The 143,530-nt window shown below is 40.9% G+C and overlaps 5 protein-coding genes, 1 long non-coding RNA gene and 4 other non-coding genes across 15 annotated transcripts in view; 5 read left to right on the top strand and 5 right to left on the bottom strand.

Moving 5' to 3' along the window:
- LOC147335996 (uncharacterized) overlaps nt 1–7,053 on the top strand; it is an 11,689-nt gene extending 4,636 nt beyond the window's left edge. Inside the window, exon 3 of the long non-coding RNA XR_015128620.1 lies at nt 6,721–7,053. This is a non-coding gene — a long non-coding RNA (uncharacterized LOC147335996). The remainder of the gene's footprint in view (nt 1–6,720) is intronic.
- A 33,230-nt stretch (nt 7,054–40,283) lies between these two features.
- On the top strand, nt 40,284–96,042 carry m1ap (meiosis 1 associated protein). Of its 3 annotated transcripts, XM_086284661.1 has the most exons (13): nt 40,286–40,483; nt 40,594–40,644; nt 42,802–43,065; nt 43,243–43,440; nt 47,610–47,784; nt 82,893–83,048; nt 84,017–84,176; nt 86,915–87,056; nt 89,287–89,356; nt 89,453–89,595; nt 91,296–91,411; nt 91,646–91,700; nt 93,379–96,042. In XM_086284661.1, the coding sequence occupies exons 3-13, from the start codon at nt 42,808–42,810 to the stop codon at nt 93,610–93,612; spliced, it is 1,707 nt and encodes a 568-aa protein (XP_086140787.1). In that variant the 5' UTR covers nt 40,286–40,483; nt 40,594–40,644; nt 42,802–42,807; the 3' UTR covers nt 93,613–96,042. The 3 variants fall into 3 exon arrangements, with proteins under 3 accessions (XP_086140794.1, XP_086140787.1, XP_086140778.1); XM_086284668.1 differs by having other exon boundaries at nt 40,284–40,644; nt 89,287–89,350; XM_086284652.1 differs by having other exon boundaries at nt 40,287–40,644.
- On the bottom strand, nt 44,061–44,132 carry trnaa-ugc (transfer RNA alanine (anticodon UGC)). The gene has a single exon. It is a non-coding gene; the product is annotated as a tRNA-Ala (tRNA).
- Nucleotides 63,920–63,991, bottom strand: trnaa-ugc (transfer RNA alanine (anticodon UGC)). Its single transcript has one exon. It is a non-coding gene; the product is annotated as a tRNA-Ala (tRNA).
- On the top strand, nt 66,568–66,639 carry trnaa-ugc (transfer RNA alanine (anticodon UGC)). The gene has a single exon. It is a non-coding gene; the product is annotated as a tRNA-Ala (tRNA).
- On the bottom strand, nt 67,012–67,083 carry trnaa-ugc (transfer RNA alanine (anticodon UGC)). Its single transcript has one exon. It is a non-coding gene; the product is annotated as a tRNA-Ala (tRNA).
- A 7,747-nt stretch (nt 96,043–103,789) lies between the features above and the next one.
- Nucleotides 103,790–119,713, bottom strand: dok1b (docking protein 1b). The gene is made up of 5 exons (XM_086284640.1): nt 119,351–119,713; nt 108,201–108,521; nt 107,009–107,108; nt 106,732–106,904; nt 103,790–106,094 (listed from the first exon to the last, which is right to left on the bottom strand). Exons 1-5 carry the CDS (start codon nt 119,405–119,407, stop codon nt 104,736–104,738), a joined length of 2,010 nt encoding a protein of 669 aa, XP_086140766.1. The 5' UTR covers nt 119,408–119,713; the 3' UTR covers nt 103,790–104,735.
- A 1,744-nt stretch (nt 119,714–121,457) lies between these two features.
- nagk (N-acetylglucosamine kinase) lies at nt 121,458–124,224 on the top strand. 3 transcript variants are annotated; one of them, XM_086287578.1, is made up of 10 exons: nt 121,458–121,601; nt 122,000–122,084; nt 122,277–122,375; nt 122,461–122,602; nt 122,909–123,019; nt 123,092–123,204; nt 123,285–123,372; nt 123,469–123,566; nt 123,650–123,728; nt 123,836–124,224. In XM_086287578.1, exons 1-10 carry the CDS (start codon nt 121,573–121,575, stop codon nt 124,036–124,038), a joined length of 1,047 nt encoding a protein of 348 aa, XP_086143704.1. In that variant the 5' UTR covers nt 121,458–121,572; the 3' UTR covers nt 124,039–124,224. The 3 variants fall into 3 exon arrangements, with proteins under 3 accessions (XP_086143704.1, XP_086143705.1, XP_086143706.1); XM_086287579.1 differs by lacking the exon at nt 121,458–121,601 and adding an exon at nt 121,634–121,856; XM_086287580.1 differs by lacking the exon at nt 121,458–121,601 and having other exon boundaries at nt 122,000–122,106.
- Nucleotides 124,225–124,804: 580 nt separating this feature from the next.
- Nucleotides 124,805–128,243, top strand: LOC147335988 (uncharacterized). The gene is made up of 8 exons (XM_086286128.1): nt 124,805–125,054; nt 125,762–125,860; nt 126,051–126,239; nt 126,295–126,394; nt 126,606–126,737; nt 127,720–127,801; nt 127,897–128,072; nt 128,164–128,243. Exons 1-7 carry the CDS (start codon nt 125,031–125,033, stop codon nt 128,042–128,044), a joined length of 774 nt encoding a protein of 257 aa, XP_086142254.1. The 5' UTR covers nt 124,805–125,030; the 3' UTR covers nt 128,045–128,072; nt 128,164–128,243.
- Nucleotides 128,244–130,769: 2,526 nt separating this feature from the next.
- On the bottom strand, nt 130,770–143,103 carry paip2b (poly(A) binding protein interacting protein 2B). 2 transcript variants are annotated; one of them, XM_086284627.1, is made up of 4 exons: nt 142,869–143,103; nt 133,642–133,808; nt 132,874–133,056; nt 130,770–132,785 (listed from the first exon to the last, which is right to left on the bottom strand). In XM_086284627.1, the coding sequence occupies exons 2-4, from the start codon at nt 133,795–133,797 to the stop codon at nt 132,729–132,731; spliced, it is 396 nt and encodes a 131-aa protein (XP_086140753.1). In that variant the 5' UTR covers nt 133,798–133,808; nt 142,869–143,103; the 3' UTR covers nt 130,770–132,728. The 2 variants fall into 2 exon arrangements, with proteins under 2 accessions (XP_086140753.1, XP_086140746.1); XM_086284620.1 differs by lacking the exon at nt 142,869–143,103 and adding an exon at nt 139,342–139,529.
- Nucleotides 143,104–143,530: the final 427 nt, after the last annotated feature.

The raw sequence follows: 143,530 nt of genomic DNA, 5'->3' as shown, positions 1-143,530 counted from the left end.
TCAGGTTTTTTTTATATATATATCTTTGTTGAGAGACAAACAAAATCTTAAATTGCTCCTAGGCTCCTGTTCACAAACTTACAATCAATGCTTTCTGACATTTAGAGGGGGAGGGGTATATATGTGTGTGTGAGCATGTACAAGAGGATGCGCATGCATCTTATTGCATGAACGAGCAACCCAGCAGCAGATACAGTACACCTGTTCTAATCAGCCCCTGCTCACATCCATCAAAGTACAAATTTAAATTGTGAAAGTGACAAAGCCTCGCAGTCTTTGTAGTATATTTAAAAATTTCCAAAAGGGTAAAAAAATGACTTCCACCTGCTAATTTCGGGATTACAAGGTTTTGGAATTTAGAAAGTTATTTTTCAACCATTAAAAAAACCTCTTCATGACTTCAAAAACACCTGTACTATGTGTATGTATTAGTAAGTGTAGTTTGAAACAGAGAAACGCTGTGATTACACGTAATAAAAGCGCCGCATGTCCACTGCCAAAATCAATACAAATCTATCGCAACATACTGAGGACAAAGTGCTGACAGCATTTTTACAGTGAAGGCTATCATCTTAAACCATACAAAATTCAATTGCAAAAAAACAAAGAGATACTCTGTGTGGGTACGTGCAATGAAAGAGCATAACACTTGACTCTGAAACGTTTTACCATAAATGACCTATTGGAAAATTGAGCAGGCCTTTCCAAATAATCAATACATTGTAACAGTGTAGAGGCAACACTATCAACATGAACACTGAGTTGTTTTCTAATTAACACTTTCACAGAAGTGCACAAATTGACCAGCTTGTGACATTGTGTGGCATCCTGTGGATCAAGTGACTCTGACCGGGCATATCCTGGAAGGTCATTTAAAATGTTTGGACCAAACACGCCCTCCCGTTTCCTTCTTTTTGTCTCGCTTTGGTAGCACGCAAACAACGTGTTTCCACCACCAAAGACAAATTATAGAGCAGCATGATTGAATATCTGTCTAACTGCAGCACTGTAAAAGCCACTTCTGTCATCAGTCAAGATCATTAATGCTGTCACGGTGGGCTCTGAGAAGATGCTCTTTCAAGTGCCACAGTGACAGCTGGCAGTATGTTTCCATGGGCTTTATTGCAAATGTTCTCCAGTTTATAGCACGAAACAAAGGATATTTATTGTGCTTTTGGGGTGGTTTAAATTAATCAGTGATCGCTTTAACTTTGTGCCAAGTGATCGATTAATCATTAATGCCACAGATATTTTTATCTGTGACATCTAAATGAAACTGACATAACGGGGAATATCGAATGTTATGGCAAAAATCAAAAAGGGAAAAGAGCACACCTTCCACAGCTTGACTGACATTTACATTTTTTACTGTACAGACCTGCTTGAATGCTCTTACAAGGAGTCTTCCACTTGCCAAAGGGTAATCACACACTCTTAGAAGACTGTCCGGTAAAAGGTTAGGATGTGCTCTGGGGTTGAGTGCACTAATCAGAGGGACGTCAGAGTGCAGAGTCCATCTGAGGCAGTTTACATCAAGCCTTTTTCCCTTCTAGCCATGCACACCCTCCTCGAAGTGAACTTATTTACAACTGATTTGCAACAACAAATACATTTTGAATTGAAATGAAGATAAAATGAGTTACGTTTACAATTAACCTCACACGGAGATGCTTTTTATTCATTTCTGTGCTAGTTTCTTGAATCAGATTATATACCTCCAATATTTATGTGACAGTTTTTTGGTGTTTTTCCTTAGGACATCATGATTCTTGTTTAGGATTAAGTATCATCATAGAATACAGTGAAAGTCATCAGTGAAATGAAATACACTGCAACTATAAAGATGTTATCAAAACCATATTATTTTCTAGCTTTCTTGCCTTCTGTCTACAATCACGCAGGCCTAGTGATCAGTCAGTGACCCCGTGGCAACCCCAGGTTCCTTGGAAAAAGTGTGCTCTCCACAGCCAGATGGTGAGTGGTAGCTGAAGGTTGCAGGCAGTAACGAAGTGAAACTGGTACATGCATATGGTGCTGCACCAAAAACCTGCCCCTAGAAACTGCTTTGGTTGCTAGGTGCAGGTTGAAAGGTAAATTGCACAAAAGATGTTTCTCACGAAGTTGCAGTGCAGGTTGAAAAAGTGCGATACAAATTAGAAACAGAGAATGTTCACCTTGAAAAAAAACTTTTGAATGGTTTAGTCTTACTACAGCCTGGAGAGTAAATTTTAAAGAGCGTGAAGAATGTAAATTGATTGTAGACCACTCAGCTCAAACTAGGTCAGGGCAAATACAGCAATCTTCTAGGGACCAAAGCAACCACCAAGATGTTTTTGCTGCAGAGCCTTCTGGCAATAGCCAGCAACCACTCTCCAACCGACTGGGGAATGCAAATTTCTCCTAGCAACTGCAGGATCCCAGGGGGTCACTAGGCCTGCGTGACTGAGGCCTTTATAAGTCATCAAGCAAACCCTGGACTCTGATGTTAAAGCCCATTTTCAATCCCATGGTGCCCAGTCCAGTCTCACGGCAAGATGTGTGTATAAATGTATAAACAGTCGGCATATTTGGGGCGATCGTGGCTGAAGAGTTGGGTGTTCGTCTTGTAATTGGAAGGTTGCCGGTTCGAGCCCCGGCTCGGACGGTCTCTGTCGTTGTGACCTTGGGCAAGACACCTCACCTGCCGCCTACTGGTGATGGCCAGAGGGGCTGATGGCACAATATGGCAGCCTCGCTTCTGTCAGTCTGCCCCAGGGCAGCTGTGGCTACAACTGTAGCTTGCCTTCACTAGTGTATGAGAGTGAATGAATAGTGGAATTGTAAAGCGCTTTGAGGGGTCCCGAAAAGCGTTATATAAATGCAATCCATTATTATTTTAGCCAAAATGATTTTTTTCCAAACCCAAATAAGCAGTTATTTTGTTGCCTAAATCTAACAAAGTAGGTAGGTTTGACTTAAAACATGTCGTGCTTTATTATGCTTTCACATCATCACAGGCATTATAATTTACAAAATGAAACCATTTTCTATACAGTAAGATGTGGAGCTAATAATTGAGACCACGAACTCATCAACAAAGTGTCTACTGAGGTCATAGATCAAGTGAATAGAAGAGTAATTTTCTTCTTCTTTTTGTAACCCCAAAGCTTCCATCTTTTATGTGTATTCTAGCTGTGAAGACACACACAAAGAAAATGTCATGTTTATTTTGTTAACAGCCCTCAGAGTGTTTAGCAGAGATTTATTCAGTGTACACTGTACATGAAAAAAAGAAGTTTGTGTCTACGAACTTAAAACAATGGATTAAATCAAACTGCTGTAAGACTGCTGGCGGGTCAAAGTGCAGCTTGGTCAAAGGGAAATGCACAAGATGTCTTATATGAGCTTTGTTGTGCTTGCAAACAGGACAGTTAGCTCTGGGTGTAGAATATTACTATCCGGTCGTTAAGTCTGACGTCACTGGCCGTGTCTGGGCCTAAACTCCGCTGCAGGTCCATATATCAAACGATCACTATGGCATTACTGAGAGTTGAAAATCTGTCTAAAGTCTTTCATCTTTAATAAAATGATCAGCGTTCTGCTCTACCAGGTGTAACAATTGAGTTTAACATCCAGGCATCCATGAAAACGGAATTTATGACATTTAACGGAGTTAGAAGTTAGCAGGGAGTTAGCTCGCTAGCTTCTATCTAAATACAATATAGCATGTCCTGACTGCGGGGTTTTGGAAACAAATTAAAACGTACAGCTCTGTTATCACTTCCAACATAAATGAAGACAGAAAACTAAACAGCAGTGACGTTTGTAGGGTTACTGAAGTTTGGCTAGCTGGTATATATATATATATATGACCGCTAGCGACACAGCTATGTTAGCATAATATAAACAAGCTAACTTTTTTTCCACTCGATAAAAGTTGACGTGAGTGTTCTCGGTGGTCAGGAACAAATGTAATCGCATGGCAGGATGCTGTAAAAGGACCAAACTTCAGCCAGGAGAACAACTGAGATAATCCATCCACAATACGAGGTTAGTCATTCATATACTGCTGCATGGGCTGGGCTGTAGTTACATCCTAAGGTTTTAAAAACTGAGCTTAAATAAATGATTAGTGGTAATAAAAGCCGAGGGAGGTCAACAGTGACTGTTTTAGGAGCTTTTTGAGATTAAATAGAAGAAAATACAAAACATTAAACATGTTAACAACACAAAAGCCATATTAAACGCAGACTACTTTAGGCCCGGAAGTAGGATTCGTCACATCATCACTTAACGACCGGATAGCACCACCGGATGCTAAAGGATATCCCTCCTGATAGTATTTAATGACAGCCTTGATTTTGCTGCATAGCCCATTCACCTGAACTACCACCAGCAATGATGAACTTGAAATGAATTAGAAAGAAAAAGAAATGTTGGACTGGAAAGTCTTAAAAACTTTGTTTGAACATTGATTCTATCAGGAGAAGAAAAATTCATTCACTGAATGAAGGAGACAAATTCTCCAGGCAGACTGGAACGAATAAAATGTAATTGGAATAGGCTCGGGAAATGAAAAGACTATTAAAATGTAAACAAGGTAACCGCACACATCTTCTTCCTGTCTCAAAGACATAACAACTGACTTTGGGGTATTAGATCATTTGACACAAATAAACATATTGCAGCAAATGTCATCTGTCTAGACGGTCGCAGGATTACACCAAAACACAGCGACACGCCAGAACCAGCCAACTGAAGAACACCAATGCCTTAAAGCCTCGTCGTCTCACAACAGTGGGATTGGAACAGGATAATACCCGTGTTCAAAAACAGCCTTCCAACCCTTCTATCCCTTTGTATAATCCTCTTCATCTATTCACCCCCAAAACACTTCCCAAATAATCAGCTTAAGTCACAAGACTGGGGCTCTTAATTAAAGTTCACTATTAAAAATGTGTGTGCTCCTTTAAAGAAAATAAAATCTATGAGAGTTAGGAATGAAAGGTGGATCAGCGCTATTGTTTATTATTCAGCGCGTGCACCTGATCTTCTTTAAGGAAGATTTCAATGCGCTTGCAGAATTTACAATACTCTCCTAATTTCATTATTCAAGCACTGGCTGTGTAATCCATCTGAGCCTATTACTTTTTGTTTAGACATTGAATCATCCCCCTCAAGTCCCAGTTGTATCTGTCGTGGCTCAGATCGGATCAATGGGGCTGATTTAATTCTCAGTCAGGGCACTCAATATTTGTAACTGATGCTAATTTAGATGTTAATGATACCATCCAAATAACACATTCGAAGCCAAGGTCATGTAAGGATGAGGGGTGGGAGGAAACAGGATGCTCAAAGAACAACAATAAAATCAAAGGTACAGAAGATTACACGGTGTAGGCTGAATCATGGAGCTGACATCCAAATTGACAAAAGACACTGCTTTGTGTCTCACCCTGCAACATGTTAGTGGCTTAAATAAATAGCGTTGTTGGCTTTTTATTTACAAAAAGGACTGAGGAATATCTGTGCTTTTGTTTTTTTTACCATTTAGACCCAAACAGAAATCGGACTTTAAAAAGACCTGTGTGAATATCACATTTTAACGAGATGTACTGCTGCAGAAGGTTCAGTCATAAATTGAGCTCCGAGGAAGCAGAATTACAGCTTTGGTGTGGATAGAGGACTCATATCTTGAAAAGACAAAAACATTCAACAATTTACTTTCCAGCCTTATGGTTCCCATCACACCTTCACGCTCTTAGGAGAGACTAAACAGGATACAGCAGCTGAACAGCTGCTCTGAAAGACCTTCAGTCTGAAACTAGCAGTAGTCTGGACTTTATGAGTATTAATGTTGAATCTTTTGGTTTCTTGTAACAGGCAGTGTGATTTATGCTACTTATCTGGAAAAATATAATTTCAGCTTTGTCCAACATTAAAGCAAAACTAATATAGTTTTATTTTCTGGCTGTGCCATTAAGGTCAGAGTAGAGGTGCGATCAGGCCAAGGTTTAATGAGCAAGTGTTTCCCATAGAATTAGACTGTGTTTGTAGTGGTAGCGGAGCCCACACATGCATGTGTGAATATGCTTGTACATGCAAAAGGAGGCGGGCCCAAGCTTTCTGAAACAAATGACTAATTAATAATATATTTTGTATAAACTTTCTGACAATAAATAATGGAGTGATAATCGCCTGCCTCTCCAGTCAGTCCCTCTCCCACCAACACCACCACCTGCAGGTATATCAACAGCACATAAATCACCTGCTGCAGCTTCGCTCATAGCAAATTTCCACTGCAGAGCACCATCATGCAGTCCATGATGGTGGGTTTGGAGTCTGAATGACTCTGCTGAACTCCAGATGGATCAACGTGTAGGTGAGGAAACACAACTTAGCTAGTTAGCAGTGACCAAACTTTCAAACTCCTTTCTACCCAAATATAAAAACTAAAAATGAAAAATGTTAAAATAGATCTCATAATATACTTCGAGTTAGTAAACCTGGTTTCATGGCCCAGGTGAGTGGCGGTGTTTTTCCATAAAACTGCCTCATTCCTAACACGATCTGTACCTGTGGGCAATATGGGCTATAGGCCAGTATATGAGACCAGCGCTCTCAATGGGTCCCCACAAGATCTGCTGTTAACCTAGCATTAGTGTGAGGCCACCAGGTTGTTCTTGTGTGTCACAGCTTACTGCTTATGCTTACCTGGTGTTTTCTCCGTGTGATTTCTAGGCATCCTCTGGTTCCTCATCTCACTCTAGGTAATAATCACTCCTCTCTGGATGTTGGTCTTCTCTGGAATCACAGTCACAGCCCAAGCTCAGTTTAATTGTCTGTTTACCTGCCTGCCTCCCTGCCTCTGGAAACTCACCTAGACCACTTTGACTGCTTTCCCCTCCACACCGGCTTCCACCTGCAAAGACTGTAAGACACTCAAAGTAACTCACCTGTCTCTACCTGACGAATCGTGGGCACCTCTGACATTTCTCTCTTTGTGTTCTTGTATCTCTGACCTCCACTTCCTAAGCCACGACCCTCTCCCTGAGACTCCCTTTTGCTCCTGCACAGCCCAGTCTGACATTTCAGTTCATAGTTCATGTTTTGATCTTGTTATTCATGTTTGCAACACTTCAGTTCACAGTTGCTTTTCGTTAATAAAGTTTTTAACCTCGCCTTCGTGCTGTGTCTGCTTGGGTCCATTTACCTGGTTCTGGCTGCCCTGCCATAACACCTGGGAGGTCTGGGAAACCATACACTCAAAGCTCACATAGATATTGATATAGTTCTCTAGATAATTGGACAGCAGTAATTGGTTGTTGATGATCGTGCAAAAGTGTAACAATCCAGCAAAGGACAAGAGATGGCAGAGAGAAAAACAACTCATAATCAAGAACGAAAGAAAACAAACAAGGAAATATAAGTCAGTGAATTTCAAAATTCAACAGGAAGAAATAAAATGATTAGTACAAAAATACCGAAAAGATTAAAAAGTGATCATACTATTATGATACTATTTAATACTATTTAAAAACAGAGGAAAGAGAAGCCCTGTACAATATGGAGCATGAGCATCCATCCAATAGTCACAGCTAACCTAACCATTTATGCACTGGAAAATATTTACGGTAAACAATTATGTTCTTGATTTTAAATAACTACACTACTTTAAGAAATAAAAAGGTGATATCAAATCCAGGTGAATACCAGTAAGGGTATCAAACACAAAGAGTGAGCTTCACGCTTTAGTGAACCTTCTTTGCGCCACAGACCGGTTTATGCTGACAATATTTTCACAGACCGGTCTTTAAGGTGTCACAAATAAATACAACAAAATAAAACCAGTACTGGTACTGGAAAAAAAAAAAGATTTATTCCTAACACACGGGAAACTGAGTTAACGCTAAAAACAATTAAATAATAATGATAAAAAGCGATAAAAACCCTGAAAACCATAAATTTCACACCCCAGCCTCAACTCTCGCGGCCCGGTACCAAACAACTCACGGATCGGTACCGGTCTGTGGCCCGAGGGTTGGGGACCGCTGCTTTAGACATGTCAAAATCAACTGTTTGACTACAAAGTTATTTAAAAACTCACATTAGTACAACAGCTGACACTCTTGAATGACAGATGCTTCTTAGTGGAAGCCATGTGGTCACTTCACTGTGAGAATATTAGCTTACACACACACACCATATTGCTTCTAAAATCAGCTAATTTGATTTATTGGACATTTGATTTCGGATAAGTCTGTCCCGAGGTCACTCTCTGACCTCAAAACTGACATTTAATCCCCAGAGGGAGCCCCTGGTGTCCCGATAAACACTCCAATACACACAAGCTAGTCACAGGACACACTCCCCACAGCGTGGGAACAAGCGCTCCTGACAGCAGACAGGAGAGTGCTAAGGAGGATATGTGAGGCTGAATGTTTTTATGTGTGTGTGTCCTTCTGTGGCTTGCTCAGTCACCTGCATGCGTTTGATCCCTCATTATTTCTGCTTGCATGTGTGTGTGTCTATGTTTCAAAGGGAAGCTCAGAAGACAAGCACTAACAATGATATCACTTCAGCCTCTATAAATCTCTTTCTACCTCCCACAGGGCGAGCAGTGGTGGGAGCACAGAGAAGAAAGCAGGAGTGTCAGAAATGAAAGACAAGTGTGTTTGCGCCTGTTGGGCGATGAGTATGTGAGGGTACAGAAAAGGGGGGGATGAAGAAAAAAAGAAGTGGTTTGTTGGCATGATGCAAGCTGTCTCAAAGGAAAAGTGGATCAGAGAAGTGTCCCTGTGATCTGTGCTCACTCTAAGGATCTCTGGATTTTCTTGTATTTATTACGTGTTTCACGAGGTCATGTTGTGTTTACTAGAGATGGACGTTGATAAGAATTTAGCGAGTCTAACTCCATTATCGATATCACTTATCGAGTCGATTCCTTCTTAATTCTCTTATGGAATATCATTGGGTTTTCATTGGCTGGGAGAGTCATCACCATCCAACCCAGTATCACGCATAAGCGTGGAATAGACACGCCAGTCCACCGTGTCCATTTCACGCTTTGGAGAGGCTAAGCGTGAAATGCAGTAAATTCAGTACAAGCAGGGGGCGGTAATATATTTAAAGCCAAGAAGTCGCTTTTGACCAGGGAAGGTATGAAGTACATTCGAGGCTCCTTCTATGCCCGAAATGATTAAGCTAGGTGGATAATATGTATTTACATGCAAATGTCTTTTCTGTGATAATTTTCATGTTGGCTGAAATAAAATATCTCCCTTTGCTGGTACCACAGCTTACTGCAATTTCTACATGAATATCTGAGGCAAAGGATGATTTGCACACAGTGGACCGGTCTGTCTGTTTTATGCTTTGATATCAGGTTGCAACATCACTATTATCTTTCTCTTAGTATTTAGGTATGAAAACAAAGCCGACAACACGACAACACAAAGCAAACATGAAAACCAGAATAGAGAGACTTCAAAGTCTCTTTGTTCGGTCGCCACAGTGATTCTACTTTACAAACATTAACAGGTAGACACAGAGGCTACAGCCTGACTGCTCATCACTCCCGTTGTTGCCTGTTGAAGTTCAGGGTCTGGCTGCTCGGCTGGGGTCAGCATTAACACAGCAAGCATCACTCTGGATTCTTGGCTAGCTTAGCATTAGCATGCTACCCATGCAAGTGCTTGCAAAGAGGCAAAGTTATGTTAGCAGCATAACGCAGCTGTTTCTGTCCTGGATGCAGTTTGCACTTTACCATCGCGCTCTCTTCCTTTTGTGCAATAAAAATAAAAGTAACATCGATATCCACGCTGTAGAGTGTAGCACTACTTTCCTCCTCTGCCACACAAACTGAAAACAGCTGAAGTGCAAAGGGAAGTGAAGTGCAACTGATACTGATACAAGAAATTGAACCAATGAGAACAGGTTGTCTACAAGAACTGTCTCTCGATTCCATCTCTAGTGTTGATCTCTGAGGATCTGTGGTTTATAGATGTGTAATATTATCATTATTTGCGTTTTAGTGACCTTAGTTCAACAGACAGTACGTCACGCTTTTTTCCTCAAAATTACACAAAGCCTCTTTCACTAATTAATTAAAGTATTATAATAAAGAGGAGACCATGGAGGTTATTTTGATAGTGATTTTTTAATCATGTAAAAGTGAAGTTGCTGCATAATTTTGTTGTCAACTTTTTTTTTCTTTTTTTTTTTTTGGTATTACACTTCACTTTGCATTCATTTCACAGCTGGGTGCACAAAAGTGTTAATTATCCTTGGCTTGTTTTGATGAAAACTAGGTTGTAGTTCATTGCAGTGTTTCCCAGCCTTTTGGAGTCACGGCACATATTTCACATTAGAAAAATCACACGGCACACCACCAAACAAAAATGTCACAAAAAGCATGTTGATCAATATGGTGTGTGGGTTGGTTTGTTCCTAGTATACCTTGTTTGCTTTCGTCTGACCACTACTCATGCTAGGGCCTTCATCTGGGACCGAATTTTCTCCAGGACCCGGGTCAGATTGACTACTTTTTCTTTTCAAATATTTATGTATTGCTATTACGCGCTGTGTCGTCTCACAGCATGATTATTACGTAATTTCTTCTTTTTCTTATTCTATTTTACTAGCAGTTGGTAGCCGATTTAATTAGAGCAGGTAGTAGTACTGCCCTCTAGTGGAAGAGAATGTAAATGTTCTGCCTGTTACTCCAATCAGGTGGAACGAGATAATCTTCCACAGCACACTTGATCATTTCTCGTGGCACAGTGGTTGGGAAACACTGGTTTATTGTGTATTTTAGTACACAATAAGTGTTCTAAAGTCAGTTAGAAAGAAGCATCAAATGTGTAACAGCATCTTGGTTATGAGTTATCGATCTTGAAAGTTGTAACCATGTAAGATTACGTTTACTGAAGTTTGCAGCTATGTACAGGGGTGTGTCTACAAAAGCCTCAAGAAGTGGCACCAACATTCTCACTGTTGCCATTAGACTCAATTACTGTCGGTATTACAGTGCACAATATCATAAGACGAGAGGACGAGTAACTCAAGTACTTTACTGAATACAGTTTTATTCTAGTATTTTAGTTTTACGTTCTACCTGTATGCTGCTAACTTTTGAATATTAAAGTTCTAGTTACTATATCTACTAATATATGATCTTGTATTATTTTAGGCAAAGCTACCCAGAAGTGTAGAAGTAATTAAAATACCTCCAACATTAAAGCCACATTAAAGTCATGTACATATTAACAAACTGGTCATTACCAGTAATCCAATTTTTGAGTGAGGGCACTATACACTATACGCTATATTAAGATTTCTGGCCTTTTATTCTGATATTCTGGGTTATTTTGCATTTATGTCTCCTGATACATGATGCAGTTTATTTATTTGCTCGTACTAAATAACTAATACACAGCCAAAAAAAATTGCTACTCAGTGGATCATTTGATAGAAAAGACTCAGGTTTGACGAAAAGCAAAGCAGCAAAAGGGAGAGGAAAATATGACACTTTCCAAAAACAACGCTACAAATAATTGGCAATATCGCTCCATGTCTGTGAGGTATTTAACTGTAATAACAGTTTGCTAAAAGTTTGGGACATACATTTTTTTGAAAGATTTTCTGTTTTCATTTATTTTGGAGGACCTGCTGCTTTCATTGAAATGAATGAATTGAATGAATGCAAGGCCTCGTCATTTTTGTCCTCGACAAAGTGCCACACGGAGCTCCACAGGAAGTGGAAAAATGGCATTTTCAATGGAGAGACCACACTCGTCCTCGAATCTCTCATTTCTACATTGTTCTTCTTTCTTTTTGCCCCCTCTCTACTCTCCACCTTCTCTTTCTCCCTCTCTCTTTCTTGCACCGAGTCTTTCATGTTCAGATCAGAAGAGCCCGCCACTTATCACGGGAGTCTAGAGAGGCTCTTCTATAAAAGCTGGCGTCACATGCCTGATTTAACAGGGCACACACAAAGAGTCCTCTATCTCTCCTTCCTTCCCCTTCTGTAGGATATCCCTCTCTCTTCCTTTATCAAACACATTTTCTCCATACAGGAATAATGTCGCTCACACTTGGACTCTCACACACACATATTGGACTGCCTCGCCTCTTGTTCTGTCACAATGGGATTAGTGGTGTGATTCTTCCACTCCTTTTAAGTGGGCACACCACCAATCCACTTACGATAGACTCGGCTGAATACTGAAAAGACTGAAAAGGGGGGAACGAGGAGGGAAGAAGTGGACTCGAGAAGACATGGACAAGAACGAAGGAGTGAGCAAAAAAAAAGGAAAGTGGATATGAGTTAAGGAGGAAAGTTAGAGAAGATGAATTGTGCTTTGTGTTTTAAAGGGCGCACACACTTTTTAGGGGATAAAACCCAACTTTACTTCAGAAGAAAAGAATAAAGGGAGGGCATCGAGAAAGACGGGAAGGGGAGACTGAAAGAGAACTGGCAGCACACTTATTGGCAGAAGTGAATTAGTGACTGCATAACTCTTAACAAGCGCGCGCACACAGACACACAAATGAACCTGTTGCCAAGGTGACAGGAGGCAGCAGAGGCCTCCCCGCAGTGTTTCATACAGTGATGTCATCGGTTGCCGCCAGCACCGGGTGGGCTCTTAGCCAATAGGACAAAGGCACCAGAGGGCGCAGACTGTCCTTGTGTGTGTATATGTGTGTTTTTTTTCTTCTACTTCTTTTTACGAGATCGTTGTGTCCTTTCATCAGGTGCTCCCTCACCCGCCCTCTCATTTTCCGCACCTCTTTTTTTTTTTGACTTGTTCAACTCGGTCAGCGGGCGGCTGCAGAAGTTGAAGCTTTAGGTCTTTCAACCTCTGATGAAAGTGAAGCTGATTAGTCTGGCCGGGAGAATATTTCACAGCGGGAGGAGGCTGCAGTGATTGTTCCACTCGAGTTAGGGAAAGGCTCGAGATGCAAGTTTGTTTGTTTCTTTAGTTACCTGCTCATTAAAGCATTTTTTTCTTTTTTCAAATCAGGCTTCACTGTGAGGCTGGAACACTCAAGGAAAACAAGACTGTTGCACACATAAATTACAGCAAAAGTCTGACGCATTTATGGCTCCAGATAAGAAGTGATCCCACCAATTTTCAAAGAACTATTTGTCAGCCCTGAGCCTCATCGAACCAACAGTTGTTCATGTATTTTGTTCTGAAAGTCGACACTCGAAGGAGCTACTAAATGTATCGCATATCTATTTAATGGTTGTTCTTGCTGTTCTTTTCTTACTTATTGATCGCACTGTATTGCAGGCTTGATGTTCACTGCACAAAGGAAGCAGAATTCAAAAATGATTTCCCAGCACATGCAAGATGAAAGAGACCTTCTCCAATTCCGAGCCTTACTTTTCATTACCTGGCTGAACTGTATTTGAGATTGCACATATCTGGCTGGGTTAATCTGACATTTAACAGTTATTAACCTGCAAACTCCCTGGGACCAAGTCTGAGTAATCTCAGTTGCACATATTTAAGAGTTGGAAAGATAACTGGCAGGTAAATTCTTAGTAAGCCACTGAGTTTCATGTGTCCTGCTTTAAATCTGCATGCCCTACACAACCTGCCTCTTAGCCTAGTTGTTTGAATGTTGTGTGCTGTGTTTGAGGACTGTTGTTGACCTGACACTGTCTGGGGTTCAGGTGCGAAAGAAGTTGCAAAAGTACAAAGGAGTTCATTGTTCCTGTTGACTACTTTTTTTTTCCTGCTCTGGTGGCGTGATTGTCTTTCTTCCACTACATTCGAGTCTGCAAGAGCTGCTCACTTTCTGCTGTCAGAATCCTAAAAGCTCACTTGTCAGGAGATATTTCCCTTTTCTTAGCTGATCTTCCCCAAAGAAGTAAAGTAGTCAGATGCTCTTTCTTTTTCCACTGCAGCACAAGAATATCATTTTTTTGGTGATAACACTTTAATGGCTCTGGTGTTTCTTCGTTTTGATGCATCCAAATGAGACGGAAAGCTGATTATAATGCAAATGAACCTATTGCTAAAAGTATCTCTTTATTTGGTATTATCTTTGGAGATTTTCTTGAACAAGTACGTGCCCTACTCATCCATTATCCTGTTTCATTTCAATATGTTTTTGCTTTAACCTTGTTTTATTCTTTGTCTTTATACTGTCTGACCCTCTTTCCATGTGCTCTTGCTTTCTGTAATCTAATTTCATTTGTGATGACTCTCTCCTCTTTGTAATTATCTTGCGTCTCTACTGTGCTTTTTGTCACAAGGGAGAAGAACAGCTAGTGCTGTTTTGCCTTCCTGCCTCAAAGCTGCAGCCTACAAGGACTCGACAAAGTAGATAAAAACATTCTGCAGACACAAGTAGATAAGAAACCTTTGCTATAACGAGGCTGTCCATTAAGCAAGCTAGTGTGTGTGTGTGCGTGTGTGTATGTGTGTGTGTGTACCAGGTCAGTGAATGGAACTGTTGGGGCGAGACTGATTGCTAATTATTGCGTTGGATGTTGGCGGCATGTGGAGAGAGGAGAAGATAACAGGTGGAACAAACAGCAGAGAACTCTGTCGACGTCGTTTCCTGACACATGCACACAAGCCATGAAATTCAACATGTCCTCCGATGACATGATCTCATCAAAAGAAAAAACACGTGAGCTCTGCTCCGGAGTGTTTCTTATTTAAAGGAATAAAACTTACTTGCAACCAGAAGGTTGGAATTCAAGTTTCTTCTGCGACCCGGTTTATCTTTGTTTTTACTTGCTAGCTTGTTCGGTACAGACAAAAAAAGTTTGGTTATTACTGAGCAATTATGTTTGAACGGTATAAAAAAGTGTGACACAGTTATCTCTCATTTGTTTGTGCAAAATCATTTAAGGTCTGGAATTTGAAGTATTTTAGCCATTGCCATTTAGGCTTTTTTGTTTCTTGTTTGGTTTTTTTTCTTTTCAGTTATTAGCTTTAACTTAACACTGGAATGCTAAGTTAGCATTAATAATAATAATAATACTAATAATACATTTTATTTATAGGCGCCTTTCAGACCCTCAAGGTCACCTTACAGTAGCATGTAAACAATACCATAAAAAATGGCCTAAGACAGATCAAGTGTATGCAACAGATGGGCTTTGAGTAGTGATTTAAAAGTGGTGAGACAGTGTGTGGTCCGGAGAGCAAGTAGAAGTGAATTCTAAAGTCTTGGGGCAGAACAACTAAAGGCTCTGAGTCCCGTGGTAGTCAGGCGAGCAGGTGGAACTGACAGAAGGGAAGCTGAAGAAGAGCAGAGTGTACGAAGGGGTGAGTATGTATGGAGAAGATCAGATAGATATGGAGGAGCAAAGTTATGAAGCGCTTTGAAAGTGAGAAGCAGGATCTTGAAATTGACACGGAGGTGAATTGGGAGCCCATGGAGCTGTTTAAGAACAGGTGTTATATGTTCACTGGATCTAGTTCTGGAAATAATACGAGCAGCTGTATTTTGAACCAACTGCAGTTTATGGAGGGATTTATGAGGTAAACCATAGAGAAGAGAATTACAGTAATCCAGACGAGATGTGACAAGAGCATTGACAAGTATGGCGGTACTGTGTGGTGTGAGTGAGGGACGAAGACGGTTAATATTACGGAGATGAAAGTAGGAAGACCGAGTGATATTATTTATATGTGCTGTGAAGGAGAGAGTGCTATCGAGGATGACACCAAAACTCTTAACCTGAGGGGAGGGTGTGACAACAGAGTTATCAATGGATAACGAAAGACTGGTTGGAACTGTAGTCAGTTTTGATCTGGTGCCTATTAAAATTAATTCTGTTTTATTGCCATTAAGTTTAAGAAAGTTGTGAGTAAACCAGACCTTGATTTCACTTAAACAGTCAGAAATGGATGTGGGTGGGAGAGTAGCTGTGGGTTTGGAGGATAGGTAGAGCTGGGTGTCATCTGCGTAGCAGTGAAACTGGATGTTATGCTTCCTAAAAATATTACCTAGGGGTAGGAGATAGATGATAAAAAGTAAAGGACCCAGGACAGAGCCTTGGGGTACACCGGAATTAACTGGAGTAGATACTGATCTGTGAGGAGTAATTGAACAAACTGTGAGCGGCCAGAGAGATAAGAAGTAAACCAGGCGAGTACTGTACCATTGATGCCAATAGATGCTAATCTGTGAAGGGAGATGCAGTGGGAGATAGTATCGAAAGCTGCTGTAAGGTCAAGGAGAATGAGGATGGATATACTGTAAGTCCAGAATCAGCTGCAAGCAAAAGATCATTGGTGATTTTTACTAGGGCTGTTTCTGTACTGTGACATGAACGGAAGCCGGACTGAAACTGTTCGTACAAGTTATTTCCAATGAGATGATGATGAACCTGTGCAGCTACTATCTTTTCAGGAATTTTTGCTAGGAAAGGGAGATTTGAAATTGGCCTGAAATTATTTAGATTGGAGGGATCTGAACCATTCTTTTTCAGTATTGGGGTTATTATTGCAGTTTTAAGAGAAGGAACAGAACCAGATATAAGAGAGGAGTGTACGATATTAGCAATCAGTGGGGCAAGCGACGGGAATGAGAGTTTGACAAGATTTGTCGGCAGTGGATCAAGTTTACATGATGATGACTTTAAGTTAGTAATTATGGAAGATAGCTGAGTTATTGTGGGAAGTTCAAAACTTGATAGAGAGGATGACAGCTGAGAAGGACAAAAAAATGCAGATAGAACAATTGACCATTTCACAGGACGAGGGCAATTGTTGATGAACATTCTCATTCTTGGAGTAAAAAAAATCCATAAATTTGTTGCAAACTGTGGCAGAGTGTGTATGTATGGCAAAGGTATCTGGGGGTTTAACAATATTATGCAATGTAGAAAACAAAGTGCGAGTGTTTCCTTCAGCAGATTCAATAACAGAGGTGTAGTAAGCAGATTTAGCATGATGAATAGCTTCTTTATAGTGTTGTATATGACTGAGATACATGTCCTTGTGAATAGTAAGTCCTGTTTTCCTGGTGAGACGTTCTAGGCGGCGTCCAGTAGCTTTAAGTTGGCGAAGTTCAGATGAGTACTATGGCGCAGAGCGAGAGAAAGAAACAGTTCGAGTTTTTTGGGGAGCCAAGGTATCTAAGAGGTTGATAAGTTCATTGTTATAGTGAGATACCAGGTCGTCTATGGAAGCTGAGGTATCAATGGTAGGTAAGTTATTAATGCCATGGGAAAGAGCTGATAGATCAATGCTCCTAATATTTCTAAAAGTAATTGAGTGGTTTTATTTACTTTTGTATAGTGGGAGACTGAATAAAACTAATTTAAAGCTAATGCTAGCTATTTTGCTAGATTTTATATGTACAGTACACAAAGCTAATTACCACTTATTATCTGTTAATTTGTGCGAATAAATAATTAAAATGGTGCTATAATTTCATCAAAAGGAAAACTGGGCCACAGACTTCTTTAATGCTTACTCCAGTTAGCTGAGTCGATACCTAGCTATGTGCCAAAAGTGGCTGTTCCCTCAATTGTTCTCTCCCTTAGGTACAGACTGAAACTGTTATTTGTATCGGTTTGCAAAAAATTTTATAACTCATTTTAAGAGACAGAGTCTACTTTTCATTTCATTTCATTCTTTTCATTTTCAGTTGTTATTTGGTTTAGCACGTTTCATCACAGAAAAGTTTTTTAACTTTAAAACACAGTTGAGCCAGAATAAACACTTTCACAAATGACCTATGGGGTTGTTTTCACTGGGAAGACGGCATTGTCAAAACACACTTTCAAAGACTATTCTAATCCACTTGCACGCATTACAAACATTTGCAGTTTGTGGCTCTTGGATTTACAGGCCTTGACTGTTTTTACAGATTTACTCAGTGAAATCCAGATTGGATATGTTTTCGTTAATGGCTTTTTCAAGGGCTGTCACCTCCAGCAAACTGTATCAAAGCAAACTTTCTTAATCTGGTACGACATCAGCTTGAAAGACACAAACATGAACTTGCTTTTTAAAGACTCATTTGTACATGTGCAGTTGATACTTGTTGTTAGCTTTCTCTAACATAAAGTTTTTTTGTTGACCTCTCTGGCAACTCCCAATAATATTTCCCTCTTTGCTAAGCAGAGACTGGAGAGGCAGGTGCTTCTTCATTTTTCAGTGTTAAAATAGGGTGAGCTGAAGTTGATTAATTCACTTTGCTTGCTTCCCTGATACCTACTGTAGCCATAACAGTTACTTTAGAAAATCTCAAAACTGACAGCAGATCATGGTCAACCTGAACCTACAAGTTTATCTATTTAGAAATAAAAGTACTGTTTTCAAACCCTGTTTGGTCTTTGTTGATTTTATTTGCCTACTGAAGGAAATATACATTTGCAGATCTCTCATTTAATGTCATTGCAGGGTGTTTCACTACCATGATTTTGATGTGCGTACAATTAGGCCTACACTACATAACTATTATGTTAAACCTTTGTTGGGGCACAGGCTCCACATTACCCAGATCACACTTTTTTTTTCTTGAATCCTTAATTTTTTAAGCAGTAAAATATTACCCTCAACTCCTCTTTTGGCATCCAAGTCTGTGAGTTGATTGTAGCTCAACCGTCACATCTTGCAATCATATCTCGCTTCTGATTCCTGTTTTGCACAGAAACCCTGTCAATGGAAAACTACATGACTGCAGGTTTGTACAAGACACACTTCTAACCTTGTATTTTGGGTTGAATAGTGTTGCTTTGAAATTGAAAGGTTTCATAAAACTCAAATGCATGATTTTACTGATGATTTTCACACATAACAGATCACTACTGTGCCTGAGTAAATAGGGTTTAAATTTTAACAACCATTAGAACTAATTAGCTAACTACATGGCAACATCTCAGTGCATTTAGAGATGCAGACATGGTCGAGACGAGCCGCAGAAGTTCAAACTAAGCAGATCATAAAGGTGATTTAAGTTCTTTGAATGTGTCATGGTTGTTGGAGCTGGTATTACAGAAACTGGTGATCCACTGGGACTTTTCCTCACAACCATCTGTAAGGGTTTACAGAGGATGATCCAAAAAAGAGAAAATATCCACTGAGCAGCAGTTCTCTGGGTGAAAATACCTATAATGATGCCAGAGGTCAAAGGAGAATGGCCAGGCTGTTTTAAGCTGATAGGAGGGCAACAGTAACTCAAATAACCATTCAACAAAATCATGCAGAAGAGCATCTCTGAATGCACAACACGTTTAACCTTGAAGCAGATGGACTTCAGCATGAAGAGACCATAGGAGTGCCACTCCTGTCAGCTAAGAACAAGAAACTGAGGCTACAATTGATTATTTTATTTTTTTTCATTGAAACTGCAAGAAGGAAACTGGAAAAATAATACCTGGTCTGGTGAGTCTTGATTTCTACTGTGACATTCAGATGCTAGGGTCAGAAATTTGGCATAACAACATGAAAACATGGGTCCATCCTGCCGCGTTTGGTGGAAGGTGGTGGTCTTATAATGTGGAGGATATTGCCACACTTGATCCCCTTAGTACCAATTAAGCATTGTTTAAACACTACAGCCTACTGAGCATTCCTGCTGACCGTGTCCATCCCTATATGACACATGTGTCCAACTCCAGGCCTCGAGGGTCGGTGTCCTGCAGGTTTTAGATGTGTCCTTGATCCAACACAGCCGATTTAAATGGCTAAATGACCTCCTCAACATGTCCTGCAGTTCTCCAGAAGCCTGGTAATGAACTAATCATTTGATTCAGGTGTGTTGACCCAGGGTGATACAGTGGGGCAAAAAAGTATTTAGTCAGCCACCGATTGTGCAAGTTCCCCCACTTAAAATGATGACAGAGGTCAGTAATTTGCACCAGAGGTACACTTCAACTGTGAGAGACAGAATGTGAAAAAAAAATCCATGAATCCACATGGTAGGATTTGTAAAGAATTTATTCGTAAATTAGGGTGGAAAATAAGTATTTGGTCACCTCAAACAAGGAAAATCTCTGGCTCTCACAGACCTGTAACGTCTTCTGTAAGAAGCTTTTCTGTCCCCCACTCGTTACCTGTATGAATGGCACCTGTTTGAACTCATCATCTGTATAAAAGACACCTGTCCACAGCCTCAAACAGTTAGACTCCAAACTCCGCCATGGCCAAGACCAAAGAGCTTTCGAAGGACACCAGGAAAAGTATTGTAGACCTGCACCAGACTGGGAAGAGTGAATCTACAATAGGCAAGCAGCTTGGTGTGAAAAAATCAACTGTGGGAGCAATCATCAGAAAATGGAAGACATACAAGACCACTGATAATCTCCCTCGATCTGGGGCTCCACGCAAGATCTCATCCCGTGGGGTCAAAATGATCATGAGAACGGTGAGCAAAGATCCCAGAACCACACGGGGGGACCTGGTGAATGACCTGCAGAGAGCCGGGACCAAAGTAACAAAGGTCACCATCAGTAACACACTACAACGGCAGGGAATCAAATCCCGCAGTGCCAGACGTGTTCCGCTGCTGAAGCCAGTGCATGTCCAGGCCCGTCTGAAGTTTGCCAGAGAGCACATGGATGATACAGCAGAGGATTGGGAGAATGTCATGTGGTCAGATGAAACCAAAGTAGAACTTTTTGGTATAAACTCAACTCGTCGTGTTTGGAGGAAGAAGAATACTGAGTTGCATCCCAAGAACACCATACCTACTGTGAAGCATGGGGGTGGAAACATCATGCTATGGGGCTGTTTTTCTGCCAAGGGGACAGGACGACTGATCCGTGTTAAGGACAGAATGAATGGGGCCATGTATCATGAGATTTTGAGCCAAAACCTCCTTCCATCAGTGAGAACTTTGAAGATGAAACGAGGCTGGGTCTTCCAACATGACAATGATCCAAAACACACCGCCCGGGCAACAAAGGAGTGGCTCCGTAAGAAGCATTTGAAAGTCCTGGAGTGGCCTAGCCAGTCTCCAAACCTCAACCCCATAGAAAATCTGTGGCGGGAGTTGAAAGTCCGTGTTGCTCGGCGACAGCCCCAAAACATCACTGCTCTCGAGAAGATCTGCATGGAGGAATGGGCCAAAATACCAGCTACTGTGTGTGCAAACCTGGTAAAGACCTATAGTAAACGTTTGACCTCTGTTATTGCCAACAAAGGTTATGTTACAAAGTATTGAGTTGTATTTTTGTTATTGACCAAATACTTATTTTCCACCCTGATTTACGAATAAATTCTTTACAAATCCTACCATGTGGATTCATGGATTTTTTTTTCACATTCTGTCTCTCACAGTTGAAGTGTACCTCTGGTGCAAATTACTGACCTCTGTCATCATTTTAGGTGGGGGAACTTGCACAATCGGTGGCTGACTAAATACTTTTTTGCCCCACTGTATCTAAAACCTGCAGGACACCGGCCCTCGAGGCCCGGAGTTGCCCACCCCTCTTCTAATGGGTACATTGTGGGTACAGCCTTATCTGGTCCAGTATAACCAGTATCTTATATTACCAAACCTTGATATTCTGTTTTATTATTCACTGACATCCATTATTCTTGTTTTAGTCCATAATGTTTTATTCATATTTCTTAAAAGCGCAGTTCCACATCACACACTAAATAAAACAAGACGCATTAAATAAGTTAATGAAGCTTTATTCGTAGCTTGTAAATGACATGAAAACAAACATTTAACCTCCGGTTTTCTGTTACAAGAATCCAACACAATTATGGTATTTGTCTGGCAATCATCTACTTGGACGATGGATCTGCTTCAAAATTCAATAGAAGACATGAGTTCATCTTTTGTGCTCATTCCAGAAATCCGTGCATTTTGCCAATGCAGCAGATCACATAAGTGAGGAGAAACTGAAGTGGATTCTTATTTCCTGATGTTATCAGGTAATGAATGTTGAGATGTAAAACTGCAGCTGACAGACTTGCTTCAGCCATTAAACACTGGTAAGGGCGAGCACAGGCAGCATGCTCCCTGTCATGAGGTGGAAGATCATTTGATGAACAGGAAACTGGAAAGTTCGGCGTGTTCTTAAGACGCATGAGAACTTTTATATAATCCAGTTTTTTTAACACGCACAAAAAAGTCAGAATCTGAATCACACGTTTGTCATATGATAACTCCAAGTCTTTGCAACCCACAAACAAACAGAGATGGAGTAAAGCTTCTGGCACAACAGATGATGTTTCATGAAGTTAAAAGGGAACACAGGGTTCACTGAACGGTAATTAGAACAGCCTCCTCTTGACAGAAATCAAAGGCACCACGAAAGAAAACAACATCATATGACAGGGAACACAGCTGCAATAATATTTGAGCTGCATCAGCAGGACCACAGTTCACCGGAGATAGCATGATTCACAGGGACAGGCCTTCTTTTTTCAACACACAGGAAGAAGATAAATATTGATTAAGATACTTTGCAGTCGATGTCACTGTTAGTCTTTTTGCTTTTTGCATCAGCTTTATAGAAGAAACTCTTTAAGAGCTCTGAAGTTCCAAATGAATGTTGGTCCCCTCACTGACTGCATGGTGAAGACTCAAAGTTAGATTTTAATCATAACATATAGAAATTAGCATATAAATGGTAAATGGCCTGTATTTATATAGCGCTTTACTAGTCCCTAAGGACCCCAAAGCGCTTTACATATCCAGTCATCCACCCATTCACCCATTCACACACTGGTGATGGCAAGCTACATTGTAGCCACAGCCACCCTGGGGCGCACTGACAGAGGCGAGGCTGCCGGACACTGGCGCCACAGGGCCCTCTGACCACCACCAGTAGGCAACGGGTGAAGTGTCTTGCCCAAGGACACAACGACCGAGACTGTCCAAGCCGGGGCTCGAACCAGCAACCTTCCGATTACAAGGCGAACTCCCAACTCTTGAGCCACGATCGCCCTATATAAAGATTGCAAGTATGACATCACATTTGACCTCTGACTTCTCCTTCAAGGTCAATAGATTGATCTTAATGTAAAAGTGATAATAATGCAATCCAGAGCTATTTAAATTAACAACAGGTTTTCAAACTGACAAGATGTTGGGATGGAATTCACAGGCGATTAAATTTGTGATCAAAACCATTTTTAATTTGATCTTTATTATTAAAATTGAAACAAATTTTACCAAACAATGAAAAGAATGCCACACTCATGCGTCAACATAAACAGAAATAATGATAAAAGTAATAACATTCAAATTTATGTATATTAAATCGTAAATTAACATTTTAATAATTAAAGTTTATTAAAATGAGTTTCAAGCAGCCTTCACTACTTGCTGATTGAGATCACAGTCATTGTGTGTGTTGTAATTATCCGTGGTACTAATGATTCAATGGCTGTATGACTTTGTAATTAATTTGTGAGTAAAATGCACGACTGCGAAATAGAATGTGTCACAGTAATTGTTTTATCTCAGTTAAGTTGTGTTTATAATGAAATCGCAAGCAAAAGTAAATCAGAGTGTATTTCCCAGCTTTACAGATGTTACAGATGTTGGGAAGGAGCAATATCAGTGATGCCTGCAGCTGTAATTTTGTATGCACTGCGCTTTTTTAAAAAAAATCTTAATAGAAATTTTACAACAACTTCTCAGTTTGCTTGATATGCATTTTTGACTCTATTTTCTTTTATAACACATTCAAGAAACAAGAAGAAACACTGAACACAAAGTTGAAATGTAGGTTGATGGTGCTGATTGAAAAATTACAGGACTGTGTATCAGCCAACCCACACATACACACACACAGAGGCCCACACACATACACACTCACTCAAACTTGACACACTCATTTCCATGTTCCTGTAATTAAGACAAAGTGCCCTATTAGTTTTCCATTAATGGCTGGAACAACTATACGTCCAACCAACTGATTGGGTCTATTCATTTTTTGTTTCTATGGTAACAGACCTACTGAACCTCATTCAACATTTGATTAACAGAGAAGACTGCTCCATAATGACGTCCACTATGACCTGCCTCTTCCACTGCTAATCAGAGCAAAATGAGCACTCTAACGATTTAATAAACACAAAAAATTATACGAAATATTCAAGCCACCTTTCTGCCGCTCTCTGGCACTCTTTCAGTTCAGTGTGCATTTTTGACATGAGCTGTCACAAGTTGTTACATGCACAGAACTGTCCTAAATAGCCAACCTTGAGATATTTTTTAAATTTTTAGTGATGAAAACATGCAACAAATTAGCCTGTTCAACAGGTGCATGAATAAAATCTGTTATTAGTGAGACGTGTTTGCATTAGTCTCAAAAATATGACATCTGCAACGGCATATTACAGCTTATTGAACCATAGTGGAGCTGCTGCCTGTGACAACCATCCATCCACCAATTATGTTGTCAGACTTAGGGTCACAGTGTCTGGGACCTTTCCCAGCTGGCACTGGGCCAGATGTGGGTGGGGTACATCCTGGACAGATCACATTTATTGTCTTTACATAGTACTTTATATATATTCACAATGCACACCACATTTATGAGAACTGTTTAAAGAAAAGAAAAGTTGGGCTTTTTGTCAGTTTTCCAGCTATAAATCATTCAGTTGACCTCAAAGACCCTGGTGGGTGTAAGCCACATTTCAATGGCTTGTTAACATGACCCAACTTTAGACCCCCACCAAGTTTTTAGCAGAATTCATTTGAAACTCTTCCAGCTGTTGTGTTTACACACAGAATGACCTTATTTAGTCCAAAATTCATAATTTTATTCAATAAACATTGCATTGACAGTAGCAATAAATATTTAATAGACTAACAGGCATCATAGTCTATACCCTCCCTCTGATTTATTCTCCGTCTGTGTGTGTGTGTGTGGCAAATAATAATATAATACTATTTAATAATACTGTTTTAGAACTGTTCCCCTCTATAAATAAGATAATAAAAATCATCAGAAAACACAGCAAGAACAGAAACATTAAAGAATAAATAAATGAAACATAGAATATAATAAAAAATGACTTGAAGTGAAGGAAAGTGAATCTAGTACATCATGTGTGGAGGAATTCGAAAGCATAAATCAGCTGAATCAGTCTTATCACTGCACACTCACTCACCATATTTCAGTCAGAAGGGTTATTAAAACTGGGCAATTCACATCAGCACCAATCAGACTCAGGCATTCAGCTCTATCTATCTTGAAGCGCCTAGCCTAGTTTTTCTTTGTGGACTGAGCAGTTTTGAGCCCAGAGCAATTAAACAAACCCACTAGCTCTGTCAGCGAATGCAATGAATGCAGTGAATGAATAAGAAAAAAAAACAGCACTGAGGAGATTTTTTTTTTTACCTTCCGGCCTCCATTCACTGCATCGTTTGCTTCTTCTTCTTTACCCCTCTTGTCAAGAAATGACTGAAAGAGTGATTAACTGCTGAAATCCGTCCACTGGCCTCCCCTCGCGCACATTCAGGGACACACACACGCACACAAAACTTCAAATTCATCATTCAGGTTTTATGTGAGAGGGGGTTGAATGTGACGGGGTGCTATTTGGAGAGCCCAATTTCCATGACAACAGGTCTGAGGATTAGGGTGAAAAACTGTCATGCCAGAGCAATTGTCAGAGCACCTTGAATCAGAGGAGCACTTAAGAGTGAAGGGAAGGAGGAGAGGACGGGGGTGGAGATGGGAGAATTTGGGTCGGCTGGAAGGATCAAGGGAAGAACGAGGGAATGGGTAATGATCCTGGCAAATATCGCTTCACCCCCACATCTTCTCTCACTGTAAGTCACTATGGAAAACAGGTAAAGCCCTATAATGCCGATGTAAATGTATGCAGCGGTATGGTATAAACAAAGTGAAGAAAGATAAACAGCAGTCAGCGAAAACAGAAGAGGGAAGATGGGCAGGAAGAGGGGGAAAGGGTAGAGGAGAAAATTGTAAAATGTGAAGCAACTCTTTGTCGGTTAAGAACCCTAAAATAAAGAGCAAATGACATTAACCTCACACTGGTGTGCACTGTTCACTGGCCTCTGTGTCTTCGGTTTCAGTGCAATTTAATAATGCTGCTGGCTCATTTCCTGTGTCTTGATTGTTTTCGGTGTTAAAATGTTTTTTAGATATGACCAGAAATGTTTGGACGGTGACACAACTTTCATAATCTACCCTCCGTGTGACACCAAAAGAAGATTTCAAAAAGAAAAGAAAACAATCACACCGGTCCCTTTTCTCTTTTAAATTTAATTGGAAAATGATTTAAAAGCTGTTTCACGGCTACATGTTTTTTTATTCTTTCAACACGTGAGTGGTTAGGAAGGGCTGCCAGGAAAAAGACTCTTTTCCTTAAGAAGAACTGCACAGCTTCAGGTTTGCAAAGTTGCGTCTAAACAAGCTGCCTTTGCACAAACGAGACCTCAGTGGAGATTTTTTTGCCATAATGCACCACATTTGGCAAAAACCAAACAGCATATCAGCACCTCCTACCAGCTGTGAAGTACAGTGGTGGAGTGGTGATGATGTGGGCTTGTTTTGCAGCCTGATAACCTCAGAACAACAAACTCCTCTGAATACCAAGGTATTCCAGAGTGAGTGAGGACATATGTCTAACAGCTAAAGCTGAAATTGGGTCATCCAACAGGACAATGATCCCATGCACAGCAGCACCGATTGAACCACTGTTTTGAACTGTGCTTTGAACTGTGCATTAAAAGAATTCCTGCAAACCTCAATGAACTGAAGCAAGGCTATGAAGAAGAGTGGGCCAAAATTCTTTCACAACAATGTGCGAGGCCAATAAAGCCGTACAAAATACCAGTCTTTGCTGCTAAAAGTAGTTCTATAAGCAACTCAGTCATGAGGTGTTTTAATTTTTTCAAGACTGCATAGAGAAAGTCATCTTTTTCACATGTTCAATTCAATTCAATTTTATTTATATACCACCAAATCAAAGTCGCCTCAAGGCGCTTCATAGATACAGAGAAAAACCCAACACTCATATGACCCCCTATGAGCAAGCACTTTGGCGACAGTGGGAAGGAAAAACTCCCTTTTAACAGGAAGAAACCTCCGGCAGAACCAGGCTCAGGGAGGGGCGGGGCCACCTGCTGCGAGAGCTGCAGGGGTGAGAGAAGGAAAACAGGATAAAAGACATGCTGTGGAAGAGAGACAGAGGTTAATAACAGATATGATTCAATGCAGAGAGGTCTGTTAATACATAGTGAGTGAGAAAGGTGACTGGAAAGGAAAAACTCAATGCATCATGGGAATCCCCCGGCAGCCTACGTCTATTGCAGCATAACTAAGGGAGGATTCAGGGTCACCTGGTCCAGCCCTAACTATATGCTTTAGCAAAAAGGAAAGTTTTAAGCCTAATCTTGAAAGTAGAGATAGTGTCTGTCTCCTGAATCCAAACTGGAAGCTGGTTCCACAGAAGAGGGGCCTGAAAACTGAAGGCTCTCCCTCCCATTCTACTTTTAAATACTCTAGGAACAACAAGTAGGCCTGCAGAGCGAGAGCAAAGTGCTCTAATAGGGTGATATGGTACTACAAGGTCATTAAGATAAGATGGGGCCTGATTATTTAAGGTCTTGTATGTGAGGAGCAGGATTTTGAATTCAATTCTGGATTAAACAGGACGCCAATGAAGGGAAGCCAAAACAGGAGAAATATGCTCTCTCTTTCTAGTCCCTGTCAGAAAGAGAGAGCATATTGTGCAATGTTTGTGCAATATAAATACTATGAGCACTCTAGACAGAGTTACAGTGAATTGTTGTGCTAATCCAGCAGTCCTCAACCCCCGGGGCAACCCCACGAGTCATTTGGTACCGGGCTCAAGTACGAATTTATGTTTTTCAGGGTTTTTATCAGTTTTTATCATTATTTTTTTAATTGTTTTTATCGTAAACTTGGTTAGCCTGGGTCTTTTCCTGTGTGATATGAATGAATCTTCTTTTTTAGGTATCGGTACTGATTTTATTTTGTTGTATTTATCCGCAGCATCTTACAGGCCGGTCCGTGAAAATATTGTCGGTGGCGCGAAAAAGGTTGGGGACCGCTGACATGGCCGAATACTAACAAGTGGACAAATCGCAGTATCATGCAGTCTACCCACAACATGCAGCTTTTTTTGTGTGTTACAGAATAGGGTACACTACACTACACTGCTACACTGTAGACCTAATGCCGTGCATTAAATCATCAAGCTCGAGGGCTCAAAAACCAATCTATTAGAGGAATAGCAGGAGCATTCGGAGCGCATGAACAGTTTTGCTATGGCACTTTATTGCGCATGCTGACAATGACCCGAAACATCTTGGCAAAGCGACCCACAGCGACTGAGTCAGTCCCCTGAAGTCAATCCAGTATCGAGTCGCATTTCGTGAGCCACTGAAAAAACGTAAAAGCAGAAAGACCCACAAGCAAACAACAGAAGACAGCTCCGGTAACAGCCTAGGAAAGCATTACAAAGGAGTAAACCCTTTTTTTTAAAACAATTTTCATGGCTTCAGGCAGACAAAGTATAAAAAAAAATTAACATTTCATTTTGTTCATGGTAATTTTGTCTGCTCCCTTGAAAATAAGTGACTGTGCATGAAAACGGCAGTAATTGTTCAATGGTTATTGCAATATTTTGTGCTCAGAACCTTGAATTAATGTGAGGAGTCTGCGCTTTGATTGCATCCTGATTGCTCTTTGATTTTAGTTCTAATGTAAGAAGAAGAAAATAAGACTATTAACATGCATAGCCAGAATTATGAAAATTGTGAAATGATCCAACAATAAAAGAGGGATAAAATGAATAAAAATGGCAAAGATTGTTTTTCAGTTGGGGAAAAAAATCAAAAGCACTACATCCACACATTTATTCTCATCACACTACATTATAAGTGACATAAATCTGCGTATTAGTTTATGAATTTCATGTGATACAGTTGCTGGCTTCCCTCTTTAGCAGATGAATGTGAAGACAGTGTGATTTGGCTTTAATTATCTTTTTATTTTCCACTTTCATGACTAAAATATCCAGATTAATATGGTGTATTTACATGTGAGCATGAGTCTTCGTGCAACATGTACCGTTGCCACATGTGTGCTGAAAGGAATGATTCCAGGTGGGTGGGAGATGGAAGAAAAACACGTTTCTTGCCTCAAACACGAACACGACCATGAAGAATTCTCAGCTGCAAAAAGTAATTTTATGGATGCTTCGTGAACCTGGAGGAGACTGGAGGCAGGTTATAGAAACACCTTGACATTCAAAATTTGTTTCCTTTGCTTCGCCTAATCTTGCGACGACAGAAGGATCGCCTCCTACTTTCATAGCCGCTTTTCAAAGCTGAGCCAGAGAGCAGAATAGCTTTGTGTGAGCACGTTGCATGCGGTTTTCTCCAGGGCAAATTGTCAGTCACTCCTCATAAAGTGTATAACTAGTTTTATACGTGTGTTAATTTTATTTTTACATTTGCAAAAACACTTCTCTTACCTTTGACGTGGTTCTTTCATGACACCGAACCTGCAGATTAAGAAGATGTGAAGTGTGTCATTCACACCGGGGTCTTCTGAGATGATCAGTTTTGTTTGCCACCAGGCTGCAGCTGCTCTTCAATTAGCTGTATTTGAGCAGATTTTGAAGATAGCAAGCGGGTTATGTTCATCTTAAAACATCTGTGTTTTTCTTTTAAGTGTATCCAACCTGTAGACACTTTTTCATAGGAAATATTTCTATGTCAGTACATCCTGTAACTTCCACCTTAGACTTAACGTTAGACAGTGACTTAAAATGCACATCTATCACTGAAACAGTGACTAAGGGAAACTTCTTGCTCCCTTGAGTAGTGCGTTGACATTTTTGAATACAGTGCATCGGTTCATTGCTCCGGGAAAAGAAAACAGGAAACAATCATTCATTTGTGTAAAATAGGAGAATTTAAGACGAAGACTGTTGCATGTTTGCAATATGCATGCGTACAACATGAATCATCAAATTATGGCCATCAGAGGAACAAGATTCATGATCGTGTTAACAAAGAAACCCTCTCAGGGCACTATGGATGCATCCATCTAAACGGACAATGACCTGATGAAACACAGAGAGCAGCGACATCGCCGCCATGATGCACTCAGCTCCAGTATCAACCTTTAGCTCGCACACGAGAGAGAGCAGGCAAACACTGATGGGAAATTAAACAAGGCCTTGTGCCATCAGATTAACAAGTTGTGCTTTTAATTAAAAAGAAACCCACTTTACACTTAGTGGCTCATCTCACATTTGCTAATAAATCTCATAAGTGTCCTTTTTTATTTTTTTAATCTCCTTTCTAACTTAGTAATCACCAAGTCTTGCATTGATCAACAAATGCATTGATCAGCAGTGCAGTCAATAATGTAATGTGTGACCCTTAAAAAGTAAATGCAGAAAGCAAATCCATTAGTTTTAATGTATTTGCACGTCACACTAGCACAGCTGGGCCTGTCTATGCTGCTGCTGCTGCTGCTTCCCGTTCTGAGTGTGTAAAACAGAGTTAAGAGCAACAACAGAGTGGATTGTTCCAGAGTCACATGACCCATCAGGAGATTAAAAGGGAAGATGCGGTGCTGTTACTGTTACTGTACAGAGCTATACTGTACATACTGTCCCTCTGCAGAGATGAGATGGAAGTGTTTCCGGACATCTCAACATTACACGCGAGACACAAAGAAGATCAGCGTGCATTTGTTGCCTACATCAACAACAGAGAGGACGGTGTGCTCTGATTGTTGTCATTTCACCACATGCAACATATTTCTATTACAAATCGTGCATCTATAAACTTCTGTGGTGAATTTTTGCAGATCCCGTGACGTAACCTACGTATGCGGCTGATGTAGTTGGCGAAAGTTATTGGTGTATCCATGCATTACATGTTAATTACTGTGTGGTCATGTCCCCGTGTTTTATATATGGTCACAGCCAATAGAAAGAAAATAAAACGCTGGCACTTTTTTCCTTTGTTTTTCGTGGATACATATTTTTGTTTTTTGACTATTCCAATATTTCCCCTCCAAGGAATATCTTGGTCCTTATATTGGGAGGACGATTGTTATTCTGTCACAGATACGTAAGGAGGATTTGGTGACACTGAACAGGCCCAATGTGTAGTTACATTTCTAGGCAGGTGTACGTTGTAGGTTACGTCAGTTTCAGTGGGTTTTGCGGTTACAACATAGCTATGATGTAGATTTCCTACTGAAGTATAAACCCCTAGTTTGTCACTTCCAACACAAATCTTAGCATCTTTAGCTCAGTTGTCTATACTTATGCACCCATTTAATGTAATTGTACTCACTAACATGTTGAAAACCTCGTCCTTTACTCTTACTGGTCTCACTTACTGGTGAAGTACCAACCATTCTCTTTCTGACTTTCATTACTATTCTTTCCAGGCTCTCCTAAACCTGTTTCCTACTCACTCTACCGATCATTAAAACAAACATTATAATCCACAGAGATTCTTGGCTGACTTCAACCTGTCTATCACCCTGGCAAACAGAGAGGGCTTACAGGCAACCCCCCGTGTAATCCCCCCTCCACCTTGAACCCATCTGTCACTCCTACTGCACACCTCACCACTGTCTCACTGCCTTCGTCCATATCCTGCAGCGCTCTTATCTGCTTCTCTGTCAGCTGAATTCTTTTCTGTGATACTGCGCCTCGTCTCTCTGCACTCTGTCATGTGCTCTCTCTAAGCCCACAACAACAGACCAACTCCTTCTGGCCTTTTCTATCCTCCTGTAGAGTTCTCCCATTAGTGCTATTTTTTCACCTTGGACAGATTACCAGTCTTTTGCAGGGCTAACACACAGAGACACACAACCACTCACACTCACATTCGCTTCTATGGGCAATTTAGATGAATCAATTAACCTATCCCCACAAACTGCATGTCTTTGGACGGTGGGAGGAAGCCGGAGTACCCCGAGGGAACCCACGCAAACACGGGGAGAACATGCAAACTCCACACAGAAAGACCCCGGCCTGATGGTGGAATTGAACTCAGGATCTTCTTGCTGTGCGGCAACAGTGCTAACCACTGTGCAAATGTGCTGCAAAAGGAAAACTTTTCTACTTTAAATGTTTGAAACCCAGTGGGCAGGAGGTCAGAAGATCAGCAATATATCTTGAAGCTGTATCAAAAGTAAGCAATACAATTTTAAAGTCAGCTCCACAATAATCTGGGATCTATAGTGAAGTGACTTTAAAACCACTCAGATGTTTTCTCTCCTGCTGGACTTGCTTATGAGTTTCTACATCTGAGGCTTAGTGAGGCTTTGCTGCATAATGCACAAGAGCACTCCAGTGATGTAACAAAGATTAAATGAATGTATGAATTGCTATTTTTAAATTGTAGCAAGTACATTATTTTTTTACAACAGATTTTTGAACCACTTTTTTCTTCAGGGGAAATATGATTGGACAAAAAGTTAAAGGTCCAGACTGAGGTGTTTTTCAAAGATAGGGGACCCCAATGGGAGAAATGTGATAGGGAAATAGCCCTTGTTAGCTTAGAAGTCAAAACTTTGATATAATGGTTATGTTAGAAGTAATGTGGTAATAATACACTTAAAGCGAATAGAACTGAGAAAGATGACCTGATAAGAATAACGTCATCTAACTCACGTCATCAGCCCTGGAGATGTTTATGTTCAGTCAAAGATGAGTCATCCATGTTGAACTCACTCAGGAGTTTTCCTCCTGAGTGAGCATCACTCCTGTTCATGTGGTACATTAGGAACACTAACTTATTGATGAGGCTCCAGTCACAGGATCATCAGGAGCTCCCTGTATTCAGCAGACAGCCTGTTTCCCCGCCATCTTTTCACAGCGCTGACACAATGCCCTTTGAAATGAGCTCCTGCCATTGGAAACAGACGTCATGAATCTGTTCCAGTACAGCCCAGAGGACGACAAGCAAGTTGTTAAAATAAAAACAATAACGGGAAAGAAAAGGCTGTAAAAACAGCTTTTATCATTACCAGCCTCTGGTAGCAGATCAGCTAAAGCTCTCCATCCATCATCCCATTAGAGGTGGGGGAGTGTCCCCTGATTTTCAAGAACAAATTAGATTGCTGCTTGATATGTAATGGATAATTGCATTTAGCAGCGATTTTAATGGTATCAGTTACATGCTGAAGAAGCAGGTGGAGAGCTGCAGAATTCACTGCTCCAGCCTTTTTAGTATTTTACCAACCAAAGTACACATTAAGTCCATTATGCACAAGAAGGAGAGAAAGTGACAAACAAAGGTTTAAACACTGGTTTAATCAGCCAACATTAAACCTAATTTAAACATGGGAAAATAATATTGTTTGTCCACTTAGAGTCAAGCACACTATCTGTATCGGCAGCACTGATCCTTACCTTTTAAGTCACGTGTCTCCGATTTGCATAAAAATTTTTACAGTCCTGCATTGGGACTGGGATCGTACTCAAATCTCACAGGAGCAGTCGGTTTCAAGCACGAGTGGGCGGCTAAAAATAGACAAAGTGTACCACGAGCCGTTTTATTAAGTTGTGATTTTCAACAAGTTTGAATGTATTTCTTTGAAATGTGGCTCAGGGTTTTCTTCTGTTTTAAAGCTGCTATTATTCACAATATTATGACATTTCCATGTTTGTTTGCACACGTATTTGCACTTTTGATTGATTGTCAGCCTCAGTGTATTTGCGATTCAAAGCTGCGGCACACTACTACTCTTGCAAGGCTGAAACGACCTTGTAATTTCCCAAAATTAGAATATTCCTGAAACTCCAGAATTTTGTTCTAAGCTGATATTTTTGTTTTAGTGATGAACAAAACTTGATGAAAAAATTGCATTTGCTTCATTTTTTTATTTAAAATTTCATGGTAAAATATTTTCCATATTTTGTAGTATTGTGAAATTGAACTGTATACTATTCAGACATACTCACTGGTTGTCTTTTGCCATATGAGGGCTGAAATGTGGGCCTTTTTTTAACCATCCAATACTCATTTTTTCTATATATATGTGTCCCAAATTACAGATCACGATTCATGTTGATAATGAGAAAAATCTGTGAAAATTTCAGGCTTTATGTTTAAAAGTGCTCAAGTTACTCAAGTTCACACCTGAAACTTGGTCGATGGATGAGTTTTCTAAAGAATATATGTTGAAAGCTTGCTAAATTTCACAGCACTCAGTATATATGTTCAAACTTTGGATCATAAATTGCAGCAGAAAATATTCTAAAGATTTGCCGACTCGAGATGGAATGACTCTAGAGTCTTTTAATCGCAGCAGCTGTTTCTGAGGAGGTCTGGGATTTGTGCCCTTTGACCTCTGTATAGCCACCACTGTCATAACTCTTAAAGCCTTCAGGTTATGTAAAGCTCTGGAAAGAGTGCTGAAGGCAGCACTTGGTAGCACTTACAAAGACATTAGTAGTCCATGGTGACCTACTGGTAACATAAACTGTGCTCTGAGATTGCTCATGCTTTTGTCTTCTGTTGAAAACATCTGAGCTCGTTTGTTTCGGACTAAACTAGAGAACAACTGTCTCCCACATTTGATAATGGCCCTCTCCTCCTCAAAGAAAGCTGAATTTCCATTAGCCCTTTTTGAAAACATTCCCATCCAGGTAGTTATGCACCACTTTAGCTTATCCAGAGACCATATACAGTCACAGCTAACCACAGTTACAAAAACACACACACAGTAAGCAGCTCTGGCTTTGTGCTCCACACACGGCCAAGAAGGATACCAAATGAACTTGCTTTCCCACTGAGATTAGTGCAAATGCTCAAAGAATTAAAGCTTACCATCTCTAAGCTCCAAGCACGCACACACACACATATACCAGAACAGCAATTCCAATAATGCTTGTCAAGTAACAATAGGACTGGATTGGCTCCAAAACAGTACTCATGCAAATAAAAGAGCAGCTTGACTTGTCCTTAGTGGTACTTCTGAGAAAAAGCAGGAGATTGGTATATTAATGATTCCCTCAAAACGCCCAGTGATATATTTATTTCTTTCTGATATATGATATATTTTATGACCTGAAAGACTTACAGAGGGAATACCGTCATCCTGAGTTAAGGTTAATGTAAGAATGCTATTCTTTTGCAAGTCAGTCCCAGTTTCTTCTGAGGGCAAATGGCTGTAGGTGCTTTATGTAAATTCCTTCCACAATTATGCTTCCATACTCACACGTTTACACACATGTGCTCTACATGTCAGGTAGCATTTTGTTGCTCTTACTGTAAATGGCATCCCACGCGACCCTGCCGTGCATTTGAGCGCACGTCTTTATATTCTCGGGAAATATTCTGACGAAATCCTTCAGAATTATGATTACCTCCCTCTCATGTCTTTCGTGCCCTCGAGGAAGACAATCTAGTTTCAACAAAACAAAATCAAATCTGTGAAGTCCCACTGTGAGATTATATCGCCTGAGTCTACAAGAAAATACCTGCAGTAGTTCAGTGGAAGTCTGTCTTGTGCAATCAAGGATGCATGATCGATATGCTGTTCTAATAATATAAACAAGCAGATTTCACAGTTCCTGATTACTTGTTTTTCTTTAATGCAAAGCATAACATGCTGAAGCATGCTTTTGATTTGTACACTGAAATCTTTCAATGTAATAATTGCGGTGGCTGAGGGTTTTTGAAATATAGTTGTTTAAGAAAGAAGAAGAAGAAGAAGAAGAGTGCAAAAATGGCTTCCCTGGCTTAATCCAAAGGGAATATAATCCAATAAGTATATAATAGGTATAGAAGGTGGATTATACAACCTTATATGATTATTCTGTGCACATTTTTCTTCTTCAGTTTTCATCCTGATTCATTCTTTCACCCAATAAGGCTGTGCCCTTTTTGATGATATCATTGTTTTGGGCAACTATTTTTCTCCTCCTGACATGACATGCAGCTGTTAGTCATCCAAATCACACCTGTTGGCAGACGTTAATTATTGCACGACAGACCACTCTCTGCTCAAGATAAAACATGCCTGAAACATCTTGCCCAGGAGGTGCCTAGGAAGCAAGCCTAATCAAATGCCTGAAACACTTTAGTTGGCTCCTTTGGATGTGGAGGAGTCAACGGGTCTATTTCGAGTCCTACCTGGATGACTGAACATCTCACCCTATCTCTAAGGCTGAGCCCAGGAACCCTTCAGAGAAAGCTCAAGATGTATATTTCGATCATTACCCAGAGTTCATAGCCATCGATAAGGGTAGGGATGTAGATATACTCAACCTTCTCTTCATCATAATGGACCAGTACAACATCTGCATCACTGTAGATCAGGGGTGCCCAATCCCAAGCTGTGTCCCAAAACGTCAGCTGCATCCTTCGGAGGACCCGGCCTTCGTGGTCTACGTGGGCCGGGTCCTTCGAAGACCGAGAAGGCCGGAAGTGCGAGGCTGTGAAATGGGACAGTCAGATTTGCGTCACCGCTGTGTCGGTGGAGTTTAATAAACTCGTCCGTCTGCTCCTTGCTATCTAAAAATATAACAGGACACTGGCGTAAATTCTCGACCGTCTCACACTTCTGTTTAATCAGTTTTCTGTTTAACGTTTATTCAGCTGTGTGAAAATCCCGGAGGAACCTGATGAATTAATAAAGTTTTATTTAATCTAATAACGTTGATCACAGCCAAACCGATTTACTCCGGAACAAATAAAACACCGAAAAAGGGTAAAAAATTTAATTTTTAAGTTATCCGAGTGACTTATATATCATGTTTAACCTGAGTAGCGAAAGAGCAGGGGTCTGAAAACGATGAAGCCGGGAGTCCGCTGCTCTCGCCGGCTCGAGTGACCATTGAACCCCCCGGCTTGCTATCGAGCGGGTGGGGTACAGACGTCTCCGAAAACGTCGGCACACTTTTGCAAATATGCGATGTCTTGATAAACCAAGCAGATATTTGAAATTTACACAGCTACTTTCTCGCCTGAAAATATTTTAAAAGTTTATTTTGTGACCCAGAAAGAATAATAAGACTAATTTTAAAACTCAGTAGCGGCCGCCATTGTTGGCAGCTGAAATTTGGCTGGGCCGCGCTATGAATTCTGGGATATGGTGGGCCACGAAGGACACACCCGACCCATCCTTCAAATTCGGGGAAATGAAGGACGCATTTGTCGGCCGCATTTGAAGGAGTCAACGAATTGGAACAGCCTTCGTCGCCTAGCTGTGATGTAATCGGCCTTCAAGTGCGGCCTCTGAAGGATGCAGCCGACGTTTTGGGACACAGAGCCAGTCCTTGAGAGCAAGATGCATCCCTACTCCAACACACCTGAATCAAATGGTTTGATTACTTCTTCAGCGTGCCATCAAGTTTGGCAAAGGCCTGATAACAAGCCATTCATTTGATTCAGGTGTGTCGGAACAAGGATGCATCTAAAAGCTGCAGGATGGTAGCTCTCGAGGACTGGGATTGGGAACCTCTGCTGTAGATACTGCAGCAATCTGTCTGTCAATCTTCACCTTTTAGTTTTTGGTTACAAATTAAATGTGTTTATATCGTACATTTAATTTTTAGCTTATATACTTACTTCACTACGTAGATGAAGTGGTTCAGCTAGCTATAATTGAAGAAAGACTGTGGCTGAGCTTGCAGCTAGGGAGCCCCCGAGTGGATGTTACATAAAGAAATTACATTACAATACAAAAGGCAGAATCCCTTGGATTCTCTGTCAGACCCATCACATCTAAATTCACATCTGAAAACACTTCAGACTTCACTAGTGCATGATACCACAGGGCTACATCCATCTTTTATTTACAGTCTACAAGCCTTTATGCTCTGCTGACTTTAGCTTTATATTTAGTGCACAGACATCATACAAATATAAATATCCTCATCTGAGTCTAGGCAAACTGATACTTCCGTAAATATATGTATGCAGCCATATTTTGAAGAGTATAATATAAATGGGCTAAACATTGATAGGAGTGTGGAACTAAAACAGGTATAATTTAAGCTGTTTCCAAAAATAATGTGATTTGTCCCAGTGCCTTTTTTCAGATAATTAAAAACCTAAGTTATGAAAATAGCTTCTGTCAACAGCTTCCATCTGACCCCCTTCCGCCAAAACTGCTAGGATGTAGAGGATTTTCTAATTTCATGCTCTTGTTCCCATCTTAGGGAATTTAACTAAAACCTCTCAAGGAAGCAAACAATTTAGCAGAACCGACTTAACGTTCATTTAACCTCAGTTGCTCAGTGAATAAAACTAAGATGGAAGTGAAATTCAAAATTGGGCAAAAACGAGCGAAAAGAGCAACTAGTGTGCACGAAAAGTGCTAAAAACCACCGGGCAAACTTTGCCTGATCCCCAGGAGTAAATCAAAAAGACACAGCGGATTAGTATGTTGGTGCAAAGCTCCTATTGACCTAGAAGTGTGTGCGTTCATCACAACAAAATTGGGAAGCAAATTCATGTGTGCATTTTGTGCACATGTGTGTGTGTGTGTGTGTGTGTGTGTGTGTGCTCTTTGTGTAAGACTGATTAAGCTCCAATCATATCAGTGCACCTAATCCCTTTACACAGACCCTCATAGTTCAGACTGACTGCTCAACATCCATCCCAGTCAAGCTCCTCACAGTGAAGTCCCTGCAACAGGATGCACAACATATACATTTAGGATAAAAATAGAGCTTTGAGCAAGGGCAGGCAAGTGGGATGTTGACAGGAGGTATAAAGAGTGACTGGAAAAAAAACCCTGGAAGATGGTGCAGGTGCGTGGGATATGAAAAGTTTAGCCAAAAAAGAAAAAGGCAAGATGGAGAACTGCCAGTGCCTTCAAGAAGCCACCGCCCAATGGGTGACATTAAGCCCTAATCAGCTGCTGACACGCAAACACACACATAGATATACGCACAGAAAGACAGAGTGTGTTTTCACATCTAGACCGGCTACATATTTATCCCCAAATGGTTTTGCCAGGTGCAGTGGGTTGGCAGAAGTTAAGTTTATTTTATTTTTTTCCTTTTTTCCACCAAAAAACACACATACCTCTTATCTCCCTTAAACAGATGTGCATGTTCCAGTTTCTTCATGACAAACTCATATACCCTGGCAGTGACATGTTTCACTGGGAGCATTTGTGTGTGCCTGAGAGAGAGTGACGGGGAGCGAGAGAGAGACGGCGAGTATGACTGTGCACGATTGCAGCAGCTCTCATTTCACGACAGAGCTCTCACCAAAGCCTTTTATGCAGACCCCTTTACAAAGCCCCTTCATCCACGCATACACACACATTCATCAAAAACCTTGTATTCCATTTTCCAAGACTGCAGCTCCCTGCACATCTTGATTGCACCTTTACAGCTCGGACCGTCTGGCTCTCTCACATATAAACAGCCACAAAGTCCAAGAAAGCACTTGAATCAAGCAAACCAGCAATCAGGAACACATTTCCATGCCTTTTATTCTGTCCCTGCACTTTGCCTCTCATTGATCTTTTTCTGTATTCATCTACAAATGATGAATAGAAATAAACACAGAAGCGGGGCAGAACAAGATGCAAATGGGGTTTTTGAATTAACATTTCGAAAAAAGTTATGGGGATTTTTTTATTCTTTAATATAAACTTAGCTCAACAGGTAAGGAAATTTGTTGTGTATTTCATTTCTGTAACAATGCTTCTTTGATATAAATCTTTTACCATTGGAAAGCCTGTTTATGTCCTCTTAAGTGGTACTGCATTTGTAAGAAAAATACAATTGTGGGTTGAGCTGCATAGTTGCATATGTAAGATGCCTGTGAAAAACTTGCCAAATCTTCTCTGTCAATGCCAAACAGGTTATTCTGATACTGAGCTTCTGGTACCCCTGGAGCTAACAATCAAGTGCCTGACTGGTACCTGATTAACAGTACCTGCTACAAGCATGCCATATTTGACTGATCTGGATAGGGCTTGTGCTTGTGCACTTCAAGCATTTGTTCTGCAAAACCAAGTTGTAGCGTCGTTTGGAGTGAGCCATAGTACATCTCCAAATTGAAGGCCAGTTTCCATACAACAGAGGATGTCAGAGGCAGACCGCAAAGTGGTTGTTCTGAGAAGATAATACCACAATGTATTTAAGGAGTAATAACAATCAGTTGGGTAGATGAAACATTGAAATTGCTGCTTACTAAGATTAAAGAAATTTAACACAACAACTGAAAATAATAACGTCTCAGCAACTTAATAAAAATCTGTTTGTCTTGAATTTAAAAAAAACAACAACTCTCTACCATCTATTACAGATGTTTAATTCAAATAATATTAAAATGTAGATGAAATTCTCTAAAAATGAATTATCAGTTTTATATACCTGCAAAATTCCCCACATATGTCAGTTTTATTCAGCATTAATAAATTAGCAGAGTAAACTAGAAATTGTTTCAAAGTAAGTTTAGTTAACTCCCAGTGTAACATTATTGGTGCTGTGTCTCTATTATGTTATTTATGCCCTTTTGTATTGAAGCTGTTCTGGATTCAGGTTACAGGCCTACTGTTAGCTAGCTAACGTTAGCATGCTAACCGACTAACTCTCAGGTCTAGGTTAGCTATTTTGTTGATAAGAAGCAGAGCCTGTGCATGTTGTATCGCAAAAGTTTGTTGGTTTTCTCTTTTCTATATACTTTTATTAACCTGTCTACTTGACATAACAGACCGTCCAGCAGAAGCTATTTTGAGAGAAGTTGGAACTTAAACTCAGCAAGGTAATGTTAGCTAAACTTTGCAAGGTATAAATTGCTAATCCTAGCTAAAATTAATATAACAGCTTTCTAATCTAAGAATAATCTAATTTACATGTGTTTAGTTTTTAAATACTAATAAATTAATGTTTCTTGCCACCTATTATTTGTGTCAAAATCATTTAATTAAAGACATGACCACAGGCAGTATGGACTGCTTGGCTTATTAAAGCTGCACAAAAAGAGATGTGTTTGTGTCACTGTAGTGTGATGTTAAATTCACACCACTAAGTAATGCCTGAAATATTTTTTAGGTCAGTGAATAACCAACCCAAAACCCCTGTGGCAAAAGGATTCATTTTTTTAGCTACTGGGTTGAATCTGATTACATTTATTTGTCTTTGAACAGTAGTCTTAGAGGTGATGCAAGATCAAGGTGTGAAGGTGAAAGATATTTGATCTGGGTGGTGGGAAGCACAGAATTTGGCTTAGAAGAGGAGAACTGAGTCAGAGGTAGATGAAAAGGGCACACAATCAAACAATGCACATATTTACACAATGTGCCCTTTATATTGAAGACAACAATAGAGCAGGGCCTGGGGATACAGGATTAAAAGACCCGGGATGATAAAGAGTGCTCGGAGCTCAGCCTTTGAGGGATTATTTCTGTCAATGGTTTTGCCCTGATAAGTCCACTCCAAGCTCTCTAGTAATGGCTCTAAATCTGTTGTATTTGCTTCTGTTTTTAGCCTTGAGTCAGGCCTATGACTTGCCTTTACTATTTCAGGTTTTTAAGTGTGTTTTACATAGACATGATCTATCCTATGTCTCAGAGTAATTTCATTTTGTAACATATCAGTCAAATAGTGTGCTAATTTGCACATCCCAGTCAAAGCTTAATTACTATAACAATCAGTCCCATACCAAAGGATATTCTGTTTACAATGAATTGAAAAAATGATCAAATCTTCATATTTGACAAACAGCAATTAATTCAGCAATTTAATCAGTTATTTGCTTAAAATGAAATTCACGTCACAGTCCCTTATGTGTAAACTACACAACAAAATGCCATCAGCTGCACTCAACAAGCTGTGGAAATTAAACAACCAGCTGAGTAGCTGTGTGTCAGTAAAGGGAGACAACGATGCTGCAGATATATATTCCATAATGACGGGTTTCTGATGGAGTAACTGTTTATAGAAAGATTAGGGGGTTTCCCTCTTTAACCCTTTGGGCACATCCTGTGTGATGGATGACTGATTGCTTCCTTTTGACAGCCACACAGATGGCCCTTCTTACAAAATATATATGTTCAGACTGTTCAGTCATCTACCCCTCTGAAATCTACAGGAAATATTGCAAGGATATGTTTGGGGGTTTTCCCCGAATGCGGATGCAAAAGGAAAAAATGAGGTACTGATATTTTTCAAATGTGTTGTAGTCCCTTTTTTAAGTGGGTTTTATTTTCTCAAGCATGGAATTGTGCTTATGTGCATAGTCACCCTCACAAAGACCCATTTCCCAGCTGTCAATTACTACATTTCATATTATAATGGGGGGGCTTTTTTGCGTTTTGGATTGCTGGTTATGCAAAACAGATAATTTAAAGGTTCTAAAATATTAAACATGTTGCCGGTATCATATCTTTAAAACAGCAGTGATAAAATTGATCAGTATTTGGAGCATTCGACACATTAGCGTTGCTTACTTTAGTCTTCTTTATATGCTCCATTTTGTCCATTTTGGTTTTACATATTTTCATTTATGATTTATTCCAGCATAGTAACATGATTCTGATTAAGTGAACATTTGAGAGCAGCAGAGCTGGCTGTGTTATCATTTCAGATTATATTCTTATGTTTTCAGTGTTCAACTACTTCTTTTCCCACCATCCTCCTCAGATCTAAAGGAAAGCCCTGAGTTATGTAAGAATGGACTGATTTATAACCTAGTTTCTCGCTACATATTTTCATATGCAGCATAACTCATTTATTCTGCTTATTTTGTTCTGTTCTAGTTTCCCTACTGATGATTAGGACTGCAGATAATGTACTTATTTAATGAATCTTGTTAATTCCTAAGGGTGATTGTCATTACAGGGGAAGAGACCTTACATTTTTCTTTTGTTGTCTTTGTGTACTTTATGTGTTCCTTCAGCATTGTGTTTGTGGTTTGCAGGCTATCATGGAGAGCAGAAAGAGGGCAGCAGCTTCTTCCAACTCTCCAAGTTTGGTTTTCTGGTCCTCGTCGTTCCCACGGCAACCAGCCAGGGTCCTAATTGTGGAGGCGCTGCCGCCCCGATGGTCAGAGACCCGCACAGTTCTTTGCGATGCTCTCGACAACTTCTTGTCTCTGGCCTCTAGTCTGGATGGGCCCTGTAGGATACCTCTACTGAGCCTGTATGCTGTCAGCAGGCAGCGGGAATGTCTATTGCCACTTGTGGTAAGATGGATAAAAGTGTAATATTCCTGAAAGCAGTGCAAAACACATTATTTCTCTCCTATAATTGCTTTTTCTTTCATACATAAATATCAGCCCTTTTCCTGCTTTGCATTCTGTCATCCACATTATCTCCCATTTTTATCCATTTTTCATTCCCTGTCACTTTTGTTATTTTAGCAAGTTCGTGGTAACTTCGCCAGGCTGCATTCCTGTGTTGAAGAGCTGAGGTCTATTCCAAGTGAAGGTTGTATCAGAGGAGCAGCCGCGGGAGCTGATCTGCTGCGACAGGCAGTGCTGGACAGTCTGCAGCAGTTTAAACAGTACATCAGACACACCAGCGCTGGCAGTCAGGCCGGCAGCAACATCTCTGTGGAGGTGAGAAGCGACACTTCACAGCAAGAAATGAATTTCTATGTAAAACTGCACATTTGTACAAGTCACAGGGACTGGGTAGCGAGCTCCTCTCAGAGACCACTCTTACCATTGACTTAGGAATCAGCCCCACAGTACAAAGCAGAGAGCAACTATCCTGATCATCTTCCAAAGAAACACACATGTGTGAAAGCTCTGTCTTTATAGTGAAAGAAGACACAAACACCGTACACACTTCTGTAACTTTTAGTGAATAATTTAACTTTGGTTTTCATTTACAGTTGGCAAACAGCTTTTAGAAAGGGTGTCACACACAGCCTGTTTAACTTTGCTGATGGTTAGTGGAGTAATAAACACATATAAAGCCTCTAACTATCTGCACAAAGAGGTTAACAGGCTCTTTCAGTTACTATTTTAAAAAAATTGCTTAGTAGGTTTGTAAGTGCTGATCGATTATACTGAACACACACTGCTAGAGAGCCAGTTAGATCTGTGGTATAAGAGTACCCTGGTAACTGTTACAGTAAATACAAAGCATTAAACCATAATCGTGTTTCTTGTCCTCAAATTCCACTTTGTAGCACAGAAATCTGAGTCTAAATAGTTCTAAATGGCAACAGAAGTGGAGATGCTGGGGATTGAACCCAGGACCTCATACATGCAAAGCATGCGCTCTACCACTGAGCTACATCCCCTATGAGGCACAGGGAGCATGTTGATCATAAAAGCTTTATGAGATTCATCAGCGCTTTCTAAGTAGGAGAACACATAGAGAAATTTCCATCGAAACCGAAGCATTACCTGCGGCAGGTAAATTACTTCTTTCCATCCCCTGAACTGTCAATTAGATCTGTGAGGAGAATAATAGGCACAGTTTTTCATGTTTTTTCATTTACATATTTTTCTTTCTCTGCAGTTGTTGTCACTGGATTTCTTTTTTTTTAAACTTTATCTTCATTTTCATTATCAAGGATAATCTTTTCAGCTGCAGACCAGCTCACGCTAAATAGATCCCCTTTGGATATTCAAGATAGAGGTTCCACTCATACCTATTAAATGAGCTGTCCTCAGGTCCAATTCAGTGTATTAAGCAGCTGCAAAAAACAGACTGAACAAGGCAATCTCATTAGCATGTCTCTGTTAACAACCCTCTGCTAATGGCTCTTCATGTTTTATATGAAACAGTGCACTTAAAATAAGCCTGTCCACATATGAAATGGAGCAAAAGAGCTACTATTTATCTGCTTGTGAACCATCTCTGTAGAAAGAGGACATCGCAAAAAGCTTTAGTAGTTTCAGTGTTTCCCCATTTGAAGGGGAAATCGGATCAGCTACTTAACGCCAGTGTACGAAATAGTGAAGCCAGTTTCCTTAGTGAGCTTCGTGCAGTCAGTTTCAAAAAGTAAATCCTCTTGTATCCTGTTGTATTGACTCATTATTGAACAGTTAAGTGTAACATTACAAGTTTCACTAAAAGCTCATATCTGCTGCTGAAGTTCATAGATCCGTTCAATTCTATTAATGTTGTGTAATGTTTTTTGCTAATGGTATGCAAAAACATGCAGGCTCATAACGCACCGCAGAAAACATTTTTGGTGTCACCAAGTGATAGTTTATGGCATGTGTTCACTCTCACTTTAACAAATTAGATGCTTTCAGCTCACTGAAAACATCTAATTTGTTAAATGTACGGGTCAGGCCGGCAGTCAGCCAGTAAGAACTGTGGTAGCTGCTGAACATTGTGTCCTCTGGACACCAGGCTGTAGGTTGTTGACGAGATTTTGTAAATTCCAGCCAGCTTTTTATGAGGCACTGGACAGATGATTGCACTAAGACCCACTGCTTCCAAGGGTAGGAGATATGAATAACGCTGTTAGGAGACAGTGAAGGAAAAAACAGAAGCATGGCCCTTTGCATGTGTGTCTGTGTGTGCCTTGCTAGCCCACCAATACAATGCATGTTTTCATTCAGATACATGACGCTTAATGCATGCATGTGTTCTCCTTGAGCAGCAGTTTCCATCCACTTTTTCTAAACAGCCGGAAGCCGAGAGCAGCTCTCATCAATAACCGAAATACAATCATCATTTCCTGCTACTGTTAATGTGATTCAGTAGAATGCTAAATGTCAGCCTAGCATTATTTTATCTTTTTTCCCCCATTAGGCATGTAAATGACACAGAAAACTAATTTCATCTCTTCCCATGATCACATTTTTCTGCTTATTTTAAGTTGCTGTCTTTAGTCCAAATGTTCAGCCGAAATCTTCATTATTAAAAAGATAACGGATGAGTAAAAACATTTTAAAACGTATTACCAGTAGTTTTGTTCATTTACAGATAATGAGAGCTCAGTTAGAGAAAAAAAATAAATTAAAGGGATAGCTCGCTCCCAAATCGAGTTGACATGTTTTCCCTCTTGGGCTGTGATGCTGTTTATCTGTTTAGATTGTTTTGTTGTGTTTTCCAGTTTTATCTGCTGTAGAATACCGCCTTCCCTTGAATATAACAGGACCTGAAGGCATCTGCTTTGGTGCTCAAATACATTTGAAAATCTCAGCAGTAATGTCTCTCTCTAGAAATCTTGAGTAACCCAGTTACTCACAAAGACCCTCAAACCTTGTTCCATACAGAACCCAACATTACAGGTCATTCAGAGGGGAAGCCATTAATCTTCACATCATCTTCAAATGAAAAGCCATTAATAAACTCAGATGAGTGACTAGCTCAGGATTTCTGCAAAGAGACAGTTTTTAAAATATTTTTTGTCAAGGTGCAGTATTGTGCAAAAATGTTGAACTGCCCTCACTTCTTTGTGTTTTTGTAAAACAAATGCGAGGTAGTTTACTGAAACATGCAAATAGAGATACAGAAATGCAACTCTAACAACTTCAAAGTCAGTGTGTGATGTGACCATCTTTGTTCTATAACACAGTGTGAACTGTCTCAGACAAGTGTTATTGCAGTTTCTTGAAGTAGTCTTCAGGAATAAGGTTTTTAAAGGACATTCAAAAGTCTTCTTTTAATGTTGGCTGACTTTTGTTCTGTTCTTTCCGGCACTACCTCAATAATGTTGAGGTTCAGGCTCTGTGTATGCTAATCCATCACTGATAGTAGTCCATAGTAGTAGTTTTATGTTTTTCCATCAAGGTATGTTTTTACCTATAATGTAGGCACTATTCTATCATTATCCTTCTTCTGAAATATTGACGATAGTTTGAACCAAACATGTGGATTTATCAGCTGTTGCTTCTGATTTTCAAACCAGTTTGTGTGTAATTTAGCATATCTAAGTCTTTTCTAGTTGTTTCCCTTCCTTAAATTGGGATTGGCTTCTTGACAGCCACTCTTCCACTGAAATTAGTTCGTATGAGGCTTCAGTGAATTGTAGATCGAATAACACAAGGACCAGCTGTATCTCTTAGGTCGTTTATCAGGTTCAGCTCTTGAGTTAGTTGCCTTTATATGCTTGAATGAGTGTTAAGAGGCTTAACACATAACAAAAACTTAGAGATACAGTACATACAGTCATACACCTTTAGAGTGTCTTTAAATGTAGAGTTGAGTATGCATGTACCACTTTCCTTTTGGGCTGACATTGTTTTGTATCTAGTGGTTGTGACATCACATGTTCATTTTAGTAACTGTAATTTACTGCATGTCATGTCCCCAAACTCCCAACAGACACAGCACTGTCAGACATAAAGAATGCTTTGTTGTGGTGTTGCTGTGTCCTGTGACTCTGATATAATCCTTCATAAAACCAGCTGGAACACTTCAAATACAGAAAGGTTTTGGAAAAGAGTTGTGGCAAAGAACATCAATGTGGCTTGCTAATGAAAAGTGATAGTGTTTGTGCAGTGTGGTTGTGGAAGAGCAGCGAATGGGTTACATCATCGCAAGACATCACAGATTAATTGCAGCACACTTGAGTTGAAGTAGTGTGAATGGCATGGATGTCATTCTCATCAGTCGGCGCATAAAACAAGTAGTGGCCAGAATATTGTGCAGTGTGGTTTAAAGAAGCATTAAGAGGGCACCTCTCAGTTCTTTTTGAGCCTGATGACTTTTTTGCACTGTGTTGCATTGAGGTCAGCTTGCCCCTTGACATTGGAAACCTAATGAAATGTCTATGTCTGTGCTCCTGGGAGCAATATTTGTGCTGCTTCCCCAGGTTACTCTGGTGACCAGCCAGCCAGGCCGTAGCATTGTTCATCAGCTGGAGATGGGGCTCAAAGATGCTGACCTGGTTTCACTGAAGCGACTCCTGGTAGTGCAGATCTACAGTACAGGAGACTGGGGCCAAGACACTCTCTCACCTGAGGCCGCCGCACCCTCAGAGACTGAAGGTAGGAAATACAAATACACACACAAAACACAAGACTGGAACATGCACACACACTCAGACCCACACAAATTGAGACTGTAGGGTCATTAAAGAGGAGACAGGCTGTCAGCTGTTACTGCAGGCTAACCAGGAGTGCATGTAACTCAGTTTAAAACAACAAGCAAAAAGCATTAACAAACACTCAGTCCTCATGAAGTCTGTTATCTATTTCCAAAGCAGACTTGACTCCTCCGCACTTTCCACATATCTCCCCCCCCCCCCGTGCTTTCTTAATCATGCTCTGCGAAGCTGTGTAGCACTGACCCATTTATAACACCCTATTTTTACTATTTTTTTACTGTTTTCAGCATATCTGCGCGCCACACTCATCACATATGTCACGGTTTGTATAACTTGGCTACAATCCAAACATTTGCCAGTCCTCTCTTAGAGAGCCTGATTTCATAATCACATGTCATGTTTTTTAATTACACGAAGGTTCAAGTGATGTGGTTTGGTTTGAGTAAGTAGAGGGTGCAATGAGGGCTGCGTAGGAATAAAGGGGTGAAAAGGGAGAAGAACAGAAAGTGAGAAAGAAACATCCAAGTGGGAGCAAATAATGAGGACTGAGGCGTTTCATATAAAACTATTTGTGCATCGTCTGTTTATTCCTTGATCATAAATAGTTATTTGTATCTGTGGAGAAAATGACTTAGCAGACTTTAAGATTGGGTTGTTTTTTTCTCAGAAAAGTGTGTGTGTGTGTGTGTGTGTGTGTGTGTGTGTGTGTGTGTGTGTGTGTGTGTGTGTGTGTGTGTGTGTGTGTGTGTGTGTGTGTGTGTATGAGAGAGCGATGCTGGAAACATTATACTAATGATGTTTCAGAGGAGACAAACTGTATTATGCAAAATCCACTCTCATTGTTCTTGAACATAATTAAGTGTCCCCACTGTGTCTAGAGGCCCAGAAGTCATGAGAAAGTTTCTTTGCTTTCTCCATAGATCAGAATATGTGTCTCTGAATGAGCCATTCAGATTTTGAGCGGCTTTTAACGTTAAAAGGGGATAACCACAGCTCCTGACTGCCAAAGAGAGCTCTTAAATCATAAATAAACAGATGCAGTTCGCCATTGTTATTTTCTTGCTGGAGTAGTGTTCTGTTAACTTTGTTGAACATACAGCCTGCAGGTCTGAACTAACCCATCAAAGAGTAGAGTCTGGCCCTCTGGATGGATTTGCAGAGTGTGAAGATTGGAGAAGGAAGGTGTAATTTTGGACTTTCAACTGTAATTTGCACCAGAAAGCATGTTCCAAGGTGTTAAGAATGGATAGCATAGAAAACATCATGTTGCCAATCATCTGTCTGAATCATAATCAGTTTTATAGCCTTAAATTACCTATAATACCACAAGATAAAAAACTTGCACGGTATGTACCACCGACAGTTAGAGGAAGTGGCTGACATCCAGAAATCCTACCAGTGGCTGGACAAAGCTGGACTGAAAGACAGTACAGGCACTAATCATGGCAGCACAGGAACAAGCTCTGAGCACAAGATCCATAGAAGCTGGGGTCTACCACACCTGGCAAGACCCCAGGTGCAGGCTGTGTAAAGATGCCCCTGAGACAATCCAGCACATAACAACAGGGTGCAAGATGCTAGCAGGCAGGGCATACATGGATCGCCATAACCAAGTGTTCAGCATAGTATACAGAAACATCTCCCGAGGTCAAAATGGGAGACGCCCCCTAGGGTGGTTGAGAATAATTGAGCTAAGATCATGTGAGACTTCAAGATACAGACGGACAAAATGGGGATGGCTAACCAACCGGACATAGCGGTGTTAGGCAAACAGAAGAAGACAGCCATAGTGATAGATGTAGCCATACTGAATGACAGCAACATCATGAAGAAGGAACACAAGAAGCTCGTGAAGTACCAAGGGCTCGGAGAAGAGCTTGAGAAGATGTGGAGGGTGAAGGTAACAGTGGTCCCAGTGGGAAGCGGAGCACTAGGACTCCCAGAGATCTCTGTTCAGAAGAGCACAGTCCTAAGAACAGCTGAGATACTGCACAGGATCCTCAAGCTAGAGGATAGAGAGAAATTCAACCTTCATATTTTTAACATTTTCAGAGTTCCTCATGGTATACAGGGCTGAAACAAAATTCTGTACTTCCTATTTTATTCTTACTTTCAATTTCATACATTAAATTTGTACTTGATAATTGCTTCTAATTGCTGATAATGGACGCTCTGCGGTCCTAGTTTTATTGGATTTATCCTCGGCCTTCGATATGGTAGATCACAACATCTTATTAGCGAGGCTTGAGCATACTGTAGGCATTAAAGGTGTTGCCCTTGATTGGTTTAAATCATACCTCTCCAATAGGTTCTTCTCTGTCAACCTGGGCACTTGCTCTTCCTCCGCTGCACCTGTCTGCTGTGGTGTGCCTCAAGGATCTGTGTTAGGCCCTATTCTTTTCTCACTGTATATGCTCCCTCTAAGTGCAATCTTTGAGAAATACCGCACCGCTTTCCACTGCTATGCTGACGATATACAGATCTACTTTGAACTAAATGATGATCTTGCTTTGTCCTTCCATTGTTTCCAAGAGTGCATGCGCGAGGTCAAAGAATGGCTCCTAGCAAACTCTCTTATCCTAAATGATAAGAAAACTGAAATCGTGGTATTTGGCAGCAACGTTCCTCGTGGCCAACTTCGTGAAGCCTTTGGTTCCCTTACCAGCTCCCTTTCTGACACTGTTAGCAATCTGGGCGTGTTGCTTGACAGCTCGTTCAAACTCGATAAACAAGTGTCAGCTGTAGTCAGATCTAGTTTCTACCAACTCCGTCTCATCTCTAAGGCTAGGCAGTATGTTCTGCATAAGGACCTGGAAAAGCTCATCCACGCCTTTGTGACCTCAAGGCTGGATTACTGCAACTCACTTTATTTTGGTCTTCCTTCTGCCCTCCTTCATAGACTGCAGACAGTCCAAAATGCTGCGGCACGCATTCTGACCAGAACTGGGAAGTTTGCCTGTATCACTCCTGTTCTAGCTGACCTGCATTGGCTACTCATAAAATACCGCATCCAATTTAAAATACTGCTGCTTACGTTTAAAATGACCAACAACACAGCACCGAGCCACCTCAAGGAACTCCTTAAATCGTATGTTCCTGCCAGAGCATTAAGATCATCTACTCAGTTACTCTTGGTGCAGCCTAGATCTCGGCTGAAGTCTAGAGGTGACCGGGCGTTTGCCCTGGCTGCACCAGAGTTGTGGAATAACCTTCCGATTGTGATCCGGACGTCCGATTCTATCCAATCTTTTAAATCACGGTTAAAAACCTATTTGTTTAATCTCGCCTGTCCTGCTTGTTAATGCTCGCACCTGACTCTTAGACTTACTCTATTTTTTCTTATACATATTTTTTATGGCTTGTGCTTTTATTATGTTTTTATTTTGATATGCATTTTATATTACCCCTGTGTATTAGTGGCATTGACCTGTGAGTATATTTGATACTTTGCTAAGGCCTTATAATACTCGTGTTACTTCTCTGTCTCTTATGTTAAGCACTTTGGTATACCGCTGGTTTTTAAATGTACTCTATAAATAAAGATTGTTGTTGTTGTTGTTGATGATATTCAAAACTAGGATATATCCCATGATATTGATGGAAGTTGGATATAGAAAAAAATCTTGTTTACCAAAAACAAGATTTTGACTTATACATGTTATACTAGCATTTGAAATGTAACTTCTTGTAAACGTGTACAGTGTTATACATACCCTTTAACTCATTCGAGACAGTTGTATCAGTTATGCAATGCTGCCTGCAAAACTGCTCTTATACCTGATCCCCTGCTACAGCTTTTATATAATATCTAAGGAAAAACGTTGTTGCTTTGTTCCATTAGTCCTCGTGAGGCCTTTGCTCCCCATGGAGTCAATGTTAGCGTGAAGCGGCCTTTAAAAAAACAGAGGTACTTAGTCCTTGCACAGGCAGTCAGGTGAAAGAGAGGATAGTGTGTTACATGTGCGTTTTTTAGAACTAAAAGTATTTAGAATAAAATATTGAGGAACCACAAAATAAGTGTCCCTGAATCAGTGCCTCAAGTACACATTTTTTTGTGTTTTTGTGTTATTGTATTTGTAGATCAATATGCGGGGGCACTCATTCCGATCTCTCCCCTGTATCTAATCAAACAGCAATGCCATTCAACATAGAGATGTTTGGAAAGAGCCTTGGAGATGTGGTTTTGTAGTTACTGCAGTCTGATGATTGACTTTGATGAGGATGCCACTGGGAATACATCACTGTGTTCCTCCGCAGTGTTGTTGAAGTGTTTATAGCACAGAGTGTTTGAAACATGACAGTCACTCTAACTTGATGATACTACGGCTTCCATCATCAGAGATATATCAGTACCAGTGGTCCTCCTAGACCTTTGATGTCCCACAAAAAGCTGTTAGCATTCATTCTTTCCATAGTAGAGTGGGCAGGATTGTTGAAACCCTAATGTCTGCACAGAGTTATTGGTTCCACTAGTTCGTAGTGGTTCCACTCTTCTGTGCATTTTGATTGTTGTGCAATCACGCTTAAAGAGCTTGTTTGACTTATTTTATTTGTTTTAATTAAAGAACTTGAAAGGGGCTTGTAATTCCCAGCTCATTCAACAGTTCCATATCTTTATTCTTAGACTCGACTAGAGTAGCTTTCCATGATTCATTTAGAAATAATCTTTATATATCTTATACTGTGCCTTGGTGCATCCTCTTACTTCATCCTCTGTCTTAAATAAGTTGTTTCAACACCCTTCAGCTGCCTTTTAGACCAGAATTCTTTTGATTGGCTGCTCGTCATAAACAAGAAGATTAGAACAGCGGGTGGAGCTTATGTACCTGACGCGACCATATTAGGGATATGTGCTGTAAATGACATCATATTGATCCAGTAGGAGAAAACCACAGATTTTTGAGCCTGACCTCATTATTTGAGACTCCGGCCAAATTTAATATGAACATCTATTGTAACAGAACATACAGTACAATAATTTATTTAAATAAAGCAAGAGAGAGATTATAATACATCACATGCTCTATTTGTATGATAAACTTTGACATGAATGTGTTACATTTTAGTCTCTTACTAACAGGAAAACCTCAAATGTTTTGGATAAGAGTCAGCCAGTACAGAAAAGGGAATGGGGTCAGTGCTTCATCCAAGAGCTACACTGACCTCAGAGTTCATCTGGCTGAAAAACCAAAGCAGGGTTTAATCAAGACATAAGAAGTCTGGGTGTCTAGCCAGTATGAATTCAACTCACATTCACTGGATGCTCTAAGAGGTCCAAATTGTGTTTAGTCAGTCTGTTGAACACCCTAGTGGAAGCGTGACAGGTTGATTGCTGCTCTGACACCTTTGATGGGGTCTAACCCGCAGTAGTAAATGCAGAGCTGCTCAGATGTGACACACAGAGAGATACTGCTGCTGTACCTTTTCAGTTATTAGTCGATTTCTTTTGTCATTTCTCCATTTTCAGTTACAAAAAGCAGTGTGCGGCTAGACACCGGCCCCGCTTCACAAACATTTTTGGAAGCCGTGTTGATACTCTTGAATCTGGGCGCATCATTCAACACCAGACAATTTGGTTTAGCTCTGTTTGTGTGTGTGTGTGTGTGTGTGTGTGTGTGTGTGTGTGTGTGTGTGTGTGTGTGTGTGTGTGTGTGTGTGTGTGTGTGTGTGTGTCAGTTATTTATTCCACAGAGTGAGGCATAGTGCAGGAAATGGGTGGGATATCCATTTTTCTTTTGTACAAAGTAAAACAAAAACCATAACTATTTTTTTCCCTCTGTCTCTGTTTCGCTTGTCATTCTAACTTGTTGTCTTATATCATGTCTGAAAGGGCATGCGGCAGATTTATACTGTCATTTTCTGTCTGTGTGCATTTGTGCCTGAGAAGCAGTATTTGTTATTATTATATCTGACCTTACAGATGAAAAATCAGCTCTTAATGGAGTTGTTAAGATTTCTCACCTTGACACTCAATTTCAAACATAATTTTTAAGTGTTCCAGATTTTGTTTGAATCCCTCTTACGAGCACTTTTTAATTTGGTTTTACAGTCAAGGTTAGGAGAGGGCCGAGTTAACGGTCCTCACAAAAATGAAAGTATAGATATGTGAGTGTCTGTAAGCCAACGCCTTGACGAGCATCCGGTTTTTGTTGAAACTCCACCGATGTGTCCTTAAATGTTAGGTCTGTTCTGTAATTTTACAGCTGAGCATCAGGGAGACGATACAGAAATGGGTCACGGAGTGAGACAGAGACAGGGATGATTATGGCACCAGTGGTTTTGGTTTCCTCTTCAAAGCTAAACAGCAACATTGTTGACTGAAACAGAGTCAACAAGCTGTCCCACTCTGAATGCAGCTGCTCCTAAGGGATAGTCAGAGATAGTCAGGCATGAAAACTAATTATTTCTGTGCTGATTGATGAGCGAAAAATTATATGGCATTGTTTAGCTGTATTCAAACACATCTCATCCTTTGTCATTCGTCTCTGCAAAATAGTGCATCAATCTGATGCACTATTTTGTGATGTCAGATGTCAGTTTATTATAAATGTTATGCATTACATTAAAATCTAGTGAAGTGTGTGTTTTAGATTGAGACATTAAAAGGTGTTTATCATTGGCAGTATCAATCTGATTTTTATTAAATATGATTGTAATTGTAAACTTGACATTTAAGTTGACATTTTCTGCAAACCATATTTCCAGCTGCATTTTCAAAGTACACACACAGGATAATGAAAGCAAAATCAGATGGTTGTTTCCTTTGTGAAAGGCTGCTTTTTTTTTTTAATCATTTCATTCACTCATAAACAGTCTAAAAGGGCCTTTGTGTTATAATTCATTATAATACTGATGTCAGAATTTGATGAAAGTATCCTAATTTATGTCACTCATCAATTTAACCTCCATTCAACAATTTAAAACTACAACTGTGCTCACTGAAGCTGTACCTGAGCGAAATGGTGCATTGACAATATAGTGTAGCTTGACAGTATTGTCCATTCAATCCAATTTCCACAGGTGTAAATCGAGTACCTAGCCTTTACAAGCATCTGTGAAAGAATGGGTTGTTGTTCACTGAATTTGAGCTGCGATGCTGTCAGGTCGTGAAATTTCTTGTAGGAGAAGGAAACCCCCGACTGAGACAGCGTGTAATATACGTGCAGGAGTTGCAGTACCAGCAGGGGGAGATGATATATTTAAAGCCACGAAGGTCTGAAGTACATTCCAGGATCCTTAATCACCAGAAATGATTAAGCTAGATGACTAATATGTATTTACACATAAATGTGTTCTTAATGTCTGTTTAAAGCTTTCCTGTGGTTATTTTAATTTTGGCTTGAAATAAAATATTTTTTCCTTTACTGTTACTGCAGCTTACTGCAACTTCTGCACGCGTGTCCATTTCACGTTTTAGAAAGGCAAAGCGTGAAAAGAACACGGTGGACCGGTGTGTCTATTACATGTTTTGCTGTCATACTGGGTTGAAAGCACACTGCTGTTTGTGTCTTATCTCTGTTTTCTAGTTACTAGCATTAGCGCTACTCTGCTAGCCTGCGACACTGTCTCATTTATATGCATTACGCTTTTTTCCTCTACTGTCTGTCTTTGAAATATGAAAGATTGTCATTTTTTTTCCATTGAAGTTTCTATCTATAAAAGACCTGGACACATGCCTGGCTACATACTCTTCCTGCAATTGATTCTTATAGTTGGATTTTTGATCAAACGACAACTGTTGCTAAGCTGCATGCTAGGCGTGGACAGATTGATCCAAATGTCAGTAATATCGATGCCAACATTGGTATTGGTGTCGAATCAGTACTAAAGTGACCAGCTTGATGATTTAGTTTGTTTCAATGTTTCAATACATTGTTTGCGTTTCATGAAAAAGTAGCTCTGTCTGTGCAAACACAGCTCCTCTCATGCTGGCACTTTATGCTCCGCCCCCTCCTTCCGGCTCCGATGTGTTTTGCTGATGTGCGGTCGCTCAGCTGCACTGACAAAACACATGTGGGCTGCAGAGTGAGAAAGAGGAGCATTGTGTAGAGAGACTTTACAGCTGTTAATGAAAACAGTGCAAACAGCAATATATGTATGAAAGAAATTTCATACTTTGTCAACACTACTGATTTATTAAATACATTTTTATTTTCCCCAAAACAGGCCACAAAAGAAACAAAGGAAGAGGGAAATCCTTTAGACACACCTAGACCTCCACACAGAGGTCAGAGGTCACTGACAGAGTCCTGTCAGAGATACACAGAATATCCAGGTAGCTCATTTAGTGGCAAAAGTAATGTTTCAATCATGACTCTTCAACATTAGTTAAGGTTAGTTACCACAGTGTTATTGGTCATCATAACTGTTACTTTACCAGACTGACTACCTATAAAAAAAACTGCAGTCAGACATTAAAATAATATATTCAACCCATATGAAACATACTACATAAATTATTTTAATGAAATTGAATAAAAAAGAAAAATACTTCAAACTTGAAGTATGAATATGTCTGAATATAATACCCTTTTATGGTGACTGTCAAGTTATTTTTATTTATGTAGCACATTAGAAGTTGATCTAAAGTGCTTTTCATGCAAACACATTAATACAGCAAAACACACTCACAGTAGAAAACGAAATTCAGACATCTAGTTGTCATTAAAATATATCCACATGAAGTATATTGATGATGCAGACTTCATAAATCATGGCCCACTGCTCTCCCCTGCATACACTGCTTTTATAACTTACAAGTAGGAGTATCTGTGATAACCAAATTGTATTTTTTGCAGTATCATACACCACTGCAACTACACAGAGAGAGAAGCAGAATGGTGGTATCTTGTAGAATATGGGTTACAACTGACCATTCAAAGAGGTTTCAGTAGAGGGAAAGTCTGATGAGGAGGCTGAAGTCTGCCAAAATAATATAGTATGTGACATGTTTTTAAAAACATGTTTGCTAGTACAGTATTGTACAGGACTCCCTCTACCAAGACTCAAGCATGTATTTTGGTTGGGTGTCCAGATGCCAGTTAATCTAAATGCCTCTTTGGCAGCAGAGCAAATATCCTCCAGTTTGGCTGAGCTGAAATTGTCATTTTCACATTATGAATTATTAGAGGCACTAACAGACAGATGCTCTGCTCCTTTGCAGAGGAGAAATGGTATGTAAATCCATTTCAGTTTCAAGTGTAAGGTCTTCACACACCTACCACAACAAATCCCTGTGAATATTTTGTGTGTTTAAAGGATTTTTCGCACTCACCTTTCTTAATGTAGTAGTTCGAACTGACCATTTATTTTTATTGCACGAATTAGCAGCATTTAGTTTTGCGAACCAAGCCGGATTTTAATGATTTTTTAGATCCGAATCCAATCAGATCACTGCATTTAGCTCATAACTCAAATCGCTTACCAGGCGTGAATATATGGTGAGATGAAACTAGTAAAAAAAACCATACTATTTTATCTAAACTACTTTTTAGAGCATGCAAAGCTCATGTGAACACACAACAAGTAACAACCAATTACAAGAGAGAAGATTCAAATCAACCAATTAGATGTAAAGATTAAATGAATTGGCAGCTAAAGTTAACATATTGATTGCATTCTGTGTAACTGACAGCAAAATCTTGGTAAATTGCTTCAGCACCACCCGCAAGATACTGATTGTAAAGTTAGAGGAGCAAGTTGTATCTACAAAAACTGTCCTGAGAAAGTTGCTCTATAGACCTGTGGGGTGTTTCTGTTTGTGTTCCTAGCTTTAAAAACATGTCACAGATGCAAGGTAAAAGCTAAAAAGCCTTGATCAAATTATAATGGGTCTACATAAAGCTGTTAGATGGCACTCCTCTCACTCAAGTGCCTGCAGAGCAAAAGGCTCAGGATGTTGGCTTTGTGAACAACGTTGTTTAAGAGAAAACACATTTTTGTTTAGTAAAAAAATCATCATGTCATCCACGATAATACCAGAATAATTTTTTACGTACTATATAAATGTTACATCGTAATACCATTGCTATAGCAACACCATCTATGTTCCCGAATGTGTGCAGGAACGAGAAGAGCCTGCGCTTGTCTCCAATGACGTTTAGTACCTAAAAAGGAGGCTACTTAAAAACCTTCTAAAAGCACAATACTTTGGTAACAACAAACTTTGCACCACTTAAGGCAAAAACACATCGCTGAGTCATCCAGGCCACGAAGCATGTGACAGTACTGTGCAGCTCCTGACAAGTAATTCGTAAAGAAGGCTGGAAAATAGCCTTCATTTACTTATGCGTATAAATGCAAGCTGCAAGCACTGAAAAAAACTGTTTTCTGTATTGTTAGAAATGTCGTTTTCACTGTTATTAGTATTTTGATTAAATTGAATTTTGAAGCTATATCGCCCATCCCTAATGGGAGTCCATCTTAATACCAAGGATGCTGATTTGGTACGAGAGAAATTTTACAACAATTAGTGAGAATGTTTTCTTTGCAGCAATCCCACCAAAAATAATAAACACATTTCCATACAGCAACACATAATTGGATTTTTGCTTTGCAATAGTTCCACCAATAAGAGGGGAGGAGGCGATGGTATATATAGAAGTACATAGAAAGAGTGATAAAGGCCTGATTCCAGAAAAAAGAAGAAGAAGAAGGAAACAGGAAAAAAAGACCACATTTTGACTGACAGGTGTTGATAATGGTATCAGTATGTAGGCAGATAGCCTCTTGCTTTTTACCTGATTGAAGTCAATACATTGGGGTCACTGGAGGCTGACTGACTATAATCCAAATAGCCATTTGCAGTTTATACTACATCCTTTGTGTGAGAAGCAGGAGAGACCAGTCAAAGATTCCTCTGGAAAAAAGAAACTCCAACCAAGGTAGAGGTGGAACCCTCACCTTATGCTTACCTAATAATTATTTCATGTAATTATTTCACGTAACAGATATCACACAGGATAACTTGACCTGTAAATTGTATGTGTTTCTCTGTTATTTCCATAGCCTGGAAATGCTAAGGAAATACATCTATACATCATATATGCAAAGCTTTCTTTACCTCAAAACTCCTATTGTTAGCACGCCTATTTAAACTCCTATAGATAGATAGTAGATGTATATGTGACTGGTTCACACCATATGGGGCTCAATAATATAAAGAGATTGTCACCAAAAAAAGAGACTATGAGATAAAAAAAAATCCCTGTGTTCAGGAAATGAAGTTAATTTTTGAGTCTGTTTGCTTTTCTACACCAGTCTGGGATTTTTTTCGTTGTTGTTTTGTTTTGCCATTAAGCTGGTCGTAGATGAGCAAAGCAGGGTAATCCGTTACTAAACAGCTGCAATTAGTAGTTTTATAATGAAATACAAATGTCCCTAGTAGTTTAAAAATACTGATTATCTTAAGGGTTTGTGGCAGACAAAAGCAAAGACAATTGGGATGTGCTTGTTAAAAGTTAGGAGTAGATAATATGATGGACTGGATCCAAGATGAATTCAGCATGCCAAATCATGTTTCTGCCAGCCTTAACAGGGTAACACTTTCCTCCCTTCAGACTGGAGAAATATGAACTCTTCTGCAGCTCTCAGACTTCATCCATCTGCTGCTGTCTCTTAGTTCCTTAGAAAAAGAACGTGCAGGTGCATGTTCAGTCTGTTACATACAGCCCATTCAACAGTTTCTATTCACACTTTAATATTAGGTGTTGTTTTCAGCGCAGTGCAGCTTCTATACACGAGTCTTGATCGTGATTGGGATTCATGAGAAAAGTAAAATGCTTTAGTGTTTTTTGCAAAGTCACTGTTGGCACTGGAGGCCACCGCTGTGATAGAAACCCATAGTCACTCAAAAACACCATCTGGAGCAGCTAGACTGACAGATTATTACCATCTGTCTCTTATGAACACCTGGACCTTTGTGATCTGAGCTCGATCTTTCTCTCTCTCTTTCTGTTTCTGGGCCTGTTTAATCACAAACAGTATGATTGCATAGAGGATTTAATCTCCCGCATTTAGTTGGTTACCCAAAGACTATTATCACTAGTTGTAAAGTGCCTATGTGTTGTCATCTGTTCACACTGCTACTGCTTGCATAGCGTGCATGTTATCATGCAGTGCTTAGACAACAGGCATAAAAGCACCGGCTATAAACAGACATATTATAAGAGAGAGAAATGGCACTTTAAGATTCCTGCATGTAAATTTATTGGAGAATTCCACAAGAGAAAAATGTAAGTGTTGCTGTCAGATTTCAGTGGTAATTATATACATGCATTCTTTATTTGACCACTGAGATTAAGTCAATACATACATATTAGATCAAAATAACTGCTTTGCGATGCTGCAGGCTTGTTTCTATAAATACTGTAAGATATTGAAGGGAAGTTTGTGTGGCTTCTGTGTCGTAGACACAATGCAAGAGTTAAATTACAGGAACACTAATCGAGAGTGCCAAGATGAAGTATCATGAAACACTTTAAATTGCAAATAGTATGAGATCCTGCTCTGTCCTTAACAATATAGTTGTTTTTTGACTAGAAATTTTCAGTACAACTTCTCTACCTTACCTCTTCTATATGTTTGTGTATGTGTATAACAGAATATCTGGGATAGGCTGCCAGGTCACCAACAGTCGATCTAGACTGGAAAGATTCAATTTTCTTTTTTTTAGAAGTAAATCAATTTTCCATTTCTCAACTACCTTGAGACTCTGTTGGATTTAACTTAGTCCCCGAAAGACTTAATGAGACACTATAAGCCTCCAGCTTCAGATTTAAAGAATATATTTACTTCATAGCAGTAGTGAAGGTAATAGCCTATTACACCTGTGCGATCTAGGGAATCCAGCACTAAGAGGGTCTTCAAAGCTTTATAAATGACTCTAACTTAACTCAGCAAAATCATTGGCAACTACATCAGGGTGATTCTGTACACAGATTAATAAAAAGTAAAGTAAAAAATCTGATTTTTTTGTCAGTCAGCTTTACACCAAACCTGAATATAATATCAGCCAAATGTTCCCTCCGTCTCTCTTCTGCTGCATTCGGTGCCAGGTGCGGTTTTGAGTGGCCCTGTGCAAATAACCTAAATGCAAATGCAGTGGGACTAGAACAAATAACAGGCTTCAAAACTTGATGTGTTGTGCTGTATCTTACTAATATCTCAGTCTGTGTTTTTCTCGCTGTTTTTCTACTGGGTGCATAAAATCTTGATTGGAGCGGCTGTTGACATAACTTAGCATATCTTTGATTCTGGTACACTTTTAGTTATGTCTAAACTAAAGTCTGTATGCATCATTACATAAAATATATGTATATCTGAAACTAAAAACTAAGCTGAATAGCACAAATCAACTGACTGGAGCAGTCTTAGCTTTATAGGAAAAGGAGTTTGCTGCTGTTCTGCTGATTTTTGGCTTTACGAAACTGTAACAGTGTTACGGGTCTGTTATGTAATGGTGATTTGCTGTGAGACACAGTATGACTTCTTTACAGCATTTCAGAGCTGTGCTGAGTCTGTCTTCTGAAGCATAAAGACACTGTGAGTAAAAGAATTCAGCCCAGATAAAAAATTAAAAAATAAATTGCACCTCTCTGTGAATCGTGGAGTTAGCTGGCACATGAATGGCTTGACTCAAAAATAGACATTTCCAATTGTATAGTTTTCTTTGGAAAAAAAATACGCACCTGACAAACAGTTTGTACTTCTACTGAGTTTCTTCTCCTATCTGAAGTATCTCTATGCAATAGCTTGCAGCTATTGGCTTGTTAAACTAAATACACTTTAAAACTCCCTTAATGGAATGTGACACCTTTTCCCCACTGAAAATGTCATCATTTGGTATTTTATAGTCTCACATAATGATTCTGAACAGCTCATCTCCTGCTGTTCCTCAGGGAATCCCAGCAGAGCCTTTTTACTTTATAAGATTCTCACTGGAGAGAGCTTTTTGCTAACTGTGCTCAGCAAGACACTACATTCAGAAAGTGAACACGGACTTATTATTACATATACATGCATTTCTTAATTCTGCAATTATAGCCACATACATAAGCTTCTGTCAGCCTCTGATTGTGTGACAGCACCCTGATGAAGGGCTGCCATTACGCATGCACAGTGATTAATTATGCTTTTGTTTTTTAAGTGTTTTTAGTTCGGCGTTGGTGAGGTGATTAAAGCCTGTTTTTAAATGTGTGATTAAAGGAAATGGAGATGCTGGAGATTGTTCCCCATGCCTCATACAACAAGCACACACTGTCACTGCTGCCCCCTTGTGCCACATGCCTTTGCTGGGTAGTGTTTCCTTCCCTCGTCTGCAAAACAGACCAAAGAGAAGACAATAAATTCAAGCTTGATATGCTGGAGACTGATTCAACTAATTGTGTAATTAATTTAACTTAAGAGATGCTGAAAGCTTTAAATATTAGTGGACAGCAGGGTGAATTTCACTGTTTTCCTTGCTGATTATATATATATATATATTAGATTTGTAGTCAAGACCGCCTAAACCAAGACCGAGACAATACCAAGACCAGAGGGTATCGAGACCCAGACAAGACCAAGACAGACTGAGTCAAGACCAAGACAAAATCGAGACGAGACCAAGACCAAGACAAAAAAGTCTTTAAACTGCAGCCTGACACCCGTAAACTGCTTCGTTTACGGGTGTCAGGCATATTTATGTGTTTTTGCGATGCACTCGCGCAGCCCTCCTCACCGCTGCCTACTGTCTCACTCACTTACTGAGAGGACAGACGCTCGCTCCACTTGACTGTCGCGTCGCTCACCCTCTCTGTTTTTCACATAATGATATTGTCCTATATGCTCGCATGTGATTGGCCACAATATAGAGGGATTGGAGCATAGCTGAGCCACTGTGTGAGAGCTGAGCAGCGAAAGGAAATTAAGTGAGGAGCCGGCTCTCGCTGAATGGGAGTCGACTCTTCTGATTCACTACAAAGCACTCTCTAAGCACGGCTCTTGGAGCTGATGCTTTTGCGCATGACACATTATCAAACGTTACGTTGTGTGTCAGGATACTGTTGACTCCAAATCTATGTCGATCTGAGACAGCAAGACCGAAACAGTGAGACCAAGACAAGACCGAGGGATCCGAGATCAAGACAAGACCAAGACCGTGTAAAAGACCGGTCTCGAGACATCCAACTCTAATATGTATGTCTCTTTTTCCAACCTGTCTATTGAGTTAGTGACATTATCATTTGTGATATTTATTTTACTGAGTTGTTAATCCCATGAGTAGTTTCTCGCCTTTTTAATTGCAAATCAAAGATGCTCGACAAGTGTGCTCTTCCTAGAGCTTGACAGATGTGTCTCTATCAGCGCAGCAGGATGTTTAATGCAAGAACACGTATGTTGCGATCCTTTTTCCAGCAACATTTTGCTCTTTTGCAGGGCAGAGCCATTCAGCTATCGCTAAAAACATCTGAATTACAATGCAGTGCTGATTTTTAGACCTTAAAATGCCATTGCAGCATATACAACAGCAGAGACTGATTGGGTCATTGTTAATGCCTCTGTTGTATATTAGTGAATTATCTGGAAAGTGACGAGGGCACCATACACTTACCAGCCACTTCATAACTTAGAATTTACCAGTTCCAGGTTGTTCATCTTTTCTTTGTTTTAATTCTTCACAGATTCAACAAGGTGCTGGAAACATGCCTGAAAGATTTTGGCTCATATTGACATGATAGCATCACACAGTTGCTGCAGATTTGGCAGCTGCAATCATGATACAAATCTCTCGCTCCACCACATCCCAGATTTGCTCGATTGGATTGAGATCTGCTGACTATGGAGGCCGTTTGAGTACAGTGAATTCACTTTAGAAAGCAGTTTCAGACTGAGTTTTGTGAAGTGGTGGATCGAGCAGCAGTTTCTTAAAATACTCAGATGAGCCCCTCTGGCACTAACAACCATACCATATTCAAAATCAACATTTTCTTTCCCATTCTGATACTCAGTTTGAGCTTCAGCAGGTTTTCTTGAGCATGTCTACCTGCACTAAGCTGCTGCCAACCTCTTCTGTTCACATTAAAAAGCGATGAGGTTGGAGACGCTGGGGACCGAACCCAGGACCTCATACATGCAAAGAAGGCGCTCTACCACTGAGCTACATCCCCAACTCTGCTTAGACTCAATGTCTCTTTGTCCTGAGCTTCACTTTTTAGCTTACAGAAACGTTGCAAAAGCGTTTGACAAGCTATTTTCCAGTGGCCACGATACTCACTTGTGCAGTAACTGGCCTAAATTTTTTCAGGCACACTTGTCTGTGTTCACCACGCTAGTTACCACCAAGTTGGCAGCACTGAGAGGCACTGTGCTTTCAGCGAAGAAGGTGAAGTGTGGAGCTGAAAATTGTTTTGAAAGATACTAGATAAACACTGACACAAGCACTCCTCCTTCACCTCCACTCTACACTTTTTATTGGATGCCACAGTCGTAGTAAATTAGCACATACCAGGGAATAGCTGTGTTTTAACCATAAAAGCAGTATTTTATTTTTGTAGCCTGTTTTTTGAACTTTTTGAAGTTTTAACCTTCACATTTATTTCTGAGCTAAGAACTGTGGCTGATAAATGCTCTACATAAAGGTAATGCATTCACACAAATATTGTGTAGCTGTTTTGTTTATGTGACTGAACACAACTTTTGTGTTGCTTTTACACTAGTCATTTAAATCGGCATGCCAAACTGTGCTTGTGTATGTGTCAGATTTTAACATCTTTTCTCATTTACAATTTGCCTGATGATAGAGTTAAGTCCTATGAAAATCCATGTGACGCAGGCTTCTTGAGCTTCTCTGAAAATCCCTTTCAAATGGCTGACAAAATGCGTTTCCTTATCGTCATATTTTGACAAAATACTCATTCAAACAGTTCTAGTCTTTTGCACATCACTTCTGAGCTTTGTCAGAGCATTTATCTTATTCAAATATAGAATTTTCAAATGCTTCTCGAAGTGACAAAACAACCATTTCACCCACATTTAGTCCCAAAATCCAGCTTTCAAGTGACAGCCTTTATTCAACTAAAACACCATCCACAGTGTGTTTGTTATGGATTGTGGAGGTTGTGTATTATCCCGTCATTGATCTATCCTCCATTCCTCCATGCATTAGTCTCACATCAATAAGCCTCTTTATTGCTTCTCTGCTGTAGCTTGGAGGAAAACCTATTTTCTCACACAGACTCCCAGGCCTGCACCCAGGTTCAGCAAGGAGCACATAACCCTATCACTTTAAAAATATATAGTTATGGTGTCAGTGAGGGAAAAAATGTCAACATTGTATAAATTAACATTATTTTATGAGTTTTTACAGCCTTTATTCCTGATTATAACTGTTCAGAGGCTTCAGAATTTTAACCATTTACTTATTAGTTTTTATTATGCTGTTAATGTTTTTTGTTGTTTTTGTTATTTTCATTTTTTAATGAAAAAAAACCAAAAATGCATTATTTTATGTATATCAAGTATTACAGAGAAATCTATACATATATATAAAAAAAACATCAGCCTGGTAAAGAATGCCCAGCAGCAGCTGCACTTCCTCCGTGTCCTGAGGAAGAACAACTTGGACCAGACGCTGCTCCTCAGTGGAGAGCGTGCTCTCCTACTTCCTGGTTTGCAGGGGCCACAACTGAGAACAGGAAGGCTGTGCAGAGGGTAATTAACACCACCCAAAAAATCATGGGCTGCCCTCTGCCACACCTGAAGGTCATTGCCAGATCCTCCTGTCTCAGAAAAAACACACACAAGGGTTGTTTTTTTTTTATCTTTGCTTTGTGCGGTCAGCTTTGTATTCTTCTAGGAGAAAGATCTTAGATTTGTGTCCTCATTAGGGATTTGTGTTGGTGTATGGGCTTGTAGCCTCAGGTTTATATTGTTAAATGGTGATAATGAGACTGTGTTTCAGCTATTTTAATGAGTAACGTGAAAGTAATACATCGAGTAGTATAACAAATTACTTTTTCCCGGGAGTAATTAAGAAACATACTACATTACTTTGAAGTAATGTGTAATATGTGTAATATATGTAATAAGGCCGGGGTCTTTCTGTGTGGAGTTTGCATGTTCTCCCCGTGTTTGCGTGGGTTCTCTCCGGGTACTCCGGCTTCCTCCCACCGTCCAAAGACATGCAGCTTGTGGGGATAGGTTAATTGGATAATCCAAATTGTCACTAGGTGTGAATGTGCGGATGAATGTGAGTGCGAATGGTTGTCTGTCCCTGTGTGTTGGCCCTGCGACAGACTGGCGACCTGTCCAGGGTGTACCCCGCCTCTCGCCCTATGACAGCTGGGATAGGCTCCAGCGCCCCCCGCGACCCTGAAAAGGACAAGCGGAAGCGAATGGATGGATGGATATGTAATAATGACTTTTGAGTGAAGACTGATCACAACTAAGGGAGGAAATAAATTTGTAATTTATTTATTGCTGCTTAGCAAAGGTGGTGACTCACAACAGAGCCAATGAGAACCCAATGACAATCGATAAGGAATCGAATCAATGAGGATAATGGAATCAAAATCGCTAAATTCTTATCAATTCCTATCCCTAGATATAACAGTGGTGACAATAAGATTCAAAATTGATACTTTGTTATTATTTTTGTAGGGGGTTCACTTAAAAAAAATCAGTCAGGATGTGAGAAGACAAAATGTCTTTGACATAAAAGCTGCCATAACGAAAGCAAGGCGAAGGGGATGTAGCTCAGTGGTAGAGTGCATGCTTTGCATGTATGAGGCCCTGGGTTCAATCCCCAGCATCTCCAGTTTTTCAGTCCTTTAATCAGCTTTAGACTGTCAAAATATATACAATTTTCATATTCACCGGGGTTAAAGTAATACAACATGAATCGTCATCATAACTACCAAATATAAGTTGATTCTCTTATAGTATGACCTGAGGCTGAGGTCCAATAAATTACAATAATTTGTGAGACCCAAATGTTAAGGCAGTCACTACCTTTTAACAACAGTTCTTTTTAATAAAATGCAGAATTAAGAAATAGAGAAAACCAACTTCATTAGCATGTCATGCCAATCAGTATACTGTGTTGGTGACCTATATTACTACAAAGCAGGCCTAACATATAGTTTATCACAGCAATGTCAATCCAAAGCTACTTACAGCATTAAAAAGTTGGAGATGCTGGGGATTGAACCCAGGACCTCATACATGCAAAGCATACGCTCTACCACTGAGCTGCATCCCCTTGTAGCAGGTACCTGATCCCATAATATTATCCCGCTGTTTAGCCTTTGGTTGCTTGTGAGATGGTCATACAAGAGGTTAAACTGTCTTTTATTCTTTGGACTACAAATGACTAGTCTGGATGTCCAGTAACTGAAGATGAACAGGTGATACATATTTTGTATTTTTGACTGTTCTTCTAAAAGTCCTAGCTCAAAGTCTCCGCACTAATTCATCCAAAAGGTGTTCTAGATGGTTGAGGTAAGGACTCTGTGCAGGCCAGTCGAGTTTTTCCACACCAGATTCGTTCATCCATGTCTTTATGGGCCTTGCTTTATGCATTTGCTGTGCAGTTGAGTTGGAATAGGAACGAGCCATCCCCAAACTGTTCCCACTAATCTGGGAGCATGAAATTGTCCAAAACACCTTGGTATGCTTAAACATTAAAGAGTTCTTTTCACTGGAACAAAGGGGCTGAGCCCAGCTCCTAACAAGCAACCCAAAACCATAATCCCACAAAAGCAACCGCCAAACCCAGAATCGTCTATCCGATTGCCAGATGAAGAAGCGTGATTCATCACTTCAAAGAACACATCTCCACTGCTCTAGAGTCCAGTAGCTTTTATCACTGGATCAAACACTTTGCAATGAACGTGGTGATGTAAGGCTTGGATGCAGCTGCTTGGCCATGGAAACACATTCCATGAAGCTCTCTATGCACTGTTCTTGAGCTAATCTGAAGGCCATGTGAAATTTGGACATCTGTAGTAATTGACTCTGCAGAAAGTTGGCGACCTATGCGCACTATGCACCTCAGGTGGCCTACCATCTTGTGGCACTTTGTTAAAATACCATTAACTGACTATGGAATATTCATAACAAGGAAATTTTACAGCTGGACTAGTGGCATCCTACCATAGTACCACCCTGCAATTAACTGAGCTCCTGAGAAGGACCCATTCTTTGATAAACCATTGTAGAAGCAGTCTTCTGGAACAAACAACTGTATACCCACATAGTTTTCATGACTGTCTACTGTGCAGTGATGCAAGAGATAAATTCTTCTCAATAAATCATTTTCATGTCATTCTCAAAGAGACTATTAGTACGACCATTACCAACTCACCACTGAGGAGCAGAAACTCATTAAGAAAATGGTCACTAATATTTTTTTATCATTAGCCCTGGTATTATCATGTTAGGTGATAACTTTAACCCTAACCTTTTTTCTAACCCAAGGCAATCAGAATATGTCATTTTTGTTTTTGCTCCCCCATGTCTTGACAGTCACGGATCAGAGAAAAGAAAAATCATTCTGACTGACGCACATTAAAAATATATATTTTTGCCTTTCTCTAAAATGTAAGAAAACCATTTCACACCAGACTTTTCCATCTCCCTGTTAGTACAGGGAGTCTTGAGTTGTAGCGATAAAAAGCCTGTTACATGGCTGGGGATTTTCTTCACCTTGTCAAATCATCCCATAACTACATGTAATTTTACATCTATAGTGTTGACAGCTTACTGATCATAAGCAAAATAAATTAGACTTTGTTTCAATGTTTGAATTTCCTATAGTTCTTTCTTAAAAACACTAATATGACTATTACTAATGTATATGTTCGATTATAGTAATGAAAATTATTGCTAAATTAAAACAATTCATTTAAAAAGCATTAAGTGAAATAGATTGGTCTCTTTGTGCTTTTGTGTTTTGGGGTTGTTGGTTTTTTTTTCCCTAAGACCTCAGAGCTGAAGGTAGAAGCAGTCTAAAAGCAGTCTCATATCTTGGGCAAATAGCTCTTTCAAACTGACACCCTGTCAGCGATTCTGGGATCCATCTCTCAATAGAAAAGGATTATAGCCCATTATATCTCCCCTAATCCTCTCTCTCCTTTTCTTACCATCTCTCACTCCCCTGTCCTTTTCATATCTTTCTCACTGTTCACAAAACCACAGTGCTACAGCTCAGTCTTTTCCCCTCCAGATTTTTGTTTTCTTTTGCTGTCTGTCCAGTTTGTACAAGTGATAAGAAGCTTTTATGGGGGACAGATGACAGGTCTTGTTTTTAGGCCTAAAGGAACACAGAACTGTGTGCGTTTGTAATTCTGTTTATATGTCTCCGTTTTTGCAGGTTGTGTTGTTGCTTGTGTATTTTTAGATTTGCTTATGAATCATCATACACTTTTGTGTGTCCTATGTGCAAATATGTCTAAATGACTCATGAGTCTTTCTTTGAACCTTTCTCCAGTCTGTGTGTGTGTATGTGTGCACATATTTATATATATTACAAGCATGTGTGGTCCTTCCCAGTGTTAATTTTCACTTTTCTTTTAATCATACCCTTCTGCCTTGCTCTGTCAAAGCGTAACAGAAAGATGATAGGACTTTTTACCTCATTTCTTCTCTTCTTTCTCCAACTACCTATTTACTTTCTGCTCCTTACCACCTCCCTTTTCCTCTTTCCCGTTCTTTTTTGGAGAAGAAAGTTTTGTCTCTAACTGTTGCCCCTCCCTCATACTTCTTGCTTTCTGTGAAATGGGATACTTCTGTGAAGTATTCCATTTCTTCTTTCTTTTTATCTTTTTATCTCTCTTGTATTACCATAGATTTACGATGTATTAACCTAGATTTATTGTGCCTCTCTGCCTTAACCATCTGTGATTTTTCAAAAAGTGGGTCTGCTCAGATTAAAACTAAACTCCTTTCAGCAAAACGCTACTTTCAGTCTATAACTGTGGAAGATAAGCTGCAAGGGAATTCTGCACTTTGTGCATGACAGGATGAAATGATCAGCATATTAATGCTACAAAAAGAGAAGTATGGCAGCATGTATACAGTCAAGGAATCCTGTCCACAGTCTATACATTCTGCATCAGATTACAATTATATAATGTCCTTGTACTTGACCGTTTTCAGAGGAATGTTTTTTTAAATTTCTAAGCCACTTAACACTGAACTATAAATCATTCAAACATAAAAAAAGAGACCTAACTCCAGGGATCTACATAAGACAGACAACTTAGCAAAGAACCAATTTTAAATTTTATCTTTAGGCACTTTGTTACTAGTAGTCGGTTGCAAAAGCATATCATTTTTTCCCCATTTTGTTAGTTGCATCTATGAAAAATACTAAAGAAAACACAGTTTGACAGCAATAAGAGAATATTTTTTGCGCCAACGAGGTAATTCCCAAAGAGTTATTAGCTGAAAGTCACATATCTCAACAGGAAGGAATGCTGGTTTGAGCGGTCCCACTCGTGGGACTAATAAAGGTATATCTTGTCTTATCTTGAGTCAAGGGGAAAGACCATCTCTGAGTTGAGGAGGGGGCCTAAGGGTACATCTAAGGGTACATCTTTCACCATCTTACAATGCTGTGCTTACAGCTTTTCTCTAACTATCTGTGAATGGTACTCACGGCCATTGATCAAATGCTCACAATAAAAGGCACCAGATGAATCATCAACTTTCGTACTGAAGTGTAAGACTTCAGTCGAAACCTACATACACTGTGTTTGGTCATGCCAAAATAATTAATCCGATTGGATAGATATTTTGCAGGATATGGAAAGAATACTTGAAAGTGGACACTGTATCTCTGCTGTTGGGACATCCGAGTCGGGATAATATTACTGATGGCATCTTTAATAGACTTTACGATATCCCTGCATATGCTATAAGGAAAACATTTTTTCTATCTTGGATAAATGACAAACCCCCAGCAAAACAATCTGGTACATAATTCTTATGGAATACTTTCCTATTGAATATCTGACCTGCCTGCTCCATTCCTCAAGGAAACTCTTTAGAAGAATTTGGGTTCCATATCTTCGTTTCACGAACTGTGGTGGGTGTTCTGTATTGTGTAATCACATTAACTGTTACAGTGCCTGGAGTATGTGCTGTATGCCTTGTTATCGTTGTGGCTGCCACCTCGGATAAGAAATGCTCTTTTTGTTTAGAAGTGTTTTCCTTCTCCTTATTTGCCTCCTTCAGAACACTTAAGCCATTTCCACACCCCACACAGTTGCACTTGGATCAGCACACATCCCACAAATCCATTTCGAGTCGCAAGAATAATAACTGTGAAAATTTTTGTCCCTTGAGAGGAGGATTATAATCCACTGGCCCACAGTCAAGAATTATAAAAAGAGTAAGGCAAGACTTCATCCTCAGGGCTCACAATGAGTCATATTTCTTGTATTACATTACAATGATAATATGAAACTTCATCGATCCCCAGAGGCGACTACTCCCCTCAGTTGGCTTCCTCTGTACAAGAAGTTAATACTAATATAAAAGAAACCTGTGAGCTTTTCTATCGATGCCTTAGCAAAATCGATGCTTGGAGATGCTTTGCCAGAAATGATGCTTGGAGATGAGGCTATGTTAACTCTGGTCATTTGGAGTTGTGAAGAATGTTGTCCCTTCATCCTGATGCTATATGTTAGGTCACATGAAGGAGTTCTAGTTGGGCAGGTAGCCAGAATTATTTTTTTTTAATGAAAACATAATTTGGTATTCCGTCACTGACAGACGCTAGGGCACTGTTAGCATTTTGTCATTATGTATAAAGGTGGTTAGGAAGTTGACTAGGGATCTAAACGTCGTCATTCAGAAAGCTTCAGATGTTCTCTGCAGAGACAGCAAAGTTAGGAGCTCAATGTTAATGAAACCTTAGGCTACAGTCCCATACACTGGCTGGCACAAATCCGTATCCTAATGAAGGAAAACATACAGTCTTTCTTTTAGTGTTTAACTTTGAAAAAAAAGTAATATTCATATTTCTATTTCTCAAAAGTTGTAGGCTGCGACACCATTACTGGGTTGTACTGTAACTGTACTTATTCAAGAGGTCGAAAGTTGGAAATTTGCAACTGGAAGCTCCCAATGAGAAATGTATAGCCCACTTATAAAGAGCAGACCAATATAAAACAATCCAAGATGGCGGAACTGAATGTAAACAGTAGTAAAACTTCACATCTGCACTGCCACTGTTGTGTATTTTTGACTCATTAAAAAGTTTAATATGTGCATTGAAGGACATATCCTGGTCAAAAATGACTCCAAGGTTCCTCACCGTGTTACTGGAGGCCAAGGTAATGCCATCCAGAGTAAGAATCTGGTTAGATACCATATTTCTAAGATTTTCAGGGCCGAGTACAATAACCTCAGTTTTGTCTGAATTAAGAAGCAGAAAGTTAGCGGCCATCCAGGTCTTTATGTCTTTAAGACATTCCTGCAGTTTAGCTAATTGGTGTGTGTTATCTGGCTTCATAGATAGATAGAGCTGCGTGTCATCTGTATAGCAGTGAAAATGTATGCTATGTCTTCTAATAATACTTCCTAGGAGAAGCATGTATAATGTAAACAGAATTAACCTCAGTGTGTGAAGAGGACTCTCCATTTACATGCACAAATTGGAGTCTATTAGATAGATATGATACAAACCACTGCAGTGCAGTACCTGTAATACCTACAGCATGTTCTAATCGCTCTAATAGGATATTATGGTCGACAGTATCGAATGCTGCGCTAAGGTCTAGCAGGACAAGCACAGAGATGAGTCCACTGTCAGAGGCCATAAGAAGATCATTTGTAACCTTCACTAAAGCTGTTTCTGTGCTGTGATGAGCTCTGAAACCTGACTGAAACTCTTCAAATAAGCCATTCCTCTGCAGATGATCTGTTAGCTGTTTGACAACTACTCTTTCAAGGATTTTTGATATGAAAGGAAGGTTGGAGATTGGCCTATAATTAGCTAAGACTGCTGGGTCTAGAGATGGCTTTTTGAGTAAAGGTTTAACTACAGCCAGCTTGAAGGCCTGTGGTACATAGCAGATTATTAGAGATAGGTTGATCATATTTAAGATCGAAGCATTGATTAATGGCAGGTCTTCTTTGAGCAGTTTTGTAGGAATGGGGTCTAAAAGACACGTTGATGAATTACAGATACAACTCCACTTGAGACATACAAACCACGCCACTCAGTTCTATTTAATGCTGCACTACAGAGTCAAATGTGAGAGTCTGGTATAAATTAATTTTTTCCACCAAAGCACCTCAACAAGGAAACTGAACAGTGAAGGTATTTCTGATCGGGTCACTTCTTGAACCTCATACAGCTCACTCCAACTCAACTCTGAGCTGTTAATAAACACCATTTCTACACTTTTGTGTAGTTGGCTCTGTGTAAAAACAACTTTCCACCAAACCGTTTCCTTCTCAGCTACTATTTCAACATACCTGCAGTCTTTCACCCGAGGGTCTTTTCTCCCTCACAAACTTTTTTCTTCAGTTTCTCCCCGTCTCTCCCATTCAGTTCATTTTCCATCATAGTCAGCTAGTTCAGTTTAGTGCATTGTGGCTAAATGTGCACAGAGGTCCTCCAAAGGAAACCCCACCCAGACCTCCTGAGAGACGCACACACTGTAGCCATCGCAAAGCTTTCACCAAGAGAGAAAGCACATGCTTAGATAATTGTGTCTTTAAATGCGTACAGAGGACAGAAGGAGAGACAAACCTTTTTTTTATTGTCTGAAAATCAGAATCCGTATTTTTCTTTTCACTACACACAGACATCGGCAAGGTCAGGCGGTTCACACCACTGTATTAGCAGAGTAGCAGGTGGCCTCACAGATGGAGACTGGTATCACCGTTCACACCAGTATATGGTGTCTATTAGTATCTTGCTGAGATTGGCTGGTTGCTCAGGTTCATGGTCACGCTAAAATACAAAAAATCATTTATCTAATCTCTCCTAACACTTCTGTCTTCATTCTTCTAGATCTTTTTAAATCATTTTAGCCCCACCTGTTTGAGAAAATAAATCTACAGTTTCTATTCATGAAAGGAAGCCTCTGGTAAAACATAGGGTGGGGTCCCACATCATTTTCCTGTAGTTGTGGTTTGCAGACACGTGCAGTATTTTGGCAGCCAAAAGAAGCAGTTTCAGTTATCTTCTTTCTTTCTTTCTTTCTTTCTTTCTTTCTTTCTTTCTTTCTTTCTTTCTTTCTTTCTTTCTTTCTTTCTTGGGTTCACACAAAGTTGGAAAAGAGAATGTCAAAAGAGTGAGCAGAGAAAGAAAAAAACAAGGTTACTCAAAGTGGTTCACAGCAATTAAACACCATCCTCTATCTACCTGCCACTGTCTGTCACTGTCCTGCTCCATCAGTCACATCTCGCCTCTGCCATCAGCTCCATCAGGACTGGAGGCAGAAGGGTGCATAACCAGACTTAAAATTCTGATTGTGGTGGAAAATATAAGGCAAAGTAAAGGATCGTGTTGTTTTCTTCTTTTTTTAGCATCTGCTCTCATTTCTTTGCTATACCCTGTTGTGTAGGTCTGTTCTGTCGCCCCATATTTTTTCCTGCCTGTTTTCTTTCACATGAAGCCACATGTGCTTATGGTCCTCTATGGTTTGAGGACAGAAGTGTGTGGGTGTCACTGAGCCTCTTTCAGACATGCATTCATGCAATCTAAACGGGCTGGTTTCATGTCTGAATGAGCACCCTGGTCATTTTTCTGTACAAGTCACAACAGCAGGCACGCACAAGATTACCACTGCACATGTCTCTCAAGCTGTTTGTGAGTAGCTCACTGAGAAACTGGAGAATTCCCTAAACAGAAATACCATCTACATAATAACATTTATCCTGACCAATTTGTTTCTAATTTGCAGTAATATTAATAGATGGTTGTTTCCAACATTCACGCCTGAGTTTTCTGAGACATTACCCAGCATAAATTGTGCCAGATTGGACATTAAGCAGTGATAATCCTTCCAAGTCCCATGGACAGAGTCAGTTTAATATCAGTTGGAATCCATATAACAATATTTGCAGTCATATATCCCGCCCCCTGCACACTCCATCCAAAGAACACCCTCGCCTGAACCAAACAAAGTATTTCCAGTAATGAAAAAGCATCTCTAAGGGTCAACTTCCTGTTGTGTGGTGTGTGTATAAAAGGGCAGCTTCGGACAAAAGTGAGGTCTCTGTCTCTCAGCTTGTGTGCAAGGGTAAGCACAGCTCTCTCACACCCTGCAGCACTGTGCAGCACATACACAGGCTGACCTTTCTTGTTGTTCCTATGCATAATTGTATATGAGAACACAAATAGCAGCTTCTTGTCTGAGATCAAGTTTTTTTTGTAGTGAAAATATTTCTGTTGTCTTCTGCATGCTGCACTCTATTTGACATTGCCCAGATTTTCTATATGAATACAGGGTGAGATGCACAAACTAAATGTTCGTGTGGTTGTACTTATTTGGGGTCAATGCTATGGGTTCCACAAGGTTCATCAGTCTTTAGCCCCTATGGTAAATGTTGTGCATGCACTTTTACTCCCTCAATCACTGTCAGGTGCATCTCACCAAAACCAGCAAGGAACAGAATGACAGAATGACATCACTTTGACACATGCACACAAAAAACAAAAGCAGTTTTTTGATTCCTGGAGCTTTTTAGTGTTTTTTTACTCGTTATTAGCTGTTGTCATTTTTAGGTCTTATAAAAAGTATGCTTTGAAGGAGATTATTTGGTGCATCATCTTTTCTGGTTTCCTTTCATTTCCTCTAACCCTCTTCTCTCTTATGTGCCTCCATGAAGTGCAGTCTGCAGAGTGCTTCCTCTCCTCTGTCCTCTTGTCTTTTTCAAGTGCTTCAAAGAAGTCACCCAGCTGCCATCCTCTCTGGCTTTCTGTGTCTTTCTCTTCCAACTAACCACCTGCTATTTCCAGATTCTGCTTGTAGTGAGGCAGTTGATCTTTTGCCGTCACTTTATTTCCATCCATTGGCCATCTTCAGTGTACCATGGCTGGTTTGGAAATAAAACCAAAGTTTGTAGTTTTCTATGTCATTCATATACGTATCCCCTGGTTTACATAGCTGTGAATAATATTCTTGGTTTCAATTTGAATCTGGTTCTCAGATTTATTGAACTGGGATGGGAACAAATCTCTTAAGAGACCTTACAGTCATGGTAAAAACAAATTGCACCCTTTTTCAATTATAAGGTTTTGTGTATCAGGACTTAATAAAAAATAATCTGGTCCTGAGCATGGCTTAAAATTAAGTAAATACAACATCAGATAGCACACCGCATGGAATATGACACTGTCGATATTTATTCAACACAAACTAAGCCTATATCGTCAAAGTATTTACTTTATAGTAAGTGAGCAGTTGGGGTGTTTTCTCATAGACTTCTATACAGTCTGATGTTTTTGCAACCTGACAAGTCTCCCTCTGGTTGCCAGTGGAAAGATTGCAAGCTTTAACACTTGACTGCTAAGATTCATAGTTTTTTTCTGTGGTAGCTCCATCTGACTTAAGTATATCTTGGTGCTAATTAATGTAGCATGTTGTGTTCAAATATTTTTCACGTTACATCCACTTGCAAATAAATTCTCCAGAATCCTGTAACACACCCAATCAGCCATCAAATATGAATAGTCCTATTATTCAACCAGCTCTGTAGTATTTCTTGTTCTGGCGCTCCCTTTTCTCTCTCCCTTTGTTCTTCCTCTTAAGATGACAGCTAGATAACAGGGCTGTTCTTCCCCCTCATCCGCTTGTACTCTTCAAGTGTCTGTCTTCCTTAATTGTCCCCATGACCGCATGGCTTTAACACAAATGTCTGTGAGGCAACTGGGTCACACAGCGGCTGGTTTGTTGAGTGCCCGTGTTTCAGACCATATGATCAATGTCCTATTTGTCACAGTCTCAAAGTACATCAGTGAAGTATTCATCATTAACGCTCACACAGACGTACTGACAGAGGACAGAGTGGGTGCTGAAACAAGGATGTCAGAGGGAAATTCCACAGACAGACGTTCATCGACCCTTCCTTTATGTTTATGTACATTTATCAGAGTTCATTTCAGGTTGTTACTCATAGCTGTAATGCCTCCTCTCTATATTAATTTGATAAGAGTTCAAACAAAACATACTTTTGAGTTAAATGAAAATTATTGCTTACTTAATATCATTTTGAAGGAAACAAATTAATAGAGGTAACTCTGTGATAACTATGTTACTGTTATTTGTATGTAACTGTTAAACGAATGAAATTACTTATTCAAAGCTTATTACTTATTAAAAGTAGTGGCTGTGGCTCAGGAGGTAGAGCAGGTAATCTACCAATCACTGCTGCTCAGTCTGCATGCCAAAGTATCCTTCGGCAAGATATTGAACCACACGTTGCTCTTGATGCATTTGCTGGAGTGTGAATGTTAGAAATAGAAATAGTATTCACAAAGAAATAAAAAGCAGAAGGCACGACTTTAAAGATAAAAGCAGTTCAAAGTAGATTGGTACAGATTGGTACATTGTGCTCATAATATGAAGGAGATGGTCAGCACCAACACTCAGCTAGCCTGTGGTGTTTAAATGATGTTTAGTTGGTACTGAAGTGTTACTCCCGCCAGTCACCATGCGGACAAGTTCTTTGTTTACAGATGGCTTATTCCAAGCTCACCAACAGGATCACTCAGCATTGTCATCGTGAGAACTATTAAAATAAAGCAATTGTATTTAGAAACATCAGTTTCTTAAACATAAAATGATAATTCTCTTTTAGCTTGTCTCATATATCCAGTGAAAATGAAATAATTTAAACCATTATGTGTGACAGGGTTTCCAAAAAACACTGATGGCAAGATAAATCCAGCAAATATAAATGTACATGTTTTACATGGAAACTCAAATTAACAGAGACACATTGAACGCACCTCATTGACTGATGTAGCCAAACAGGAAAGCATGTTCATCTTGGAAGCTGCACTTCATACCTCACAATAAGCGGCTCATTCAAAATCACAAAAATGTTTCCAACAAATATAAAACAAAGAACGTGAAATTAAATCACTGTCAGTTACACTAAATGGCCCAAAATGTGCCAAGATTTCTTTAGCTAACAGGTGCTGATGTAGCCTTCTGCTGCTGTAGCTTCTGCTTCATTCCTATTGTGGGTTCAGAGATGCTCTTTTGCATACCTAGCTGTAGCATATAGCTTTGAGTTATCGTTTCCTTCCTATCAGTCCAAAGCAATCTGGCCATTCACTCAATTAGTTGACATTTTCTCCCTTTTGGACCATTTCAGACCGTTCTCTCTGGACTGTAGAGATGGTTTTTGTTGGAAAATCCCTGTAGATCAGCACTTTCTGAAATACTCAGCCCAGCCTAGCTGACACCAACAACCGTACCACATTTAAAGTTATTTAAATCTTCTTTCTTCCCCATTCTGATGCTCGGCTGAAAAAAGCAGACATTTTATTCACTTAATTAACAGCTATTAACCACAGTAGAATACACTACACATAATTTATGTCACCCACATGCATCAGGTAATTATCTGGTAAATGATTAAGTTTAAAAAAAACCCTCTCAACTTGACTCCAGAGATGATATCTCTGTGTTGGTTATTTTGCTGCAGTCATTGTTTTTGAAGCAAAGAATTGTCTATGTTTGGGAATATGGGATAATAATTTTGATAAATGTACTTTAAGTGATAGAACCATATCTAACAGATGACTAAGACTTCTAAAATTATAGACCACATCTACAAAATTAAGATCCAGGTTAGAACATTTGTGTCCTGTTCTTCAGTGGTGGGGAAGTTAAATGGCTTGTTTTGCATAAAATTTAAAATGTTGCATATAAATGTTCATATATATGTTGTGATTGCATTAAAGGAATTTAAATGGCTAAATATACAGGACATAATTCCAAACTATTGATGTGCATAGTAGCATACTTTAAAACCCCCCATTTGCATGAGCTCTCTGGAATTAGAAAATGACTGTCAGAAGCTTTCATGGCATTACAGGCCACAGTGTCCATCATGCTGATCCATATCTCTATGAAGGGGTAAAAACAGGGCTCCATGGAAGAGCTCAGCTTTCTCTTCTAATTGAGCATTAGTGTCATTAATTTGAACTCACAAGCTAATGTTGCACTGGTCAGCGGTCATGACAATGATGTGCTCTTCCTAATGCACAGAGTAAAAGGACGTTTTACTGGACGTGGAATGGAGATTTAGAAGACGCGCACACATAGAGTCAGCAGGGTAGTAATCTCGTACATGACCAAGGTGAAAAGCAAAAGGAAATAGTTGCATTAGTGCATTAGTAAAGATACACCAATGTGTTTGGTGTTGCAGGTGGCCAAATCCCTTGGCATCTTGCAAAAAAACTGTCGGTCAAACTCAAAATGATTTCTCCTCCCGCCCTTTTCTGAAAACAGTCTTGTGGGAAATTTCAGCAAATTCTGAATTCATTTCATTTTCATCGGCTGAATTATTCGACTCTTTTTGTTTGTGTATATATATGTGTGTTTGTGTGATCATTTTTTTAAAAATTACGTCCCTCTGAGATGTCATCGGAAGCAACTTAGTTGCATCTATTTGGTATTTAATCACATATGAGTCAGGAGGATATGGTATCAGAGAACTGGATCAATGGAGACAGACGAGGAACACTAATGTAAAAGGAAACCATCTTGCACTTGACTGCGTTTGATAAGTCAGCATCAGATTCATCAGCTAATGTGCGACTTATCTTAAGGAAACCGAGTTTCTGCTATTTGTGCAATCTTATTTAACAAATGCATAGAGACTACAAGACTGAGAGGGATACAGCTGCTATGGGATGCTGCTCAGTATAAAGTAGAGACACTTTTAATGTTTGTTTTGGACTTTACCAGGGAAAATAAGTGGCTGTTTGTCTGTCTGGTATTTGGTGCAAGGAGCAAGTGTGCAATGGGCTTAAAGCACCTTTTTCAGTCACATCAGCTTTCTGTAGCTGCTGGGAACTGGTTAGTGAGTATATACCCAAAGTTTTAATACCATAATAATGAGTTGAGAAAGAATTATACTTGTTGATGTGCAAAAGCGTCTGATTGAAGAGCAACTTGCTATGGGACAGTTGGCCAAATAGAAGTGGAGGTGTAGGTATACTTTTGACCCTGTGTGGATTAGTTGTGTGCCCATTAAAGATGTCTGCTGTGCAATCATTCCACCCTGGAGAAAAGAACAGTTCAAAGAAGTGATTAAAAGCCCAAAGTTACCATTAAAGTGATGTCCATGATGAGTGGATATAACTGTGCCTTTATTAAACTTAGATTTGGAGTGTTTTTGTATATTTTTGTAAGAGAATCTACAGTTATTATCATTTAAAAGCACAGAAATGATGTGTGCTAATGTAAAAACACATGACGGGCTCTTTGGAAGAGAAACCACACCCTAACTAGATACGCATTTCTCATACTAAAGCAGGTTGTAAACGTTAATGAAAATGTGAGTATGGATGCTGTTTTATTGTGTTTCTTAAATAGAGCTTCATAATTCTGTCTTTAAGTACCACATTTTGAAATGTGATCTCATCCATATGTAGTATTGAGGTTTATTCAACACACAATTGTGTGTTATTCTTTTGCAAAAAAATAGTTTTGTGTTAAAAATGAGCATGATCTGCAAATATATAAAGTTGCAGTGCACTGAAAAGTCAAATGAACGTTTAAATTTCCTGTTCATGAATTTTACAGCTGACACAGAAACTGTTTATTTTGACATCTTCACATCACTTACTGTAGATCTCACTCATTTATTAGTCACATTTTTAGTCTTTTTGCTGGATTTAAACACCGCGGTTACAGTGCAGTGCTTAGTGTAAGAGGGGAGCAATCATAAATCCCTTCGTGACCACCCTGACTTTCTGACATCTGATAGAGACACACACACACTTAATGAGATTCGACTGCCACCCTGCATGCTTACCTCAGCATGCATGTCATGGTTTATCTTCTCAGGTACACACACACACAAGCAAATGCTAATGAAATTCAGGAGCACTATTAGACTTGTAGATCAGCGGTATGGGTCACTTGCTCTGACTCACAATTTAATGGCGTCTTGGTGTCTCATACCACCAGATCACAGAGAACAGAAACAGAGGGAGCGAGAAGAGATAGCGATAGGAGGATTTAACGATAACACATAATTGATTTTTTTGATCTTGCACACTTGCAATAAACACACACACTTGGTGAACCGAGCAGAGGGAGATCTGTGTGAGGATTTAGCAGTGTAAACACATTCTTCATGAGCGCTGATAATCCTGCCAAAGAGAAACAGAGAGCATCATTACTTCAGCTCATTGCCATCTCTCCAAACACACAGACACATATATCAGGGTTAACTACTTTCACCTATTCTCTTCGGTCTTCAGTGTATTGCTCAGCAAAGAGCAGACACAAAGGGTGCATCTCGAATTATTTATGCCGCAGTGAAAAGGAATACACCTCATTTTCTCTTTCCTTTTTCCTTCTGGATGGACCACACAGCTAGAGTGTGGTCCACCATCCATCACCCACCACACCCACCCGTCTCTTCCCTAACTCATCTTGTCTTCATCTGCCTCCTCCTCCTTCCTCCTCCTGGTCTTGGTCTTTCTGTATTTATACTTTCTCCCCTGTCTCTTCTGTATACACCATTCTTTCTCTCTATTTGTCTCTTTGTTCTTTTAGACTCTTTCTCTGCAGTCGCTGGGTTTTTGCTCAGTAACATTGCAGTGTTGTAAAGTGAGATGCACTGCTCGCCCCGAGTACCAGAGAATTTCCAAAACTTCTTTATCCGTGTTCAGAGCAAGAGCAACATAGCATGTGTCAGGACAGTGTGCTTTCCCTGACACATAAAAGGACAACTTGTAAAGCTAAAGTGTCATTAGTGCATGTTTTGTTATCCTCTAAATCCTCCCTCTCAGCCTTCATCCTTCTCGGCTTCACACAGCAGGAATCCTACCGCAAGTGTCCATCAGCAAAAAAAGTAGCAAACCTAATCTCCCCCTCCTCCCCCACCCTCAGAGGATGTACTTATTTCTAGATAAGGCACTTTTGCAAACTTTGGCCAAGAACCAAAAATATCTTCTGTGCTGTAGTTCCATCTGACAGATGAAAGAAGCATCGGCATATTTTAGTCTAGGAATTTCAACTTTCTTACTTTCTCCGCAGTGCTCCTCACAGGATGAGATTAAGCACTTTGCCTACTCTTCTCCATCCTCCCTCCTGTCAACCTTCTCCTCCGTCCTTCCTGATCTCCTGCTCTCCCTTTAGTCCCATTAGTCATGTCCTGATGGCTCATTAACTATTAAAGAGCAGAATGAGGGAAAGAGAGGAGAGGGGCATTCTGCAAGGCTTGCCTATAGTCATTTGGTAATGGATATCAGGGGGTGAGATAAGCGAGAAAGCAGGAGATGAGGGTGGAGCAAGTCCGTGGGGTCTCTTTTGCTCGTCTGATGATGAGTGGGAGTCATCAGGCAAAAAAGGAAGACAAGTTAGGCCTTTTAGTATGTTGCGTCCTTTGGGATGAGGGAAAAGCTCAGAAGCAGAACAGAAGCACATTTGTTTGCATAAAAAGCTTCAAAATATAACCATCTTCAGTCTTGGAGGCTTTTATTCATTCTTAATCAGACAGGCTGAAGAAGGCTTTCAGATAATCCACAAACACTGAACCCTTGTACTGATAAGTTCACCGAGGCCATTTGCTACTGTACTTTGGATTTATCATATGTTGCTGCCATCTAGTGGCTAAAAAAATCCTTCTTTGAAAGTTGGGGAGTTGTTGAACAAGTTTATAAAAATGTTAAAAATGTCAAAATACAGGTCAAAGAGAATGTTAGTGTCAGTTTGTTCTAATTGACATTGTTTAATTAACATATGTCAAACTAATGAAAGAGGTTAAAATCTTTAGAACAATGCACTTATCACATACAGAGCCTCAGACAGTCTGATACAGCTTTTTAACACTATGTGTGTGCATGTGTGTTTGCAGACTCTCTGATGCTGGGGACAGAGGTCGACCTGCAGCAGGTGGAGAACACTGTGTTTGCCATAGAGACTGTGTTCAAGGCATGGCTTCAAGAACAGGGTGGAGACAGAGAGCACCTTCACCTCTTGCTACCAAGCCCCATGGATAACCTGATTCCAGGTTAAAATCTACAGCCACACACAGAACTTGAACACACTGATGTTTTAGGAAGTCAGAAATGCATTACAGTTTATGACTTTAACAAATACATGAAAGAAAGAAAGGTTTTTAATGCACATAAATACAGCCACATGACAAATACAGTTTTCACATGACTCTGTGTAGTCGTGAAAAAGTACAAATTTACAGCTTCCATAGAAATTAAGAGGGTAAGTTGCAGCCAGATGCTGCTAATCAAATGCACTTCATTACCTGATCATAAGCAAGTGTGAGCATCTCATTAGGAGCAGAGGTTTTGGCAGCAGAAGCAATTGTTTCTTCTGTTGAAAACCCTTCCCAGTAGTAGATATCCCAGCATCTCCAAAGTGCTCAGAAGAACTCAGACTCTACAGACCTCAGTTAGTGTGTTAAATGTTAAAGTTCATGGCAGTACAATTAGAGAAAGCCTAAAAAACTGGGTTGCCTGGAGAAAGCCTCTTCTTTCTAAAAAGAACATGGCAGCATGGCTTAGGTTTGTAAAGCTACATCTGAACAGTGTGACTCTTGGAACAGTGTCCTTTGGACAAATGAGACTAAAGTTGAGATGTCTGGGCACCTTATAGTTACTGGGTTGACCACGAACTCCTCTGAATACAGAAGTATTCTAGAGTCCGATATGATCTACAGCAGAATAGCTGAAAAAGACAAGATTTAAAGTTTTTAAAGGCCTCAACCTGACCCGAGAGCAGTTTAGAAACAAATATCCATAAACCTCAATGAACTGAAGCAACATTATAAAGAAGAGTTGGCCATTCATCAACAAACACCCTAGACTGGTCACCAGTCTGTCACACAGAGACAAACCATTTGGACTCACTTTCTCACCTATGGGGAACTTAGAATTTCTACAGTTCTAAGTTCTACAAACTACTGAATCATGGCGTGTACTTTGTTTTTAACATGACTGCATGTTTCTGTTGCATGTGCAGTGTGCGTGAAGTGTGACATGCAGGAGCGCATGATAAGCCCGGCGCTCATCCCGCTGACCCCGAACCTGGGAGTGAAGACTGAGAGCATTCGGGACTTCCTGCCTGGCCCTAAGGGCTTGGCCAATCAAAGCCCAGCACCGCAGACACTGAAAGTGATCAAGTAAGCGTGGGCATCGATGCTGAGGGCCTTCGAACTATAAGCACAAATAAAAGTTTTTAGGATCAGCTCACAATCACTTTGTTAGGAGAAAGGAAGACTTGTGTGTGCAAGATCCAATAACACGCGTTCTCTGAATGCACAGCTCCTTTGTTTGACTTGGGAGCATCTGAGTGCACTTTGTTCTGCTGGAGTTAGTGCTCCGAGGCTGTAAAAGCAATATGAGCACAAAGTTCAGTCGCTTTTGTAAGGAATTTTGTTGGCCTCGTAAATGTACAATCAGCATGATGGACGAGGAAACCAGAAGATAAAATATATTCCAGAGGACAGGAAAATGCTCATCGTAAAAGTCTGACAAATGAATAAAATCTTTCATACCAATCACAAAACAAATATGGAGAGTTTTACAAGCTTGTAGGTCAAAAATAGCCTCTGTGGACAGTGTCATACAAAAAATGAGCTACATTTGCTTCCTACAAAACAAACTCGTCATGTTATTTTAAACCTCACAGGGATTGTGGACACATGAACTGAATGTAGCGCAGTACATTTTCACTTTCTTCTCTTTCCTACCTGTCAGTAGAGGAATGTGTACGTGCCATTTTTTTCTCACAAACTCATGCAGTGCACTGAAGATTGTTTCATGGGCCAGCGCAAGGCCAGTTGCAGACACACTGGTGGTCCTGTGCTGGCCCATGTGTGGGCCACCTCTGACAATCCTGATCTGGACCACCAAAGGGCCGTCACTCTTTCCGGTATGTAATCCATGTGTAGGTTGTGTGCAGCCACGGGCCAGTTGCAGACACACTGCTGTCCCTGTGCTGGCCCATATGTCAGCCTAATGTGTACCTTAATCAAGCCATGTAATAACAACATGTGCTGGAACATAATAGTGCAAAAGTAACATGAAAAACCCTGTTTAGACAAGGAATGTACTGACTCTTTCATAGTGCTTTTCTACTCTCCCAGATTACTTAAAGTGCTCTATACAACATTCACACACTTTCTCTAAACTGAGCGCTTCCTAACTGCATTCATACTCTTGACATGCGGACTGGAGAAGCCAAGGATCAAACTACTAACCTTCCGATCAGTAGGTGACCTGCTCTACCTCCCGAGCTACAGCCACCCACTGGCAAAGATGAGTGTCATGGTCCTGGGTCGTGCGACCCAGTGTTTTGTGTTTAGTCTATTTTGATGTTTATTGTTTGTTTAGGTTCATTAAGTTATTCCAGCTCATTTGTAATTATATGACCCTTGTATTAAGCCTCCCTTGCCCTTCATGTGTTTATGTCTGTGTGTCTTGTGTTGTCAAGTTCATGCTGTCGCTTCTGTCATCTTCCCCTGTACTCCGTCTCCCTGGTTCGTGCGTCTACCTGTCATGAGTCATGTCTGCGTGGTTATGTTTAGTTCATGTCATGTCTAATCTCCATGTTTCCTGTTTTACTTTGAAAGTCTGTATTCAAGGTCAGTGTATTTAGTTTCACCTCTCCTGTCCTGTCGTTAGGTTCATGTGTGTCAGCTGTGCTCCCATGTGTGGCCACTTCCCCTGATCATCCCTCATGTGTATTTAGTCTCTGTGTTTCATGTAGTCTGTGTCGCGTCATCTGTGTTCCCACCCTCCGTGTTTCCATGCCCAGTCTTTTGTATTCCAAGCCATAGCCTTACCATAGTTTGTTCCCAGTTTAGGTTTCTGTTTAGTTACTGCTCTTGTGCTGCCCTCATTCTTGTTTGTTTCTTTTGTGTTCATCAGCCACAATAAAAGGCTCGCTTTTGTTTAAAGTTCACTCCCGTATCCTCACTTGTGTCTGCACCTGAGTCCTCCTCACACTCTCCACACGGTCTGCCACTGTGGACCGTGACAGATGAGTAAACCGTCACTAGGTTTTGGATAAAGTGTACAGTCACAAACCTGTCAAACCTTATTTTGAAACGTTGGCTACTATAGCAGTATTGCAACATGGCATTTGGTTCTTCTAATTAAAATAGGAAAATAGGAACATAAATAGTGCAATCATTGCCAGACCTGGCCCACATCTGGATTGACATACACCCTGCTGTGACACCAGTTAGTCAGAAGTGCCAGCTTGTTGCCAAGTCTGGCCCAGACTTGTTTTCTATGAGCCTGGGCCACATAAACCAAACCACAATCGAGCCAGATATGGCATGCCGTCACATAGACATTGCCATCTATGCCGGGCCTGGCCCATATCTGGATGACATACGTCTTATCATGCCAGAAGTCAACCAGCAGTGCCGGCTTGATACCAGATCCGGGCCAGACCTGCCTGTTGTGTGGGGTGGTAATGTTTTCATGCAGTTGAGGTAATGCTGAATTTATTTCCAACTCGGTGAACAGCTGATGTAATTTTTCCCTAAATGCGCACACGCATGCTACACACACGCTAATGATAGAAAGCAGGCGCTGAGGTAGAAACTTGATTTGCATTTGTTTTACATTTTCAGGACCTACAGTAGGAAGTAATGTGCGTTTGTGTGAACGAATGGGCATTCGTTTTGCATACCAGACGGTTGGAAAATTGTGCTGTTTATGTACTTGAGTTAGAAAATGGGTCACACTGCAAACGCACCTCAGCAGGGATGATGTCATTCTCTCTGCTCATGATGTTTTCCATATATTTGCATACTTACAGTTTTCTGCTGGAGCTCATTTCAGAAATGAAAAGGATTTCATTGTTTTTTCCATTGTTGGCGTGTGTGTGTGTGTGTGTGTCTTTCAGAGTTCTGCGTGCAGACGGCGTGTGTGAGAGTGTGTTGTACGGCCTTCCGCTGGTGATCCGCCCAACCACCTGCTGGCAGCTGGACTGGGATGAAATGGAGAACAACCAGAACTTGTTCCATGCCCTCTGCCACACACTCAGGGTGTAGTTTCTGTTTTTTCATCTTGTGACAATTGTCTTTATTAAGAGAAACTGACATTTTATGGCCGCATGTGATGCAGAAGTAAAACCCATTTGACCAGTCTACATGAAAGAATTTGCATAATGCAAATCTGGTTCCCGTTTTAGCGAATGTGGGAACGTGGGAGTCATGGTAGAATAGAGCAATCATATTCATGTTTGTGCTTTTGTTTGACGGTTGTGATTCTCAACTCATACAAACCAACACCAAAAACACTGGAAAGTTGTGCGAATTCAAGTACAAATAAAATGCAGTGGTTTGTAAATTTCATAAATCCATATTTTGTTTACAGCAGAACATAGTAAACATATCAAACAGAGAAAATGTGCCAGTTTAAGAACAGTATTAAATAATCTTGTGGTTTATGGTAGTAACACATCTCAACAAATTGGGACAGCTCCATGTTCAGCACTAAAAAGCATCGCCTATTTGTTTAACAACAGGTTTTTTTACCCCTCGGCTATAAAGGGCTGATGGAGTATTGACATCAGTCTGCTGGGGGGGGTGTGCAGAGGTCACATTTTCTGAAAATGCGATTTCTTGAATGTGATTGATTGATCATACTTTATTCATCCTGAGGGAAATTGGGTTAAGGCTGCCAGCCGTGCCAGCGCCGTCTTACTTAAGAACGAGGTGACAGAGGACTTTCAAATTGATAGCTCAGGTGGATCTACTTAAAAATCTCAGACATGTTAGAGGTCAGAGGTCAACTTTTCTGAAAATCATCTAGAATTTTTAATTGTTACCAAAGGTGCATCTAGGGTTAGAGGTGGCGGGTATTTTTAACTGTCTGCAAGCTGCAGAGACCGGTTGCTTCACATTCGAGAGAGGAATGTTGTCCCGTTCTTGTCTGATAAAGGATTCTAGCTACTCAGCAGTCCCACGTCTTCTTGTTGTATTTTCATTTCATGTTTTCAACTGGTGAAAGGTCTGGACTGGTGGCAAGGCAGTTCAGCACCCAGACTCTTCTGCTGCGAAGCCATGCTGTTGGATTAGCTGCAGCATGTGATTTAACATTGGCTGAAAATATGACTGAAATATGCAAGACTTTTTAAAATGATAATGATGATAACAAGCTGTCAGGTCTCTGCTCTTTAGTCTGGATGATGTAGCTTTTTTTCCCCAAAGGAATTTCACAATAAATTCATCTGACCACACAACAGTTGTCCATTTTAGCTTTAACCCAGAGAAGAGGTTTCTGGATCATGTTCACATACTGCGCAACTTCTTCTCTGCATGATAGAGACAGGAAGGGAATTTGTGGACGACTCAGTGAACTTTCTGGAAGTGTCCCTAAGCCCATGTAGTCAAACATAATCATAAAGAGCTGGTACCGGTATGTCCTAATGCATAAAAGCTCAGAAATGAAACTGTGTACTTTATATTTACATGATTCTGAGTATCTGTAAATAAGAGCCACATTGAGCCTTTTTCTGTATTTGGATTCCAACTTTACCTCAGATATAATGGCTTATATCCCTCAACTTTAATACTTCTTTGGTTCCCTATATTAATGTAACTGGTGCTAATACACTACTGAAGTTAATGTATCTGCTTCTGCTTCTGTTTTTAACACAGTGCTGCCCGAGAGCCCAAAGATCACAGGCATACAATGTGGATTTTCAGCCTTGTCACTTGCACACAGAGATTTCTCCAGATTCTCCGAATCATTTGATGATATAATGTACTGTATATTATTGATGAGATGTTCAAAGACTTCCCAATTTTAATGTTGAGGCTTATTATTCTGAAAGCAATCCCCGCTTTGTAGATGCAGTTTTTTTGCAGAAAGGCGAACGTTTGTCCATCTTTACATCTAAGAAACTCGGGCTCTCTAACGTGCTCTTTCTCTGTTTCCAGTTAATATAAATAGTTCCAAAATGTTCCTCCAGCTGTTTTTCAGTAACACTTTTCCAGTCTTTTTGTTGCCCTGTTTTTGAGATGTGTTGCTGCCATTAAATTCAAATGTTCTCTGTTGTTTTTTTCATGAAATAGTCAAATGTCCCAATTTGAACATTTGCTGTGTTTAAGATATGTTTACATTTTACACAGCATCCCAGTGTTTCTGCAGTAATAACATAGCATAAAATTGTTTGGACCGTTTGATCGTCTTTTCATTTTAGCTTGTCAGCCTTGCAAGATTCTGCATATCCCTCCACGGTTCGAAAAGTTTTTGATTTCTCTCTTTCAGAGTCGTGACCTGTTCCTGCTGCTGCAGGTGGAGCCGGCTCAGAAGTCTGCAGCTGGAGCCTCAGGTCCATGTGTGTATTTGTGTTTATGTTTATGTGTGAGAGAGATGACTGTTTATCAAGGTCATTCGTGAACAATCATAGGCCGCGTGTATGTGTCCAACACAGGTGTGTATTCCCACTACATCCTCCAGCCATCTCCATCTCTGTCCCTGCTGCTGAAGCCTGTGGTCTCCAGAGAGTTGCTGCTGCCGTGCTCACAGCTGGTCTCGGCTCAGGACCCTGCACATCACGCCATGCAGACTATACAGGTTAGATGAGCTCCGGTTGCTCTAAACAATTTAGAGAAGTAGATAGAGACACTGAGAACCTCAAAGCAGAAGTTGATGATTCAACTTCAGTAATCTATCAGCACTGGTTACCTTTACATTAATACAAGGCAAGCTGTGAGCCAAGTTAGACAGACATCCTCACATCTGAATCTACAATACTTTGGCATACAGAGGTGTTCATGGTCAACTCTGTGATTGCAAGCTGCCCGGGTCTTGTGCCTGCAAAGCGAGCCTAAATCATCACGCCTCCATCTCCATGGTGAAAGCTGATATGAGGGGACACTGTGCATTGTGGCCAAACATCTCCACTTGGTTCTCACCTGTCCAAAGCTGTGCTGTTCTTTTTAGGGAGAAAATGCCTTCTTATGACAGCCTTTACAAATAAGCCGCACTTGTTCAGTCTTTTCTAATTGTACTATCATGAACTTTAACATTTATCATGCTAACTCAGGCCCATAGATTCTGATGCAGCTCTAAGAGTTACATCTTCTTCAGGTGGATTTGCTGCAACGTCCCCTCAATGGAGGATTTCGGTATCATGTTAACACTCGCCTGAATGACCAGTTAACCTTTTAAAGACTGAACCATGGAATCATCATACAATTCTATTTGTATATACCTGGAACTAAGGACCACACCATTTGTTTATATGTCTTCTTCTTCTTTCACCTGTTGGATCACATACCCATCAATCACTTTCTCTAGCATCCTCTTGTGTCACTCCAGCCTTCTTCATGTCCTCCTTCACCACATCCATGAATCTTCTCTGAGGGTTTCCTCATTTCCTCCTGCCGGGCAGCTCCATCCACATCAGCACTGTCTCACTGTCCTCATGTCGCACCCTCACCATTGCCATTTCTTGCTTCCTTCTCTTCTTCCTTCAAAATTCTAAAAATTTTGTACCCTAGAAATCATGTTAAACAATCTGGTTAAAAAGTGCCCTGCTCTCTTTCACAGACATCTCCACCTTGACAGGTAGGTCTTCTGGACCAACCACCTTTCCACTCATTCTCTTCATAGCTGCCCTCACTTCCTCCTTTCTAATCTGCACTTTATGACCAACTGTCTTCCATCTGTCTTCCTCTCTCTTACATTTCCTACACCCATCAGTTCCTCAAAATTACTTCTTCCATCTTGTCAACACACTCTCTTCACTCATTAGCACATTTCCATCTTTATCTTTTTTCCACCTCGGTCTCTCTATAACCAACTGACAAAAGGCCCTCTTTTTTCCTTCTTTTAGCATCTAGTCTCACAAACAACTCACTGTAAGCATTTTCCTTTTCCTTTGCCACCTTTCTCTTTGCCGTATACTCCCACTATTCCTGTCTACTTTCTTCCTTTCCCTGTTCCTTCGAACACTTTCCTCACATTATCACTTGCGCCCTGATATTAAAGAATTATAATAGTAATTTCATATTATGACCTTTACTTAAACTGCACACTCATCATCGCGAAGGCAAAGCACGCAAAGTTTCGATGACGTCTCAGGATGACGCTTCTGTGAATGTGATGATGACAGTATTAGACGTCATGTGTATTTTTGACAGGACATTACAGAACACGGTGCCTCGTCATTTACTGTGACTCACTTTTTTATTCTGAGTACTCGCTAAAGGTCGAAACAGGTCGCAGTTGAAATATTCAAATGATACTCGTGTGCCTTCTGTCTCTGTCAGAGCTGTCTCACTCAGCTGGATGAGGAGTTTGTTTTAAACCCTCTCACCCTGAGCAGTAACCTCTACCAGCACCTCAGGAGCCGAGGCCTGCTCTCCCAGCCACGATACCCATACAGGTCAGCAACACGGGAGGATCATGATGAGTCTGTGATGATATTTATAGAGATGATCAAAGCTCTAATTTAAAGAATGACGTGATCAGTGCCGTTAGTGAAGATGTAGCTAAGTGAAGGTGATTGTAACCACAAGCTGTTGCCAATGATAAAGAAGCTTATTAAGAAGATTATGTTCAGGTTACAGATATATGTTAAGGAGATGGTACTGAGGAGCTAAGCTGTTTGTGTTCCCAGGATTCAGCCACCACAGGAGGGCCCTAAAAGCACAGGCAGCAGACAGCCACGGCAGGTAAACACAGCAGCTTTATGACAGTCTGAAGGTCACTCTGCGATGCTTATATATAAGATGGGGGAAGTTTATGGTTCAAGAGCCATTTGACCGCATTCTGATTAACCACATTAAACATCTTTCTGTGGAGCGTGTGCTTTAGTAATGCCCTTCAGCCTCACGTCCTCATTTGATCACTAGATGGCAGCACTCGCTGCAGTCAGACACAAACAAGCCTTTTGGACAAAAACGTGAAAATAAACATGAGAATGAAAAATGTGAAGTAAAGCAACATAATCCAATAAAACAACCACATTGTTGTTTGGAGGCAGCGGTTGAGGACGAGCAGATGTCCGAGTTAAAGCAAACAGATAAAGGTGTTGTGTAAGCGTGCCCTCCGGAGGCAGTTTAGATAATCGGGCATTATTGGTGCACTCGGTTGAGCTGGAACTAGTTTTAACTGCTCAGTTTGTAGCCAGGTAGTCGTAAACTAGAGGTCAGCCAGTCTCAAACACTCTGAGGGTATTGTTTTTGTAAACTGTTGTGTGATGTCAGCAGTTTTGTTTGAATGGGAGCATCTGAGAGATGTATGAAAGCTGTCAGATAATGTGAGAATGCTAAGTAAAAACAATCACAGGTTTTTAAAGGAGGCCACAAAGTGAACTTGTGGTTAATGTTTAATGGTGCTTTGTGTTTTATAATCTTATCATGTCCTGGAAAGAAACTAGAAACTAAAAGTGCCAGATAAAAGTTTGCGAAATAAACATTTAAGCAGCTTCAGTGCCTAAAGTATCACAAGAATAATTTTGGATGCATATGAAGTCAGAAGTTTAGTTAAAACCTAAAAGTTACATTTTATTTCAGGAAGTGGTTAAGTTACCTCATTGAGTCTGAGGATTACTGCGTTTCTGATGTGAAACAACGATAGTGTAGTGAATCATTCTTCAGTTTTATTTTAGAGTTTTCAAAGTGAGTCATAAACTCTGATTAAACGAGCACACAGTCTGTGCTGTGGTGCTTTCTGATACTCTACAATGTTGTCAAAGATAGCACTTTTGAGATGAAGTGGTTTTATATCACAAGGGCTTCTTCTAAAAGGTTCAGACTTTCCAGAAGATCATTCGGCTCGAGGTTTGTCTGGTGTTTTGAATGTATCGCTGCTGTGGTGGCATCCTATTGGGTTTTTTTACTGTAATTCCAGACCAATATTCAGTGCTTCGGAGTATATTCCGAGTATTTTCTAGTAGAGTGTAGTATTTCCTGTGGATTTCACAGGCAGTGTATCGCTCGTGAACTTTCACCCTAATGTTTTTTTTTATGTATTCCCATCAACTGAGGCCTGCTGTGTCCTGAGGGTGTATAGCTGTTGGCAGGGTGACTCATCGGGGCTGATAAGGCTGCTCACATGCAAATAGTTCACTTCAGTGGGAAAACGCAGGGAAAGTGTTTATTCGCTCTGCTCTGTGGCGAGCTGTCACTCCAGCTGACCTCAGACTTAAAGTCCAAACATAATGTTCCTTTTTGCTGCGTTCACATGTCCTTCCTCCCAACTCCTTCACATCCTCCTCTTCCACTCTTTCATCTCCCGTTTTCTACAAGAAAGTGATCTTGAGTTTGAAATTCAGAATGTGTGTGTGTCTGTGTGTGTGTGTGTGTGTGTGTGTGTGTGTGTGTGTGTGTGTGTGTCGCCTCCATTCAGCTACAAAACTACAGTCGCCAACTGGGAATGAACAACAAGGTCAGGGCCACCGTTGCTCCGCTACCCTCCTCCTCCGCCGCCTCCTCTTCCTCCTCGCTGGGACCTCCTCCCAGCAAGGCCTCCCGCCCAGCTCTGAACTTCCTCAGCAGCAGCAGCAGTGGCAGCAGTCGGGCCCCTACCCGGCAAGAGGGAAACGATGATGATGATGATGATAACTCTGTGCTAATACAGTAAGAGTGCTGCAGGGTTAGTAGCAGAAAGTGAGGAAAAGTCCATTGTTGCACACTTCAAAGGGGTTCCAGTGGAATTAGCGCACCTGCAAATATATAGGCCCTCACACACACACACACACACACACATATTTGGCTAATTGGTCTCCAATGTAAAGCTGGTGAGCAATCAGGCAGCTCATAAAGGCTTTAAAGAAAGGAAGAGACAAGCTAATTTGCACGTAAATGCACACAGGAGGCCGTGCAACACGCTGCGAGCACACTTACTCTGCACTGCACTCTGGGTGGTTCTTCTGACACTTTCTTTCATCTCTATTTATTCTCACCGCTCGCTCGAACAATATTAGTTAGATCTGAATTTAACAAGCCTCCGTCGCTGCATTTGCAAGCATGTGCGTGTATGTGTGCGAGCGTGAATGTGAGAAAGGAAAGTTTCAGCTCGCTGCCATGTGCAGATTGCTGAGTTAGCAAAACGTCAAAATCACAAACCGTAAACAATGAAAAAGAAAAAAGCAGGATAAAAGATGAAAAGAAGGGAAGCGGCAGGACAATGAAAGCCTTAAACAGTCACCCAAAAAAAAATGGGGGGAAGTAATAAGAAGTTGCAAAAAAAAAGAACAAACGTGGGTGGTGTGTGGGAGATCAGAGGAAGATTAAAAGCTGATGGATGTATAAAAAGCAGTGTCTGCGCGCTGCAGCACGCACGCTGGCACGCACAGCTTTAAGTCAAAAGGAAACTAGCTACAAAACTACAATTGATGCATAATAAACGAGACGTGCTGCATAAAGACTTATAGTGACACATTCCATCTTGAGCTCCCGTTCGAACACAGCTTCACTGTTTCAACGAGCCAGAGACAGAGAGGCCTCTCTGCTCGCCTTTACCCCCGCCGCCAGCTCTCTCTCAGAGGGTTTAAAGGCAGCGTGAGGGGGAGGAGGGTGGATGGAAGAAAACTGATAAAATCTCCAGTGTGTTCTGTGAAAACGTGAATATGACAACTTTGCATTGGAAAAAAACACTCCGTTGTGTCTGCGAGTGAGTGTGTGTGAGGCGATTTGAAGTTATTACATCACTGCTGGTTTGTGCACAGTTTTATATTTACACCCCGACAGTGATTCACATTCACACATTAGTTACGTTTGTCCGTCGTCACTGTTATGAATTCCTTTCCCGTGAATGAGCCTTGTCACACATAAGTTTAATGAGTCTCCCGCCATTCCACCCCCTTACTGAACCTTATAACATTTGGCACATCCCAGTGGCCAGTGACTTCATCACGTTGTGATGTCACACTACTTCCGCATTCAAGACGACAACGATGCTTTTGTCTCTGAGAAGAATTCACCCGGACCTTCAAAACTAGGCACTAACATTTTCCCCACTTCCCCCCCCCCCCTCTCTCTCTCTCTCCCCCGTCGCTTCTTCACTCTCGCTCTTCACTTTCTTTTTGATTCTCACGAGCGCTGGAGAGCTGAGTCAACTGGTGTGAATTTCATAAATTTGTTCAGATGCAACGACAGCAGTCCCTCTGTCCCCGGAGAGGTCAGAAGGCTAGAGCCGGAGCTCTTCTGCGTGACCTGCACACTGTTAGACACACTCCTCATTAAATGTCACAACTGTTACAGATAAATGTGATATTACCAGAAACTGACAAAAGTTCAATTGTTTTTGAAATTGCAGGAAGTTTAACAGTGTCCCGCTTGTCAGGTGACTTTTTCGATTCTTTGCTCTAAAGCAAAAGGTCTTCTCTGAAAAATGTTTTGCATTTCTCGTTGTTCTTTTTTTCCTCATCTCACAGTGTTAATTCAATCGTGTTCCTGTTCAGCTTTCTTTCATATATATGAGGTGTATATATATATATATATACACACACATGTATAAACCTGTATCTGATCTGTTCATCTGCTGTGGAATAATAAAATGCCAGTTTGTGGGCGGATGATTGCGGTAACATTTCTGTAGCATAAGGTGCTGATAGTAGAAGAAGGGCACCTAACCGCCTTTAACCTTTTACCTCCCACAGGTTTCCCTGCACATTAATAACATTATTGAGTTTCCCAAGGATGAGAGCAGAATGAAAAGGTGTATAAATATGAAACTGTTGCATTTATTATTATTTAATGATTGATTGTCTTTGTCATCTTCATCATTATCACTTAAAAAACTCCACCGCACAATTAAGTGCATCCAGTGTGTAACTAAAACCATAAAAACGCTTTTCGTTTTAAGCCATTCACCTATTGAAATTAACCTTTTTAAAAGTGCAGTATGCACCTTATCCTTACTCATGAGCTCTGGGTCTTAACTGGTGCTACTTTTGTTTTGTCATCGATATTTCTTTCATTTCTGTGGTATGTGACAAAGGAAGCAGCTGGGTTTTTTGTCTACTATCACCAGACATCACTAGTAGGTGAGGACAGGACATTGAAAATAGTGTGCTAAGCAATAAACCAATCCTGCCCAAATCCTGCTCTCAAGTGGTCTGTTGTCAGGAGCTTTACCCATCGTTACATATAATGTTTCTTTCACCACCTTTTCTCCAACACAAAACACACAGTGGAATGTAACCTGACACGCTCCTCGACTTGTCCAAAAAGGAGGGGGGGGGGATAGAGGTAGAATATTATATATATAACATATACCTTAGGTGAATGTGCAGTAGTAGCATCTATGCTGTAGTAGCAGTAGCATGTGGTGATAGTGGGAAGGAAAAACTCCTTTTTAAAAGGAAAAACCTCCAGCAGAACCAGGCTCAAGGAGGGGCCGCCATGACCGGGTGGAGGTAAAGGAGACAGGTGAAAACTAAATGCTGAGTGGTGTATAAACAGGTGCGTGAAGAAGAAATACTAATGGGTGCGTCATGGGAAGCAGCCTAGGCCTATTGCAGTGTACCTAAGGGAGGATACAGTATCACCTAATGTTGTATGGTGATATGGTACTGTGAGGTCTTTAGGATAAGATCTGGCCTGATTGTTCAAGACCTTGTAAAACACTTTTAGCTACAAACTAGCATTACATGTGGTTAGTTACTGGAGTTAACTGGTTAGCATATTTATTTCAACACACACACAAACGTCTTTAGACCTAAGCTGTTACCGCTCCACACAAAGAATGAACTTTGGTCTGCAGAGAATATTTGTTGGGTTTGGTGGTTAATTCCCACATTCTGTTATTTTCTTCAGACTAATAATCATACACGCTGACATCTCTCACAGACTGTTACTGTTAACAGAAAAGATAGTGATTATATAGGAACCGACAAACATTCAGCAAGGGTGCTTCACAGTAAAACTTCTCTATTTGTTACCGAGCACGAAGTGATATTTTGAGAAGCGATGGTGTGTGCAAGTCTCTGTGTTGCTTTTGTAAGCTTAATTTACTTTATTTATTTGTTTTTTTTTTAAGCGTAGGAAGCTACTTTCTGCCACTGTTATTTTTAGTAGTGTCTATTTAACCTTTTTGGTAACGCTTATTGCTCAAGAACAGACTAAATCATTGTTTTTAGCAAGATGAATATAGACAAGATTAAATTCTCCAGAAGTATTGGTTAAAGTTATAAAATAAAATAAAATGTTAGCTTTTATTTGTTTTCACGTCAAAGCTGCACCATCAATAGTGTCATTAGCAATGCATCGTCACCTTGCAGAAACCATATTGGAAAACTTCATGTCCAAGTTATTCATTCTAATAACTTCTAAAAGGGTGGTGTTTTGTTTTGGTTTGGGGTTTTTTGGGGGACGTAATTCGCAGACGTGTCTGTGCATCGAACTAAACTCGATAATTCTGAGCCGCGTAAAAAGGCTTTTGTGGTTCAGCTGTCTAAAAATGCGGTTGTATTCTTTTTTGTGCCATCTATATCTGAGTCAGGATAATATTAGTGCTTTGACTTCCTGCTTTATGCTCAATGTTCCATTTCCTTTTTTGCTGCAATCTGCAGAGCACAAAAAAAAACATGCATCAGACTCTCTGTCTGTCCCACAGACTGTAACGCATTGTCTCTTTCCTGCGATTGTCCTGACTTGCCACAGGACTCTGATACTATACACATGGAAGAATAAGCACAGGAGTCACAGTTCATACACAGGCAGAGAATAATTATCTGTCTTACCAGCAACGCTGAGCGAGAATTGAAAGAGGAAGTTCATCTCTGTGAGGAGGAAGTGAGGAGGTGAAGTCAGAAGGTTACAGAACCTGAATTGGAAACCCGTAAGAGAAATCTTGAAAGGTCTCTACTCCTACATGTCTGAAATGCATGCACATGTGCACATGTGTGACATAAAGTCAGGAGCACAAATCTCTGAAGAGTATGCGTCCCAGTGATTATCATCATGAAAAGCACAGAAACTAGAGAACCTGAACCTGAAGTGTGGTCCACTGAAGCTCGCTGAGAAAAATCACTTCTTCACCACACATAACCTCTGTGCAGATAATCATTGAGGTTTTGCAAATGAAGCAGCATGAATGAGAAACTGACATTTCCTTTAGGTAGCACTGAAAGAGAGCGAGAGTGAATGAACCTCTATTTCAGACACACATGACTGAATTGGTTTGCCCACGCAAAGCCAAAAATAGAGCGCTGGTGGTCGACCAAGTCAAACACGAGAGGAAACCGGACAGTTTCATGTGTGTCCCGTGTCAGAAAGCACTAACGTCTTGTCAGATGCCCACGACAGGAGTGTGTCATATGCTACGCATCGCAAAGTTGAAACAGAATGAGGAAACGATGCTCAAAGTCGTTTTTATATTAAGAGGTGCAGCTGACAGGTGTCAGGTTTTCACAAGACCAAAATAACCCAGCCATGTTTGACATAAAAAATGGCATTTGCACAGATCTTAACATTTGAAGCCATAGCCTGACAATACTGTTGTTATTCCTTTATTCAGTAGAGTAACTACATCATTAAGAGGCTATTGGGATTCCTGACCTGATGAATCTCTCGGATGAAGTTTCCTCTGATTACATCAAAGCTGCACCATCAATAGTGTCATTAGCTATGCATCAGTAAATCTTTCGGCTCATTATTTTCCTTTTAGAGCCTCATTTGATGCAGTTGAGTCAGTTCACAGGCATTAACACAGAGTAGAGACCATATGTAGACCTTTGTATATTGTGTTTTGTGCGTTTTAGCAAATTAGGTAAACTTTAAGTACTAATGCATGGAGGTGGTGAGATAATCTGTAACCACAACTGTCCACAATCACACAGTTTTATGCAATTTGCAGATAGCCAAGCAATTGACTAATAATGAAGTGGACAGATATTTCAGAAGCAATGAGCTAGGCTAGCAGCTTCAGTCTGGAAGGCCTTGTTCAGCAGCTCATGGGCCTTTGAGAATAGATGACAAGTGGATGGGGAATGAAAACAAGAACTAACTGGTGTGTAGGGCAGGAAAGACTTTATATCATAGTTTGAAATCTAAAAAAATTAACAAGACAAGGGAAGCACCACAGCAGGGAATCCAACAAAGACTACAGACACAACAGGACCATTTATACAAAGAAGGGTAATCAGGGAAAGAAATACGAGGGTCATGGCAAAGCATAATCAGGGACATTGCATAAAAAGCAAAAGCCTGTCTTATTTTGGTAGTTCATTGTTCACACTGTCTTGTGTTTTCCCTCCCTGCTCTGATTCTCTTAATATGACCCCCTGTGTGCCTTTATCGCCAGTCGTTCCCACTTCCCTCGTTACCCAGAACCCAAAAGGATCACAAGCCCCTGGAACAATCATGAATGCAACTAGAAATAAAACCCATCCACCCATTAAATAAGAATACACAATTCTAAATTAGGCACAGAACCCAGGGGCTACGTCAATTTGAGGTTACTATACCGACTTCCTGACTTTGTTGTGTCCTAACTGCAAACATGCTAGCTGTGCGCTAGCTAACTAGCTAAACTATGGATGGACGGATTTCTGTTTTGTTTCTCAGACATCAGGGACAGATGTTTTCCTCTGCTCATAGTTTTCCTCTCATCTTTGGAAAGCTAGGATAATATGAGTGCAGCAGTTTCGTTTCTTTTTGCTGGTTTGTTTTCTGTCGTACAGGAACAGAGAAAAACCATTACAGTGAGCTATGTATATATTATCTATTACATATTTTTATGATTCATTTGGTTGCACATTTGCGTATCATAGGGCACTGCCCTGTTGGCCAAGCACCTACTGCCCTTCAATATGAAGCCTTCTGGAAAGGAGTTTTGTTTTCCTTCTCTCTTTCCACAGAAGCACGTGTTTGCGGAAAAAAAAAACAAGTTTCAGTGCCTCATGTTGTTGGGCTGGTCCTTTTCTCTTTCCGAAACTAAACTCTGACGTGACCTTTGACTAAAGAGGACGAGCAGGAGACCTTGGTGGGAAGAAGACAGTCACGCAGTGTTGAGAATAGACAGTGAAAAGAACAGGAAGGCTGTGACTGACATGATAATAGTTAATATAGTACGTGTGAGTGTGTGTGTTTGTGTAGACATGCAGTAAGTAACACATAGACCTCAAAGCTGCAGATAAAACTGTCTGGCCAGAGAGACTCATGTGTCTAGAAATGGTGCAAACACACCCACACACATACACAACTGGTGTCATGTCTGGTAGAGTAAAGCCTCTATATGTTTCTGCTGTCTGTTGATCATTCACAGCATCTTAACTTCGATGCTTTTGGTGTCACATAACCTGCAGCAGAGCGCTCACTGTTGAACTTGTCATTTTTCTCCATCTTACGGTGAGAAAACTCACAGAAGTTGATCTGAAACTGTGAAGTCTGATAAAGCCTTTCAGTATGAGGCTACCACACACACACACACACATACAAGACAACAATGTACACAACAAGGGACAAATGGTGGAATCCATGCAGATGCAAATAACACCCTGATACACATCAGTATCGAGTTGTTCATACGTGTTCGTGCACCTTGCCCGTTGCAGATGTGTGAAAGGTCAAACAGATGAAGAGCAAAGTGTGAAGAACAAAAATGAAGAGGAGGTGACAGAAAGAGCGGGGTGCTTTCTGTAACGTCGAAATAAGATCTGAATCTTAGCTGGTGATAACGGATAAATCCATCGGTTTGTTGTTGAGCATATGTTGACGGGATACATGCAGATTTAGTTGTGACGGCCTAGCCCTCTTCTGCATACCTGTTAAGAGGCAGTTTAGCTTTACAGCCTGTCGTGGAGTTCATTGCGAGGCTGCGCTGCAACTGCTTCACACTTCAGGAAATGCACATGACCAAAACAGGCTTGATAGCCCAGCACATAAAAAACTGTAAAACCACAAGCTGATATTTTAGCGCACTGCTTTTTGAACACATTGAGCATTTAAGTGCGTCACTGGGCGAGCTTCAAAAGTGACGGTAGCTCAAAGTTGTTAACTGGCTGCCGGTTGTAGCAGCATTTGAAAGGGAGATATATGCATGAAATCGTGCTTTCATGCATAAGATACACATCTATGCAAGAAAGCTGCTATACAAGTACAGTGCTAACCCTAACCCTCCATTTTTTATATTTTGCTTAAAGATTTTTTTAATTAAGTGGTCTTGAACAATAGTTCTCCAGGCTTTCTGAAGGTCTGGACATTTGTACCTGACATTTTCAGAGGTTTCTTTCTGTTTGTTTTTTTCTGTTAATGATTGACCTTTGAATCAGTAAAGCATAAAAAGTACAGCTAATGATTTGCCATGATTTGGGGCTAAAATTCAGCCAGTGGTGTTGGAGATCTCATTAAAAACTGGAAATATGAATACACAAAAGTACAATCAGATATTCATCCATCGTGCAATACCATCTGGAAAGTGTAGGATTAAAAAAGGCTTCATTGACAGCATGCATGACAGTAATCCCAACTACACCACCAGTGCAGTAAAAGTATTCATGAATAGAACAACATGCAGTGGAGCACTAGCATTCATTGGATGGCTTTCCCCCAAATTTCTGCACCAATTTGCCATTTTCATGGCAAAATATAAAGAGGGTGGCTCAAGACTTTTGAGATACGACAGCATGGCTGACATCTCCATAGGGCCAGAGCCATGTGACATATGGGTCACCTGCTCAACCCAGTGAGCTATACCAGCGTAAGTTTATCAACTTGCACTGAATTATGTTGATTTTCTTCACTAACTTTAAATAGTCTAAATACTATTAATATAGTTGCTCTTTTCCAGTTTTACTGACCAAAACGCTTAAACAGACACATTCATTGAGGACTTTTAGTGCTACACTATTGTGCAGAGCTTTTCCCTTTACACATTGTGTTGCTTTCCATCTGTATTAGTTTTCCCACCGTATAGATTTATCGTCAGGCAACATAAAGCGATACTAAACTATACTAATCAGCCAGTCTGTTGCCAGCTGCAGCACTTATCCGTGATTGGCCAGATGCCGCTAACACCATCCTTTTCCTGTGAATACACAGGGGAAACTCTGAGTTGATTTAGTGAGTTGATAACCAGCTTTGTGTGACTGCTGAATCCCTGAATGAATCCAGATAACGGATGGATATCCTGCATTTATTGAAGTTGTTTCAAAGTACCGGGCCCGGATGTTTGGATTGCGCATTTATCCAGCACAGAGTTATCCACGCTCATAACTCTGTGCTCAGTAACACTGATGTTGTTGTTGTTGTTATACTGAAACAGACAAAACGGAGAAAGATGGTCTTTGTTTAGGCGTAACTGAAAGGATTAGCTCGGATTACATGAAAAAGTCCAGTGTCTTATGTTTTAAACAAAGAATGAATGAATACATAGTGTGACTGGATTTTCTTAATCTGGTCACACTAACATCTTCTTCACATTTCTTTGCTTACCACATAATCGTTCTCATTTAGCTCCGGGGACTTTTTATGCGACCGTTTTTAAAAATGAGCCTAAAATTGCAACACACACTCGCTCTCACTGACAATGACATGAAAGAAATAAAATGTGTGTCACTTTATTACCCAAGACACTGCAAAGAGAGAGAAACAAAACTTTTTATGTCACTCGTGGTCTGCACATTTACACAGACAAAAAAATTAAATCACGGTTCCTGTTTTGGTAAATGATACTCAGGCAACCGTGTCAAAGTATTTCAAAAAAGTAAAAAGAGTCAGTTGCGCGTCTAAAATGCTAAACTGAACAGCTGAAATGTGCAAAACTGTAGCTTTTTTTAAAGCTCGAACAAGTGGAGTCACATGAGATAAAGAACGCATTGAAACCGAACTCAGCATGAAAGTTTGCGCAGTTTGCTTTATGGCCAGAATTTGGGCAAAGTCTTCTCTGGAAACAGACACTGTAAATGTGTAAACAGCTTGTTTTGGATATTCCAAAGAGGAAGTGCTGAACCGAATAAAAGAAAATGTTGACTGCATGAAAACAGTGCCGTAATGTGTGTGTGTTGTGCCCTTTCCCCAGCATTTTTTTTTCTCGCAATTGGTTCACTGAGAGTTTAATGAGAAAGACAGAAGCTCACTGCCGCTCTTGTACTTTGTTTTTCTTCCCTCGTTCTGTCTGAAAGAAGAAGGAGTGTTAGAGAAGTTGGGAAATTTACTTTCAATATGTAATCCAATTACTCCAGCAGCAGGTGAGGGAATAAAAAAAGAGGGATAAAGAGGGATGAAGGGGATAAATAGCAGCAGTGGCTGCAAAGAGAACAGCCTGTACCTGTTTGCAAGCCAACCAGACACAACTTGGCTCATCCAAGCCAGCATTCATCATGTCAGCGTTTCTTTTTTTCCCCCCTCCGTCTTTAAATCTCTTTGTTCCGACTGTTTTGTCACCCTCAGCTCAGAAGAAACCCTCACATCTTCCCATCTCGTGTGCCCGCCGTCCTCTTACGGTATCTCTCAGGAGTTAAAATGCACAGCGTGTCTGACACAAACCAGCCACCGTTTTAACTGTCACCAGAGCAACCGGACAACAGAATTAAAGCAGAGATGGAGAAAGGAAGGAAGAAAGTAAGAAAGGACGTCTTTGTGCTTCTCTTACTTTTTTTTTTTTTTGAGGCTGGGCTTTAATGGTGTGATTAAGTGGCTGGAAACCGACAGAAACAACAAAAACAGAGCGTGGCAGCAGGAGAGAAGCGGAGGATGAGGTCAGACTGCGTCGCTGTCCTGTTTTGGTCCAGAACAGAAAAGTCTTTTAAGCGTCTGATTGGCTCCTGGCAGGACAAGGAGAGCGGGGTGGTAATCGAGAAACTTGTTTAAAGAAGTGACTTTGAAGAAATCGTTTAAATTTGTAGAGCCACTTTTATTATTAGTTATATTTACAGAGAGCACAGCTTTTTTGGACACATACACACACATACTTATTACACTGCGGAGGACTGATTAGTTTCATATTTAGTTTGTGAAAACACAGAAATATACAGGATTTTACCAAATGTTAAACTTGTGCAGGAAGTTGTGATTTAACGGCCACAAGATTGTTTCTGATTCTGAAGCCGTCTTACCAGTTCCACTTTTCAGGCTTCACTAAATCAGCTGCTTTTTTTTGTCCTTTTTTTTTTTTTTAAAACAGCAGCTCTTCCAGTGCGACCACATCTCATATTAGTGTCCTGGCCTGAAAAAATTCATCTTCCCACTTTGGTGAGATTTGAGAGAATATATCAGCCCGGAAAACACAAACAGAAAATGACTGGTTCCTTTTGGTGTGTCCCTCGTCTCACTGTCAAACAATGACTTGTGTCCGTCACGCATTTCAAAGAAACGGAGAAAGCAGCAGTGCAAAAAAACATGTTCTTCGGTCACTTCGCAGCCACAGCGGATGAGAAAAGAAGAGCCAAGCCACTCTCCCAGCGTCTTCAAGTCAAGCCCGTAAGCAGAGACTCTTGTTGGCACATCCATTCTGGCTTTGACCACACTGTGGCTTGGGTACGCCAATTATGGGTTTGACCAGGCAAACACTCACTCTCTCTTTCTGGAACACACACAAGCGCAGGGTGGCCCTGCTATAGCTGCACAGCATGTTTCAAAAAATACAGCCATGTTGTGGTTTTCTCGTGGCTGTGAGCTAATCCGCTGTCTCAAATCATTATTCCAGTCTGCCGCCGGAAGAAATGCGAAATGCACTCAGTCCTTTGGAAAAGCCCGCAGGCACTGACCAAAAATTTGTCTTTCAGCGTCATCTTACCTCTTTGAAAAAAGCAATTCGTGTCAAATATCTCCCAGGTTGTCATAAATGATATCGGGTGCTCTCAGCCGTGCTTGTTGGTGCTGGCTGTACCACATAGCAGTAGCTGGAGCCTTAGATTTTGATACTTTGCTGTACACCACTTTCCCCCTGTCTCCACTATCACCACCACCCCAAATGTTGTTGTTGTTGTTCACGTTATTGGCGGGACCTCCATGTTTTCCAGGGGGCAGAGGAACTGGCTCCTTACGAGTGAAACCACCCCTGCCTGGCTTGGGAGCGGTAAGGGGCTTGGGGAACCGCGGCGTCGGAGGCTGTGGCGTGCCACGGCCCTGGCCAAACTGGGGAGGGGATTGTCTCTGAGGCTGCTTCCCCTCCTGTCCTGATGGGGTCACCGTCTCCTCTTGTCTCCTCTGGCTGTGAGGCTCCGCGTGAGCTTTGTCATAAAAAAGCATTCCTAAGCTAGCGGGTATGCTTCCTTTTGCACGACCCTCTGGTTCGTCATATATGTGCTCCTGGGAAGAGGCGGGAGGTGACGGAGCTCCTTCTGCGTTACCTCCCGGGGGTCGCCTGCTATTGTTCACCGCCCGTCCTCCCCCTCGTCCTTTCCCTACACCCCCGTTTAGACTCAGTGCGTTCAGATCCATAGTGATCTGATCGTACACATGCGAGTACAGATCTGGGTGCTTCCTGTGGTTACTGCCTGACGGGTGATCCCCTTGGACGCCCGCTCCCACGGAATCGTCGCCTACTGGTCGTTGGCGTGGAGTGGGCACTGGAGCGGTGGCTGTGGATGGGCTGCTGGTTTGGTTCTGAGCCTTGATGCTGTCCACCGGGTCAGAATAGAGACAATCAGCGATTTGCAGAGGCAAACGGACTGAATCAGCTGGTTCAGAATAAAGGCCTGCGCTTTCATCAGATAAGGACACACCTTTGCCCACATGTCCTTTGGGAGACCGCGGAGGTGTCCCTGCACCTCCCAACATCCCTGGAGGCTCTGGTAAACTCCTCCCTTTAAGTCCCGTTCCACCTCCTTGCACCCGTCCTCCGTCTCCTCCGTCTCTCTTTCCGAGCACGCCGTCAGCCGAGCCTGGTTTGCTCCCGCCCGAATCCCCGTCGGCCTCGCGACTGCTGCAGCTGCTGCTGTCGCCGCTTCCCGTCGCCATGCTGGCAGAAGTGGTATTGCGGAGATGTTGAAGCGATGCTGAGCAGTCTGATTCAGAGTTCAAAGGGCTGCTGAGGCGGCGCTCTTCAGCTAGAGCTTTCTGTGACTGGATCGCCTGGTCGACCAGTATGAAGATCTCGTTCCCTTGTTTGGTCTCAAAGGTGAAGGTGCCAGGGCCTGAGTCGCACCGTCGGCCCGCCTCGAATGAAAACATGACCTGGAAAAAGAAGAGAAAAAAAAAAGGTTAATTGGGTTTCATCCAAAATTTAGAGTTAAGTGTGTCTGTTACAGAAGGGATTGAACAAATTTCAAAATGAAACAGAAGCAACAGAAGCTAGTCGCACAAGTCCCAGCACTTCCTTTTTCCAGTGAACTTCGCTTCATTTTCAAGTTTTCTGATTAGATCTGAATAATAAATTTACTTCCAAATTCTAACTGAGGCAGAAAGTTGAAAGTCATTATCTGTTTCCCTTCCAACCTGCACCAGCGATGGCATCAATACTTAAACATAAACATCATGAGTAGACAAACTAAACAGCCTCTTTTAAAGGTCATCTGCTAATTTTAAGTCCTGATCTTGAGCTTTAAAGCATCTAAGTGACACAAAACAACCACAGAGAGTCGGACCTTAAATATATTTAGTAACGCTGAGGCTCAAACCACATATATACGCGCTGTCATTGTTTTCACTTCCTACGTATAATCAGTCGTGCGCCGTGCGTTTAAACTTAGGACAACACACATCCTTTCCAAGTTTGTCAGAGATCAACACGTTTTGATGACCTGAGGAGATTTTAGCCATTTCTCTGTTGCTCTGATCGTTTTTCTGCCTATCAGAGACATATCTCACTCACCCTGTCCCTGCCGTATCTCCTCAGCAGCTTGTAGGGCCACACCAGAACCTGCCTCTTGGTCTTTGGCTCCTTCAAGATCAAAACATCGCTTTCAGCTTTCAGCCAGTAGTTGCCCGCGAGCCCACAACGCTCTGAGGCCTCGGTCCGTTGAATGGTTACCCAGAACTCGTTCACTGCAACAAAATGAGAGCAATTTTTTTCATAAATCTTCTAGAAAATATCTGGCTGGATTAGATTAACCCCTGAGCCCAAAAGACTGGACTGCTTTGTGACTTACCCTCCTCTCTGGAGTAGTAGATGAGGTTCTCGGCCATCTGCAGGTCCTGGGGTCCTCCATTAGAGTCTACAGCACCGCTGGTACTGCTGCCACTTCCGCCCTGTTGGTCACATAAACACAACAGACAACCAGACACTGAATTAGGATACTCACAGCATGTACACATAAACATATGTAAGCTATGTGTTGCCGAGGGTTTCTTCCCTTTTAAAAGGGAGTTTTTTCTTCCTATTGTCGCCAAGTGCTTGGTCATAGTGAGTTGCTTGACTGTCTGGTTTTTCTCGTCTTATTGCAGGGTTTTTACCCAACAATGTAAAGCACCTTGAGGCGGCTATTGTTGTGATTTGGTGCTATATAAATAAAACGGAATTTCATAAAAACACAGCAGACGTGAAGGACCAAGTAAAAAGAGTGAGAAGAGAAAAGAGTAAAGCGTTAGAGAGGCTGAGTGTGCAGTCTTCCTCCTGGAAACTCCCTCTGGCTTCCTTTCTGCAAATATCTGCTACGTTCATGTTTGTGTATATGTGTGTAGGCGCTCACATGGTGCAAGCTGCGGCCTACATAGACACTCCAAGGGCATGTGGGAAAATCTGGAAGACTCACGCACAAACAAAAAGAAAAGTCCACATTGCAGTCGATACTGAATTGCACTAAATCCGCTTTTTCATTAAATTTGTGCAAATATTTGTCGTCACGTTTAGGCTTGTACACTACAGAGCAGAGAAGCTAGGTGCAAAGAAACATATTGTAGATACAACAAGAGATAAAGACATTAAACACACACACAGGAAGCCTTAAAAAACACACACACATCCACCCTGGTATTAGTCACACACTGCAAACTCTGCTTCCTATAGCAAACCGAGCATCAGCCTACGGCGCTGAAAAATAAAGCCGGCGGAGAAGTGCGAAAATCGACAACTTTCTAACGTCCACATGAGGCTGGTTACTAAAGTGAGTCGGTCCCCCATAGGCGCCCATGCTAAAATGACCAAGTTCATTTAAGACAAATGAAACGTTTGAGGCCTGCAACAAAAAGGTGTTGGAGGCTAGGTGACTTCAAAGCCGCTTATAGGAATGACTGAGCTTTTGACTATAACACCTGTATGGTTAGTCAAGTCCAGTATTTTATTTGTATATTACTTAGTACTAATTAGCAGGTGTACAAGTCTTTAAAAACTATAAAAAATACCTGAAATGCAATGTCACACATGGTATCCATCCAATCCTTGGCAACGGCCTTTTCTGCTGAAAACACGTGCATCTTATCGTTTGTTTCCACACAAAACGCTGCCATGTTGTCTTTGGGGCAGCTCTCTGTCAGTGCAGGCAGGATGGAAATGCACTCGGACAAGCGAATGATCTTCTTGTCCAGCTTCCTGGTCTTCTCATTGGACCCGCCTACGGAGCCTCCGCCACCTCCACCTCCACCACCAGGAGCGTCGAAGAACTCGAGGCGGGCGATGCCATTTTGGCTGGCAGGGTAGAGGACGAACCAGTTCTTCTTCCATTTCTGTGGAAGTAACGAGAAAAATCATTAAACATTATTGTAGCTAAAACCGAGAGAAGCGTTTTAGCACCTTTCACCTGCTTATTTGCAGTGACAAAGAGGGAAGCTGCAGAGTACCCTCTGATAGAGTATGTCACAAAAAACTTGGTTGAAGGGTGTTTCTCACTTTTTTTTAATTTTCATTTACTGATGGTTATAAATGCTGACACAGAGACTGGGAAATATGGGTCTAAAATACTGACCCACTAATAAATCAGGTCAGCCAAAGAGCTGATTAGGCTGCTGTACACTCTGACCATGCATTTCTTGCATTAGTTGTGAAGACCAAATCAGTAGTAACAGGAAACTTTGACAAATATTGCCATGTGGACAGAAGCATGACTCCAAATGCAAATTGTCATCACTGCAAAACATGTGAGGAGGTTACACATTCTTAGGTTAGGTCATATTTCAAGTACAGGGTGTGTAATATTTACTTTCTTCTGAACATTTCTGTCGTAGTTTTTATTTTTTAAGTTTTACTGACATTGTTCACTTTACAGTACAAGTCTTTAGAAACACAAGTTTGTTCCCACCCCCATTCTCTGCGGCCTGCTGGAGCGGGAGGGCTAGGTGGAGTTGGCCGTCCGACTGCGGTCTGGAGTGTGGGGCCTCCCTGCTGCTACGGAGTCGGGGTGGTCTGCCTCTCCCCACCACAGGGAAAAGGGAAACACCACCTGGGTCTGGGTGCAGTTCCCCCCTCCAGGAGCAAGGGTACCTAGACCCAGTTTGTAGAGTATGCTTGGGGAGTGTGATCGTGTGTACAGCGTCTCTTTATGTCTGTCTCCACGTTGGTTGAGTGTGGAGTAAGTGTATATGAGAGCATGAGGGTGGGAATGGATGTTTGTATCTGTGTGTGCCTGTATGTCTGTGTCTATATGTCAGGTTGGGTATCAGACGCCACCTCTCTGGGGACATCTCAGGCCCTCCAAGGTTTGGAGGCCTATCTCCACCTACCACCACTTCCCCTGCCGGTGGCGGACTCTCTCAGGTATCGGTGCGTTGGTGGTTCTTTGTGTCTGGGGATGGGCGTCCAGGTACACACCGGCTCACTCCTTGACGGCCGCTTATCGGGGCCTGGAGCCTGGGGCTCGCTCGGGCCCCTTCGGGGGTGGGGTGCCCCCGGCCTCTCGGCCTGAGGCTCGGTCACTCAGGCACAGCTGGCGGCCGGCGGAGCTCACGGGCGCGTCACTGCAACTCCCCCTGGCTTCTGCTCCGCGGCTGCTGAGTGAACCCTCATCTGGGACTCTCCTCGGCTCTTACCGGCTGCCCCTCTGTTGGTCTTCCATGGTTTCTTGTGTTCTGGGGGCCTCTGGATGTCTGGAGTTTTGATCTCCTCCATACCTGCTTCACACCCTGGAGGACGGGGCTGTGGCCCCCCCACACTCCCTAGCAGATCATTACATGGAGAAACCTTTGGAATACAAGCGCGCTGATCCACACAGGTATGCACACGGGTGTTCACTGCTCATAGACCCAAATTACACCTTTCTTGGCTGCTACTTCGAAGCACATCTGTCCTGCGTGCTGCACAACAACATTGAATATTTAGTATTTACTGCTGTTTACACTTAGCTAGATTAATGCGATGGTGTTGTGTTTAGTATGTTGCTTTGTTTTTTGTTTTTTTTTGTCTTTTTTTGCTTGTTTTCTATTCTTCTCTCAACAGGTGATCCAGGAGATTTTTATTTTTTTTCTCCCCCCCTTTCTCACTGTCCCTCTCCCCTTCTGTTTTTCCTTTCCTTCCTCTTTCTTTTCCTATCCCTCACTCATGTCTGTCCCGTCTGTAACATCTGAAAATAAAATATAATAAATAATAAAAACAAAGATCGACCAAATGGACCAATACGGCAATGCCACGATGATCCATTTGGCAAAGTAAATCCATTGGGTATCCTTGTTGGTCTTCAGACAACAATTCTGATGGCTAAAGAACCAAATGGGACAGGCGAAAAAAAGAAAAGAAACACAAGTTTGTTTTTCATGTAGCGATCAGACAAGTAGGCTGAGTTTAAACTAAATCTGAAAGCTGCCTAAGTGGGTGGGACAGGCTGAAAGGATAGAAAAAGGTGAATTTGAATTGAAACACAAGATATGATTTACATTATGCTGTTAATGTCTGTCGAACGAGCTAAAAGTGTGTGGTTTGATATGATAGCAGTAGAGGGGAACGCAAAATTGTCCACAAATGATTAAAAACTGATGAAGAGTAAAGTTAAGGTTCAGAAATTCTGAGTCAAAATGAGATTTCCAGGCTGTTCTGTTACTCTACCGCTCTGCTGTCTGAGGCTTAATGTAGGAGGCATGTGGTGATGACTCCAGTGCAGTTTAACTCAAATCTGTTGCACAAGCCATTGTTTCCTTTACATTCAATCAGCAGCAGTTGCAGACCTCAGCATTAGTCATCATTGCTCATACAGAAAAATTATCTTAAAAGCATTTACTCATCTTGAGTTTACACATAGATTAATTTAGTATATTAAGATTAATTTAGTATATTAAAATAATTCTATGAGTTTTTGAGGTTTAACAGTTAGTTCATTTTAATCTAACTACTCCAGCTCTGACTGCATCTGTACATCACTTTAGTTTAAAAATTAACTAAAAATATCTCATTGAGGAGGTTTTGGGTTTACGTGTCTTCTGTGTAAAGAAATGTGCCTGCTTTATCTTTTATCTCCCGGGATAAAAAAAATGACCTGGACAAAATTTGGCAACAGGTTTATCATTTCTACCCCGAGGCCAGCGGTGAGGAAGCAACAGCTAACAATGATCTCTTCCTCCACAAACAAGGACAGCAGCAAACAACGTGGCACGCGATCCGACGCTGAACAATGAGAAGCTCGGCAGGTGTAAAAGAGCCCCGGCGTTCACTGCTGAAAATAGACATGAAGACATGTACGGCTGCATGTAGTCAATGCAGTGTAGACTAAAGTAGTGTTTGTCATGAAGCTGATAACTTATTTTATTTAGAAAATTCCTCCAAACTTTTTACTCTTAAGTCATATGTGGACATTTCTCCTGAAAAAGATGTGTTTCCCCTTCAATCACTCAGCGAGGCCTGACAGCCAGACAGCTGAGTTTGTAACAGGAAGGTCAGGGGTAAAGTCCTTCGACCAGCAGGGAAAATCCAGCGAACAGAAGTAAATGAGAAATATGAATATTACAACGGCAGGAAAGGTTCTACTTCACTGATAAGAAGCGAAAACATTATTTAGTACGTCAGAAAATTAAAGCCCAAAGAACCTGAAAGCTGAGTGGAACAGCAGCCACAGCCCAGTGTGTGACTTTTGACATCGATTTAAAGGGTTAAAGCTTTTTAAAGAAAAGTGGTATTATGACATGATATATACAACTTAACAAAAATACTTTATCACGGCACATTCATTTGTCATGTTGGGAGACACACAAGGGTTAAAACCATTTACAGTGGCTTCATGCCATTCAGCTGTCTTCCATAGAAGTGTGAGAGTGAGTCAACGGGAATTATAACAGGATCCAGAAGCTAAAGAGATTCGAAGGAATTCAGCCAGCTTCTATTTTACTTACACCTGCTTTTCCTACTGACACATTAAAGACCTTTAAAGCTAAATCGCTATAGCTAGTTATTATTTATCGTTTCTCTTTCTAGTCTTCTCATATTCTGAGTGTCTTGACCAAGCAGCAAGTAGGAAAAACATAGTTTCCATTTGCCAAATATGTAATCAGCTCTATTCTGACGATAATTTAGCTTTATTTTGAACTTGTGTGGATTAGCAAACAAAGAAAAGGACTTGTTGGCTTGGACATCTCCTAGCTATCCAAAACCTGCTAAAACAGTTGGTATAGCATATCATATTGTCTTGAAATGAAACCAGTATAGTTTTACATGATATAAGTTTACGTTTATGTAGCATGCACAGATATGTCTGACACTAAGGGTAATAAAGGAGCTACTTTAACTAACTTCAACAAGAAAACTGCTTCAGCTGAAGGCGGAAACAACAAATTGAGGCAAAAAGTCACCATCAAGCACAAACAGGCTACGGAGGCATGCAAGGAGGAGATATAGAGCCAGCTGATGTGTGGGCCGAAGTAATTAACTCAACTGAACATCGCTGGAGCGCTTGCTAGCTGCACTCTATACGACAGGAAAAGCAAACGATGGATGGAAACTCCTGATGTGGTCACAGTGAGGAAAAGGAAGACTTAAATCAGCAGGTTAAAAAACTCGACCCGAGATATTTTTATTTTACTCTACATTTGACTTCTGTTGTGTCACTACTGTTGCTCCCCAACGCTGAAGCTTCTGTTACCTTGTTACAATAGATTCACGCTTTGAATTAGTTAGACAGCAGCTCACACAAGCTGGATGCCGTCCTTCACTTGATTTTGCTGCCTGCAAGCTGGGAACATCAATAAAACACTGTTAAATATTATTTTTCTTTATCGTCAGAAACATTTTAGTAAATTCCATTTAAATATTGTTATTTTATTATATTGTTATCATTTTGACTCTACAGAGCCCAGGCCAGCAGACTAGCCCAGCAGTCAGACTGATGTAAATCATGAAATACTCATTTGCATGTCAGCTAAGAAATTTGTCAACTCCAGCTTGTGGATTCTTTGGGATTCGTTGATTAGACTGTAATAGACAGTCTTTGGATGCTATACTTAAGGAAATGTAGTGGAAATGCTTGTTAGGACCAGTAAAAGCTCTCAAAGCGGTAGGTGCTGCATCTAAATATTTGTATATAACATACTGGCGAAGTACACTTAACTGTAACTGACAAATAAAGGACTAATAGGATAAAGAAGAAGAAATAAAATAGAGCACCTCATGTAAAATGAAGTACTTCCTAACTGTACGTCAGTAAATGCTCTGCCCGTATTTACTGTCAACCATCAGTACTGCCGTACTGAATAAGCCCTAACAGCTTTTTCATTATCATCCGCTGCATGAAAATCATCAACGTGTGACTCAGTATGTAAAGGTGGAATTATGATATTTGCATGATGCTTCAGATACAGCTATAGCAACAGGGTTTGTGTATATCTACAACCTACAGGGTCCTTAGTTGGTCTTTCTGAGGTTTCCTGTAAAAGCTGAGCTGGATAACCTCTGAAGGCCTTGAGGTAAATGTGTTCATAATAAATGTCTTAATATCCCTGTCAAATGCAGCCATAAAAGAGGTCCCCGCATTAAATAAGACAGCTTTACCAAAGTCCTTCACGCACACACACCGACACACACTGCAGCCTTTAAAATGAACTGCCAAAACAGACAGGAAATGTGTGGGATTGTCATTACTGAGGATCCTCTTTGCTTCCTTCATCTGAATCCTGGTCTGTGTCAGTGTATATATGTTTGCTTGTGTGTGTGTGTGGGTCTGTGTGAGAATGCCCAACTGTTTGCCGTGGACCATACAAGCGAATGCACGCACGCAGACCGCGATCAGCCCTTCTTACAATGTGATGTAATTCAGTGGTATACATGAAAAGGATGTGAGACTTTAAAGCATGTGCGGGTGTGCGACTGTGGGTGCATTATGTCTGTCTGTGAAACAGCTGCTCCATATAAGGCAACCGGCCGTTATCAGCCGCTATTACACAGAGTGGAAATTATGCAAAAGAGATGTATTTGAGCGAAGGAGCGAAACTTCCTCAGTGATGTCCTGTCTGTTTGCAAGAGCTGGAAGAATCGAAGAGAAGCACATGGCCCATACTTCATGACTGACTACCACTTTAGGGTAGTATAAGAAATATAATAATATATAATATATAATAATAATAATATAATTCTTCTTCTTTCCTTCAGGTAGCTGTGCACTGAACATAATGGTGAAAAAAATAATGAATTTTGCACTTCTTACACATATTCAACTCTTTGTTTGTTTATATGCCACAGATTCCACTGTGTTTCCAGTCAGGATTACAAAACTTTGGGTTTCATTTGCTTGTCCTTCCAACTGTCATTACAATAAGTGTTTGCATACAGACAGATGCTTTCAGGCAGGTAGATATACATTTAACCAGTCTGTCGCTGCGTGAACACGTGATGCTCTTTGTCTGTAATAAACCAGTGTAATAACCCACTCCACCATCCTCTTACTGGCCACAGACAGACCTCAGTGGCACATGCAAGGCCAGTGTGTGTGTGTGTGTGTGTGTGTGTGTGTGTGTGTGTGTGTGTGTGTGTGTGTTTCTTTAAGCATAAAAGTTTGTCTGTATCATGCCGTGTGTTGTTGGTAATATGCACTAAAAGGAATCTGGTGGAAAACAGAGGGCTCTCTGTTTATGTGTGACTTTATGTAAAAGGTAGACAAACGAGGAGGACGTTTTATAAGAGAAAAGGAGATGGCCAACTGCTCTGACCACAGGTCTGCTGCCCTAACCTCAGTCCTCTGTGGTGTCTATAAACTCCAGCTTTTCTCAACTGTTTGCAGATTCTCTCGACCCAAAAACCAAACGTGAATCACAATGAGCTCAGATTTGAGTGAAACTAATGTGAGACAATAACATTTGAGCAAACCGCAATAACTGCCAGTTCGGTACGATCTGCTGATTTGACTCAAATTATATTCGCGCTACTACACGGTGAGGCTGGTACCATTGTGCACACGCCGTATGGAAAAACAGCTATGTGTGGAGTGGAGATTTTAAGGGCAATAGTAATGTCTGTGAAATCAGGTAACACAGGTAAGAGGTCGCTCTCAGCGCCAACGCGGTTTTCAACAATGACGTCGTCGCAAAATGTGGAAGTTGAGGTCTAAGTTTAGCCAAATCGACCAGCAGATCCAATAGGAACAGGCACTCTGGCTACCGATTAATCCTCAGAGAAATTTTATGATCATCATTTGGTCTGTAAATGTCAAGAAATATTACAAGCAGTTAAAAAGATCAAACAGAAAATCTAAAGATCCTGGAACCAGTGGATTTGTTGGATTTGCTGCATAAAAAAGGACTTATTATTAACAAATTTCTGGTGACCAGTTAACTCATCATTATCTTAGCATTAACTATCAGATAAAACAACAACTCTCAAATACTTTCACTTCAAACCAACAAGTATTCCCTGGAAAGCTGGAAACATTGGATTTTTTGGTCTGTGCTTCAATCCTTCGCATCAACGATGACATGTTACTCAAGTCGCTCCTGACAGGGATGGCTACCAGCTTTCATGACAGCTCAACCATCACCAACGTGTGCAAACATGCGAATGAGGTCCTTATTAAGACGCTGAATGTTCAGTTCTGTTTCAGCGAGCACGTGCAGCATCGGCTTTGCATTAACAAATGACAAATTCTGCGAAATGTGAAGACTTTCTGAAATCTATGTCTCGGAGGAAGTCTGTCAAATATGATAAATCATTTCCAGCCGCAAGAGTACCGAATTTCTGATGCGCAGAGTCAGAAAGTTAGACTGTTAGTAAACGCTAGCTTGAACTGGCCAAATATGTGCCACATTTGTGCGTGCCTAAATGTTCATACAGTAAACTGTTTAGCTTACTTTTATTACAAAATTAAAAAGCTTTACTGTAATATCGTAGTCCATGACAAAGTTCATTTATATGGTAGTTTTAGTCAAAAGACAAAAAGGGTAGTTCTGTTTTCAAGTATTCGTATTTTTAGGGGTGGTAACAATTCTGAAAACGTCACTGTGCTGTAACACGATACCTGTACAGAAGTATTAATGCTTACTGAAGCATGATGACCTGTTGACTAAAGGCGACAAAGGGGGGGAAAGTGCACCGGAAATAAATCAGTATAATGACGTTGAGCTTTTCTCTGTGTTCTAACCGAGTGATCGGGAGAGTGACAAAAGATTTTAGTTTGGGGGGGTTTTATGCCAAGATATGAACCAAACTCCCTGAAGTACTGTTGTGCCTGTAGATGTTGAATGGGAACGAGGACTTGATAAGAACAGGGAACGATAAGCACAATGACCCTACCCCAACATTAAAATGTACGCAAAGAAATTGCTCCCACTGTCTTCCAGTGTAAAGTGCAGTAAATGTTTTGTAAATTTCTCTAAAATTTACAGAACTAACACTTTAAAATACTCACAGTTACAGAGTTCGGTCCAAACATATCAGGTATTTGTAAAACCAGGAGGACATGAAAGTAAATCATTATGCAAAGAGGGGAAAATATCAAATCTAATGCATCGATGGGGATTTTCAATACTGCCATCATGATCCTTTGTACTATTCTTGCAGACTATTCAAGGAAAACTGCACACCTTCCTGTATGCTACTTCCACAAACTACAAATGATTTGTTGTTTCTTTTCCGAGAAATGTGATGTAGCTACTGAGGTGCTACCTGCAAATACAGACAATCTGACACACAAACCCATTAATCCACCGCGAGGACCTTCAGACATGAATCACTGTTGGATAAATGTAGTTGCCTCCGGGCATGTAATTCCACTTCATTCTGACACACCCCGTCTGTTCAAGTGGCAGCTAGCTCCTGGCTTTAGAGCTGCACCGTCATGCCCACACCTGCACTCTTTAAACTCAAAGCTTTGTGCAGCTCCAGCATGAAAGTGGACTGCAATCTGCAGGTCCAAGATTTATAAATCCAAATATTTATCTCAAACATGGTTTTCCAATAAACCATATTTACAGTGTACATAAAGGTGCATCACCCCAAATATTTGCCCTGTTTTACACCTCTGCATTGCTCAAATGTGCTTCTGATTGGTTAAAACAGAGCAATATGCCATATTTTGGATCCTATGAATACCGCTGTGACACAGAGTGGCATCAAAGGAAAAGCAGAAATATTTGTCTCGTGGGTAAGTTATAGAAGGATGATGCGCATTCTGGTTATCTTGCGGATGTGGGCTACTTCTGGTAAAGACTTGGCACTGATGATAAAATGAATGAATACCAAACAAAAATCATTGTGTGACCTATTTTGTTTCAACCAGATCAGCAAATGGGGCGCCATCGCAGTGCCATCACAGCATCTACAACACTGGTCAAACAAAAGTGCCCACAGTGGGCCAGATCTGCAGAGTTATCTCTAATTAAATTTTACCCATCACAAGGAGCCAGCCTGTGGAAGCAGCTGTTCTCTGTGAAGACGTTTTTTTCTGAAGTTGACAGAAAAAACCCCTCAGATGATAACAGGGGCTATCAGCATCTTTCAGCTTCAAACAAAATACTTTTGTTTGTTTGTTTGTTTGTTTCAATCCTTTATCTCTAGCACGTATTTACCATATAGGACAAAAACATTAACAAGTTAATTTAATCAGTGAAATAAACAGCTGATTAGATAATAGCTAAATATAAAATGCGGTCTACGGTCTACTTAATGTTTGACAAGAAGAACAGAGCGAAACAGAAACTTGGGTTGGACGCTGCCACTTCACTCTTAAGTCACATTTTCCGACCATACACGTGGGAACGTCCTACCCTGTCCACTGACAGCTCGAACGATTGCATAATTCACCCACCAAACCTCGCACTAGTTTCAACACTTTCAGATCAGCCAGCATTTTGCTTCCTGTTCTATTCTGCTCAATTTTGATACTTTCTTTATACCCTTCAGGGTACTTCTGGTCTTCGGTCCTCGACACTGTAAAAGACAACGCCTCACTTTTGAAAATGGAAAGATTTAGGTCTGATCACGCTCTATTGAAAACAGCCTATAAAAAGGCATTGAAACTATGTTTTGGGCGTATGAATATGCATTGTGAAGTGTTGATTCCAGGGCAGGAAATGGAGCCAGAATGTTTTGTTGGTCCATGTCATATGACCACAGAGAAACGGAGAGACAAAGACCCTCTTACAAATCTTAAAGAGTAACCCAGCTCCTATGCAGTGGTGCTCTGAGGCCGAGCGCTGACACCAGCATGCACACAAAAACACACAGGTAGCTGTGCTGCTTGTGTGTGGCTGCGAGATGACACAAAGTCTGCATGCTGACAGCGAGTTTAAATGGTGTAAACAGCAAGTACAGACAGCTGAGCTGAAGTGAAAGTAAAGACTGCCGTCTTTGTAGAAAATAGATTTGGTTTCCGACTCTACTTTAATGGTTTAACACACTTTTATCATGAGTTGTTGTGGAAAGTCACATAAAGCTTGTCACTAACACGCACACACAACCAAACTTCCCTTCCTGACAGTACTCGGGGAGCTTGAGTTCACTTTAGTTTCATGTGTTCTTGCATTTAGCCCAGAGATGAATTTGCATGCACACAGATGCACATCACCTTTACTCTAAACCACCACACCAAAAAAAGGCCAGATCACTGAAGGCACAGCCACTGACTTCCTCCTTCTGCAGGTACAGTAGCATTATCTTTGAAGCCACTGGCCTGTAATTGCACCAGTGCTCTGTTTACTTGCCACGAGGTACAAAAAAAAACCATCTGTCTGGTGGAGGTACAAAGTTAACATCACTTAGTTGTGATTTTTTAAAAATCAAAATATGACAACATAATGCTGTCACGAGCAGTTTTAGTGCCTCTTTCTTCCCCTAAAAGGCTTTATTTGCTTCTCAATAATGAGCAGCAGCTATCCACAAAACTGGCTGAGTATAGAGTGGAGTTTGTGTGGTTGCACGGATCTGTCATTCTTTTTAGTGACCCTGAATAAATTACATGGAATATTATCTGCTGAGATAAGAGAGAGAAGTTATGGCTTGTTTATTACAGGCTCTTATTAAAGTACCACCACTTCGTTTCATTTGCCTGTAATATAACACTGGCTGTGGCTACACGCACTTCCTTTATTTCTGTGAACGCAACATTTTATCAATAAAAGCAGCGTTTTTTCTTTTCTTTTCTATTCCTGGGTCTTACCTTTCCAAACTTTTGGTGTTGCACATAAAGCTGTCCCTCCTTAACGTGGGTGTCCATGCCCCCCAAAAACGCTAAAGCCCGCCGTCCTCCACAAAGATGAAACTGGACTTGAACTTGACAGAAGAAAATCACCTTTTTTTTTCTTCTTTCACCCCCTCAACAACTTCTCTCTTCTCTCACTTCCGCTCCACAGGCCTTAAACCGTGTTTATCGCGACGCTCGCGCGCATGTAACAGTGTCATGGTGATACTAGAAGAAGAAAAAGTTCCAAACTGTCACCGAGAAGTCCTCACAAACTTAATGTCCAAATGTTGTCGGCTGCTTTGACTATCTGTCGCTTCTCACTCCTCCTGTAGAAATGGACCAATGAAAAGCCGCGCTTATACGACAACGCGTCACTTCCGGGTATCGGTTTCACAATAAAAGCGCTGAATAATGTCTTTTGACTTCATGCGTATGGTTGCAAAAACCACAAGAGAAGTTTGCTGTAGTTGTGTGTAGCTTCTCCAGCGGGTGGAAAATGTTCCAAAGATATTTAGATAATTAAATATAGACAATTTATGTTGGTGGTGGGGGGAATTTTTTGTATTTGTTTTTTTTGTATTTGTTTGTTTTTGCACTTAAAAGTGTGGAAATTGTTTGAGAACAGCCTGCTGAACCCAGTTGTGTCCTTATCAGCTCCCCCCACTGCATTGCATCAAATATTTGTTGAATACTTCATTAGAAGTGTAAATGATTATTGTTTTTAAATTAAAACAGTTTTAGTATACACACGGCAAAGTAAAACAAACGAGCTGAACTCCTATGACAGTAGGCTTTACTGAAAATCTTGCTGTCATATCAGTTCACAATGTGCTTTATGTTGATCGTGAATTTGAAACCGACGAGTCTCCGGAATGGGGAAATGTTTATTCTAGGATCCTCTAAAAGTGATATCCACCAGCCCCCCAAAAAAGAAACTCTAGTCAGGAAATTTCACTTCTCAATTTATGAGCTTTCTCTGTAAAACATGGAAGATCAACATTACCCATGAAGAATCATTATTCATGGAAGTGTGAAAAACACGGGGAATATTTATACATGCTTTCTTACTTGGGGGAAAAAATGAGTTTTACTGTTAAACTGAGTTTTTTCGCCCGTAGCGCACGTTTATTTTGAAATAATAAGTAACAACCGGTATTGTATTAAATGTGTTATACTTGTCGCAACTCACTCCCTTCATCTGAAGGAGTGAGCAGCGTGGTACGCGCACGGAGCCGCTCATCTCCTTCTCTCCTCCCACCTCCTCAACCTTGTGTAACATGTGTGATAGAAAGCTTTAGTGGCTCATTAAAAATATGATGAACTCATATGGTGATTGATTAGTTTGGGATGAGTATTTTTGGCAATTACACAAATTTGGGTTTTGGTTAAAAATTAAATCCCATAAAAAGTTCATAAATACATTTACAAGCGACTGTTACTGTTCATTTCAAACCACCCAGCTTTCTGAGAGCTCAAGATTAGCACTTAAAATACTTAAATTACATAAACATCACAGGAATTGTGAGTGATGCAGGCTATGCTGGCAGGAGAAGCTGGCCCCCAAAATTAATGCTTTGCAGATGCCTCCTGCTGGCTTGCAGCGCCCCAGTTTTCAGCCAAATGGCGCTAAATCGCTCAATCGTGATGTTTAAACTATGACTCAGACGCAAAATGGGTTTTTTTGCTGGCTCGTGTTCCTTCACAGGTCAAAAAAAAACCCTGTACTCCTGCATTGCATCTTATTATTTAAACTTCAGCAGACTGCCTCACATGCTGGCGGAGTGCATATTTTCTTTATGCACTCATTACAGAGGCATGATGCCACTATCAGGCCAATGCAGCTTCTCTCTAATAGTACCGTCCTGTAAGTTATTGCAGGATGCAAACACTCGCGTGTAACTGTTAAAGGGAGATAAGAGCTGTTGCTAAATGTTATTTTTAACGTCTCTGTAGGGAATCTAATTGTAGCGTACATCACGTGTTTGTTCGTGTTCTACCTGATATTGTTTTCGCATCTGTCTCCTTGAAGGCCCCTGGTTTGTTTCATGATTGTAGCCCTAGGCTGCTGCTGAATTTCTCAAATAGAAAGACATTGCTGCCATCTACTGGTCATTAGTCATAATTACAGGTTGGAGGGCGTTCACCCTCTGCTCTCGCGATATCTGCGCAGTTGCCCGGACCAAAACAGGAATTGAGACATGGAGCGAGTGTTCGGCGGAGTTGAGGGGTGAGAATCAATTAAAATAAGCAGTAAAACTCTTCTAAGTTTATTGTGATGAAGTGTCACGTAAGGCTTGTGTGTATTACAGGCATTTATTCAAGTTTTTAGGTCAATTAGAAAGTGAAGAGTTTTCTTAACGGCTGTGCGCGAGTATGTGTGTCTCGTGATCACTTCTCTTTTGTGGGCTGTTTCTGTCAGTTAAAATGTCATCATTTATTTTTTTTTAAAAGTATGCTATAAATACGTATTTGTCTAAATGAGGTTTGTGGGGCCTTTTTTGTGGATCTATTTAAATTGTGTGTGTGTTTCTATCAGGGAAGATGCATACAATGGTCTTGTATAGTGATGTCTAGTTGCTTTGGTGGTTAGCAGCTCCGTTCATGTATTTGTCAATTCCTTATTAGGGGAGGAACGCACTCCAAAGCAGTGTTGTTGTCAGGGGATGGGAAGGTGTTGGCAGAGACGGCGGGACCATCCACCAACCACTGGGTGAGCGGAAGTGCTGATGGAGGCAGGTGGAGAAATTTGGAAAGGGGAAAGAGGGGGCAGATGGTGGCCGGATGAGGGGTTTGCACATTAAATAGACTGTCTTTATACTTGTCTTCTGAGTGAATACATTGTTACATTGTGTTATACTGTAGCAAGTTCCATTTATTTTGCAACACTTTTTGTCTCTCACAGCTGGTCGGCGTGGACAAGTGTATCTCAACCATCGACGACATGGTCCAAAGAGCCAAGGTCGAGGCGGGGCTGGATCCAGGCACGCCGTTATACTCCCTGGTCAGTCTGGCTGTGTGCCGGTGCAGGTTGCTGATTGATATAATGTGAGCCCTAACATCTGATTTGTGTGCATCTGCGTACGCAGGGCATGTCTCTGAGCGGAGGCGAGCAGAAGGATGCCATCGACAGACTCATCGCTCTCATGAAGGAGCGGTTCCCCAGCCTCAGCGAACGTTACTTCATCACCACAGACGCCATCGGTGCCATGGCCACGGCCAGCAATCGAGGTAAGCTGCCATTTTCTGTTCTCGCTTCATACAGCAGCCAGTCCTCAGCAGGAAGACAGAGCTGCCCCAACCATAAATGTGTTCATGTAACAAACACAATGACACTGTCCTACGGTATGATTGTTAAATATTTGACATAACTTGTGTTTAAGAGCTGCTCTTAGCCTAAAATGTTACAGCAGGTCGCAGTTTAATACTTTACTGTTTTAGGTGTGGCTCTATGTATCATCTTTACTGTCTGACCCTGAGCTTTATGGCTTGATGGTATCAGCATATCAGCGTTATCATCAAGATCTTTGTCTTCAGGGGGCATAGTCCTGATATCAGGGACCGGATCAAACTGCAAACTAGTCAATCCTGATGGCTCGCAGATCGGCTGTGGGGGCTGGGGTCACATGATGGGCGATGAGGGATCAGGTAACTATGTCGGAATATGTGAATTATTCATATCTTTATAGATCAGACTGAGCTATCTGTCCATCTTCCCAGCCTTCTGGATAGCTCACCTGGCTGTGAAGACGGTGTTCGACGGCAAAGACAAACTGGTCGCTCCTCCTCACGACACCACGCATGTTAGAAAAGCCATGGAGGAGTACTTCCAGGTCAGAGTCCCAAAAGTTCGGAGAGATGTGTCGACATACACAGCGATACCGTCTAATGGGTAAAACTCTGTTTATCGTAGGTGTCAGATCTGATGGGCATGCTGCCACATCTCTACAGAAACTTCCAGAAGTCTCATTTTGCAGGGTTCTGCAAGAAGGTGGCTGAAGGTAGGAGGGTGTAACTCCCTGGTCTGCTTTGAAATGTGAAAGATTAAGCGGTAAGGTAGAAGTCAGACTTTGTGTGTGTGTGTGTGTGTGTTAAAGGTGCCGAGGCAGGGGACGCTCTCTGTCGTCATGTGTTTGCTGAAGCTGGACGAGTCCTGGCAAAACATGTAGAAGCAGTCTTACCTGCAGCGCAGGAGGTAACACACCCACACAGTCACGTGCTGTCACCTGTTTGTGATCACGTTTCTCTGAGTCGCGTCTTCTTTTATTTTCCTGACAGCCACTATTGAGCGGCGACCTCGGCCTGCCAATCCTGTGTGTGGGCTCGGTGTGGAAGAGCTGGGAGCTCCTGAAGCCAGGTCAGTGTCTCCATGGACCCTCATCATGAAACCCTTCAACTTATCCACTTCCTCTGCCTGAGTAGCTTCTATCCTGAAGAAGTCTGAGATTCTCCGTCTCTCCCCAGGTTTCACTGAAGTCTTGGATAAACTGGCATCATCTGACAAGCACAAGGGTCATTTCTGCAGCTACAGCCTTCTGATTTTGCAGCGGTCCTCGGCGCTCGGTGGCGCCGGCCTCGGAGCGCAGCATTCAGGTGCTACCATAGCCATGGATTATGCCGCCAATGCCAAAGTCTTCTATCAACACACCTTCAGCAGCAGCGCATGAGAATGAGTTGCAGGAAGACTTGCCGGCCAGTTTTTTAATTTTTAACGTGATTGTTTTGCACTTGATTTTGACACTAAAGAGTCAGATCTCAGTATGCTCATGTTAATTTTATCGTACTGTGCAAAGACTTTTTAATGCTCGTTTGCATTTGTGATTTATAATAAAAATGAGGTTGAATTTATAGAAGATCTTTGCATTGTTGTGGATCATTTTAGACTGATTGATGTGGGCTTTCCTTCATCGTGTTTACCTAAATTTCATCTAGTTTAGTGTCACATTTAGAACACTGAGGCGGGTCACACTTAGAGGCAAACAGCCACACTCACATTCTCACCTACAGCCAATCTAACATCAACCAACAGCCCAACGGTGTCTTTGGAAGAGAATCTGACTACCCAAGAGAACCCATGCAGACACTGGGAGACCATGCAAGCTCCGCAGAGAGGCCTCTGCACTCTGCACTTCGATGCCAGTGTGTAATTTGAAACTGTTACTATAAACCCAAAACTGAAACTACCACAATGAAAGTGGAACAGGCCAACAAATAACAAACATTTTTTGTGACAGTGCAGATGCAAAACAGCAACCTAGAAGATTTTTTAATATAAAGGTGGAGCATTCCACTTTTTAGGGAGCCGTAGATTTGATCACCTTAACCAGCTCCAACTGCATTTCAACTCCTGAGGACAAATATGTAGCAATAGAAGAAGAAAAGTAAAAAAAAAAAAAAGTACCTAAAACATGACAATAAGTATTAAAAAAAATCATTTCTTACAGTCACATACATTCACATTTGAGCCCCTGAAGCAGGGAGCTGTTTGTACCAATTGGCTGTAATTCCACAGTAGAATTCAGTGGAATAAACAAATTCAATTAAAAACATTTGGCTTTCACTCAGAGACACGCTGGACAGTCTCTAGTCTTCAGTTTGGCTTTAATACAGCGATGAAGCACTAAGATTACTCGAGGAGGAACCAAAAAAACCATCAAGCATGCTTACATCGGAGCACCGGAAGGTAAATATGTAGCTTGATGGGGAGTTGGAGTGCAGCAGCAACATGTTGTTGTTCAACTGAAATTCACAGGTTTAAAAAGTCCAACAGAAAAGGAGAATTAAACTAAAACTTTTATTTCAATTTGAAATAAGATCCGATCTTAATTGTCTAACCTAACAGTGGGAAACAACAGACAAACAAATTGTTATTTTTCTTTTAAATAATGTGGCAAGACCCCACCAAGGCTTTGTCCTTGTTTTTTAATTCATAACATTGAGAAACGCGTATTGAAATCCTCACTTGCAGTCCTGTTATTTGGCCACCAGGGGGCAGCACAAACAAGCTGTGAAAACAAAACAAGCTGGCATAAGGTCTATGAGATATATAAGCACAACTACAATTATTATCTTTATCTTTTGGCGAATTTGGAGTGTTGCATCCAGAGTTATGATTTAAAACAAACGATAAAAATCAGCATCTACCTACATTAGTGCATCAGTGGTTATCAGTGCAATACTATAAAAATACCACATCAAGTTCAGGACATCATGGTGATGTAAGTAAATATGAAGCGTGCATACTGTGGCTGAACAAGCTCTTGTTTCTGTCAGGATGTCAGGTTTGTTCACATTATACACTCAGACTGACTATCACAACAAGCTAAACTCCTTTTTAAACCCCCCAAAATGCCCGTTTGTGTTTTGTTTTGTTTTTTTTCCCCTGACCAGACTCATGGTTTCAACAGTGCAGGGAGATTTCTCACCACTTACAAGAAGGACTATGGACCCGTCAGGGAGCGCTACCCACATCTGAACTCCAGAGATGAGGTGAGCGAGCTCCTTTATTACAGGTTGGATGAATTTGTGCACGTATGAAGACACGACAGGTCCATTTTATTTTGTTTGTTGTTTTGAAAGAATAACCTTGAAGCCACGTGGGCCGGCTGTTGGTTTTAAAACTCCTTCCATTAGCAGTAGCACCACCACAGGCCCTCACATGCTGTGCTTTGTCCCCCAGCCTCCTCCTTCTTCTGCCTTCATGTCTTCATTTGGCATCCTCACACCTTCCGTTTCCGTGGCAAATCAGGGCGTTGGCTCCGCCCTGGCGGTACACTGGATGCAGGAGTTGCCAGGGGGACAGAGCTCTTCCTTGGTCAAGAGGATGAAAGTCAGCAGCGCGGTGTTTGTGATGGATGTGGTGGAAAAGGTAAGGACTGTTTGTGTGTTTCTCTCTGAAGCAGGCATGCATACTCAACATGTAGCCGGCAGGTGTAGAGACACTCAGCTTTCTTCTGTTGGCAGCAAACATGTTGCAGCAGCAGGAGGCAAACGATACCAAGACTGAGATTGTCTACAAGGGAGGTTAGATTGCTTCTTTTTTGTTGTTGTTTGATTTGATTCGTGTGGTGTTTGTGTGCTTGAGCTCCAGGTAACAAACCCGTCAAACCAAAGCCTTTGTTGTTCTGGTTTCTAAAATAGCACTCGTGTTCGTGTTTCGTAGAGTTTTCAAACTGCAGCCGAATCCGTGGCTGAATGTAGTGAAACCCACTTTTCGCTGTTTGTGCACATTCAGGTGTGGTTGTGCTGTCTTCCACCGATGGTCCGTCCAGCTGTAATGATTTTCTAAGAAATCTACTGAGAGAAAGTGGACTGCAGCACCTGCTCAGCCCTCCTCAAGGCTGGTCTGCTGTTGACACAAACAAAGGTAGAACAGATTTTTATGACCATAAATCAGGGATGTGAAACTCACCTTGATCTTATGTGTGCCAGGCCAGTCAAACTGCGCTTTGTGTCAGTGTACAGAAGCTTAACTACACATTTAATCTCTGAGGTTTCGATATAAGTAAAGAAGTGCAATTTCAACTTCATGCCCCCGTTTTTTGAAGTGATAAAGAATTTCTTGTGTAGCAAATGAGAGAAATTTGTAACCACGACTTTTTAGGCTCAAATTGTAACTATTAAATGTGCAAAATTACAGAAATCTATTTCTGTATCTGTAGCAAAAGCTCGAAAATGCATGAAAATACAGTTAAAAGTCCAAAACTTGTGTTCTCCTCTACATTTTCCAAAGCCATCCAGTGGGCCGAACTGGAGTATTTGCCGGCCCGATTCAGGCTCCCGTGCCTTATATTTAAGTCATTTAATATGGGCCATGGGCTAGATGCTTTTAGGAAAGCTTGTGAGTATAACCCACTTAGTTTGTGGGCTTAAGTGTACAAGCAAAATTCAATTAAAAAAAAAAAATTAGCCTACTAGGTTATTTTCCATCACCACTACTAATGATCATTCTTTATGCTACGATGGACTTGATGTAACCTCTCAGTTCATCTACTGTGTGAAACAGGAAGGTTTATCTCCCTTCACCCTCGCTTTTAGCCAGCTTTCTTCTAATTGGCTGCCCCTCCCAAACAGGTCATTTGGCTGAGACGACCAAATCAGGGCTATATGACACCATGCACACCCAAGGGTAAAAAAAACCTGTTTAAAATAGTATTTTAAACCAGTCTAAAACCAGAGATTTACATATATGCTATTATAGTTAGACTGGTAAACGATATATATGCAGACAATAAGACAAAATCGAAGTACATTGTTGTTACTGTTGTTGAGTCATGGTGTGAAATATAGTCTCTAAATTGCAGAGGAAGCTGTATTTGAATGAATGTGCTTTGAAACTTCCCATTTAGATGACCAGCACTGGGATAAGAGTGCCTTCTTGTGGGGTTTGAGCGCCTCCTCCCTCCAGAACTCTTTAGGTCAGGGCAGCCGGTGAGGCACAGACACAAATTCCACCTTTTCATCGTGTCCTCTCACGCTCTCTGTGCTATTTTCAGACACTTTCTCCCCTTTCTTCTTACTCCCAGCTGTGCAAGGGGACCTGAGTGCTTTGAGCTGAAAACCATCTGTCAGAGCAGCGCCCTGCCTCAGGCCCACGTACAGCCAGCAACTTACTGCACAGAGACTAGGAGGAAGCTGCCGCAAACAAGAGTACCAGTTCAACTATGGCCCTAAGATACAGAGTGGCCAAAGGAAGCTCTGTGTGAGTAGCCTGACACTTGCAGGCTTTTGCCCTGTGCTTATTCTGTTTATGTTCTCATGTCTGTCCCTTTATCTTGTGTATTTCCACCTAGACTCAGCAGGATGCCTTCTCTGATCGCCCACCTTGTCACTGGTCTACAGTCTGAATCTTGACTCAATACAGATCATTCAGAAAAAAATGTATTTTTTGTATTTTGATTTAGACTTAAAGTGCAGCATGTTAGTATGAAATGTTGTAGAGCTGCTTTGTCCAAACACCTCCGCAGAAAAGGGAGATAGCGGTCATGGCTTTTGTGCGTGAGTCTCGGTTATCTCGCCGAGGTCACAAAAGCTGAGTCGCAACGTAGCAGTAAACCATCTGCTGGCAGGAAGACGGTGAGCTGTGAACTTGCTGGCATCCTCGTGCTGGGCAGAGGCTTACGTGTCCACACAGCTGTGGTGGATGATTTACTTAGTTTTTGGGTTTTTTTTAAGTTAAATAAATGTTAACAAATGCCACAAAAATTCGAACCATCATTCCCCATGCTAACTTCAGTGTCTCTGCTGAGATGAATAAGATTTAATGATTCTGATTGGAGCTCCTGGGGTTCCTAAGGCAACCATTCCCAACTGAAAGAAACCTGAAAACCTGTGGCCCACCTGTAGAGCTGGAAGGCTGCTCAGCATCACAGTAATATCATTTCATGAGTAAATTATCGTAGCAATATTGTGGGGTGTCTAGTGATTCCCATCTCTGCTGTGTGAGCGTGTAAAAATGGACAGTTGTGAAGAAAATGGCTCCTTTCACTGGTCGCACTTTATTAAAGCAGAGGGGCTTCAAGTGGTCTGGAGAGGAGGATTTGTTAGGTTAGGTTAGGTGAAGTGCAAAACTAGCTGCACAGTCCAATTAAGCTCTTTTTCATTCTTATGATCCATCCTCATAGTGCTGCACACAGTAGTGTCCCTGTGCAATGACCTTGGTTCCACCTGGGTGCTGTATGTAGAGGGTGTGGTGACTTCAGGGGTCATATATCTCTGCTCCTTCATATCAGCACACAAATCGAGGGATTTGCAGTCTTTGCCGTTCACATTCCTGGATTTCAGGCTCCTCTAGTCTGTTAACATTTCGATCGTCTTCCTTTTGTTCCTGTTTCGCTTTGGAAATGAGCACCGACACAGTCATGAGCTCATTTTCAGGATAGTCACCAAAAACCAATCCTTCATCTCTTTTTCTGCAGACGTAATCCTGATGTCACTCCTCCAGTCTGCTTTCAGATCCACACTGTGAACTTCAGTTGAATTAACCCTTTATTCAAAGATGAAATGTAGCACCATCCTATGCATCTATATATTTTTTATTTACTTGGATATCACTGTTCTGTGCTGCTCTTTAGTTGCAAACCTACCTAACGCCTGCAGGGCTCAGAGTGATTTGAGATGGTTTTGCCCACCAAAGGTCAGCATCAAGCATTCTCCACGTCCTCATGTTTATAAGTGAAAGGTTATCTCCGGGTGATCTCAGACAGTCTGCTTTAAGGGCAGCAGATCAGGTTCTCCAGTGAGGCCAAATGGCATGCACAGCTTTACGCAACAATCAGATGACCGTTTATCAAGCTGATGCTAAACAGACTGATGGTGCGCCGCCTCCTCGAATGCGAAAACAAAACAAATATATTCTTAGACAAGGTACTTTGTGCAAAAAATAAAAGACAAGCTTAAACGACTGAGAGTAAGTGACAGTGAAACATATTCTGGAGTTGAGCGTCGCGCTGTTTAAGCAGTCGCAGCTTTAGTAGAAAGGTTTGCGCTTATGTAACCAAAAACTGGCCATTTGTTAGCAAACAGTCAGTCTAGATAGATGATCATTTTTAAGCAATTAAAAGCTAATAGTGGCTGACCAAGCAACCGCTGCACATTTGGGAGCTGCTCATTTTCAGCGGTATCCATCTACAGCTGGACTTATAAACAGAAATATAATGAAAACCACACGCTGAAAAAGATCCCGTGATATGATCCAAAGCTCCAGAGGGAATGAATACGAATACTCATAAATATCTTGGACGATAGCTCACACGGAGCAGTCCCGAGGAAGTTCACAGTAAGAGCAAAGCGGACATTTGAAGCGATAACGATCTGTGAATTCCCACTGAAATGTTATTCTAACTTTAATAATCTTGATTTTATTCAGTATTCCCTGTAGCTCCGACTTCTCGAGTGTTTAGTTCATCGGCACATTCCCATTAACTTGGCCACGTACGTTGACCTCACTTATCGATCCGTGTTATGATCCAACTTCCACGCTCTCAGACTTGAAAGAAAGTTTGGCTCAGGCGATTAGAGGATCATTAGGGGGTCCTTTTGTCCCTCTGTGGGGGGTCACTCCCACTAGGTTTATATCTGGGACTCTCCACCATTTGACCTTAGAACTGAAGAAGCTTCTCGGATGAGAGGTGAAACGTCTTCAAGCAACTTAAAGAAGTCCAGACGCTTTTCTTTGCAAGCTCCTTTGACTATGATGACCTGGATGACTGAGAACCTTCACAGACAAAGAAAGTGAATATCGTCCTGAACCTTTGAAATAAGAACCTTTACAATGAACTCAGCTGTGAAACATTTTCGATATGATTTTCTTGGACTGTTCAGAATTATCACAGGAAAAGTCACGTGTGTGTACAGATTAAGAGAAAAGGGGGAAAGAAAAAGAAAAGCAAACAAAACATGTCTTTAGCTGCTTTATTCAACTTTTTTCATCATTTTTGTTTATCTTGAAATTCATACACTTTTATTTATTTTCTTTTTTTTTTTTTTTTTTTTTTAACGGCTTCTATCACACAACTCAAAAAAAAAAAGAAAAGAAAATGAAAATCACCAAAAATGATTTCATGTTGTACAATCCACCTGGCGGACATTCCTAACGGCGTCACCAGGGTGTCATTTGACATCTGTGGTCCAACACTGAGGAAGTTCCCCTTTAAACCCACGCTTCACCGTCTCTCACAGAAACCTCGGAAAGCAGCATGAGTGGACAGAAGCACTACCTGTCAGATACTTTGAAACACAATGTAAATAATCTCTGCTTACCACAAAAATACACGAGATCTTACTTTTCCTGGGACAATACTACGTCCACGTTCAAGCCAAAATGGCTGAGATTCAGAGAAAGAAAAGAAAAAAAGAAACAATTCAGGATTACTGGTGATAGGAATCTGGATTTCCTGAAGAGTATTGTCACATGTAACTTTTTCCTACTGGCTCACGATTTAATGGATATTATACTCGCATCAGGGAGAGACACTTTGAACTCTAGACCGCAAAGATTTAAAGTAGAACTTCCTCAAAACAAAAAGTCAGATTCCTAGGGTAGGACAAGACCGGCAAGGATTAAATACTGACCGCCACATCCTCCATACTGCCATCCCCATGGCGATACAATCACCTCTCCCTACTTGCTTCCTCCTACCAACAGGACTAAATGGACACCACAGGCTACTATACCCAGTAGAGAGCCTCATCCTCAAAAACAAAAAATGTGAAGGAAAAATAAGGGGAAGGATGAGATGCTATTTGAAAAACCCGATTTGGATATGGACACTTTATCTGATCCTAAACAAACCAAGCTGACAGAAAGAGGCAGTGGCTGCGTTCCAGACCAAGTACCCCCCGCCCCCGTAAGAAGGATGAACACCTTACAAAAACTGAGCCGTGAACTAAAGCTGTGCACACACACAAAAAGATGACTGAGTTTTTAAAAGATTTAAAAAAAAAAAAAAAAAAAAGTTTGATGTTTGACAATTTTATTCAACTCCTTTATTTAACTCATGATTGGGATACTTGATGAAAAATAAGCATGGATGTCAACACAAATTGGGAAAACAAGTTCTTCTCCATGATGCCACCCATCCATGAGCGTTCGGATCGATTCAACCGGCAGGGAGAGAGGGCTGAGGGGTTTGCACGTGGTTTGGAACAGAGCCGCTGCAGATACAAATAACCATCCATCGTTTAGATAAACATGAGCCGTGATGTCACAGGACATCGTAGGAGCAAACGCTAACGGGTTACTGTGATGGCTTTACAGAGCAACGGCAGAAGCCCGCTGCAGTCCCCTGAAATGTTCATCCTTCTGACCTCAGCAACATAGTAACCTTCAACCTGCTGGAAATGTGTTTTTTGTTTGTTTTGTTCACCCAATTAGACACAAATTAACACTGAAACAAAAAAAAGACTAAACTTTTGGAATTTAGACTTTGTCTTGGCATCACTCCCAAGTAGCTGCCTATTTTTCAAGGGACTTGCTGAGATCTGCATGCTCTGTAAACATCAACAGCGTGGTGTGAAATGCAATGATGAGCTAGCGCCCACAGAAGGGCAGAGCTGGTACTACACCCCCTCTCCCACCCATCCCCAATGTCCCTCAGTTTACAAGAAACAAACAGGAAATAAAAAGATTGAAGAAAAAAAAAAAAAAGAAAACCCCCCACCCCCCAATCGGGCCTGGCAGCACGCCACTGACTTCAAGTGTGTGCGTGTGCATGCTTGCGTGTGAGGATCAGCGTGTGTGCGGCCGTGGCCGCCAGAGTCTCTGAGAATATGAGAGGACTGGTGCATGTGTCTGAGTGTGTTTGTGTATGCATGTGTGTGCGTGCGTGCTGAGGCTCCATGGGGGTGAGGGGGACTCCTAGTATTTCTTCCCCGGGACAAACTCCTTTGCTTCAGGATTCAAGATGCTCTTCCTCTGCAGAGAGAAGGAAACAGAATAAAATTACTCATTTTATCAAGAACCGACAAAGTGAGCGCAGCGCAATCAGACGCATCTGACTCACCGCCACTTCCTCCAGGTTGTTGTGGTGATCGCTGACCGACAGGCCGTTGAGCTGCTGCTGCAGCTGCCCCACCCCCTGGTTGTTGAGGTCGCGCGAAGGGATGAACCAATCCTGGTCCTCCTCCTCCAACATCTCCTGGAAGCAGCGCTCCAAGAATTCCTGCTCCAACAGCTCCTCCTCTACCTGCAAGACAATGACACAGGAAAGGAAATGATAAATAATAAGATAAGCAGTAAAGTGGAACAATAAGTGAAGGCGTGGAAACGTTCAGACGTTACAAATTCACGCTTAAGTCACAAGCTGACAAAAATGCTCAACTCTCGGTAAGAAACCTTGTATCTGATGCAGCATAGGCATCAGAGTTCATTAGTGGCAGGGGAGAGGGGTACGAGTCTGCCAAGAATTAACCATTAAATTAATCTTTAATAACTCTTTTTATTAGCATATCATCCAAAAACATTGTTTTTCAAGTACTGTTGACAAATAAATGAGCAATAAATCCACCTGTTCTCAGGTGAGCCTCTCATCCTGAGGGTGAATAAAGCATTATGTTATCTCAACAGCAACTTCACCAGCAGCTCAGGGCAGAATCAAACTTTCAAATTAAGAGTGGAGGGATTGCAGGATGGTGAGGTTTAAAAACAAAAACAACAACAACAACAACAACAACAACAACAAAACAGGATGGACTGAAAAGAAGAAAAAAAAAAAAAAAAAAGAGTGAGTTGGACCTTCAGGAGTTAAAGTATCCATTTTTGTCACATGTACCTGTCTGTTATACTCCTCCTCATTCTCCATCCACATGTATTCAGCAAACGGGTTGGCGTCACTGTTTTCTCCCGCATGGCCATTGGCAACCGGCTCTTTCCCTTCCTTTTCTGGAGCTCCGCCTCCTGGTGTCTTAGCCACCTCTGGACCGCTCATCTCAGCTGGCTCTGTGTGAAACAAGAAGGCACAGGTGTGACTGTCAGCGAACAGTCTGGATCATCCTGCTACAGTATGCACGCAATCAGACAACCGAAGAGCAAAGCTGCGCAACTCCCGTTCGCTAGCCCACAGCTGGGTCTCATTCTTGTTAGTTTACATTATCATATTTAAAATCAAGGCTCCATTATTTAAGCCTGGGATTCCAAATCGAATTGACCATCAGCATCTCAATCAGCATTGTCGGAGCAGTTTTCCAGCTGTAACTAAAGACGCTCTGCTTATAAAGGAGGAAAAGACAAAAAAAGCCATTGAACAGTAATTCTGCATCTCTCAGGTTATGAGTAGGAAACAGACTGAAAGGCAACACCTGCCTGGACTAATCCTACTCGGTGATGTCTAAAACATTCTTCTGCAACACCCAAATGAGCCTGAAGACTTAATAGAGTCTTTGACATTTTATGACGTTGATCAATAGTTATTTTCCAGGTGGGTGAATTACAGCGCTGCAGTGAAAGGCCACAGAAACACACACACACACACACACACACACACACACACACACACACACACACGCACACACACACACACCGGGTCCAGAGAGACATCAGTAAGACATACAGCACTATCACAAGCCAAACAAACACCCAGTTTTAAATCAGGTTTGTGTAGACCAATGAAAGAGAAAATACAACCAAATGTTAAAGTCAATCCTATTTCCCCACTAAATACAGCTGTTCACCAAAACGTCTAGCCACATAGGGTTTACATCTAAAGTTTGAAACTCAACGTTACTTTAAAAAAAAAAAAAAAAAAAAAAAAAGAGTTAAATAAACACTGAGACATGAAGCAGAGTACTCAGCTGTGTGCCAACATGTAATCCTTACTCAGAGATGCTGATGCATGTCTTTTTAACTTCGCAGTAATGACATGAGACTAAACTATCATTTAACCCCCAGCCTTACACCCAGTCAACACCAAAGTAGCAACAGTGACAACAGTTCACAACAATTGTGGAAAACTAAAACAGACTTGCATTTGTGGGCTAAAAAGAAAGATAAACGCACTGTTACAGTGATGGATGATTAGATAAGCCCCTTCCCCCACCACCTGGATGGAACCAGTACACAACTTTGCTCTTAACACTTCTTTTTTTCTTAAATTTTATCATTAACAAACAGCAAATATGGAAAATAATGAATACAAAAATAAACAGTGCAAGTATTGTCCCATCAAATCCACAGAAGAGAGGACTTTATAAACCGCTATCTCAGCGTATCTAAGGAAGTCCCATATAAACAAGGCAAAGCCAAACCCAAGTGACGTGATCGGTGAAGAAGCGCAAACGTGTGTGTGGTTATTTTTCTGCAGTCAGCAAAGGCCTACGCATGATTCAATCAAGCCAAACGCAGCGAGTCATCACATGTAACAGGGCCGCATCTTGCAATGTAAAAATACAGCCGTGCTGCTGCTTTAAGAGTCATTAGAAAGACAACAGCTAACATCTGTGTTCAGTACACACCTTTGGCAATAAGATACTTTTTTTTTTTATTATTATCGATCATCACATCCCAATGGGTTAGAATAATTTACCAATACTCTGCAATAAAACTATTCCCTGAACACGTACTAGCATCCAGCTACATCTTTAGCAGATGATTACTTCCACCTGCACTGTGGAAGTGAAAGTAAAAACTGTGACATCACATCAGGTTTTCCCCCTCCATCCAAATACCTACTTCTCCTTCAAAAAAAGGGCAGCCCCTGGATAACCACGCAATTTCCATCTAAAGCTCGAGACTGGACACGGCATCCACACCTGGCCTGAATTTTATCAGAATAAAACAATTCTCATTACAACAACTGAGTACAATGCTAAATTTGTGTCCACACCAATTGGCAACACCCGGGGCTTAAAAATGAAGCCAATGAAGATGTGCCGAAAACAGCAGTTCCTCTAGTGGCCACTTAAGGATGGCTTTAACCCTTGTGTGGTGTTCGTATTTTTGTTACTCAGCCAGTGTTCATGGGTCTGGTGGACCCGCTAGAGTTTTGGCTTTCCAAATTAACACTAAACAATTTTATGTTAAATTACTCAACAGATGTTTACTTCATCCCAATTACAAGACATATGAACAGCAAACATGGTTAATTTTTTCCCTTTACCTTTGTTAGATCACATTTATGAATTAATGTGCTTCTCGTTTTTCTTTTATATAAAATGTTATAAATAAATCAGTTATAATCAAGTGGAGTGAGTGGAAAGACACAACACAACACAAAAAAAAATAATTAATTGTTTAATTTTTCTTTTGAAAAAAACTGAACACGGGTCTCACAGACCCGAACACCATACAAGGGTTAAAAGCACAATATGGCTTTAAAAGCACAATATGGCTTTAAAAGCACAATGTCTCAATATTTACAGTCAGGCACCAAAACAACTCTATTAATACTCTGTCCTTTCATAAAGACTGTACCATTTAAATAAATAAAATAAATAGGGGTTAATGGGTGTGACCACTTTGACAGTTTTCCCAAAACACTATCTTTCAGGCCTCAGCGCTGCTAAATCTAGTCACTGAATTGGGAGTTTTTCTCTAGTCCATAATGGACTCTCTCTAGTATTTTATTTCCATGTTACTTGGCTACTACAGAGATCTGTATCTGTGCATGGCACTTGTGCAGTCAAAGCACAGAGCTCGTCAATCCTGCTTAAACAGTGAAAATGTATGTAGTCTGTGGTTCAGACGTGCAGCTTCACCTTTATGCTGTAAAACAGGCATCTAAAACAACAGGGGTGTCTGAGTGTAGCCTCTTTCACACGGGATACTTAAAACAGATGATTAAATTCATTAATTAAGCCTAATATTCTGCAGTCATAAGCACTGTTTAAGCTTGAAGCCAGTGGCGAGATCACAAGTATCCAATAATCTATTAAGAAAAGACAGTGAGTTGATGAGATTTGTGCGATTGCTTCTACGCACACAGGATTGCCACTATGATGAGACATGCCCAATCATGACATAATCCTCAGAGTGCCAGCCAGATGCAACAGACTTGTCATGACTCAACTGCAGCCTTGCAGCGGGGGGAGGGGGGATAGAAAAATGATGATCTCAACCGAGCTCTGCTCACAGCTCCGGAGGTCATCCTGATGAAGACTCACTCACTCATTGCAATGTGTTGTGACTTCAAAGAAACTTCACCCATTTCAAAATTCAGCCCATAATATTTCTGCGACACCCGCGCCTGCAGTCCCCGTCTCCCTCAGCACAACAAAACAAACATGTTTAAGCAGAGTGTGACCCGCAGCAGCCGGCCGTTCGACGGACACGCTGTTCCTCAGAAGAGCACACACAAACAAGCATAATCTAAGTAGGTCAGTAGACTAAGAAGAAGAGGTGTGTCTGTTTCTGCCCAACCGTGGGCAACGATAAAGACGTCTAACGATGCAGAGCAGGGACTTGAACAAGGTGAAGAAAAAACAAAACAAACAAAACACAAAGGGAAAAATTTACAAGACAGAGGTTGCAGAACATTTGAAGCCTGTGCGCTAACATTCACTTTTACTGCAGTCGATAAAGTGTTGTGTAATGAATCGGACTTACCATCAGCCAAAGCTTTAAAATAACAGTTGAGACGCTGAAGGGGTGTGAGTATGCAAGCAGACAGCTAAAAGCAGGTAAAAGCCATGAGGTTAGAGCTCAGGTGATATTTTTTCCCACACAATCAAACGAAAGTTATGTTTCCAGCTTCTCAGATTAAACGCCAAATGGTTATAAAAAGTATACTGAATGCATGATCTAAACCTCCAAAAAGTTCAATTTGTAAGAACACCTCTAAGATTAATTTCCAAAAGTTGCCAAGTCACTGACATCATCCCACCCCCACTGAAGTATAACTAACAAGAGTGCAAAGACCTCGCCAGCATGTGATGCACATAGCACTTAACATGTTCACATTGCATAACCATGTGGTGGTTACCATGTAATATTTAGTTAGGCAAGCCTAGATCAGTGTAGAAATGTAAAATGCTGTTCTGCAATCCGGCCACACGGGAGGGGTCAAAAACAAAAATGTACAGAAAGTTTGAGGGGACAGAGTTCAACTTCTGAATCCAAGCAGCTTTATCTTGGAACAGCAATCATCATCAGCTGCAATAGAAGTTTTTGGACTGGATGATAAACTCAATGTCATATTTCTAAGTTGTTGTTGTTTGTTTTGTTTTTTAAGGGAGGGGGGTTGACTCTTCTATGAGCTAAAAACAACAAAACAAAAACCATTTTGCTGGCTTGTTTGTTGTGATAGTGAGAACTTAAGTCTGAAAACTGTATGTACTTTGTGTTGAGTGGGTGGAAATATGCAAAATTAATGACCATTTGACATTTTCAAAGCAAATTTTGTTCTGTGTCAGAGGGGGAAAATGTCATCAAAAAAAAGAAGAAAAAAAAAAGGAGAAGATTATTACTGAATTTGATTTTTTTTTTTTGTCCTGATCTGTAAAACTGGGATATTTTAAGGAAAGAAGGGCTTTGGGAAATTCTATTAACGCAATAGCTACTGGTTCCACATATTTAAAATACTTTTAGTAGTTTTCCCCCCTTGAGGCAAGGAACGAACTGGAAAAACAAACTGCAAAAGTATAAGTTTAGTTACTATTTTTTACATTTTTCAAAGTGGTTTAAAATCAAGCTGAAACAGCCGTTCAAATTCACCTTCAGATCCCTGGAACTGCAACTAAATAACCACTGAAACCTTTCAAATGTCCAAATGTCGGCTTAATAGTCCTCTTGACTCCGTTTGTAATGGATACTTTGTGTACCTGCAAGTGTAAAAATAAACTCTGAATGTCAAGCAGAGACATCCAACCTGCGGGGAGACAAATGCGGGGGGAGCTCCTACAGCCATGTCCAGTTCCAACTGTGCACAATGAAGACTTTGATATGCAAAAACAACCCGCTTCATAGCGGTCCGTGTAGCCTGACAGTCCGTGTGTGTAACAGGAGCTGTGCCGCGGTGGCTTACAGCCTGCTAACGGCTCTAAACCAGGTGTCCGGGCATACCTGGGAAGTTGGTTTAAAGGATTTGGTAGTTTCAGTCGAGGTAATGCGAAGTGGCTAGTTCCCAGCGGCTGCAAACAGACAGAAACGCACAGCTGCGCTGTCAGTGAACGGGCCTAAGGTGAAAGCTACCCCACCAACAACAAAGGGTAGAGGCTGGGTGAAAGAAAAGCTCTTTTTTTCCTTTTAAAGTCATTAAGTGGGTTTCTTAAAACGGCTTAAATGCGAACCACGTATTAAACGAAAATATACAATAAGCTACTAGAACAGGTAAAGCACGCATCTGGGGCAAACCCCGTCTCTATTTGAATGCTAGAGGCCAAACAAAGTGTGCTCCGCTATGAGCTAGCACGCAGCTACAGCATGGCAGCATCACTGAAGCAGGTCAACAAAACAAGGCTGAGCTCCGGGAACAACAGCAGCGGCAAACACGCACACACGACGAAGCTCTAACGTGTAACCGTTCGCGGGTCGCCGTTACCTGGCATTGTGCTCCTGCTGTGTGTCTCAACGCGTAGGGTAACACAAAGTTACTGTCAGTAAACTGCGAGCTCGTCGTGTCTTCTGTGGGGATTTCTCCGCGCTGCGATGCAACGTAGCTCCAGTCAGCTAAATCCTGTTAGCCACCTCGCTAACGTTAGAAAGCTGGGTCGGTTATGTGGTCTGATGAGGCGTTCATCTACTGCCAGGAATGTGGGAATTTGTACCTCACACCAGACAAACTATTAGATAAAAGCAGAGGCGGGGTAAATAATGTAAATCCCATCACCACCAACGCTATTGGAGTCGACTACTGTTAATCTTACAATCTTCTTTACCACTTGATGAGATCACAGATAGGATCAGTAGGAATGTAACAATGAGTACATTTGCTCATTTACTTTAATCAGCTTTAATGTACTTGTACTTTAAGTATTTCAATGCACTCTATATTGTGAGTGCAATTATTGCACTTCATACCCCATATACTATTTAATTTAGAAGCTTTAGTTGCTTATTATTTTGAAAATGATTTGCATTATTACAGCTCAAGCTACTGAGTAATAGAAATCTAATTAAAATAATCAACAGCTTTTAACATTAAAGAGATATACACATAAACAAATCAATAACTATAACCCAATAATTTCATGTATATGATTCTAAATGGTGCCGTTTGACATGAGTTAATTTGCTTAGGTGCAGCCTGTGTACTATTAAGCTTCTTAAATAGGAATATAAATCTTACTTAAGTTAAAGGTCTATAAATACTTTTTTTTCCACTTTGAAAAACAACTAATCATCACAAGATTATGTTTAAATTCTTATGCAGCTCCACTTTTCACTTTTCAACATAATAAATCTGCAAATGCAATAAATCTGTTGCACATGAGCTTGAAAATTGTGATTTTGTAGTTGTATAAGTTATGTTAAAAAAAGAGAGAAAAGGGATTGCATTGGTTCCCTCCAATCCATAACACATGAATACAGCTGACTGCTTTCAACAAAACCTATAATGATGCTAGTAAATATATCTTTTAATACCATGGTAATGACTTCAGCTAAACTTTAGAGGTCTGAGTGCTGACGTCAGTGAGCAAACTGCGACATTCAGCACACATTGATCTCCATTTAAAACCAGTAACAAATGTAAGCAGGGATGCGGAGAGAAAAACAAAGCACCACCATAAAAACTGGTGTTTGTTTATCGTCCAAAAAACTATTTGCAGAAATGCAATAAAACAGATTGCTCCGCCTATCCAAGCAGCTACAACATCTGGTTAAATTCCACCACAGTGTTTCCATTCCTTTTCCCCCCAGAGGTTAATGGTGTGTGTGATTAGAGGATGAATGCCAAGACTGAACAGAATCCAGCTCGGATTCAGTCTGAAATACACAGTAAATCATGGAGCCTCTCTGTTCTGCTGTCAATCCTGAGAATGAAACAAGCAAATGTGAAGGGCGACTTGTTTTCAGCACATCGTACTGAGTGAACTGCCAGTGTCACGACAAGCTCTGGCATCTTTTCTTCTTTGGCCTGCTGTTCGTTATGCTAATTGAGTGACAGCAGCTGACAACAGTTAAAAAATGGTTCCAAAAATAAAATAAAAAATGCATGTGGCTTTTTTTAAATAAAAGTAAAATGGTAAATGGCCTGTATTTGTATAGCGCTTTACTAATCCCTAAGGACCCCAAAGCGCTTTACACATCCAGTCATCCACACACTGGTGATGGCAGCTACATTGTAGCCACCCTGGGGCACACTGACAGAGGAGAGGCTGCTGGACACTGGCGCCACCGGGCCCTCTGACCACCACCAGTAGGCAACGGGTGAAGTGTCTTGCCCAAGGACACAACGACCGAGACTGTCCAAGCCAGGACTCGAACCGGCAACCTTCCGATTACAAGGCAAACTCCCAACTCTTGAGCCACGATCGCCCTGATGTATAAACCACTTAGCCTGCCAATGAACAGGACATTAACAGGCATGCTGTAAAAGCAATTTAAATCCTTTATTATCAACAAATTCAATTCACGTTTTTGTTTAATAAAATTTTGTCAGGAAGCAGTGAAAAAAGGTACAAGTGTCACCACTGGGAAGATCTTTGCAGCAGCCAGAGGATATATGTAAAAATGAAGTCAGCTTCCCCGAAATTATACATTTAAGGAGTAACAATTTAAATGAGAGGTGAACAGGTGAGAAAAGCGGTAAACTAAATGGAATGATATTTTGTAATGATTGTGAAGGCACATGTTTGAAATGTTTGAAATAAAAATGAACTGAACTGAACTGAAAAGTGCCCAAGGAGTAGAGACACGAGGACAACAGGAATTCAGAGTGAATAAATGGCTGAAACAAAAGTTTGGCTCAAACTGCTAACAGTGTGGACAGCAGTAAAATATCTAATCAAATAAAAACAGATTAAATTTAGTAAAGGGAATGTGGGAGATGTTATATTTGTAAGCACCCACTTAAAATAAATTAGCCTGATGTAAGTGTGAAGAGTAGGAGATATAGGGAGCAGTTGAAAGTAGTCTATAAATGGGATAAGTAACTGACAGTGTGTGAGATTACAAGTAACTGATACACAGCTTTAAGTAATGAGTACTGTATATGCAAATGCAGTTTACACTCGTTAAAAAAAATCTAAACATTAACAGTCTGATTGGGGGAGACAGTTTTAACAATATCTGCTGTAATTTAATCAAGTTAAACAGCATAAAGAAGAAGCTACTGATTGTTTTAACCCCGGATGCCCTTCCAGATACAACCCAAAAAGGGATTCGCGTTTTCTCCTGGGAAAGACAGTACACTTGTTAGGGAAATGTATAAACCCTACATGGAATTAGTTCCATTAAACATGAAAGGTGGTGTTGCTGCAGAGGTACGTGAGTCTTTGTGACATGATAGAGGAGCTACATTAAAAAAAAAGCACCACAACACTGAGATTCTACCTGCTAGTTCTATTTTGCTAGTCAGCATTGAGAGCTACAGTATAGATGGCAATCAAAAATCGGGCAGCACTTGAATGCAGCATGTGCACAAACATCTCGAGCTCCGTCACACAGCACCTCTGTCTGTACTCCTGACTAACCCCAGAGACAAATGCCTGCGTGGCTCCGGAGAGAAACGCGCTTCTGGCGCTTCACTCTGGGAAGACACGCTTTAACTGATTTTATGCGGCTCAAAATACTCTAATAATGGACAACATGAGGCCTTTTGTGTCAATTAGCGTGATTTAAAAATAGAATTATTTTAAAACTGCATATGTTCATAAACTTGGCTGCCCTACATTGTAGTTAGGCCACTGTTACTACTGTGGAAGTTTGTTTTTACCACCTTCACAACAGCCCCCTCACTCCTTTTTAGACTAAGCTCATGAAGGCAGGAAGTGCCAGCCTAGTGAGAATTTAGCGTAAAAAAAAATTAACCACGTAAGGTTAATATTGTTTCATGTTTAGCTTTCTTTTTATATTTCTTGATATGAAGCAAACAGGTAGCTTCCCCTTTATCGCACCAACACTCACCACTCAACTTCAAGCGCAAATCGGTGCGGGGGGGCCGCAAGCCAGCTGTCTTGAGGGGTAAAATGCTCTTTTCCGGTCCTGGGTGTGAGAAGAAAACCACACAGTGAAGAAAATCTTCCTATAAACTCCAACTCGGTAAACCAGCGGTTGTCCCCTTGCTCGGTTTGGTTGCGTTATTAACCAAAAAAAGAAAAAAAATTCCCGTTAAATCCACAAATTTTCTGCTAACACGTTGAGAGAAAAAAACAAACAGTAGTCGCGCTCGTCCAGCTGCCCGCTTCAACCATTGGTTGAGGTTTACGTCAACCAAGGCCTCCTGACGACGCTATTGGCTAAAAGTGTAGAAACGCCCGCCCCTACCTCGCCATTCACGCGACTAAAGAAAATACATTACAGCTTTTTTTTTCTTTCCACCATTGTTTTTGTAATTAACATTTCCTAATATTGAATGAAGCTCGCTGTATTTATAATATATATTCTATAATGTATAATGTATAAAATAAAGAAATTACCGGTTTTCCACGTGTAATTCTGACTTTATGTTATTTAATAGATCCAGTCCTGTTTGTCCGTTTAAAATATCTTTATAAAACTGTTATGTTATTTTTGTTGCGATTTCGGCTGCACTCTCGGCCACAGCTCTCTTAAAAAGGTCATTGTTA

The sequence above is a fragment of the Aulonocara sp. 'chitande type north' Nkhata Bay genome, linkage group LG3 (assembly GCF_057382095.1).
Source record: "Aulonocara sp. 'chitande type north' Nkhata Bay isolate Kocher_YH1m ecotype deep benthic linkage group LG3, A_spYH_male_GT1.1, whole genome shotgun sequence".
Lineage (NCBI taxonomy): Eukaryota > Metazoa > Chordata > Actinopteri > Cichliformes > Cichlidae > Aulonocara > Aulonocara sp. 'chitande type north' Nkhata Bay.
This window is presented reverse-complemented; position numbering and strand designations above follow the sequence as displayed.

What these genes read in the sequence shown, in the direction of transcription:
- m1ap (XM_086284661.1), top strand. Translation starts at nt 42,808, where the DNA reads ATGGAGAGCAGAAAGAGGGCAGCAGCTTCTTCCAACTCTCCAAGTTTG. An exon ending in CATGGATAACCTGATTCCAG is followed by an intron (nt 83,049 to 84,016) that starts GTTAAAATCTAC and finishes TTGCATGTGCAG; the next exon opens with TGTGCGTGAAGTGTGACATG. An exon ending in CAGCCACGATACCCATACAG is followed by an intron (nt 91,412 to 91,645) that starts GTCAGCAACACG and finishes TTGTGTTCCCAG; the next exon opens with GATTCAGCCACCACAGGAGG.
- dok1b (XM_086284640.1), bottom strand. Translation starts at nt 119,407, where the DNA reads ATGGACACCCACGTTAAGGAGGGACAGCTTTATGTGCAACACCAAAAG. An exon ending in AACACCAAAAGTTTGGAAAG is followed by an intron (nt 108,522 to 119,350) that starts GTAAGACCCAGG and finishes TTACTTCCACAG; the next exon opens with AAATGGAAGAAGAACTGGTT. An exon ending in CTACTACTCCAGAGAGGAGG is followed by an intron (nt 106,905 to 107,008) that starts GTAAGTCACAAA and finishes ATTTTGTTGCAG; the next exon opens with TGAACGAGTTCTGGGTAACC.
- nagk (XM_086287578.1), top strand. Translation starts at nt 121,573, where the DNA reads ATGGAGCGAGTGTTCGGCGGAGTTGAGGG. An exon ending in CTGCAAGAAGGTGGCTGAAG is followed by an intron (nt 123,373 to 123,468) that starts GTAGGAGGGTGT and finishes TGTGTGTTAAAG; the next exon opens with GTGCCGAGGCAGGGGACGCT. An exon ending in TCTTACCTGCAGCGCAGGAG is followed by an intron (nt 123,567 to 123,649) that starts GTAACACACCCA and finishes TTTTCCTGACAG; the next exon opens with CCACTATTGAGCGGCGACCT.
- LOC147335988 (XM_086286128.1), top strand. Translation starts at nt 125,031, where the DNA reads ATGCTTACATCGGAGCACCGGAAG. An exon ending in TGAGATTGTCTACAAGGGAG is followed by an intron (nt 126,395 to 126,605) that starts GTTAGATTGCTT and finishes GTGCACATTCAG; the next exon opens with GTGTGGTTGTGCTGTCTTCC. An exon ending in TGCTGTTGACACAAACAAAG is followed by an intron (nt 126,738 to 127,719) that starts GTAGAACAGATT and finishes CTTCCCATTTAG; the next exon opens with ATGACCAGCACTGGGATAAG.
- paip2b (XM_086284620.1), bottom strand. An exon ending in AGGAGGAGTATAACAGACAG is followed by an intron (nt 133,057 to 133,641) that starts GTACATGTGACA and finishes ATTGTCTTGCAG; the next exon opens with GTAGAGGAGGAGCTGTTGGA. An exon ending in ACAACCTGGAGGAAGTGGCG is followed by an intron (nt 132,786 to 132,873) that starts GTGAGTCAGATG and finishes TTCTCTCTGCAG; the next exon opens with AGGAAGAGCATCTTGAATCC.